The following is a 144179-nucleotide window of genomic DNA, read 5'->3' on the forward strand; positions in this document are numbered from 1 at the left end:
AATCGATTAAAACGTGTCTGTTTTGTGTTATTTTATATATTGACGCATGAATTGATTTCTGTAAGAAGAATTGATCTTAACACTTTCTTATCCTTTTAGTGAAGTCAGTGATATCTTATAGAAGAGAGAAAAGCTCCAAGAACCAAGAACGACCTTGGTGATCAAAGTCTTAAAGGTTTCTTGCGTAGCAAGGTTGATCTGTTTTAGAAACGTCTGATCCTACTGCACACAAAGGTGTTTTCTACGTGATCAGGAAATATTTGACAATAGCTTAGAGTTGCTGGAATTCCCTATGGTGTATACAGGAAGAAAACTAGGTTCTTGACTTTGAGGGTGTCTCAAAGGGGTTGACAGCAAAAGAGGACTGTTCTTGCTGCGTGTCTGTTTTGTACTGGCTATATTAGATTAGTAGGTTAGAGAAGTGTTTTACATTTTGACGTGAGGTTTCTGTAAAAACCTTGGTGTAAAAACTCATATCTTTATAGTGCATTGACTTCCAACTCAGGTTGATTAGAAGGACACTGAATGTAAGCTTGGCTGAACTAGTATAAAAAGTAGTGTTTGAATTTTCTCTTCCCTATCTCTGCATATAGTCGATTAACCTGTCATTACATTCGATTAAGCGTACTGTTTCATTGCATACAAATTTACTTGCGTTTCAAGAAAAGTCCAAAAACATCCTACTTTGCGAGAAAGATTTTGAAAGAAAACATTTTTACGCATCACCAATTCACCCCCCTCTTAGTGTGACAAACTAAGCACTTCTTTTTTAACACAATGGATGTTGTGATGCCTATTATGTGCATGTTATCTTAGATTCGTACGTTAGACCTTTATATATAGTTTTTGTTATCGGGTTTCACTATTATTTTTGCCTAATTATAGCCCAATCATACCTTAATCTTCGTTAAATGGTTGAATAGTCATGGCCATTGTTAATTTGATCAAACTATAACTGGTCGGTCATGTTGTTTTGTTAGGGTGATCAACCATTCGTCATTACCATTTTTATTGACCATCGGTCAAAAGTGGTAAGTCTAGAGGAACTTGACTATGAAGAGCTTCGTCTGGAGTGGTTGGTTTAGAGGAGCTCAACTTAGAAAGGATTAACTTGAAGTACTTAGTCTAAAAGAGCTCATTCTTAAATAATTGGTTCAAAATACTCGACTTCGAGAAAAAACTCAACTAAATGAACATATGAATAATTACTTCTGAAACCAAAACTATACCAGAAAATGTGAGTAACCTTGGATGCATATTGAGTAAACAACTGAGATTCAACATAAAACTCAAATATAAGATGGAATTTTAATTTTTTTGAAACTAAAAGTTTCTTGCAACAAAATATATAGACATAAGCGCTGAAATTGTATCATATAAAATTCTCTATTAATTTGATAAATTATAAAATTGGAAGAAAAAAAAGCAGATAAAAGAAATGGAAAATTAAAAGCCAGGATAAAGGACCTTTAAGTTTTGTTTTAAATTTTTAATTTTGTTTTATATTGTTTTTATTGTAACTCAAACACAGATGAAAAAATTGAATGTAAGTTTACATGTTCCTATGACTCAAATTATCTAGAGCTTGTAAGCAAGGTGAACCATGCACATAACTGCCGATGATTAAAAACAGTCATCATTTAGCATAAATTATTAAAATTAGTCATCTTGCAACATAGGATTAGTTAAGTGATTTTGCATCAAATTGTTAAATTGCTTTAATTTTTTTTTCTTCTAGAAAATAATATTGGATTTAACTTATAAATGGAATAACAAAATTCTGGTAGTTTTCATACTAATACTCCAATCTCCATTAAATTGCCCTCTGTCACACACACACGGATAAGAAAACACACATGTTATCTCTTGCTAATTACAAAAACCTATCATTATAATATTGAAATTTATATCAAAGTGTTATTTCTTGGATGGTTGCATTAACTCATATATTTTCTAATTATTGGAAAGTTGTCGAATATTCTTTTAATTATAAAAGATGTCAAGTTTATTATTACTGAAATATTTATGCTAATAATTAACTATTATAGTTGTACTTTATTAATAGTCTACTTAAATTACTATTTTTTTAGCAAATTAGATGATTAAATTTTAAAAGTACTCATTTTTAAAATTACGTGATTAAGTGTATAATTAAATTTTTATAAAGATTAAAGGTTGTACAATGACAGTAGAAAACGAAAGCTCATCATAATTAATAGTGATTAGAGTTAAATTCACTTTGAGTTTTTTTTGGCCTTGGCTTAATTTGTGCATTTGTTCATCAAGTGCTAACATGGGTGGTTGTGTTTTTATTAGACACTTTATATGGAATTAAGCTGAAACTAAACCTAAATTATTCATAAAATGTTTTTAATTATTGCCTATATCACATCTACACTTAATCATCACAAACTATCAACATATACTTCATTTGATTCAATTTCACCACTTTTTTTGAGATAAAAAACATTTTTCTATTAAACAGTTGTACAAATATTTTTATAAAACTTTCTAACTTTTTTTATCTCTAGTGGTGTGGATGAAAACTTGCAATATGTTTTGCAGCATTATATACAATTTCCGGTTTCCTTGAATTGAGACTATAAATACATTGCACCACTCTTCACATTCATAGAAACTTAAGCATTATATACAAAAGCTTGCCAATCATGAAGACCATTCTTTTCTTGCTCTGTGCTTCTCTTCTCTTCTTTGCTGCTTCAACTATTGCTCTTGACAATTCAAAGGTAATTTCAAATTCTTATTAGATTCATATTATTTCATCATTTCTATTTTCAATAATCCACTAATAAGAGTTATTCTTTTACCATACAGGTTACGGAAAACTTGCCACCCTCACAATTCCCAACCATAATGGAACCAAATTCATTGGACATAAAACAATCAAAAATTATATCTTTAGTAGTTTTTCTTGTGTGTTTATTAGTGTTTGTAATATGGTATCTGTGCTGCCGTGTGGGTGAAGCTGTGCATCCTGCTGGTGATATAGAAATGAATAATATCTAGAGTATGAAAAACATGGAAATAAATTTGATATTATGTGTTAATAGTTTTCAGTTTTTTGTTATAATACTTTATAGTGTTAATATAAATTTGTATTAAATATTATCAGTATTAACATGAAATTATAAAAGTGAATCGATTTTTTTATTAATTTATATTACTAAGTCATTAAATATTAAATACAAAATTAAATTATTTCAAAAAGAAAATATTAAAACCAATAAATAAGCAATTACAATAAAATTATTGAATACTAAAAAATTGTTCTTACTATTGCCAAGAATACTTGCTCACAAAAAGTATATAAATAAATAAATAACCCAATGAAAAAATATATAATTTTTAGGCAGATAATTATTTAAGTGGATTATTCTTGCTTCCTCAATAAATCACCGGTGTTCAAATTTGATAATAATAATAATAATAAAAAAACTATTGATTAACAAAGATATATAGATCCATTTCTCATTGAAACTTGTCTCACCTAAAATTACTAAAGGCACCTTCTCTAAATTTATGGGCGTGGTTTTCTTAAACAATTCTTTATTAGTAATTTACAGTTCACATCTGATATCTTCCCTAATTCTTAAATTCTCTTACCCGAGCATACTTTGCAAAGGTTGTATGCAAGTCCTTCGGGAATAGAAATTGACTATGAAAAGTAGACCTGTCAATTTGGCTCTCCTTACATGGTTTGGCCCTAACCCACGTGGGTTGGGACCAGGAAAATTCACAGGGCCAAAAAGCTCCTCGTAGAATAAGCCCACGGGGCCAAAATATCTTCAAAAGCCCTGTGGGCCAGGACTAGCCCATGGACCTTTTTTTTAGAAAAAATGTTCATTTTGAATACAAGAAAAAATATAATTAACTCCTAATTTGTTACAAAAATAGTTACTATAAAAAATAAATTAAAATTTTTATAAGAGGAGAGTTCTAAAATCAAGAAGCAAAAGCAAAATGACAATATTTATTGAGTTAGATTCTTTAAGTATATAATTAAAGGATCATTTTATAAATTTGAAATTTAAATATTTAATTTCACTTTTTTTTTGAGTTATAAGTAAGAAATTAACTTTTTATCTAAAATTATCCTAATTGAAATTTAAGAGAAGATTTTCTCTAATTGAAACTCTTAATTTAAAAAAAATGAGGCTTCTTTATTTTCTTAGAAAGTTATTGAAAAAGAAATTAAATATAAATGATTTTCTTTTTCATTTTATACTCAACAAATCATGTTCATAACAACAATAATAAATAAAAAGAAAACACTCATAAACCTTGTGCAGACTAAAGTTGTATTCGCCCATAGAATTCAATCTGGTCGTACTACTCACTCAAAATATTTACATTTTAAATGTTATAAACATAAACATAAACATACATTTATGTTATGTGTTCTAATTGAAAGTTAAAAATAAATTATTTAATGTGTTAGTTAAAGAATTGAAACACTATAACATTTGTCATTCTTTAGTACTTTAGATCTATTTAAAATTTTCATTTTTTATAAATTTTTAAGAAATTAACTTTTTTTTATAATATATCTTATGGTGATTTTGAGAAAAGATTATCAGAGAGAAAAAAACAAAATAAAACATAAGTTTAATTTACACATAAAATATTAATACTATTTTTGATCCAAAAATTTTAGATAATAAATTTTTGAATTATTTTTAATTTTAAATAATTGAAAACAGATTGAGTGATATTTTAGAAGTCGAGAAAACAAAACAGTGATTCTTTTTAAGAATTGTAAAAGCAGTGCAAATATTAAATCAAATTAATATGTTATTATCTCTCTTTGTGGCTATTTTGATATTACTAATTATATATAATTTTCTAATAATTGGTGTCTGCAATATAAGACATAATTTTATTAAAATTGACAACAAAATAAAGCATTTTTATAATATTTCAGTAAAATAAATTTGTAATACTATTTAGTTGTATAAAATTAAGTGTGTGGTTTGCAATTGTTTTTAATTATTTAAAAAAGTGGTTATTTTAAGTATTAAATATTCTATTATACTATAATTAATTAGTTTTATTTAATAATTTGAAATAAGAAATCAATTACATGAATATAAAATTTAGTACTTTTAATAGTTACTATTAAGAATGTTGAAGTTTAGTTTCCAAAAACATTTTAGTGGGCTAAACCCACCTTAACCCTGACCCTAACCCCCTTGAGAGGGGGCTTTGGGGGTTGAGGCTTTTTTTTGGCCCCCATTTGAGGGGCTTCTTAAGATGGGGCTTTTTCAAGAGTGGGTTAGGGCTAGCCCCGGAGTCATGGATCAAATTGACACCTCTAATGAAAAGGTATCGCCAGGCAGTATAGCTTGACTTTTATATTTGTTGTTCTCGTTTTCCCATTTCTGTGTTTTGGTTTCCTCTTTTTGTTTTAAATTAAATTTCTCTTCTCCCTTTTATTCCTTTTCCCTTCTTCATCTTGTGGTTTACCTTGGTAGCCTCGTACATCATGAAATGTTGCTGAACATCATGAAATGTTGCTATATCAGTCAACCAAGAAAGATACAATTAGAATCACGACAAACAAGAGAAAGACGTTGTAAGAGAAGAATAATATTATGGGAACGCTTCCTCGAAGTCATTTGCTCTGTCACATTATACAAGTTCAAATTTTTCTTAAGACTAAGAAAAAGCTCTGAACCTTGTACAGTAGACAAAATTCATACTTCACATCGAAAAGCTATCAACTCTTCAGAAGTCAACTTAGTCCAATGGTCATCTTACAAGAAAAGCTATATATAGAATAAAGCTTGAAGAGAATATGTTTTTGATGAGCAAACACATAATGAGATAAGAAGAGAAGCAATAAGAATAGAGAGAAAAGCCCAACGTGTTCTTATATCATCTAACGCTAAATATCTTTTAAGAGAGAAATCTTTGTAAAGAGAGACACATTTTCAAGTGTTATAGATTGTATTGTATTTGAACACACATCCTCTCATCGAGAGTCATTTATCAATATCTTGTAGAAAATCCATTTTTGGATTTGTTGTATGTTCTAGAGGGAACTCAAATATTTGGTTGTTCAGCTCAGGTTGAGTTGAACGTGTAGAGAGTTGTTTAGGATTAGATCTTGGAAAGGCTAAACTCAGTCTAGTTAGGTTGACAAGTGTATAAATACACAAATCTATCATACGAAAAAACACAGACACACACGTCTGTTTCCCCCACACCATCACTCTCTTATGTTATCTTACTAATTTCATTACTTTTACCATACTATCATCGTTCCCCATTTTATTTCTTCATACAAAACCATCTCCAAACACTACAACAATATTCTACACAACCACATCATCATTTTCATCTTCTAAATCTACATTTTGACTTACATCTCGGTTGGGGCTATCCTTGTTTCTTTCACCCATGTTTTTATTTCTTTAAATCCTTTATTTTAGTTTGAATTATGCTCTTAGGGTATGTTTTTATTTGACTTTTGCATTCTCATAATAGTTTTGTCATTCTTTCTACATTTTCATTTATAGACATTTTTTTAAATAGAAATTATAAAGTTTTGTAATAATACTAAAATTTTTGGTTATCATGTTAAATCTCGGATTTCATATAATTGAATTTTTCATAATAATTTAAAAATATTATTGATTGTCATGCCAAGTCTCAGATTTATTGGGTAATTAAATAAGAAAATGAAAAATAGTTTTTTTTTGTATTTTTAAACAGGTATGACTATTAGTGTGATTGTCTGTGTTGTTTAAGCATTTAATACTTTAATTTTTCTAAACCATGCCAAAGTTAAAAAAATACAAAATCTTAAAAAAAGAATAGTTTCATCTCTTACTTGTTTTTGTATTTGATTACTCGTGTTGTATGGCAACTTTTTAAAAAATATAAATAAAAATTTCAAGAGTAAGGTCAATCCTTAAGAACTACATTATCCTTGGTTTTCTAGCGTGAATAGAGTTTTCCTTCGAGTAAGGTCAATACTTAGGAGTAAGGTTAGTCCTTGTCGAGTTTACTTCACAGAAATCCAAATCATGATTGAAAATCACTTTCAAAGAAGAATTTTCTAGAAATAATTTTCAATGAAGATTTTTAAAGAACTACGTAACCTTGATTTTTCATTTTGAATCAGAATCCATAGGATAAAAAAACCAAAAAATATTTTTATTTCTTTAAATTGTTATTTTCAAGGAAAATAAAATATTTTGAAAACCACATCAACTTTGTATATTTAATTAAAGGTATTGCCTCTGGGTAGGCATAGTAGGGTGTTAATATATACCTTCCTTATATGTAACCGACTCCTAGACCCAAAATTTGATTTCCATAAACCATGCCTTATTTTATGTTTTTTCGTAGGTTTTTCCAAATAAACTATTGTTGTGACTTCAAAAACTTCTTTCTAAAAATCGTTCCTTTTCGGTTTGTTTCCAAGTCATGATTTTGGTTGCGACAATTACTGATGGAAGCTCCTTCAACCAGATTCATCAAGCCTCAAGGATCCAAATGAGAGAAACAACAGATGAAATGGAGGTGCAACAGAATGGAAATTGTTAAAGGTGTTTGATATGGTTTTCAGTTAAGGTGTGGTGATGTGAGTGAAGCCTCAAGGTCAGAAGGCCTTCCTACTAAGGAAGAAAGCTAGAGGAAAGGTAGAGAATTCAGATTCATAGAGACTAAAGAGTAAAGATTGGCTTGACATATTTCAACAACATTTTAGTAAGCTCAAAAGTGATTTTTACAATGATCCATACCCAATAACTCAACCATATGTCACAATACCTAATGTTTTTTTAGACATACAAGTCTTATAGACGATTTTGTCTTAACATGATCAATACCCAATAACTCAATCATATGTTGCAAACCCGAGTCGATGATGACAACACATTAATAGCAACAACACATGAATGTTGTAATGTCACAACATAAAAGTGTTTCTCTGTTGTGTTATATATATATATATATATATATATATATATATATATATATATATATATATATATATATATATATATATATATGTGTGTGTGTGTGTGTGTGTGTGTGTGTGAATTTGTACATGTTTAATTATGATAAATTCACATACTGTGACAAATGCATATATTGGATAAACTATGTTGGTTATGAATACTATTGTATTTATGATGTGTATTCACACTGTATGTTTCTGTGTATTGAAAACCACAAGCACAAAAGCATATCTGCATGACAAAATTGATTACAGTGTTGTAGTAATCAATTAAGTTCATCAGACATCTTGGTTTTTGAACTGTGGCAAAACAACTAGTTTGAATCGATTACATTAGTTGTTAAATCGATTAAAACTCGTGTGTGTGTATATATCTTTTTCAAATGCGTTGTGATGAGTTTTTGGGAAGAAAATGTTTTCAAAATTCTTTTAAGTGTGAAGCTTAATCGATTACATATTTTGTGTATTCAATTAAGTCTGTTATATTTTGAAAACAGATTTCGTGCTTGTCATAACTGCTTTAACGATCATATTTTTAAACATGTTTGACCAAGCATTAATTGCAAATCGATTATATTAATTGAGCATTCAATTAAGAGTTGTGTTTGTTGTAATCTAGTTACATCTGTTTAATGTAACCGATTACATAAGTATAGTAATCGATTATTTTGCGTCAGAACTGATAAAAACTATATAATGACGCATTGTTTGAATCTATGTAATTTTTGATCAATTGAACATTATAATATCTGATATTCTCTGTGAGAAAAGTGTTACAAGTTGAACAAACGCTCCAAGAATCAAGAACGCGAAGAATTTGAAGAATCTTGAGGCATTCTTGAGAGGCAAGTTGATTGGACTTTATTGGATGATCGCATTAGCACGACTGAAGGTGCATCTGTTTTGATCAGGAGAAGATTTTGCAATCTTTAATTTGCTGTTTCCCTGGATGTGAGCGTCAGGAAGAAGAGTGAGGAGCTCTTGACTTTGAGAAGGGATTCTCAAAGGGTTTCTACAACAGGGACAAGTGGTTTTGTGTTTGAGGTGTATTCTGTTATATATATGATTGAGAGTTTGTGAGGTGTTTACATTTGAGTATGCTTTGTAAAGCCTTCACTGTAATACTATGATCATTATAGTGAAATACTCTCAAACTAAGGTTGATTAGGAGGGAGACTAGATGTAGGCATTGAGGCCGAACCAGGATAAAAACTGTGTTTGTTTTTCTCTCCTTATCTCTTTACATTTTCAGTTTCATTGCACACATATTTGCTTACTGCACAAGAAAGATTTCAAGATTTCATTGCAAACTTTTCCTTCCAAAAACATGCAAAACTTTTCTTTCCAAAAACTCATCACAACACATTTCAAAATGATGTATGCAAACACACGACTTTTAATCGATTCAAACTAGTTATTTTGCCACAGTTTGAAACACAAGTTGTCTGATGACCTTAATTGATTAACAATGTAATCGATTATGTCATGCAGATATGCTTTTGTGCATGTGGTTTTCATAACATAGAACCATACAATGAGCATACACAGATATATTCACATCATAAACACAATAATATGCAGAATTACGAATATGTTCAACATATGTATTTATCACACAATATATGCAATTCCAAATCAACATATGTAAAAACACAACATGCAGAAACTCTTTTCTGTTGTTACTTGACAACATTCATTTGTTGTTACTTATCAATGTGTTGTCATCATCAAAAACTAACATAACAGGGATTGGGTTTAGCTAATACATGTGCTCCCCTATCAACAATCTCCCCATTTATCAACATTTCTAATTTGCGATAAAGATTTATAAAGTGCACGTTTCTATAAAACACCAATTCACCCCCTCTTGGTGTTGAGAAACAAGGTTCATTAATTCTGACATATAGTACCAGAGCTGGTTTTCAAAAGATGTTTGAAAACCAGTATTAATATAAATTTGTATTAAATATTATCAGTATTAACATGAAATTATAAAAGTGAATCGATTTTTTTATTAATTTATATTACTAAGTCATTAAATATTAAATACAAAATTAAATTATTTCAAAAAGAAAATATTAAAACCAATAAATAAGCAATTACAATAAAATTATTGAATACTAAAAAATTGTTCTTACTATTGCCAAGAATACTTGCTCACAAAAAGTATATAAATAAATAAATAACCCAATGAAAAAATATATAATTTTTAGGCAGATAATTATTTAAGTGGATTATTCTTGCTTCCTCAATAAATCACCGGTGTTCAAATTTGATAATAATAATAATAATAAAAAAACTATTGATTAACAAAGATATATAGATCCATTTCTCATTGAAACTTGTCTCACCTAAAATTACTAAAGGCACCTTCTCTAAATTTATGGGCGTGGTTTTCTTAAACAATTCCTTATTAGTAATTTACAGTTCACATCTGATATCTTCCCTAATTCTTAAATTCTCTTACCCGAGCATACTTTGCAAAGGTTGTATGCAAGTCCTTCGGGAATAGAAATTGACTATGAAAAGTAGACCTGTCAATTTGGCTCTCCTTACATGGTTTGGCCCTAACCCACGTGGGTTGGGACCAGGAAAATTCACAGGGCCAAAAAGCTCCTCGTAGAATAAGCCCACGGGGCCAAAATATCTTCAAAAGCCCTGTGGGCCAGGACTAGCCCATGGACCTTTTTTTTAGAAAAAATGTTCATTTTGAATACAAGAAAAAATATAATTAACTCCTAATTTGTTACAAAAATAGTTACTATAAAAAATAAATTAAAATTTTTATAAGAGGAGAGTTCTAAAATCAAAATGACAATATTTATTGAGTTAGATTCTTTAAGTATATAATTAAAGGATCATTTTATAAATTTGAAATTTAAATATTTAATTTCACTTTTTTTTTGAGTTATAAGTAAGAAATTAACTTTTTATCTAAAATTATCCTAATTGAAATTTAAGAGAAGATTTTCTCTAATTGAAACTCTTAATTTAAAAAAAATGAGGCTTCTTTATTTTCTTAGAAAGTTATTGAAAAAGAAATTAAATATAAATGATTTTCTTTTTCATTTTATACTCAACAAATCATGTTCATAACAACAATAATAAATAAAAAGAAAACACTCATAAACCTTGTGCAGACTAAAGTTGTATTCGCCCATAGAATTCAATCTGGTCGTACTACTCACTCAAAATATTTACATTTTAAATGTTATAAACATAAACATAAACATACATTTATGTTATGTGTTCTAATTGAAAGTTAAAAATAAATTATTTAATGTGTTAGTTAAAGAATTGAAACACTATAACATTTGTCATTCTTTAGTACTTTAGATCTATTTAAAATTTTCATTTTTTATAAATTTTTAAGAAATTAACTTTTTTTTTATAATATATCTTATGGTGATTTTGAGAAAAGATTATCAGAGAGAAAAAAACAAAATAAAACATAAGTTTAATTTACACATAAAATATTAATACTATTTTTGATCCAAAAATTTTAGATAATAAATTTTTGAATTATTTTTAATTTTAAATAATTGAAAACAGATTGAGTGATATTTTAGAAGTCGAGAAAACAAAACAGTGATTCTTTTTAAGAATTGTAAAAGCAGTGCAAATATTAAATCAAATTAATATGTTATTATCTCTCTTTGTGGCTATTTTGATATTACTAATTATATATAATTTTCTAATAATTGGTGTCTGCAATATAAGACATAATTTTATTAAAATTGACAACAAAATAAAGCATTTTTATAATATTTCAGTAAAATAAATTTGTAATACTATTTAGTTGTATAAAATTAAGTGTGTGGTTTGCAATTGTTTTTAATTATTTAAAAAAGTGGTTATTTTGAGTATTAAATATTCTATTATACTATAATTAATTAGTTTTATTTAATAATTTGAAATAAGAAATCAATTACATGAATATAAAATTTAGTACTTTTAATAGTTACTATTAAGAATGTTGAAGTTTAGTTTCCAAAAACATTTTAGTGGGCTAAACCCACCTTAACCCTGACCCTAACCCCCTTGAGAGGGGGCTTTGGGGGTTGAGGCTTTTTTTTGGCCCCCATTTGAGGGGCTTCTTAAGATGGGGCTTTTTCAAGAGTGGGTTAGGGCTAGCCCCGGAGTCATGGATCAAATTGACACCTCTAATGAAAAGGTATCGCCAGGCAGTATAGCTTGACTTTTATATTTGTTGTTCTCGTTTTCCCATTTCTGTGTTTTGGTTTCCTCTTTTTGTTTTAAATTAAATTTCTCTTCTCCCTTTTATTCCTTTTCCCTTCTTCATCTTGTGGTTTACCTTGGTAGCCTCGTACATCATGAAATGTTGCTGAACATCATGAAATGTTGCTATATCAGTCAACCAAGAAAGATACAATTAGAATCACGACAAACAAGAGAAAGACGTTGTAAGAGAAGAATAATATTATGGGAACGCTTCCTCGAAGTCATTTGCTCTGTCACATTATACAAGTTCAAATTTTTCTTAAGACTAAGAAAAAGCTCTGAACCTTGTACAGTAGACAAAATTCATACTTCACATCGAAAAGCTATCAACTCTTCAGAAGTCAACTTAGTCCAATGGTCATCTTACAAGAAAAGCTATATATAGAATAAAGCTTGAAGAGAATATGTTTTTGATGAGCAAACACATAATGAGATAAGAAGAGAAGCAATAAGAATAGAGAGAAAAGCCCAACGTGTTCTTATATCATCTAACGCTAAATATCTTTTAAGAGAGAAATCTTTGTAAAGAGAGACACATTTTCAAGTGTTATAGATTGTATTGTATTTGAACACACATCCTCTCATCGAGAGTCATTTATCAATATCTTGTAGAAAATCCATTTTTGGATTTGTTGTATGTTCTAGAGGGAACTCAAATATTTGGTTGTTCAGCTCAGGTTGAGTTGAACGTGTAGAGAGTTGTTTAGGATTAGATCTTGGAAAGGCTAAACTCAGTCTAGTTAGGTTGACAAGTGTATAAATACACAAATCTATCATACGAAAAAACACAGACACACACGTCTGTTTCCCCCACACCATCACTCTCTTATGTTATCTTACTAATTTCATTACTTTTACCATACTATCATCGTTCCCCATTTTATTTCTTCATACAAAACCATCTCCAAACACTACAACAATATTCTACACAACCACATCATCATTTTCATCTTCTAAATCTACATTTTGACTTACATCTCGGTTGGGGCTATCCTTGTTTCTTTCACCCATGTTTTTATTTCTTTAAATCCTTTATTTTAGTTTGAATTATGCTCTTAGGGTATGTTTTTATTTGACTTTTGCATTCTCATAATAGTTTTGTCATTCTTTCTACATTTTCATTTATAGACATTTTTTTAAATAGAAATTATAAAGTTTTGTAATAATACTAAAATTTTTGGTTATCATGTTAAATCTCGGATTTCATATAATTGAATTTTTCATAATAATTTAAAAATATTATTGATTGTCATGCCAAGTCTCAGATTTATTGGGTAATTAAATAAGAAAATGAAAAATAGTTTTTTTTTGTATTTTTAAACAGGTATGACTATTAGTGTGATTGTCTGTGTTGTTTAAGCATTTAATACTTTAATTTTTCTAAACCATGCCAAAGTTAAAAAAATACAAAATCTTAAAAAAAGAATAGTTTCATCTCTTACTTGTTTTTGTATTTGATTACTCGTGTTGTATGACAACTTTTTAAAAAATATAAATAAAAATTTCAAGAGTAAGGTCAATCCTTAAGAACTACATTATCCTTGGTTTTCTAGCGTGAATAGAGTTTTCCTTCGAGTAAGGTCAATACTTAGGAGTAAGGTTAGTCCTTGTCGAGTTTACTTCACAGAAATCCAAATCATGATTGAAAATCACTTTCAAAGAAGAATTTTCTAGAAATAATTTTCAATGAAGATTTTTAAAGAACTACGTAACCTTGATTTTTCATTTTGAATCAGAATCCATAGGATAAAAAAACCAAAAAATATTTTTATTTCTTTAAATTGTTATTTTCAAGGAAAATAAAATATTTTGAAAACCACATCAACTTTGTATATTTAATTAAAGGTACTGCCTCTGGGTAGGCATAGTAGGGTGTTAATATATACCTTCCTTATATGTAACCGACTCCTAGACCCAAAATTTGATTTCCATAAACCATGCCTTATTTTATGTTTTTTCGTAGGTTTTTCCAAATAAACTATTGTTGTGACTTCAAAAACTTCTTTCTAAAAATCGTTCCTTTTCGGTTTGTTTCCAAGTCATGATTTTGGTTGCGACAATTACTGATGGAAGCTCCTTCAACCAGATTCATCAAGCCTCAAGGATCCAAATGAGAGAAACAACAGATGAAATGGAGGTGCAACAGAATGGAAATTGTTAAAGGTGTTTGATATGGTTTTCAGTTAAGGTGTGGTGATGTGAGTGAAGCCTCAAGGTCAGAAGGCCTTCCTACTAAGGAAGAAAGCTAGAGGAAAGGTAGAGAATTCAGATTCATAGAGACTAAAGAGTAAAGATTGGCTTGACATATTTCAACAACATTTTAGTAAGCTCAAAAGTGATTTTTACAATGATCCATACCCAATAACTCAACCATATGTCACAATACCTAATGTTTTTTTAGACATACAAGTCTTATAGACGATTTTGTCTTAACATGATCAATACCTAATAACTCAATCATATGTTGCAAACCCGAGTCGATGATGACAACACATTAATAGCAACAACACATGAATGTTGTAATGTCACAACATAAAAGTGTTTCTCTGTTGTGTTATATATATATATATATATATATATATATATATATATATATATATATATATATATATATATATATATATGTGTGTGTGTGTGTGTGTGTGTGAATTTGTACATGTTTAATTATGATAAATTCACATACTGTGACAAATGCATATATTGGATAAACTATGTTGGTTATGAATACTATTGTATTTATGATGTGTATTCACACTGTATGTTTCTGTGTATTGAAAACCACAAGCACAAAAGCATATCTGCATGACAAAATTGATTACAGTGTTGTAGTAATCAATTAAGTTCATCAGACATCTTGGTTTTTGAACTGTGGCAAAACAACTAGTTTGAATCGATTACATTAGTTGTTAAATCGATTAAAACTCGTGTGTGTGTATATATCTTTTTCAAATGCGTTGTGATGAGTTTTTGGGAAGAAAATGTTTTCAAAATTCTTTTAAGTGTGAAGCTTAATCGATTACATATTATGTGTATTCAATTAAGTCTGTTATATTTTGAAAACAGATTTCGTGCTTGTCATAACTGCTTTAACGATCATATTTTTAAACATGTTTGACCAAGCATTAATTGCAAATCGATTATATTAATTGAGCATTCAATTAAGAGTTGTGTTTGTTGTAATCTAGTTACATCTGTTTAATGTAACCGATTACATAAGTATAGTAATCGATTATTTTGCGTCAGAACTGATAAAAACTATATAATGACGCATTGTTTGAATCTATGTAATTTTTGATCAATTGAACATTATAATATCTGATATTCTCTGTGAGAAAAGTGTTACAAGTTGAACAAACGCTCCAAGAATCAAGAACGCGAAGAATTTGAAGAATCTTGAGGCATTCTTGAGAGGCAAGTTGATTGGACTTTATTGGATGATCGCATTAGCACGACTGAAGGTGCATCTGTTTTGATCAGGAGAAGATTTTGCAATCTTTAATTTGCTGTTTCCCTGGATGTGAGCGTCAGGAAGAAGAGTGAGGAGCTCTTGACTTTGAGAAGGGATTCTCAAAGGGTTTCTACAACAGGGACAAGTGGTTTTGTGTTTGAGGTGTATTCTGTTATATATATGATTGAGAGTTTGTGAGGTGTTTACATTTGAGTATGCTTTGTAAAGCCTTCACTGTAATACTATGATCATTATAGTGAAATACTCTCAAACTAAGGTTGATTAGGAGGGAGACTAGATGTAGGCATTGAGGCCGAACCAGGATAAAAACTGTGTTTGTTTTTCTCTCCTTATCTCTTTACATTTTCAGTTTCATTGCACACATATTTGCTTACTGCACAAGAAAGATTTCAAGATTTCATTGCAAACTTTTCCTTCCAAAAACATGCAAAACTTTTCTTTCCAAAAACTCATCACAACACATTTCAAAATGATGTATGCAAACACACGACTTTTAATCGATTCAAACTAGTTATTTTGCCACAGTTTGAAACACAAGTTGTCTGATGACCTTAATTGATTAACAATGTAATCGATTATGTCATGCAGATATGCTTTTGTGCATGTGGTTTTCATAACATAGAACCATACAATGAGCATACACAGATATATTCACATCATAAACACAATAATATGCAGAATTACGAATATGTTCAACATATGTATTTATCACACAATATATGCAATTCCAAATCAACATATGTAAAAACACAACATGCAGAAACTCTTTTCTGTTGTTACTTGACAACATTCATTTGTTGTTACTTATCAATGTGTTGTCATCATCAAAAACTAACATAACAGGGATTGGGTTTAGCTAATACATGTGCTCCCCTATCAACAATCTCCCCATTTATCAACATTTCTAATTTGCGATAAAGATTTATAAAGTGCACGTTTCTATAAAACACCAATTCACCCCCTCTTGGTGTTGAGAAACAAGGTTCATTAATTCTGACATATAGTACCAGAGCTGGTTTTCAAAAGATGTTTGAAAAACAAATCGATTATGCTTTTTGTATAATCGATTATTTGATCCTTGAATGACTTTTATTTCTCAAACCTTCGATGAAGGTGCATCCACAAACATACCACTTCTCTTTGTTGGAGAAAATTATGCTTTTTGGAAAATCAAAATGCAAATCTTTCTTGAGTCAATAGACAAAGGTGTATGGGATGCTGTTCTGAATGGTCCCTTTGAACCACTAAGTTAATTAATGGAAAACTTGTTTTGAAAAACTTTTCCGAGTGGAGTCAAGAGGAAAACAAAAGAGCATAGTAAGATGTTAAAGCTAGAAATGTTATATCTTCTCCTCTTGCTATGGATGAGTTTTTCAGGGTATCACAATGCAAGAGTTCCAAAGAGATGTGGGAAGTACTTGAAGTAACTCATAAAGGCACAAATGAAGTGAAGAGAACAAGAAAGAACTCCTTGGTGCAAGAGTACGAGATGTTTAGGATGAAGATTGGAGAGACCATCTATGATGTGCAGAAAATATTTACTCACATTATTAATCACTTAATGGCTCTCGACAAAGCTTTTGAGAAGGAGGAAATCAACATCTAGATTTTAAAGAGTCTAAACAAGAGTTGGTAGCCAAAGGTAACAACCATATCTGAATCCAAAGATTTAACTACTATGAATATGACTACATTGTTTGGTAAGCTTAGGGAACACGAGCTGGAGCTAGGAAGGTTGAAGGAAGAAGAAGAGATTGAGCAGAAACAATCTATTTCCCTCAAAGCTACCGCAAAAAGACCTTGAAGAAAATTGAATCAAATACAGACTCGAATGCAGACATTTTAGAAAAGGAAGTCATGGATATGATGGTAAATAAGTTTACCAAGTTTATGAAAAATAGAAATGTTGTAACTAACTTTGTAGGAAACTCTAAAGGAGGAAAAAGGAATGCAAATATCACCACTATCACTTGCTATGAGTGTGGGAAGGAAGGACACATCAAGCCAGATTGTCCAGACTTGAAGAACAAGCAAAAGGCTGATGTAAAATACACTCAAGACATGAGGAGAAGCCAGCAGAGAAAAGCTTATATTGCTTGGGGGAATAGTGATGGAGACTCATCGAGTGATGATGATCAAAGCATAGAAGAAGAGTCAAATTTGTGCATCATGGATGGTTTTGTATATTCTGAAAGCAGCAACAATAACTTCATGAATGAGCCTATTGAGGTCAAATATGATCTGTTACTGGATGCATTTCAGGAGATACATGGAGAGGCAATGAGACTCCAGTAAAAGGTTAATCGATTAAACTCTAAAAGAAAGGACTTTGAATATAAAATCAATAACCTTATTCTTAAAATAGAATGACTCATTTTCTCACACCAAGAAGGGGTGGGGGGGGGGGGGGGGTTGAATTGGTGAAACTTAAAAACAAAGTCTTTTAAAAACTTTTTCGCAAAAGGTGATGCCTTTAAAGCTTTCTTGAAACGCAAGGTAAAAGACTTTCTAATGCAGCGGAAACTTAATCGAATAAGTATAGAGTAAATTTGACTAAAAGTAAAAGAGTAGGGATCTGAAAATTCAAACATTACTTTTTATAGTGGTTCGGCCAACCTGCCTACTTCTAGTATCCTTCCAACCACGGGAAGCAAATGCACTATAATGATCAAGATTTTTACAACAAGGCTTTTATAGAGACCTCACGTCAAAAATATAAAACACCTCTCTAACCTTCTAATCAAATATAGGCAGTACAATAACTAGACCAACAATAAGAATGATGGAGGACTATCTAGGCTACAAATAGGACCTCTAACTAGAGCCATGGCTAGAAGAATCCAAGAAGAAGAAGGAGCACTCACTACTTTACTCTTATGGCGTATTACTTATTAAAACCTTCTTCTCTTTAACTAAACCCATTTACTTTGTTTTGTAGGACAATAAAGGTTGGAAGGATCCTAGGAAGATTGTCAAGCAAGAGGGAATAAAGGAGGCAAAGAAGAGTAGCTTTAAAGTGCTTAACGGATTAGAGCTACTACCTTTCGGTTTGAAAAAGCAAGGAAAGTTGCCATTATGAACCAACTTCTTCATTTCACACGTGCTTGATTAGCTGGCCTCTGAACCTTGTGTTCCATGCCTTGTAGTTTATCCAGCTCACTTCTCTTAGCTTGCTAGGCACGTTGAAGAGTCTTCTCTTCTTCTATAAAAGGGAGACCCATTCCTTTGTAAATGCAACTTGAATTGAAAGAGTGTTATGCTGCTGAAATCCAGCCACTACTTCTTCGAGTTCCTTGCTTGAGCTTCTTTAGCTTATCTTCCTCTAGCTCCCTTCCCTGCTGGAAGGCCATCTGAGCTTGAACCTCTTCACCACACACTTCCAAACACTGCCAAACATTCCATCAGACACCTTATATGCACTGTTATCTTCATCCTTCGCTTCAATCCGCTGCCATCTCCAGATCTGAGGAGTTGTTTCTTCTTGAAGATAGAAGCTGCTTCTATCATTTGGCATCCAGAGCCAGTCGATCCGCACCATGCTTCAAGAGCTAAGTGCTTTTCCTTCATTTTTTTTCATTAGTCCGTGTTGTCTTGTTCATTGATGTCATTGTTTCATTGTTTTTCTGATTTGATTTTGTGTTTGAGTAGATAATAGCTTTCGTTCATTATTCCTTAGTGTTTCTTTATCATTTTAATCAGTGCATTTCATTTGTTTTTGGTTTATTCCAGCTCCAATTTCAAAATCCAATTATGTCACAGTCTTGTGCATTGTGCAATTTTCGTTTTACTATTGCATTGGTTTAATCCTGTTCAGCTTTGTTTCTTTGCTTTTTCATTGAATCCAGTGCACTTGCAAGCTATATGTTGAGACATAAAGCAATGACAGTGAGTCAGCTTTGATCATTTGAGCTCACAAGCATTGTACACTGTTTTTCAGTCCAAATTCTGCAAGAAAACTCATTTTCTGGTTTGATTTACTATAATATGTTTTTGTCCAGATTTCTGGATTCTAAAGCTTGAAACAAGTTTGTTTGCTGATTTCATATATGTTTCAAGTGTTAACAATCAGTAATACATACTACATTCCAAAATGAGTGGTTGAGTTCTTCATAATCTGTTTTTCCAAATTCTGCACAGTATTTCCAAATCTGGTGCATTAGCTATAAGCTGTTTCAGACCAGATTTATTGGTTCTTACGCTTTGTACAAGTTTCTTTGGTGTTGTTAAGCAATGTTGGAAGTCTAACAACTCATTTGAATAACAGAATTGCAAAATGAATGGTTGAGTTGATTAAATTCTGGATTTCAAAATTGTCACAGTTTTAAATCAAGTGTTTGCACCGTGCTTGCTGTTCTTGTTTGAGTTTAGGTGCTTTAAATTCTACTACCTCATACTCTATAGCTAGATATAGTCATTTTGGACTTTCTTATACATTTGATTGAACCATCCAGCTTTGCTTCCACTAATTTTTTTAATTCTGGTCCAGTTTTGCTTCAAATTTCTACATAATTAGTAACTCAACCTGTGATTTGAAGCATCTGGTTGTTTCTATGCATTGTGAATGTTTGTGCAAGTATATTTGGTGATTTAAAACCTGTTTTTACTATTCCTTTGGTCAGTTTTTCACATTTAGGCCAAATCACCATCCAAACCGTAAAAGTTGCCAAAATTAGGAAGTGGACCAATGCTATTCTGTTATGGTTACTTTCTTTACTGTCTAAATGTTTGCACACATGACATATATTTATATAAAACTGTTTTAAGTGTCAATTCCACATTTGAATCACTGCCATTGATTTTCACCAGTACAGTTTCCATTTCCAGCCACAATTTCGGGTGCAGATAGCGTTTTGCTTGCTGTTTTCATAATTTCAAACTTAGATTTCCAATTTGGATTGGCAAAAGCTAGGGGATTCTGGTTCCAAACACTTTTGAATGATTATACAAGTATAAATCAAACATAAAAAAAAGCAAATACACCCCCTGCAATCCAGTTTTGGAAGTCAAAATTCAGAAAACATTAAATCTGCAGCTCTTTGTTGCATTTCATCAAACACTTTTGCATTTTCATCAAGCAGTTTCGGAACACTCAATTCAATCACTGTTTTTGAGTTTTTATTGCTTTTATAATCTATTCTAGACCCTTTATTAGGTTCCTTTTGCGTACCACCTCTTTTTGTAGCCCCAAATTGATTAGTATTCAACTTTATTTGGCTTTCCATTGTGCTGTCAAGTGGTTCGCAATCCAAAATCTGGTGCAAAGCAAGTTTTGTGCTAATTGTGTGTTTGTTGATTTGTTTGGCTTGGTGTGCTGCTGTGGTGAAATTTCAAACTTCAAGATTGCTTCTCCAAAGGGGTAGCATCTCAGGGAGGGAAAGACTTGTTAAAGTGGCCACAAGCTTGGACTCCAAGAGCACTTTATCCTTGCTGTTCCAGCACCCTTTTTCAGCACACTTCATCCAATGTTGGCCAGCAACGTTGCAGCATTTTACAACAGCATCCTTTGTCCAATTTTAAGCATTGTTTCAAGAAATTTACCATTTTGTATCACGGAACCTTTGAGGTCTAATTGTTTTCCATTTGCAACATAAAGTGACTTGGAAAAATGCTTTTCAAGCAATTCCAAGAGCACCATTGAACATTGTAATAGTCTAGTCTACGCATCTTAGTGTGGAAGTGTGTCAAGGGGCTCCAAGTGTCACTTGCACTTTCACTTAGGGCCGTGTCTCATCATTCCTTCCCATTTCCATTCTTTCTTTAATATTTTTGCTTGTTGTTATTTCTGTTTTACGTCTTCGTGATATCTAGGTCTGCGCTCATATAGATAAACCTTCGTTTGGTTTCTAGGTGCATAACATTCTTACATTACAAAAGTTTTTGAAAGATTTCTACCTAGAAACTAGGGTAAGAAACGACTAGAGAACCTCTGGCTAAGGAAGGACAATGTTCTTAAGCCTGTCCATTGTGACTCACCTCTCCTTCCTAGGACCTATTCGGTTTCTTTTACCTCTAGAATCTTTCTAGAAATCTTTTCCTCAAAAATCCAAACATAGTTTTTTAAAAGTTTTTGACTCCAGACTTGTGCAAGCCTTTCAAAACTCTTGTGAAACCTTTTTCTCTACTTCACAAGTATGAGTCACTCTAGTGTACAAGGTTCCATTCACAATGATTAGGAGAACATACAATTGAGAGAGGAACTTAGTTGAACTCATACTCAACTTAACCGGACTGAAGCTGAGCTTAATAGAACTCGAGCTGAGTTCCAAGAGCTTAGACAGATGGTTACTACCTTCACTCTCAATCAGCGAGGTCAAAACCATGACGAGCACTCCCAAAGGCAACACCCCCAAAGGCAACACCATGATCATGGTGAACCTTCCCACCATAGTGATCAACATAACATTCATCCTTATGATCACTATCAGCGTCCACCTCGAAGACACCACAATCATAAAGAGCATGATGTGGAACCAAAGCTTGACCTTCCTCCCTTCTATGGAAGAGACAATGTAGAGAAATATTTTGAGTGAGAAATGAAGGTTGAACAAATTTTTGAGTGTTACCACATAGATGATAGAAGGAGAGTGACCCTTGCCACCTTAACCTTTCAAGGTGCAACTCTCTATTGGTGGACATCTATCATTAAAGATCAAAGAATGCATGGCGACTACACCATCCAATACTGGAATGAATTAAAGGTAGCCTTGCATCGTAGACATGTTCCAACATACTATGCTAGGGAGGTCATGGACAAGCTCCATAGACTTCAACAAAGAAACATGAGTGTCGAGGAATATAGACAAAAGTTGGAGCTACTCATGTTAAGAGTTGGAATAAAAGAAGAAAAGAGATTCACCATAGCTAGGTTCTAGAGCGACCTTAACTATGAGATCAGAGATAAGGTAGAGCTTTTACCTTATTTAGATCTCAATGACTTTGTGCAACTATGTGTGAGAGTGGAAGAGAAAAATTGGCGAAAAGCTTCCACCAAGAAGACCTACCCTACTGCCTCCACATATAGGAAAGATCCTAAGAGGGAGGGTGGTTATTTTAAGTATGAAGACACTAGAGAACGAGACAAAGACAAAGTTCAGGGCAAAGACAAAGAGATAAGAAAGGAAAAGGACAAAGAAAAGGGCAGAGAAAAGGGCAGAGCGCAACATAAGACTCACAAAGAGCTCACCCGTGATTCCAAGGGTAGGGAGATGATGACAAATTTATGAACACCGAAAAATGACGCCAAAAACTTGTTTAACCCTCGACAAGTGTGACCGAATCGTATCAAGTAATAAACTCGGTAAGAACAAGTATCGTTCTCCCAAAGGACTCACGGCCTAGTTAGTTATATGATTTCTTGATTATTTAAGACTTGTGAACAAATTGTTATAAGTTTCAAATGCAAAAGACAAAAAGTAAACATGTATGCATGTGATGATCAATGGGAAAGAAGAACACAAACACTAAACAAATTATATGGATGAGTATGTTGTTGGGGAAATCAATTTCATCTTATCCACTCTCATATATTTTAAGAATTCATCATTCTTTTCACCAATGTTAATGCCACTCTCTAAATTACCTTAAACCTGATGTCTCGGCGAAGAAAGCCTATCCTTAATTACGAGTTCATACAATTCCTAACATCCCTAATAATTAATTCTGAAGCACAGAAGCTTAAAGGCAACCGACCCTCATATCCCTATGTCTAGGCGATAATGCTTTTGGGAGAATTTCCCCGGATCTAGATTTTACCGTATGTGTCCATATCCCTAAAATCAATAATCATGACATCGAATGAGTTAAACAATGCATGCTTTGAGCAAAGAGGAAAAACCCTAACTAATGATGAAAGAAAGCATGTATCAAAGATATGATGTTTAAACACAAAATTCCATATATGAGAGTTTCACAAGATTATATTGATTCCCCAACAACAAGAAGAGTTTAGTTCACCAAATTCATGGTGAAACTAGATGAAATACAATGAATTAGTGAAAGATAGAACCCTAGAAAGATGAGTAGGTAGCCTTAGCATCCAAGATCTTCCTCCAAGGGGTGGAAAGGTGTGTGTTTGCTTCGTACTCTGCCAAAGATACAAATCCTAGGAAGTCCTAAAGCTTATATACCATTCAAAATATTACAGAAAAGTGGGCCTAAGCCCAAAATACCATCGCTCAGCGGTAAACTGCCGCTCAGCGGTAAACTGCCGCTCAGCGGTACCAGTGCGTAGTCAATTCTCCCTTCAGCTGCACTTTCACCCCTCAGCGGAGCTAACGGTTGTTCATTAGTGCCGCTCAGCGGTAAAATGGCGCTAAGCGGTACTTGCGACTTCTCTTCTTTTGCACTTTTTGAGTTCTTTTTTGACTCCATCTCTATCCTTCTTCACTTCTTTCATCAAATTCACCTTAAAACTTGCATAAAACACTGAAATCAAGCATAAACCTGTCCAATTCTCTTATTTCTTAAAATGTAAGCAAAAACATGATTTCAAGCTAGTTTCTAAGTGTTAAAGGTTGCTTTTGGTATCAATTTTAAGCATGAAAATAACAGATTTTCAACTGTTATCACAACCCCAAACTTAGAACTTTGCTTGTCCTCAAGCAAACAAGATGTAACTCAATCTTCTACCAATCAATATAATGGTTCACTTCATTCAGAAAAATTCTCTTTTCAAGATAAGTAAGTACTCAATTAAGCTCATGACAAAAACTTCAATCAAGACATGCACATGCTTTAGTGTTCACACAATCACTTAATATCCAACAAATACTACTTTTCATGAATGATCGATCAACTAAACATGGATGTTCATGTGCTCATGGAATCTTTCCTCACTAGATAAAGTGTTTCACTCAAACACACAAGGGTATAAGAGGTAATCACTCATTCACTGTACTACCACAATGTCACATGAATTGACTTTGCCTTTCATTTAACCATAATCAAATACATTCACAAGCATGCATCATCACAAGGACTTTTCAATGGCTTATAATGTGGCTGGGCTAACAAGAAAATTGATTTTTCTAGATCACAAAACCCTTGAGTTAAGAGAATCATATAAACACAATCATTCTTACTTATTTCCAACTTTCCTTTGCATTGAGCTTTGCTTTTTATTCTCTTTTCTTTCCTTTTTCTTTTTCTTTTCACATACTTAGTTTTTAGCTCTTAGCTCAATGCTTTTCAATTTCCCTTTCATACTTTCCAACAACCCCAAACTTGAACATTTATCAATACCACCAGATATTTTCTACTTAACTCAAGGTAAAGCTTTTCACAAGGGGTTTTCAATTTATGTTCAAGGCTAAGGGTTCAAATGATAGAACACATAGTGCTCTCTTTTGTGGGCTAAAATCATGAATTTGGCTAATAAAAGGGTTACCAACAAATGACCTTGATCATATGATGCAAACAAGCAATTGATTCAATCATAGAAAACTTGGGCAAAGTCATTCATGCTTTCAAAGTAATAGCATTCAATCACAACAACTCTGGAGCTCAAGACCTCACATATAAGCTCATTCACATTCCACATACACATCCTGCTTAGCATCATAATCACAATCACAACATCATGCATTTGTTCACAAAACTTGTGAATCACCTGTATAAGCATATAATGTGCACATCTCAACATTAATCATCATCAAAGCATTATCAAGCATTACTTATCAAACAACAATCATATGCAAACCATCATAGCAAACAAAGTTTCCAATTGAGTACATCAAACTCTATTCTAAAAACAAAAGCAAATAGGTCCAGAAATATAAAACGAAACAAAAGCATAAATCCTGCTCTAGTGCTGATAGCATTCATCAGTAAATGCTATCTCAGCTCCTCATCAGTCTGAGTTGTCATCTGTATCCTCCTCTTCTTCCTCATCTTCAGCATCCTCAAATGCGTCATCCTCATCATCATCAACATCATCTTCATCCATCTCCATAGCTGAAGCTTCAGCTGCTTCAGCTTTACCGCCTTAGGCCTGCTCCTATGGCCAAGCTACTACATTATGGAACTCCTCCATAGTCCACCTGTGTGCTGGAGGTGTATCATACATTCCAACAATCATCTCAACAGTGGCCACCTGCCCTCTGTGGATAGACTGCAACTGTGCACCTATAAGAGACATATACATGTCCCTCATTTGGAAAGGCTCTGCTTCATGTGTATCTGCAGATGCCTGACTCTGTGCTTGTCCTCTTTCTTTGTGAGTACGGCATGATGGAACTGGCTGAGCTGCCTCTTCACCTTCATAGTATTGTCTGTAATAGGCCTCATCAATTGCTTTCCTTGGCCTCTCAAATGGTGGAGCAGAAGTATCCACCCCAGCTATTTTGCATAAGTGTGTGATCAAAGAAGGATGTCCTAAGGGTGCTTTGTTGTTTGTTGTGTTAGCACACACCCTTATCTCATTAGCTATTACCTGTCCAATATTGACATTCAAATTCTTGATCGCACAGTAAAGGAGGAGTGTCCTGCTAAGAGTGATGTCTGAAACATGGGAACATGGCTGAATGTTGGCATGAGAAAATGCCATCCAATACTTTGCAAGAAGATTCAAGCCAGTCCTCCTAATGTTTACCACATAACCAGTTATGTTTCTCTGAAAATGTCCTCCAGGTATGCATAGAACACTCTCCACATCATCAAAATCACTGCCCTCTTCCATACATAGAGCAAACCGGCACAGCTCATTGGCCCATACTGTACCCAAGAAGATGTTGATAGAGTCAGGAGCATACCTAATAACGTGGCATCTGACATAGCCTAGGTAATCCTCAACCGGATAATCACCAATCTTCCTTGCATTGGTGTAAAATTCTTTCACCACAGCTATATTGGCTGGTGCTGGGTATGTGGCTAGCTTCCCCCAATTCCTCCCCAACAGTTGCTCTCCAAACTGAGGAGCAAAGTTAGGTATCATTCCAACTTTCCTCTCCATAAGACGCTTCCTATCTTGGACCACCTTAAAATGCTTCTCATGTTTGTGAGATAGGAACCTACTAGAGTGGGGTTGTTCTGGTTCCTTTTCTTTCCTTTTGGATGCCATGGTCTTCATTCTTTTACCTAAAGAGGATGTCATTCCTACATCAAATAGAGATTACAAAACCATAAGACATGTTGTTAATCATTAGTAAACCACAAACAACACCCTATTTCCAAGCTAAACCACCGCTGAGGGTCAAAATCACCCCTCAGCGCTACCAGTGCGTCAATCCAGTACACAATTCAGCAAAAATTTCAAGTCTGTCAGAGTGCCGCTCAGCGACAATTTACCCCTGAGTGGTGATTCTACAGATTTTTGAAAAATCTCTTTTAACCTTTCCTAACTCCACCCATATACAATTTTCATGCTTCCAGATCAAAATTAATCAGTTCAATCGGTTCAAACATCAATTAATTCATCAAATCATGTATAGAAATCAAAACCCCTAAAAATTTCATGCTTCAACAATCAAATTCATGCTCAAGAACCCTAGAATGAAAAATGCTTGACTTACTTGGGTAGAGATGCTAAATGAGTAGATAATGCTTTCAACTTGTGAAGAATAATGATGCTCTCTCCCAACCCCAAACTTAGATGGAAAACTAGTGAGAAAGTGAGTGGAAAGGAGATTTTCTCAAGAGGAATGAAGGGAACATTGTAGAGAACCTTTGGAAAAGTTGCAGGAGTGCGTGTGCAGAGAAGAATATAAAAATAGAGGCCAAGGCGCGACTTAGGGTATAAAAATACCCTAATGGGCTCGGGTTCCGCTAAGGGGCAACCTAAGCCCATCTACGATACTACCGCTCAGCGATAGTTTGCCGCTCAGCGACGCTTTCGTGAAGTGCTCTTCTTCTTCCTAGCTTAACCTAGGTGCCTCCTACTCATGCTCCTCACTTGCTCCCTGCAATTAAACTCTCAAATCACTCATGCATCCAAATCCCTATCATGCAACTAAAGTAGAACAAACAAAAATATAATCAATCAACTGGGTTGCCTCCCCGGTAGCTCTTGTTTAACGTCACGAGCCTGACCCAGACATCCACCAACACCCATCAGTAGGTGTCAAACCTAGTATATTTCAGTAGATACTTCCACCTAGCATCCTTCAGTAGATGCTATACCCAAAAATTTATAGAAGTAATGTCCAAATTTATAAAAATTTACAAAACCAAAATAAAAACAAAAGAAAAATTGTCCTCAAATCACTGGAATGCCTTCCAGCAAACGCTCTTTTAATGTCACTAGCTTGACCTAATAAAGCTCATGTTCCATCTTCATGGTTGATGTTCATATCACACCAACTCATCAACTGCTTTCGGTCCACTTTTCTGACTCTTCTGGAATGTGGAGACTCTATCTCTATCATTTCATTTTCTTTGTAGTCTTTCACAACCCACAACTTGTTTTTGAATTTCACAGGTTTACCAAGGTGGAGTCGTTCTTGCATCAAGTCAGTATGGACCTTTCTTCCTTTCCCAATCATTTCTTCTTCCTGTACCTGAAACAAAAAACAATGTTTACCTTTGACCTTTGACTTTTCATCTTGATGGCTAGTCATGAGTACATCTTGATATGTAGCTTTACGACTAGCTTCTTCCTCCTGCATCTGCTCCTCTTATTTGAAGACATCTACAACAACTTTTTCTTCTCGGTCTTTGAATACCACTATGCCTTCATCCACATCAATGATGACTTTGGCCATTTTCATAAACGGTCTTCCTAGAATAATGGGTATCCTCTCATCCTCCATTTCCATCACCACAAAGTCCACCAAGAACTGTAGTTTGCCTACACAAACTATAACATCCTCTACTATACCATAGGGATTCTTTGAGGATCCATCTGCCATCAATAAATTCATCTTTATAGGCTTCACATCAAGATCACCAATCTGCTCAAGTAAGGAATAAGGCATCAAGTTAACACTTGATCCTAAATCAAGTAAAGCCTTCTTTATCATTTTCTTCCCTATAGCGCATGGAATGGAGAAACCTCCTGGATCTTTTGCTTTTGGAGGGAATGACTTCTTTTTAACAGCTTTATACTTCTTTGTCTCATCATCTCTACGTCTTTTCTTTGTAGAGACTTCTTCCTCAAGTTTTGTATAAACTTCAATGTACTGTAATATCTCCTTAAAAGGTACATCATCATCCAAGATCTTAAATATTTTTGTAAAATCAAATTGTTTTTCATGATCTGTTGGAAAAGGAAGAATATGTTCACTCTTTATCTCTCTTATCTCTTCTTTTTTCTTTTTCTCTCTTTTCTCCCTCTTCTTTTTCTTTCTCTCTTTCTAACTCAATTGTCTCAACATTTGCACTCACTAATACCTTACATTCTTCCCTCGGGTTAACTTCAGTATTAGCCCCAAAATTTTTGTCAGACCTTTCCTCCAATTGCTTAGTAATTTGGCCCATCTGCATCTCCGAATTCTTAATAGCAGCTTCAGTGCTCTTTTGAGTGGATGTAGTTGCCTGTATGAATTACTGAAGAGTTTCTTCCATCCTTATTGATTTTTCATTAAGTGTAGCCATTTGTTGTCATAAGGTTGGTTGTTGCTGTTGCTTATTAAATTGCCCTGATTGTCTAGCTTTCCCACTTTGTCCTTGACCAATACTTGGGTGTGGTTTCCACCCTTGATTGAAATTCCCCTGAGGGTATGGAAATTGATTGGCCATGAAGTTAACATCCTCTAAAGCTTCCACTGGAAAGGCGCATTGACCATTGATATGGTCACCACCACATAATTCACACATTTGTGGTTGAACCTGTGCAACAATCTTTAACTCTTTTGGCAATTGTGCAAGTGCCTTTGTGAGACTCTCTAATTTTTGAGTTATTATCTTGTTCTGAGCTAGCAAGACGTCATTGGATTACAACTGTAGAACTCCTTTTTGTTGAATAGGAGCTCCTCTTTCACTGTTCAGCTTATTATCATTAGTAGCCATGTTTTCAATTATTTCCGTGGCTTCCTCTGAAGTCTTCCATTTGATATTGCCTCCAGCTGAGGCGTCTAGCATCAACTTGGTTTGTGAACCAAGACCTCCAAGGAAGAATAGGACTACTTCTACTTCGTCAAATCCATGCGTGGGAGTCTTTCTTAGTTAAGCTTTTGTATCTATCCCATGCATGACCTAGTAATTCCTCCATGCCTTGCTTGAAAGATGATATATCTTGCTTTCCTTTATTTACCTTGGACTGTGGGAAGTATTTGTTCAAGAACTTTGTCACTACATCTTCCCACTTTGTAAAGCTCCCTTCTGGAAAAGAGATCAACCAAAGCTTAGCGTTGCCTCCCAATGAGAATGGAAACAGGCTAAGTTTGATTGCTTCGTCAGGCACCCCATTTATCTTCACTGTATTGCAAATTTCATTAAAAGTTGTGAGGTGCTCATATGGGCTTTCATGAGACAACCCATTAAATTGGTTACTCTTAACTAGTTGGATTAATGCTGGTTTCACCTCCATATTAGCTGCATTGACCCTCAGTCTTGCTATGCTATTGAAATGCTGAGGTCCAACCACATTAGTGTAATCTGCAAGAGTCCGTCTGACATTATTATTCTCCATCTCCTCAATGCTATGGTGAGAACCTTGTAGTGACGGTTGTAAAAGAGTTTTCGGAGGAGGGAAAAGTTCTCTAGATGTACGGATTCTTCTCCTGTGTCTACTCTCGTCTAAGCCTTCAAGAAGAGGTTCCGAGATTTTCTTGCTTCTAGTTCAAATTGCCTCCTACATACACAAGAAAACAAGTCCCTAGAAAAATTTGTTAGCACAAAAAGATATAGAAGAAATAATATACGAGATAAGAAGATAGAATAAAAACAGAAAAATAAAAACAGAAAACAGAAAAATAAAAACAAAAAACAGAAAAATAAAAACAGAAAATAAAATAAAATAAAATAAAAACCGAAAAATAGAAAATAAAATAAAATAATAACTGAAAAATAAAATAAAATAATAACCGAAAAATAAAAACAGAAATAAAAATAGAAATTCAAATTTCAAAATTCAAAATTCAAGTCAAAGATAATCAATAATCACACAAATGAACTAGTTAAACCACGAGTCCCCGGCAACGACGTCAAAAACTTGATGACAAATTTATGAACACCGAAAAACGGCGTCAAAAACTTGTTTAACCCTCGGCAAGTGTGACCGAATCGTATCAAGTAATAAACTCGGTAAGACCAAGTATCGTTCTTCCAAAGGACTCAGGGCCTAGTTAGTTATATGATTTCTTGATTATTTAAGACTTGTGAACAAATTGTTATAAGTTTCAAATGCAAAAGACAAAAAGTAAACATGTATGCATGTGATGATCAATGGGAAAGAAGAACACAAACACTGAACGAATTATATGGATGAGTATGTTGTTGGGGAAATCAATTTCATCTTATCCACTCTCATATATTTTAAGAATTCATCATTCTTTTCACCAATGTTAATGCCACTCTCTAAATTACCTTAAACCTGATGTCTCGACGAAGAAAGCCTATCCTTAATTATGAGATCATACAATTCCTAGCATCCCTAATAATTAATTCTTAAGCATAGAAGCTTAAAGGCAACCGACCCTCATATCCCTATGTCTAGGCGATAATGCTTTTGGGAGAATTTCCCCGGATCTAGATTTTACCGTATGTGTCCATATCACAAAAATCAATAATCATGACATCGAATGAGTTAAACAATGCATGCTTTGAGCAAAGAGGAAAAACCCTAACTAATGATGAAAGAAAGCATGTATCAAAGATATGATGTTTAAACAAAAAATTCCATATATGAGAGTTTCACAAGATTACATTGATTCCCCAACAACAAGAAGAGTTTAGTTCACCATATTCATGGTGAAACTAGATGAAATACAATGAATTAGTGAAAGATAGAACCCTAGAAAGATGAGTAGGTAGCCTTAACATCCAAGATCTTCTTTCAAGGGGTGGAAAGGTGTGTGTTTGCTTCGTACTCTACCAAAGATACAAACCCTAGAAAGTCCTAAAGCTTATATACCATTCGAAATATTACAGGAAAGTGAGCCTAAGCCCAAAATATCACCGCTCAACGGTAAACTGCCGCTCAGCGGTACCAGTGCGTAGTCTCCCCTCAGCTGCACTTTCACCCCTCAACGGAGCTAACGGTTGTTCATTAGTGCCGGTCAACGGTAAACTGGCGCTGAACGGTACTTGCGGCTTCTCTTCTATTGCACTTTTTGAGTTATTTTCTGACTCCATCTCTATCCTTCTTCACTTCTTTCATCAAATTCACCTTGAAACCTGCATAAAACACTGAAATCAAGCATAAACCTGTCCAACTCTCTTATTTATGAAAATGTAAGCAAAAACATGATTTCAAGCTAGTTTCTAAGTGTTAAAGGTTGCTTTTGGTATCAATTTTAAGCATGAAAATAACAGTTTTTCAATTGTTATCAGGAGACTAGGTGTTTCAAATATGGGGAAAGAGGACATTACTCTACTGAGTGTCCAATTAGGAGGTCCACATATCTCCTTGAGCATGAGAGTAATAGTGAGGAATCTTCCTCCAGTGAGTCTGAGCTCTCTATATCTAATGAAGCACATGAGGCTCCACCTTGTGATAGAGATTTACTTATGGTCAGACGACTCTCAGAAGCAAAGCCTGTTGAGCTAGAACAATCTCAGCGAGAAAATCTATTCCACACACGTTGTAAAGTTTTTGATAAAACTTGTTCTGTGATTGTGGATAGCAATTCTTGTTGCAATTGTTGTAGCTTTAGAATGGTGGAAAAGCTAGGCTTAATAGTGAAGGAACAAGTAAGTGTACCTATCTCTATTGGCAAATATGAAGATCAAATCATTTGTGATATTGTTCCAATGGAAGCTGGGCACATCTTACTTGGGCGACCCTAGCAATTTGACTAACAAGCTTTGTATGATGGAGTCACTAATAAAATTACCATCCAACATAAGGGTAAAAAGATTATTTTGAGTCCTCTTATACCTTCGCAAGTAAGAGAGGATCAAATAATACTTAAGAAAAAGTTGGATGAGGAAAAAACAAGCCAAAATAAAAAAGAGTCAAAGGAGAAGAATTTGAGTTTGGTAGGTCGTGCCTCGACCAAAGATGTTGTTCATTCAAAACACTCTAATAATCTTTTCCTTGGACAACCTCACTTTCTTCTCTACTGCAAAGAGGTACTTGTTTCAGTAAATTATCAACTTGATTCTCTACCTAAAGGGTTACAAAAACTTTTAAAAGAATTTGATGATTTATTTCCCACATAGGTTCCAAGTAGTTTGCCACCTCTCCGAGGAATGGAACATCAAATTGACTTAATTCCTAGAGCTAGCCTTCCCAATAGGTCAGCTTATAGGACTAACCCTATAGAAACAAAATAAATAGAGAAGCAAGTCAATGATTTATTGAACAAGGGGTGGATCTAGAAAAGTGTTCCCCAAGAAAGATGGGTCATGGTGAATGTGTACTGATTGTCGGGCTATCAACAACATTACTGTTAAGTATAGGCACCTTATTCCTTGATTGGATGACATGTTAGATGAGGTACATGGAGCAAACCTATTTACTAAAATTGATCTTAAAAGCGGATATCACCAAATCCGTATTAAAGAAGGCGATGAATGGAAAACCACTTTTAAGACCAAGTTTGGTTTATATGAGTGGTTAGTCATGCCTTTTGGCTTAACCAATGCTCCTAGTACATTCATGCGCCTAATGAATCATGTCCTTCAGGAATACATAGGAAGCTTTGTTGTGGTCTACTTCGATGACATTTTAATCTATAGAAAAGGTCTTAAAGAACATATTCTCCATGTGAAGAAAGTTTTGATTTTGCTTAGACAACATCACTTATTTGCCAACTTTGACAAATGTACTTTTTGTTAAGAAAGTGTAATATTTCTGGGATTCAAAGTTGGAAAAGATGGTGTTCATGTTGATCCAGACAAAATCAAAGCTATCCAAGAATGACCTGTCTTGAAAACATTGGGAGATGTGCGAAGTTTTCTAGGTCTAGCAGGTTTCTATAGACGCTTTGTAGAAAACTTCTCTACCATTTCCGCTCCCCTGAATGAGCTTGTAAAGATGGATGTGCCATTTAAATGGGGTGATAAACAAAGTTTAGCTTTTGAGACCTTAAAGCATAAGTTAACACATGCACCCATTCTACATTTACCTGATTTTTCCAAAGCCTTTCAAGTAGAATGTGATGCTTCAGGGGTAGGAATAGGAGATGTTCTCATACATTAAGGTCATCCCATCGCTTACTTTAGTGAAAAACTTAGGGGACCAACATTAAACTATCGTACCTATGATAAGGAGTTATATGCCCTTATTCGTGCATTAAAAACTTGGGAACATTACTTGGTATCCAGAGAATTTATTATTAACACTGACCATGAATCTCTCAAGTATCTTAAAGGGTAGGGAAAATTGAACAAGAGACATACAAAGTGGATTGAATTCCTTGAGCAGTTTCCATATGTCATCAAACATAAGAAGGGAAGTACTAATGTTGTTGCAGATGCTTTATCTAGGCGCCAGGCATTATTAGTCACTCTAGGATCACAAATCTTAGGCTCTGATGACATTAGACAACTTTATGAAACTGATAATACATTTGCATCTACTTATGCATCTTGTCTTAAGAAGCCATTTGATGGATTCTATTTGTCTGAGGGGTATCTTTATAACAAAGGAAAAATTTGCATACCCCAAGGATCCTTTAGAAAGCTTCTTATAAAAGAGAGTCACGGTGGAGGACTCATGGGCCATCATGGAGTTGATAAAACTCTACACATTTTAAAAAGCAAATTTTATTGGCTGCACATGAGAGTAGATGTCCAAAAGCATTGCTCTAGTTGTATAGTTTGTTTACAAGCTAAATCAAAAGTTATGCCCCATGGACTCTATCTTCCTCTTCCTATAGCTAGTACTCCTTTGGAGGATATTAGTATGGACTTTGTCCTAGGTTTACCAAGAACTCAAAAGGGGTTTGATTCTATCTTTGTGGTGGTTGATCGTTTTAGTAAAATGGCTCACTTGCCACAAAGTAGATGATGCTAGCTGTCGCAACCGGAATCGTGACGGGACGACGATCCAAAAAAAGACGGGTTTAGAAAAAGAGATTTGGAGTCGCCACCATAGTTTATTCTGGAAAACTACGAAAAAACCATAAAAGGATAAGGCATGGTCTAGGAAAAACCAGATTCTGGGTTCGAGAGTCGGTTACGTGTAGGGAAGGTATTAGCACCCTACAACGTCTGCCCTAAGATAGTACCTTTAACTAAATACGCGAATGTGATGTGGTTTTCAAAATGTTTAACTATCCCTAAAAATAAAACTCTAAAGAAACAAACTATATTTTTTAGTTTTTTGGGTTCGACAAGGATTGACCTTACTCCTATGTATTCTCATTCAGAATGAGAAATCAAGGTTACGTAGTTCTTTCGAAATTGTTTGAGAAGTTTGTTTGGAAATTGTTTGAAAATTTGTTTTGAAATGATTTTGGATTTTTTTTGGATTTTTGGGAAGTGAAAGAGAAAAGGTTTTAGCACAAGGACGATGCGAGCGACCACACATGTGCTTAACCTTTAAAATATATATTTTGGTATTTTTTATAAAAGAAAGAGAAAAGGTTTTTACCACAAGGACGATGCGAGCGATCACACATGTGCTTAACCTTTAAAATATATTTTTTGGTATTTTTTATAAAAGAAAGAGAAAAGGTTTTTAGCACAAGGATGATGCGAGTGATCACACACGTGCTTAACCTTTAAATATATTTTTTTGGTATTTTTTATAAAAGAAAGATAAAAGACTTTTAGCACAAGGACGATGCGAGCGATAACCTTTAAAATATATTTTTTTTGTTATTATTATTTTTTATAAAAGAAAGAGAAAATGTTTTTAGCATAAGGACGATGCGAGCGATCACACACGTGCTTAACCTTTAAAATATATATTTTTGGTATTTTTTATGAAATAAAAAGAAAAGGTTTTTAGCACAAGGACTATGCAAGCGATTACACATGTGCTTAACCTTTAAAATATATTTTTTTGGTATTTTTTATAAAAGAAAGAGAAAAAGTTTTTAACACAAGGACGATGCGAGCAATCACACATGTGCTTAACCTTTAAAATATATTTTTTTGTTATTATTATTTTTTTTCTAATATTTATATATTTAAAATGTAGGTACGAAAAAGAGAAAAAAGAAAAACAAATAAATAAAACAAAATAAAATAAGAATAAAATAAAATAAAAAAATAAGATAAAAATAGAATAAAATAAAATAATAATAATAATAATAATAATAATAATAATAATAATAAAATAAGATAAGAAACAAAATGGCAAATGAAAAACATAAAAGAAATTGACAATTAAAAAGGAAAAAGGGCCAAACTGTTAATAGGGAGATAAAAACCTAAAAAAGGGTAGGTGCAAAGAGGAAACATACCCATAATTGCCTATGGGCTCGAGGCCCAACTAAGAAAAGGAAAAAGAAAAAGGGAAGGGGGGTGCCAGGATGAGAAGCGGAGGTGCGTTGGGAAAGAAGGATGCCATTTGGCCCAACGTTGGCCTAGGAAATCCAACTCTGAATCTGCTATATTTTTTTAACAGAAAAATAAAAATTGAGTCTGGCCCAATGACTCAAGCCCACGAATTCTATCAGCAGAAACAATAGGGGGGTCTCACACTTTCACCCCATTCTACCATTCCTTTACTTCATGTGAAACCCAGGGTTAACCCTAAGCATCCTTCTCGCTGTCTGCGCATCCTCCCAAACAGCCACCGCGAAGAGGCCCTCCGCCTGGTCCTTGATGTCGCCGGCGACCCCAAGCGCTACCAGGTCCGCCGCTGGCCGCGGCGTTAGATCTTCTCACTTGCCCCCTTTTCGTGTGATAGAGGAGAAACCCCCTCGGTTCGAGAACGACACCGGCCGCCGCTTGGGCAAGCCCAACCACCGTGAGGCACGAGCTAGGACACCACCGGTTGCAGCGTCAAAGCCCTCCTCACACTCCGATTCGGCGCGAGCTCTCTCCCTCCTCTGTCGAACACTGCCTGAGCGAGCCCAGACGTCTCGAACCAGGACACCACCGGCGCCACAAATCACGACCAAGGTTGTCGCCGGTCGCCGCACCCCAAACACTGCCTTTCGGGCCACGAGCGAAACCAGCCACCGTCGACGAAGCTGGCCCCGTTGTCCTCGCCAAACTTCGTTTCCTCATCGGTGCCGCCAGCACCACTCTCCTCCTTCCCCATTCGAGAGTCTTTTTTTCAAATGCCAAACATCTTCAACAACACCACCGCCGATGTCGAGGACGAAAGCATTTTTCCTTCTCTTCTTCTCATCTTTTTTTTATCATTTATTGATTAGTTTAGTATTGATTGATTCGTTCGATGTTTTGTCTACTGGGATTGGAAACGATGAGTGTGTGTTGTGTGCATATGAGTGTGAGGGGTGAATGATGGATCTGTTCTGCTCTGTGTGTTGATTGGATTATGAGAAAATGATGAGTAAAGTTGAGAAATGGATTCGTTGGGAAGGCGAAGTAACCCCTGGGATGTGAGAATTGGGAGTGGAAGGAAAAGGTGGTTGGAAGGGTGTTGGTAGTAGCCGTGAGTGTCAAGATATGGCCATGGGTGAATCTGGATGGTGAAGGGGGTATCTGATGAGTGAATGGAGGAGTTGAGAGTAAGAATAGTGTCCCCGTTGAGTGAGTATATGGCTATTTCCTCAAACTTCCAGTTTACGTTCATGTGTCCATTATTGTTAGTTATGCTTGGTGAATCTTGTGGGCATTTAAAGCACATTTTGAATTAAGTTTTGATTAAAAGATGATGGCACAAAGAAAACAACCACAACTATAAATATCCATCAAACATCATTTATTCACATCCAAACAGGTATAAGGGAAGCATGCATTCATACATATGAGTAAGACCAAAGAGCTTAGATATGAAGACTTACCTCTGCAACTTCAAGAAGAAAAAAAAACTTCTCCTTTCGTTCTAGTCTCTTTTTCTCTCTTGGAATGAATTTCCTTTTGGTTACAAATGTTTTTGTAGGTGCAAGAAAAGTTATGGTGAACGGGCACTATGGTTCGCGGATGGCAACGAAGGTGAAGGTGAAAGAACAAAAAGGTTTTTTTTAGCTCCTCTCTCCAGGCTGTGTGGTCCCCCCTTGACTGTGATGAAACAATTTTTAAAACCACCAAGCTTGCTGCACTGCTTCCTTGGAGCTCTGGCATATCCTCTGACCTGGGATCTTCCTTTGTCTTTTTTCTTCTTTATGTTTAAATTGGATCAGTTGGGAAAAGCCATTCAGAGATCCTTTCCCTCTTTGATGTATGATTGCAACTCCGCATAGGGAATTTTGGCAATAGGAACCAAAACTTTCTCTTACTGCTGGAGTATTTTAAGCATTACTGTGTAATGTTGCAGGCTGGCAAGCACGGTTGCTTTGTGTTGCAGGCTGGTAAACACGGTTGTTTTTTGTTGCAGGAAAGAAAGCTTAGTTGACTATTGTGATTTTGTTTTGTTTTGTTTTCCTTTTTCTGTAAAACTTTAGCAATGCATCATATATATTATTTAAGAAAATATTCCTTTCTTGAATCTAAAAAACAAATGAAAAGGAAAATAAAAAGGGAAAACTTTGATAAAAATAAAATAAATATATACATAAATAAAAAAAATGATAAAAATATCAAACAAAAGAGAAAACAACTAAAAATAAACACGATAAAATAAAACAAAAAGTAAAAACAAAGGATAAAAAAATAAAACATAATAATAAATAAAGGAGAAGAAAATAAAAACACAAAAAGTAGAAAAATAAAAGAAAAATAATAATAATAATAATAAATAAATAATAATAATAAAAGTAACAAATAAAAATAATCAAAAAAGGAAAAGAAAATAAAAACAAAAGCCCCTTTTTTACTTCTTCCTAAAAGACAATAAATTTATATGAAATTTCTCTTTGCCTTTTAATATTTTATTTTATTATTTCTTCTTAATTCTAGATGTTTTTATCTATCTAGATGAAATTGAGTATTGACACTAGCTATACAACTAAACTCCTTTTCAAAGAAGTAGTTAAATTACATGGCTTACCCAAGACTATAGTTTCTGATAGAGATGTTAAGTTCCTTAGCTTTTTTTGGAAATCATTATGGACCAAGCTAGGAACTAAACTCCTAATCTCTACTACGTGTCACCCACAAACTGATGGACAAACCGAACTAGTCAATAAATCTCTATCCACTCTATTACGGGTAATGTTAAGAGGTAATCGTAAGAATTGGGTTGATCATCTACCTCATATAGAATTTGCTTATAATAGAGTAGTCCACAAAACTACTAATCTTTCTCCTTTTGAGGTTGTCTATGGTTTTAACCCTCTCACACCTCTTGATCTACTACCTCTTCCAGAATCATCTTCTTTTCTTCATAAAGAAGGTATTTCTAAAGCAGAGTTTATCAAGAAGTTACATGAAAAGGTTAAAATAAATATTGAAAAACAAACTAAAAAATATACTGAATACAACAACAAAGGGAGAAGACAAGTAATTCTTAAAGAGGGTGACCTAGTTTGGCTTCATTTGAGAAAGTACAAATTTCCCTCTCAACGCAAGTCCAAACTTAGTCCAAGAGGTGATGGTCCTTTCAAGGTGGTCAAGAAAATAATGATAATGCATACATGTTAGACCTACCTGAAAGTTATGGTGTCAGTCCTACTTTTAACATTTGCGACTTAATTCCTTTCACAGGAGATGACCAACAGGTACAAGCAAATCTGAGGACAGATCCTTTTGAAGAGGGAGGGATTGATGGAGGACCATCTAAGCAACAAATAACACCTCTAACTAGAGCCATGGCTAGAAGAATCCAAGAAGAAGAAGGAGCACTCACTACTTTACTCTTATGGAGTATTACTTATTAAAACCTTCTTCTCTTTAACTAAACCCATTTACTTTGTTTTGTAGGACAATAAAGGTTGGAAGGATCCTAGGAAGATTGTCAAGCAAGAGGGAATAAAGGAGGCAAAGAAGAGTAGCTTTAAAGTGCTTAACAGATTAGAGCTAGTACCTTTCGGTTTGAAAAAGCAAGGAAGATTACCATTATGAACCAACTTCATTTCACACGTGCTTGATTAGCTGGCCTTCGAACCTTGTGTTCCATGCCTTGTAGTTTATCCAGCTCACTTCTCTTAGCTTGCTAGGCACGCTGAAGAGTCTTCTCTTCTTCTATAAAAGGGAGACTCATTCCTTTGTAAATGCAACTTGAATTGAAAGAGTGTTATGCTGCAGAAATCCAGCCACTACTTCTTCGAGTTCCTTGCTTGAGCTTTTTTAGCTTATCTTCCTCTAGCTCCTTTCCCCACTGGAAGGCCATATGAGTTTGAACCCCTTTACCACACACTTCCAAACATTGCAAAACATTCCATCAGACACCTTATATGCACTGTCATCTTCATCCTTCACTTCAATCCGCTACCATATCCAGATCTGAGGAGTTTTTTCTTCTTGAAGATAGAAGCTGCTTCTATCAAAGAATCCCCTCTCCTGCTATTTAAACCCTTTAAGAGACCTCTCAAAGTTAAGATCACCACACGTTCTTCTTCTTGTAGTCACAATAGGGAACCTCAATCAATTCTTCATAAGATTGTAGACTCTAATATGTCAGTTACACCCAAATGTGCAAAATTGATCAGCCCTTTGAATACACATCAAACTTGCTCTTCAAGAAATCACAAGGAGATGATCACCACGGTCACTTCTGGATTCTTGGAGCTCTTTTCCTCTTTCTGTAAGATAACACTTTTTGAAAAATATCACAAAAACTATTAGATTCACAAAAGTTCTTACAGAAATCAAATTCGCATCAATTTATAGTATAACACATCTCTGACACATTTTAATCAACTAAGCTACTCGCAGTCGAATATAACAATTTTGTTATAGCAGTTAGTAGCATTTAAAGCAATTAATTGAATTCGCAATTAATGTAGTCGAATGACATTTAATGCTTGGTCAACATATTTAAAAATATGACCGTTAGACAGTTATATAAAGGATTAACAAAATTTCAAAACAGTAACAAACTTAGTTGAATGCAACACACATATAATCGACTGTGTAACAGTGTAACTCATAGTTTTGGAAAACTTTCTCTTTGAAAAATGTCACAGCACACTTTGAAAAAGGTTTGTGTAAAGACACGATTTTAATCGACTCAACCCATAATGAAATCGACTTACAACTATTGTTTTGCCACACAATTAAAATTCAACAATAGTGCTTGTGGTTTTTCTCATCCAGAAACATGTGTCATGCATTCATGTATAAAATCACATATATAACACAGTGAAATCCAGTGAAATGTAATGAACAACACAACAACAACACAATCATGTTCTCATATACGCATATAACATGTAAGCATAGAACATGTAACACATAATACACATGTGTTATTAATTATGCATTGTCATCATGAAAAACTCAAATATTACAAAGATTGTGAGTTCAGCTAAACCAGTGCTCCCCTATCAACAATCTCGTGGATGATAATGATAAGCTTAAAAATGAACTGAATCTTACTTTACAATCGGCTAAAATTGTTAAAACTGAAATTAAGATTGTAGAAAAAGATTGTGATCTATGTCATGCTCATAGTGAGAAAATAGAATATTTGACCATACACTAGTGCAGAAAAGACTTTTAATGTATAGATTAGCCAAAAAGGTAAACACAATGGTATTGATATACAAATAATCAAGCATGCAGAGATGCATCAGATAATCATCAAAAAACAAATAATGATGCTCCCCCTGTCAAAGATGAATTGTTTTCCCTTTGTTGTTGAGCATCGTCAAATTTTCTTTCAAGCTGATTAACTTTTTCATTCAGAATTCTAAACTGATCAGTTGCAAATCTCTCAAAATTAGTTTCAGGGAAGAATTTTGTGTGTTCTTCATTTACAGCTGGTGTACTTCCTGAACTATTGACCGAGTCTTCTTCACCTTTGAAGCACCGACCTTTTATTGTCTTTACCAATCCAAGAGATGCAATAGTATTTCTGTTTATAATGTTTGTGCAATTGCAAGAACACTTTTGCTCGCCACTAATATCCACTCCTTGAAGCACAAGTATTTGGCTAACAAAAACAACATAGGGCAGACAATGAGATTGCCTGAGTGCAACATTTGTCATATGATCATTTAATACCTCCACCCAGTTGGTGGGAACATCATTTTTGATTGCATATAACAAATAAACATCTTGTGAAACCCCAGAAAATGGTATTTTAGAAGCGATGGTAGTCTAAAAATAATGAGACTCGATTATTTTAGTATTAAACGGTTTTATTATAAATAATTTTTTTATAAACGAGTTTCATTATTTTAAAACGTATCATCTCTCTAGAAACTAATTTTCTAGAGTTCTCTACCATTTATCCAACCTTTCTCACTCTTGGATAATCTGTTCGACGATCATGAAGTGCTTAGACGATCCTTGCATCAAGGGAAACAATCTCTACCGATCAACTCTTGTTTTGAGCCAGTAAGTTGTTTCCCTTTTTTCCTCCGTACATTCTTGGACTGTGATCATGCAATGATTTATGTTGCATGTATCTAGTTATTCTCCTCTTCAATTTCTAGCTCAATTAGGTACTAAGATGGATTTTCTATCACCAATTGGTGATTTGTAGGGTTTCCTAGAGTTACCTTACGGTGCAAGCATCGATTGGAGTTTTCTAGAGCTGGATTGTATATCTTTGAGGTAAGGGAAGGTAGATCTATTTTAAATTAGAAATTGATAGTATATGCATGATGAAATTTTAAATATTGAGTTGGTTGAACTGAAAGTGATTTTAAAATATATGTGAAGTGTAACTTGAATGTGATAATGTGCAAATTTATGATCTGTGTAATTAAGCATGTTTGGATGTTGTATCATTTGTAATTGGGGGTATGAAAGGTTTAAAATCTGTTAGGAAGGTGTTTAATTGAAATTGAAGTGATATATAATTGTTGTAGGTCATTGGTGAGTAAGTGGGCTAGTGAAAATAAGAATTAGAGGTTGGATGCTTAATTGGTCTGTTGGGACAGTTTGGGTACGTCAGATGTGACTTGTTTGAGTCATCAAAATGGTCAAAAACATGTTCAAAGTGGTAGATTGTGATTTGGGTCCCTAAGTTGATAAATTTGATGTTCTAGAGTAGGAATTGATCCATAAACACTTTAGATTGATGTTAGGAAGGTTTAAAATCACTTAGTCAAGTCTAATTAGGTATATAACACAATCTAGGAGTGTTAGAAGTTGGGAAAAATAGATATAATTTGTAATTGGGGTCTGAGTTGCATAATTCTATAGATTTTTGTTCTGCAGATTATGCAGACTCGCTGAGCGAATAGATTCACACAATGAGTCGCCCCTTGCGAGATGCTCTCTGCCAGGGTATTCGCACAACGAACTAGTGCACTGTGCGAATGGTTTGAGAGATTTGCTCTCTGTCTGATGATCCGCATGGCGAATCTGGGAGCTATGTGACTGGTTGGGGTCTGGGACTACTGCTATTTTTATTCGAATAGCGAAGGGGTGTGCTCAGCGAGTGTTTAAGAGGTATGGACCACTGTCTAGACTTTCGCATAGCAAGTTGAAGGCGCTATGCGAGTGGGTGAAGTCGGGTATCACTAGAAGTTTATTTGCACAACGAGATGGATCGTTGTGCGAGTAGTCTCTGGATTCATTATGCGAGAGTTGAGTGAATGGTCTAAGTTTAGTTCACTCTTTTCATCCTTGCTTTAATTTGATTTAAATGAAGTTCTAGCCTAAGTATGAAGAATGTATGATCATGTATTATAGTAATTAGTTGTTCATGTCTTGAGTTAAGTTTTAAAGTGAAAGTATGGTTGATGGACGTAATTCCATGATCCTCACGGAGAGGTTACATGGTGGTGCCCTATGTAAGTTTAGAATGATTGTAGGAAGCTCAGTCTTGGGGGTTATCCCGAAACTCCAATAGTCTTTCACTCTCACTTAGAGAAGATTGATCCATGTCATGAGGAGTAGCAGGAGGTCCTAGTCTTGGGTACTTCCAATATGATCCATGGTGAGTGATAACGGACTAACCTCATGAGTGCGGTAGGGTGAAACCCATTGGCAATGGCTTTGCAAAGCAATAGAGGCCATCATGAGTGCATAATCCGCCATAGCTCAACAATCATTCTAAGTTCGGACGATCAAGTCTAGGTTATAACATGTTAGGATGTTTGATCTGGTTTGTCTTGCTTGTTAAATCTTGAGTATGTTATATGCTGTGTAATTATATAAATTCTTTTATATCTAGCTTACCGTTGCTTTTTTGTGTCTGTCTTTATATGTTGTTTCTCTTTTGCGATGATCACCTAATGGTGTGAGCTTAGGGATTCACCTTTTTAGTTGTTTTAGCTAGAGGTAGAGGAAGAAACAAATGAGTTGTTAGATAGATCTACAAAAGTAGATATCTTCTTTGAGCAAGGTTTGGTTTATCTAGTTATTCTTTTAGCATATATGTAACGTTTCATTTTTGGTAGTTTTATACTATTAAAATGGGATGTTACACATCTTCGGTAGTCATTCTATCTTGTAGCAATCTTTCAGGTAGAGTTACCCATGCAAGAAGGTAAACTGTAATCCTTTCTTCCATGTTCATAGAGTCTTTCAATAGTATATCTTCCCAGAAATCTCATCCAATTTCTATAGATATCTTGCTTTTTCAGCCACCAGTTTGTCTCAGAATTTGGTAGATGAGAGAAGATGCCTTGTGCTTTTAGTCCCACAATTTGTTGCCATACAACATTGTGTGATCGTCTGCATCAGCCTAACACTCAATACTCTCAAGTCTTCTTAAATAATTAAATAATGATATGAGTACTCGTGAGATTGTCTGCATCAACCTAGTACTCGATACTTTTAAGTCTTCCTAAATAAGTAAATAAGGATATGAGCACTCGTGTGATCGTTCGCATAGTCCTAGTGCTTAATACCATTCTTTCTTCTTTTAAAAAATAATCAAAAAATATTAAAATATCGTTTTAAATGTTGAGCACTCGTGTGATCGTTTGCATCGTCCTAGTGCTTAACACCTTTCCTTTCTTCTTTTAAAAGTAATCAAAAAGTATTTAAATATTGTTTTAAAGGTATGAGCACTTGTGTGATCGTTCAAATCGTCCTAGTGCTTAACACCTTTACTTTCTTCTTTTAAAAATAATCAAAAAGTATTTAAATATTGTTTTAAAGGTATGAGCACTCGTGTGATCATTTGAATCGTTCTAGTGCTTAACACCTTTACTTTCTTCTTTTAAAAATAATCAAAAAGTATTTAAATATTGTTTTAACGGTATGAGCACTCGTGTGATCGTCTGCATCGTTCTAGTGCTTAATACCTTCCTTTCTCTTATAAAAATAATTTTAAAGGTATGAGTACTCGTGTGACCGTCCGCGTCGGCCTAGTATTCATTACCTTCTTTTTCTCAATCATGCCAAAAATACCAAAAAATGAAAAAATCTTCAAAAACTAAAAACATCCATTTTTGAACAAATAATATTTCGGCTAGAACTACATGATCCTTGATTCTCCATCAAGAGTGGAGATACGTAGGAGCAAGGTTAGTCCTTGTCAGGTTCACTTCCCAAAAACCCGAATTTATTCATAATCATTTTCCAAACAAATTTTTCAAATAATTTCCCAAACAAACATTCTCAAACAGATTTTCAAAAGAACTACGTAACCCTGATTTCTCATTGTGAATGAGAATACGTAGGAGCAAGGTCGATCCTTGTCGGGCCCAAAAAACTAAAAAATATATTTTGTTTATTTGGATTGTTGTTTTTCGGGGATAGTTAAACATTTTGAAAACCACATCACATTCGTGTATTCAATTAAGGGTACTGTCTTTAGGCAGGCGTTGAAGGGTGTTAATACCTTCCCTACACGTAACTGACTCCCGAACCCAGAATCTGATTTTCGTGGACCATGTCTTTCTTTATGGTTTTTCCGTAGTTTTCCAGAATAAACTATGGTGGCGACTCCAATGTCTTTTTCAAAGTCGTTCCTTTTTGGATCGTCGTCCCATCGTGATTCCGGTTGCGACATATCTGATGCATCTCTATGTGACTGATTATTTGTGTATCAATTACTGTGTGCTTACCTTGTTTGCTAATGGCCATAGGGGGAGAATTATGATGATTGGTAATTGATTGATAATCTGTATTAATTCGTGCAATATGGTTGATTATGAATCATGGTTCCACATCATAAAAAAAGGGGGAGATTGTTGAGATTGTTGATAGGGGAGCACAGGTTCAGCTTAACCCACAATCTCAATGATATCTGTGTTTTTTATTATGACATCACATAATTAATAACACATGTGTATTCTGTGTTACATATTTTAAGTTTAGATGATATACGTTTTTCATTATTGTGTTAAATCTATATGTGAGAACATGTTTGTGTTGTTTATTGCATATCATTGTGTTACATATGTGATTTTATATGTGAATGCATGACATATGCTGTTGGAAAAGGAAAACCACAAGCACTAATGTTTAACTTTAAATGTGTGGCAAAACAACAGTTTTAAGTCGATTTCATTATGGGGTGAATTGATTAAAACTCGCGTCTTTGCATAAACTATTTTCAAGTGTGCTGTGAGATTATTTCAAAGAGAAAGTTTTTCAAAACTATGCTTAACATTGTTACATAGTCGATTGCATGTGTGTTGTATTCGATTAAGTCTCTTATTGTTTTGAAATTCTGTTAATGCTTGACATAATTGTCTAACGGTCATATTTTTAATTGTGTTGACCAAGCATTAAATGATAGTCGACTGCATTAATTGCGCATTCAATTAATTGTTGTGTTTGCTGCTAACTATTATAACAAAATTGTTATATTTGATTACTTTAGTAGCTTAGTCGATTAAATTGAGTCAGAGATGTGTTATGCTATAAATTAACGCGAATTTTATTTATGTAAGAACTTTTTGGTGAATCTAACATTGTGATATCTTTTACAGAAAGCTATGATCATACAAAAAGAGAGAAAAAGCTCCACGAAACAAGAGTGATCGTGGTGATCAACTACTTGTGATTTCTTGAAGAGCAAGACTATTGTGTTTTTCAAAGGTTGAATTTGTGCAATTTTGGAAAGTCAGAATATCTAAAAGATAAAATTTAGTTGTTGAATTTAATTTGGGAATATCAACAGAAAATATCTTCCAAATAATTTTATCATTATCTAAATCTTTTAGTTATTTGGAAGATATAGGATATAAGATAATTGAGTTAATATCTATCAAATATTCTTTAAAACTGATTTAATCTAATGAATATTTGAAAGATAAAATATATCAACAGAAAATATCTTATCAACAAACTATTCAGAGTCCAAGCCCAATGAAGCCTATATAAAGAGACCTAAGGGAGGCAGAAAAAGGGACTTCATTCATTCATTCTCTCATACTCCTCTCACTTTTCTTTCATCTTGTATTCAACTCCATTCATGGAGAGCTAAGCATCTAGGGCTATTCTACTGTAATTCCATTATGGATTCTGAGGTTAGATTGAGTTAATGCAATTGTTTACTTTGGTTATTGATTTAAGTTGTTCTCTCTATTTCTTTCATCTCTCTATCTTGTTAAAAGCAAAGATTTTTGCATCATAATGTGTTTGAATCTACATGCATATTGATTATATGAGTTTTAGGGTTTCTAGGTTTAAATTGAGAATCTACTTTGATTTAATTTAGGAACTTTCATATGATTAAATAGTTTTTACTATCAATTGAGAATGTACTTTGATTGATTAGTAATAATTTCAACTATAATCAATTGAGAATTTACTTTGATTGATTAGCTTTTAATTTGGTTAGGAGATTTAAGAATAGACATGATTAGACACAATAGAATTTGATTGAGAATGTACTTTGGTTGAATTTATTGTGAATAATCTAGAAAGGTTTTGCATTTAATTGAGAATTTACTTTGGTTAAATGCATGATCACCCTCAAATTAATTAAGAATGTACTTTAATTAATTTGAAACTTAAATAATAATCAATTGAACAATTATCTGTGAATAACCGATCATGAATCTATCTTGGAAAAGCAGTGGAATTAGCCTATTTCATCATAATTGTTTTAAGTTTCTTATTTATTCTTTAAACACTCTTCAACCATTACTTTTATTCATAAGCATTGCATAACATTCATAAGAGTCAGATATTCGAAAGCAATTTCGTGTTCGTTGGGAGACGACTCAGGGTTACGTTAACCCTATCTACTTTCTTAAATACTACTTGGCAATACTGAAGTTGCCTTGAAAAGTATTATTAATTTGATAGCTTCAACGACAGCCTATCACCAAACCTGACTAGACCTAATCGATTAACTATCTTGTTTAAACGATTAACCCATTATAGTTCACAAATTTAGCAAACACAGAGAATAATGGAAAAATTTAATTGATTATATTAGTTTCTTAACCGATTAAGAATCAAGACAGAACTTAGATCATGAAAACATAGAAAGTAATGAGAAAATTCTAATCAATTATATTATGTATATATTTGGTTAAAATGCGCAAACACGGTTTTTCACACAATGTTTTCACTCTAATCAAGCAAAGTTCATCACACACATGAAGATGAATGTACAATATATCAATGATGGATGTTTTACCAGAATTTGAACATGTTACCACACTTAAAGAACTCAAGGAGCAGATAATTGACATTTGAGGTTTCCTAAAGCCGTTGTCCCTTCAGCCCATCTCAGTTTCCTATAAAACAGTCATAAGGTTTTGTTGTAGGTACCCAAATGAATTTGGGGCCTTTACTGCTAGTGGCATGAGTTGGTTCCTTAGGTATCCACTTGAATTTTCCTTTTGGAACACCAACTTTTTTATAATAGCATGACTTGGATAAGTGAGCAACTATATTGCAGTAAAAACAAGATATAGAAGTAGGTTTACTCAAATAAGAAAACTCTTTAGCATTAATCTTATTGCTTTTAGTAGTTTAACCTATCCCTTCTTTGGTTATTACTCTTCTTTGTGATCCTAGCACAACCTCAAGATTAGATCTTCCTAGAGGAAATTTAGATAGAGTTTTCATCAAGGATTCTATTTTCTCTAGGTGGGCAACACAATTTGTACAATCTCGAACCATTGTTTAACCTTGATTTCAGCCTTCTTCGAAGATTGTAAAACAATTTCAAGTTTAGTTTTAAGGCTCTCATTATCATCAACAAAATTATCAATTCTATGCTCAAGATCTTTTTTTCACTTTTTAATCTATTCATTTGATATGGCATTTTCATGGCCTCACCATGAAGTTCTTTAAAAGTATCACAAAGTTGATAATACCTACCTTAGTTGAAGGAAACCGCTATAATGATAGAGTTTACAAGCAAGAATATAGAGATATCCTCTCTTAATGCACTCTCCTTACCCACTCAATATCACTTACAATACAAGATGTGAACACCTCACAATCTCACAAACCCAGAAAGCAATCCCAACTTTCTGTACACCTTGGGAGCAATCCCATCTCCTAATGCAAAATACTACGGTTATCCTCCTGGCTAATAGCAACAAGAACACAATCCTCTTGATTGAAATATAAACACTGATATTCAAAGAATACACTAGAAGTGCAGATATGATCAGCAATGTTTCAGCACAACTTTCTTGCAAGAATTTTTATCAATAACCCAAATGAAATCTTTTATTCTTCAAGACTTGTTCTAAGACGCTCCTACAATCAATACTCAACAAACAAGTTAGTTATGAAAGTGAATGTTCATGTAATTGTATTGAAACAATGTGCAAGACGTCTATTTATAGGATTTTCAAATCGTGAGGCAATGATTATGCAATTAATATAATCTTTAGCTTTTCCTTCTGCTTTAAATATTTTACATGTGCTTCAGATTTAAGAGATTAAACAGTGCATGCAATCAATTCAATAAATCATACAAGCCAACAACAAACAGATGACAGTTATAGACAGTTATGGCTTTAAATCAAAATGATTTTCACAAGATAATCATTTTAATTGATTACGAAACTTATGTAATCAGTTAAGTTCCATACTTAAGCAAATTTCAAAACAATTTTTCATTCCAAACATATCAATGCACTCAACAAACACATGTTGGCATAACAACGTGTTTTAATCGATTATTCAACTAATGTAATCAATTATTACACAACTATTTTGCCCATGTTAAGCATGTACTGAAATCTGAAGAAATTTAATAGATTATATACATTGGTTAATCGATTATTTCTTCCAAATATACAATTGTAATGTGTTTGAACTTATGATTCATTTACAATCAATGAATACATATACCAAGCATTTCAAGCACGAACATAGTAATGCTCAAGCAATTGTTATGCCATTTGTTGTGCAAGAAACCACAAAACATTTCTTTTGTTCATCATAAAAAAGAAATGTGTCAGATAGGTTTTCCTAAATGTAGCTCCCCCTATCAACAAAATCTTTCTTGATAATATACTTCAGGATTTATATTCATAGAGAGACAAAAAGAAAAATATGTCATGAAGGAATAATTTTAGGAATGTCTGCAAAATAGTAGGATATGCTATCAAGCTCTCAAATTGAAATATCTTTTCTTGAGAATTCTAGTAACACTGAAGCTTGAACGTATTACATAAAAAAAAATAGTGTTGTAAGCAAAAGTATTTCATACACAATATTGTCTAATGAAAAGCACGCTAAAATATACATCTAAAACAACTTTTCATAAGAGTCTAATGGCTTATTTCGTCTACTGTAAAAATTGTTATACATCGTCCAACCCTCCTTGAATGATATACTTGAACGATGCATGAATTACTGACAAAATGTATGACAAGATGTTTTAAACAAGCAGTACAAATTAACTTCTATAAATGCTCAAAACATTTAATGTATGTACTGTAAAATGTTATTTTGCTTGTATACATTTTCCTCGTTATTTGTGTAGAACAGAAGTACACAATAGATTAATCAGAACATCTGCACACGTTGGATAAAGACGTTGAGAGAAGCAAAGAGCATTCTGGAATAAATTTCTTGAAGAAGATAAACTGAAGAGAAGAAAGTTTCTAATTTAGAGAAAAATGAAGAGGGATGATAAAAGTGGGTAAACTCGGTCTAGACAGTTGTTTAAGGATAGATCCTAGAGTGGCTAAACTCGGACTAGACGTGTTATCTAAGGGTGATAAAAGTGGCATATAATACTCAACTAGGAGTGGGTTATACTCACAACCAAGAGTTGTGTAAGAATACTCGGACTAGACGAGTTGTCAATGGATGTTAGGAGTGGCATAGGATACTCAACTAAGAGTGGGTTATATTGGATCCAAGAGTAGTGTAAGAATACTCAACCATGAGTGAGTTATACTCGTTCTAATCTTTGATAAGATTAATGGAACCTCTTAAGAATTCTTAAGGGAGAACTATATTTTTCTTATTGTTTTCTTCCTTTAAATACTACTGTTAAGTTTTCTATGTCATTATATGAAAGAATATTTAGATACCCATCTTACATACCCAACATCTATGTCATTGTATGAAAGATTAATAACACATACTCATCTTACTTAATCGGTTCGATCATACAAACACTAATGCATCGGATCCCATCAGAACTCTGCAGTTAAGCGTGCTTGGGCAAGAGTAGTACTAGGATAGGTGACCTCTTGAGAATTCCTCGTGTTGCACTTCTTTTTTCACATTCTTCTCTTTTTTATGTTTTTTTCGTCCTTGTTAGTTGCAACCAAATCCCAAAGTACCGCCTACACCCAACTAATTCTTACTACGACTTTTTCGGATCCAAATCATCCACCTTAGGTCCCTCGCCCTCGCACGCATCTCCCCAAGTGTTGAAACTTATACACACTATCGAAGCCATAAATACATTGATCGTGCAATTCTTGACAGGTGTGATCATACCACCACTAATGCATCGGATCCCATCAGAACTTGGCAGTTATGCGTGCTTGGGCGAGAGTAGTACTAGGATGGGTGACCTCCTTGGAAGTCCTCGTGTTGCACCTCTTTTTTCACATTCTTTTCTTTTTTACGTTTTTTTTCATCCTTGTTAGTTACAACCAAGTCCCAAAGTACCGCCTACACAACTCTAACTAACTCTTACTACGACTTTTGATGGGTATGTATTATTTAGATACCCATCTTTCATACCCATCAGACGATGCTTTGCGAAGTATGCCTTGTTAATCTTTTATGTGTGAAGTATGCGTCATTAATCTTCAAGAAAAACATTTCAAAAATGCAAGAAGGGTTTCTTTTTTTATTATTTTTTTCACACGTGGCACAAAAACTTATTCAAATTTTGTTTCATGATTATTATAGATTGATCTTTAATACAAGAAGAGATAAAAACATAAAGTTGTGGTTCCTTAGATATCTTTTCGATTTTAGGCCATATCGTCTTTAAGAGGGGGGGTATCATGGAAACTCATCCAATGAGCTATAACATAAGTTAGGAGCAATGCCCAATCCTTTTTCCTTGTTTGTAAATGTGAGTCAAAGTTGTATATTTTTGTATATGATTAGACCTTTCTGTGTAGATAAGTCTTTCCATTAGGTCTTGTATTTTGGCCAAGCTCATATTTCTTTTAGGCCTTGTATTTTGGTCATTTTAGTGAGATAGCCTTAATTTAATTAATTAAAATAGTGACAATCAATTAAATCATGGAACATCCCATAATTGTACAATTTTAGGTTTACAAGTTGATTCTTGAGTAATGACACGAACTGAGTTGCTCTTTGGGCTTGCTTAGTCTTCGAGTAACCCTTAGAACATTTCTGGGAGGTCAAGGAACCTTGAGAGATGCATGCATCCTTATTATTGAAGAAAGTTCTTAAATCTTTTTCAGATTGTTTGTACTTTGTTTTTACCTGGGTTAACTTCTCATTTCTATGTATATGAATGATTTAAGCTTTTGAAACCAACTTAGAAATAGTAAAGAGAAATTGTGTCATTTTTGTAACTCTCCAATGTTCCGAATTCATTAGGATTATTTGTCTCTTTGACTACTTCTCATTGTTTCTTTGAGATTTGACCCAGTTCCTTTCAAGAAACTCTCCTAAACCAATCTCCAAACTCAAGTTCATTCATCATTTCATGTTTTTACATCCAACTACATCATCTTCATGGAGTCTTACGTTTTCAAATGGGTTTTCATCGTTTGGAACAAGCTATGAGCCTCCAATCACTCTTCATACATTGTATTAAAAATATAAGACACATTTAAGACTATATCCAGGGTTAACTTTATAATTTATCTACAAACATTATTAACTTGACTTTAGGTATGTTAATCAATTTATTATAAATAAATAAATATATATATTTATATATTTAATCATGATATATAATAAACACTAGTAAATGCCATATAATAAAAAATAAATTTTAAACATTAAATGGTATGTATTACTTATTATATAATAAATAACGTACAATAGTTGACTGTATATAGTAGAGGTTTTACTTTAATATTCTTCTAAAACAAATTTTGATTTGAGTTTGAATATTTTAATCAATTTAATATATATATATATATATATATATATATATATATATATATATATGTGTGTGTGTGTGTGTGTTTGACTTTATTATTCATCTAAAACTGTGTTTAAGTTGACATTAAATATTTTAATCAATTCATTATATATAATCATAAATTATATATGCGTATTAAAAGTTAACAAAAACGTATAATAATTGCTAATAAATTCCAAATAAATAATAAATGTTAAATATAAAGTGTATATTAATTACTATACAATAAGTAACGTACAATAGTTATTACTTTAGATATATTTTTACAAATTTTATAGAAAAGACTTAAAATCATAAATGTGAAGAAGTCAAATAAGCATTGTACATTATTTTTATGAAATTCATTATTATATACAGAAAATATTTTACTTTATTATTCACATAAAAATGTTTATAGCTTCACTTTGAATATTTTAATCAATATATATATATATATATATATATATATATATATATATATATATATATATATATATATATATATATATATAAATTACATATATTTCTTATAATAAATAATGAATACCAAATATTAAATGTTATATTAATTGCTATATAATAAGTAACAATAGTTTTATATATATATATATATATATATATATATATATATATATATATATATATATATATATTTTACATAAGTAGTTCAAATTTTATAGGAAAAAACTTAAAATCATGATTAGAAACCAAATGAGTATTATACATTGCTTTTTATGACATTCGTGACTATACATCATGTTTGACTCTATTATTCATCTAAACATCTTATTAATTTCACCTTGGATATTTCAATCAATTGATTATATATATATATATATATATATATATATATATATATATATATATATATATATATATATATATATATATATATATATATATATATATATATATATATATATATATATATATATATATGTGGATTAAACTATTTCGGTTGTAAAAAAAAAGATGATTCTTACCGTGTTGTTTGTCCTGTATTTGTTGAGTAGTCATGTTAGCTATAAAGTTGACGGAAATCCATCTATACAAAAAGATGACTGGGAGATAGAGAGACAACTTGAGATTATTGCTAAGCCTGCCATTAAGAGTATTCATGTATGTCTCAACTTTTTGATATTTCATGATATGACATGCTTCTTTTAGTTGAATCACACTGTATGGTTTAATAATTTTATTTGTATGTGTTTTATTTTGGATTTGATAGATGAAGAATGGACAAATCGTGGATTGCATCGACATTTATAAACAACCATCATTTGATCATCCTTTATTAAAGGGGCATAAATTGCAGGCATATAATTAAAATCTCTAATTACAAAGAAATTTCACTTTCATTTTCTTTTCAATATTTTGGGTTAATTTCCAACCCTTCTTCTACCATGTTTTTCATGCTCTAAAAATTGTTTCTTTATTTTTTTATTTTTAGAAAAAACCTAACTTTCAAAATGTGACTGGAGAGATAAGTCAAAAAACTTCAGGAATTCGACCCATGTTTGGATTGGGTAAGCATGAATGTCCGACGGGGACTGTTCCTATATTGAGAACAACAAAAGATGATCTTATTAGAGAAAAATCATTACTCAATGATCATATATTGCTTCAAGATCTTCCTGGTGTTCATGTAAGATCTTTTTATAAAAGTAGTTTAAAATGCTGGTACTTAATTTTTTTTTAAAATTGTATTCAATCTAATTTTTTTCAATTTGGCTATTTATTTGTATATATTGAATTTTTCAGGTCGCAGAAGTGTCTGTTAAACCAAATTATGGTCCTTATTATGGAGTTGGAGGTTTAAATAGTATTTTTAATCCACGAGTTGATACCAATCTTCAAATCTCTATGTCTCATTTATGGGTTCAAAATGGTCCCATAGAATCCACTAACAAAATCTCATTAGGATGGCATGTGAGTTGAAATTTTCACAATTAGCATTTTTTATGTATGTATGTGTATGCATGTGTTTGTGGGTGTGGGATGTGGGTGGGTGTGGGATGTGGGTGTGGGTGTGAGTGTGGGTGTGTGTGCGCATATGCATGTTTGTGTGCTTGTGTGGATAGGGGTGTGTGTACGTGTGTGTTGGTGCATACTTTGTGCATGTGTAATGCATGTGTGCTTGTGAGTATGTGTGCATGTATAAGTGTGACTTAATTGCCATTATTTTGAGAAAAGGTAATAATATTATAATTAATCCAATACATTCTTATCAGGTGAGTCCACAACTATACAATGATCATGCAACCCATTTTTATATCTCATGGACGGTAAGAACATATCATTACATTTTGTTTATACTTAATTTATATAAATGAAACATAGATATACTCCCTTAATAAGTCTTTCTTATTCATTGAAGGATATTTTTTTTTCTCTTTATATATAAGATATAATTATGTCCTTATTATAGATCCTTAATAAATTTGAATTAATTACTGTATCATATTAATATTATTATTCAAAATTTGATATGGTATAAAAAATTTACAGTCAGACAACTACAAAAAGACAGGATGCTACAATATTCGATGTGCAGGTTTTGTTCAAACTAGCAAAGAAATATTCATCGGTCGAGCCATAGGTACTATCTCTCAATATGGAGGACGGCTTTGTGTGCTTGCCTTTTCCATTACTCAGGTGATAATAATTGTGTATATATTTCACTATGATAAAAAGATAAAACTTGATTTAACTCACATGGGATTAATATATTTTTATTTCTAGAATATACTTTTTTAACTAAATTCATATAGTGAAAAAAAAAACGTAATATTGGGCGATAGGCACAAATAACACTAGGCATGATACATAAATGTTTGTATGTTTTCAGGATCCTGTAACCAAAAATTGGTGGATAAGTATAGACAATAAGCCCATTGGATATTTTCCAGCAAAATTGTTCTCAAACATGAGCTCAGCTAATGAAGTAGGTTGGGGTGGAAGAACAAGAACTCATCCTGGTACTCAAAGTCCTCAAATGGGGTCTGGCCATTTTCCTCATGATGATAATCCTACGCACGCTTGTTACTATAAACAAATTTCGATTCAAGATAATGAAAGAAAAACTCATGGAGTTAAAGTATATGAAGCTAATTCCTTCACCGACAAACCCAATTGTTATGATGTTAGATATTATGGATATAAAGGACCTCACTTTGGTGACATTCTCATGTTTGGAGGGCCAGGTGGTAATTGTGGAAATTAATTTGCTTTCCAATTAAACTTTAAATAAAGTTAAGAAAAACTGTCATGATTTCGAATAAACTACTTTTATAATATTCTTTTTGTAGTGGAAGATTAATATTATTGTTACTTTTTGTGACATCCCAAAAATACAGTCATAACTATAAATTTAGAAAATCACATATAATAATAATTCAAACAGTTTTCCACTAGGAAATTGAAAATTTTAAAACTTTCAAACGAACGAACGCGCAAGGACGAACGTCCTTGAGTACAAAACCAACATAACGGACGAATGTGCAAAAGCCGCACGTCACACATAAGAATTACAATAAGAAGTCGAGCGTACAAGAAACCTGGCCGAACGGTTTACAGAAACAATTACCGAACGGCCGAAATCAATTTAAATGAAAACTAGAGATGGTCGAACGACCACTCATTTCAACAACTAACTAGCCGAGTGTCTCACTGCTCGGTCTTCACTTCAACATCAACCAGGTTCTCTTCATTCAGCGCCTCTTCCAAACGCTCGTCTCCCTCTGCTCACATCCACACGGATGATCATCGCAATGACAAGACGGACGTACAAGGACAAAGGACAACACAAGGAAAACGAAAGGGTAAGCTTACGTAATTTAACTCATGCATTAACATATAAGTTCCAGTCAACAGTTTATTCCACACATACATAGCAACATACGCATTCATCATACATCACATAATTTAACGCACGTACAAAATAAAACTCAACACGACTGACTGTCCGGACTGTATGAAATCTGCGTAGTTACAGGCGTTCGCGCACCCGGGTGGTGTGGTAACTGGCATCCTCATCAGCTGCCACCCGAGGTTAGTACGCTCGTCCAAAGTACCTCTAAGGACGACGACCTCCTGCCGTTCCCACACATGACGTGCGTTCTCTACTTGAGAACGAGCACTCACGGAACATCAGGATTGAACAGCCAACATTAACTTCCCACAGTCATACTTAACAATTTCCAATAATTTTCCAAGAGTCGTTCCTACCGGGAACGCTCATTCAATATCCATAACTTTCATTTCATCTCAAATATTATTCACCATTCACTATTCACCAATCCATAATCATTTTCATCTTGATAGGGAAATCATCAAAACCGAACGTTCTGTTCTCAATAAGACCGAGGACGAACGCTGTCAGTGAGACCAAAAGACGCTCGTTCAAATCAAAGTACGAACGGCAGAATTTCAATAACGTACGGGAATACATAATCTACTGTTCATTGGACGAACGCTATTCAGTGGGGAAAAGAACGAGCGCTCAAAATGATACCGAGCACTATTAGGACGAATGCTCGAGGCCGAGCACTATTTGGACGAACGCTCAGTTGGAGACCGAGCACTATTAGGACGAACGCTCGAGGCCGAGCACTATTTAGACGAACGCTCAGTTGAAGACCGAGCACTATTAGGACGAACGCTCGGTATGAGACCGAACGCCACTTTGAGCGTACGTTCAGTGTAAGACCGAACGCCTTCCAGTACGATCGTCCGGTGTAAGACCGAACGCTATTCTGAGCGAACGTCTGGTGTAAGACCGAACGTTCAATAACTCAGATTGAAAATCTTGAAAAATAAACTAAAGTAAGTTTGGAGCAGTAATACGAACGGGGAAAAGTTCACTGTTACATATTCATACAAGTACACAGAAAGAAAGAAGTTCATCAAACGTACAGGATTCAACAGTGAAAAACCGAACGCTCAAACAGTGAGGACGTTCGTTCTCGACCAGGATTCTACCCAGATGACAGTATCCCATTTCAATGATTTTTGCCAACAGAACCGAACGGTCAATGACCGTTCAGAACGAACGCACAACATCTCATGGAAGGTTCATTTCTCATAAAATCAAATCATCTCATTCGTTCATATAAACCCAAACTCTCAATTTCATATATTTCATTTTATCCAACATCTCATGCATAATATGTAACTCAGTCATATATCATTCTCATTCCATAAAAACGAACGTTCAACATAAATCAAGCATAACAGCTTCATATAATCAAAATAACGAACGTTCATGCAAGTCACCCTAGAAACATCATACAGTAAAATAACGAACGTTCATACCATCATTTCATACATCATGCATTTCTTTCATACAGCCAAATAACGAACGTTCAACATAGCATACATCAAACCAGTTAAATTAAATAAGCTTCCCTTACCCGGAAATGGACGAACGTTCACTGACGCACACACAGACGCTTCTCCACTCAAGTTCCACTAACCAGCGCTCGTTAATCCACTGTACGAGCGAACGAACCCCAACACCAAACTCAGAATCACGCTACTGAGATTCACTAACCGAACGTTCTCCTCTGGAAGCTCTTGTCGCCGAGCGTCCTTCCACGTTGCCGGAACCAGAATTGGAGGAGGTGCAGTGGTGGTTCCTTAGAGAGATAAGGGTGCAGAGAGTGTAGAGAGAAGGAGGAGAGAACTTAGGTTTCTCAGAAATGCAGAAGAGAGGTGCGTGCAGGGCAAGTGGGGAATAAGTTCAGAATTTCCACTTGCCAGCGCACGTTCGCACACCACCAGCGCACCCCATTCCGCCAACGCACGTCTGCACTCTGCCTGAGCACTCTACTACGCCTCTGACAACCCACGCCGGACGGTCGACCACTGCACTGTTGCCACGCGTCTTCCACCATCGCGGACGCACGTTCTCTCTGACTGTAGATGCCGGACGTCAACTCTCAGGGAGACACGTGTAATCCACTACACCGGACGCACGTTCCCACTGTGCTCTGACTCAGTTGGGCGTGCGACAGCTGGCGTTCAGCAGAGGGTGTCGGGCACTGTTTGTCGGCCATGTGTACTGCTGAGGTGGCGTGCTCTCTTGCTGCCACGTGGACGCCACGTGGACGCACGTTTTTCGAGGCCTGACACTTTTCATCTTTTAATTTAGTTTTGAAATAAGTTGCAAAACTTTTGTTTATAGGTAGACAACTATATCAATATTTCTTTGTTCATAATCAACGAATTTTACTAAATATTAAATATACATGGAGTTTTATGTATGTAACATTACTTCACAATCAGATTCTAAGACAATTAATTTACTTTTAACTATAACCTTAATTTTTTTTACTGTATTTCAAAATTCTAAACAGAAAATTAATTAAGTTTCAAGAACTGAGTTGATAATTTTAGGAACTGAGTTGATAATTTTTACAATTGATGATTGGATCTTAAAGTAGATCGATGAGAGATCTATGTACAAAATATACTCACATACTCTCAAATCAATAATATTAAGTATAATAATATAGTAAATAGTACAAAACAATTAAGTGAATACTTCATAAAATATCAAACAGTATTTATATAGTCTTTGAACCTTTAATTGAAAGCTGAAAAAATAAATGGGGGTAAGGGAACGTTCGGATAGTGAAAACAGGTTGCTTATAAACTGTGTTGGAATATTTTGTTGATTCCAAAGTCTCTTGAATTAGTAGATTGAGTTATGGTATAAAAGTTCCCAAAAGTCGAAAGCCATTAAGAAGTACAGTGGGATTGAGTTATGGTGAATGCACCTAAACTTTGTCTTCATTAATGAAATATGAGATTGCATTTTGACAATTGTCATTTTGAAGATCACACTCCTGTTGGGTACAAACAAAGTCCCACATCGGATAAAATATGAAATACACATGGGTTTATATACACATAAGATACATCCCTTAGTAAGAGGCCTTTTGGACTGATACTAAAAGCGGATAATATCCTACTAATGGGGAGATCTATGGATATGTGTGTATATTGAACCTCCACAACATCTAGTATCTTACTAAGAAGTGGTTTGATATATCCAACCTAATCCTTGAAAGGGTTGGTGTAAGACCCTTGTAAACTCAAAATTTTACCAAGTTGTAAAAATCTCAAGTTGTAGTGTAAAATAGAATGCTGTCAAAATTTGACATGGTTTACTATTTTATGTATAACTTTTTATACAATTAGTATTTTGGGTTGTTTCTTTTTCCATTGAAAATTAGACTCAAAGAGCTTCGATTCGAGTACTCATACGCCTAATTCCGACTTCGGGAAGGGGTTCAACCGAACTGTCAAAGTTGTGACAGATGTGCTGTTTGAGTTTTTCTTTGCTGGAATAATCGATTAACAGCTGTAGTTAATCGATTATTACAGAGAAATTTCGTGTTTTAGCCTCTGGACTCGTGTTAATCGATTAGCACTTGAGTTAATCGATTAGCTACGTCAATTATGGAAACATAACAGCCTGGAACACGTTTTTTTTTAGCGTGCAAGGTTGGGGAATGTTCCCACAAACCATTCTTTCCGGATTTTGGGGCTGGAAAATGGATTAGGATGGCCAGATGTTGGTCTTTTATTGCTAAATTACAATATCTTGGGTCCTTGCTTGTCTTGGAGCCATTTCTTTAAATCCAAATCAGATTTGGAAATTTGGGGAGAGTGGAGAGCTTTTTGGTGTGAGGAGAACGAAACTCTAAGTGTGCAGAGGTGTTGGAGCTTGCTTGGTCTACCAAGGAAAGGAGGAGTTACTCTCTTGGAAGAAGAAGTTAAGATCTTCAAAAGGTAAGGGGAGATAACTTATCTCTTCTGTGATTATGTGTGTGCAGAATTTACTTGATGAATATGTGGTTTCTTATGGGTAAATGTTGAGTATTAAGGATTTGAGAATGAGAAATTGGGATTATCGTATACATAGGCATGCCATGATTTTAATTGGTTGATTTGAAGGGATCCTTGTGCTACAACTTTGATCTATGAATCTTGATTAAGTTATATGATGAAATATTGGTGGAAATTGATGGATCTATGTTGAATTGATGGTGGGATTTCATTCTTTTATGATGGTATATGTGGATGGAAAGTTTTGAACCAATTTGGTCATGAAATGGGGTTGTATATATAGGAGTTTATCTCACTGTATTTTGATTTGCGAAAATGGATTGAAGATTGATGAAGGTGAGAGTTATATAAGTTGTTTTCATATTTGGATGTGGCACATTTTGGGATTTTGAGTGGTGGAAGCTACTCCTTTCCTTTGTTTTCTTGAATTTAGAAAGTGGTATGTGCAAACTGTTTTGGGATAAGTTGCAGTACATTATTGATTTGTTTTGGTGTTTAAAATCTTGGAGGAAAGATCATTGTTGGGTGCTGAATGTTGGGTTGCAAGTTGTTAGAAAATTTTGAAGGGATATGTGGTTGTTGGATAGTTAAAAGAGTTGATTTTTGCATGAGAAATTGGATAGGTTGATGTTATGATGTTTCTGGTTGATTGTGGAGTGGTAATAGACTCCAAATATGTTTGAAAACATGTTAGAAGTGTTGAATATGTACTGAAAATCAAATCTGGAAAATTCTGGGTGAAAACCAGAATCTGGTTGCTGTCACGGCGCTCCAGCGCCCATTTATCGCGCTCCAGCGCGCGATGGTCAGGTTGAATCGCGCTCCAGCGCCCTCTGGTCGCGCTCCAGTGCGCCTGAACGCAGCAGCATGCTGCAGATTTTGTTTTTGGGAGTTTTGGGGGTTCTGGATGTCCGTTTTGGACGTTCTTTAGTTCGTTTTGGGGGGTTTTGACCCTTCCGAAGCTGTTGGTGATGGTTTCAAAGCTGTTTGAGTTACCTAAATATGGGTATTAAAAGGATATAAAGAAAATGTGTTATGTGTACATTGTTTTGAGTTGTTAGATATATCTATTTGATATGGAAATGTTGTGTGATCGGTTTGACATTGCAAATTGATATGAGAATGATGTTTGGATGGTTAAGTACTGTTGAAATCATGGTTGTATATGATTTGATTATGAGTTTCATGTTAAATGAAGAATTGAGGTTATTAATGATATGGTATTGTGATAATCTCACTTATGCATTTGAATATATTGAACATATGCTAAGTTCATGGTTGGCGAATATGTGATGATGATATGATATGGGCGTTATGGTATGGTTGGATTGGTATTGTAAGGATTATGGTATATGGATATTTTGGTCAGATGATGTTATTGAACGAGTGGTGGATAGTAAGCGTTGTGGTTGCTGGCCCGGGGAATCTCTTTAGGTGAGTGATGGGGGGTATACTTGCACTTGTCCGGGGAAGCTCTTGTTCAGAGTGATGGAGGGTGACATTGTGTACTTGCCCGGGGAATCTCCCTATAGAGTGATGGGAAGCAGCACTACACATTGGGGTAATGTGTAACCGCCCGGGGAATCTCTTACATTTATGTAAAAGTGATGGGGGTGACGTGGGATACTAGTCCGGTGAAGCTCGAGATAATTAAATTGACGTTGTGCGTGCTGGCCCGGGGAATCTCTTTAGGTGAGTGATGGGGGGTATACTTGCACTTGTCCGGGGAAGCTCTTGATCAGAGTGATGGAGGGTGACATTGTGTACTTGCCCAGGGAATCTCCCTATAGAGTGATGGGAAGCAGCACTACACATTGGGGTAATGTGTAACTGCCCGGGGAAGCTCTGAAAAGAGTGATGGGAGTGACGTTCGCGCATATTGGTGTATGCATTCTGATTTGGGGTGATTGCATATTGGTGTATGCAGGTATTTGTTTATGATGCATATTGATGTATGCATGCTGTTTATTTATGTGTATATTGGTGTATGCAGGTATTTGTTTATGATGCATATTGATGTATGCATGCTGTTTATTTATGTGTATATTGGTATATGCAGGTATTTGTTTATGATGCATATTGGTGTGTGCATTCTGATTTGGTGTGATACATATTGGTGTATGTAAGGTGGTTGAAGTATAATTCGTACTTGTGTGTGTAGTTTGATCTGGTTAAGATGTGAATGGTAGTGTGTTATGAAGTATGTTGGGTGTGTAGTATACTTAAGGTATAAGTATATTTGGGATGTATGTATATTGTATTTTCGTTAGCTCACCCTTGCTTGTTTGTGCATGTGAATGCGATGATCGTATAATGTGTGATGTTATACGGGAGCAGATGTTATTACAGATGTGATGGCTGATGCTTCTGAACATGCATAAAGGATGAAAGAGAGATGGGATAGATGACTTGGGAATGTATTTTAATATTTTATTCGATCCTGACTATTTGAACATTTTATTTTCGGAATAATCGGTTTGTAATAAATAACGTACTATTTTTCCGTTGAGGTTGAATATTAAAATTTGAATTTTTACTTACGTGTTTTACGGAAAAATTAGTCGACGTAACACCAAATTTCGGGGTGTTACACTTGTGGTATCAGAGCAGTGATTCTTTTTCGAAAATAAAATTTTGGGGACTAGGGAGTGAGAAATTCTATCATGCATTCTTGTGATTTTCTTGTTTCTTTATGAAATTGATTGTGTTATTATTATGCGTGTAAAGAGCATCATGTCTCAGAGAACTGAGAATTGCAACTCTCACAATGTGACTGAGAGAATCAAAGGAATTGTTGGTGTTGTTTCTTATGAGAAACTAGTGTAAACTAGTGTTTTCTACAACACATATCGGGTTAGATCTCAACCAGTTTAGTTTGTGTTGGAATCACGATCTTTTGGCTGGACACAAGTTCAAGGAGAACTTGATTTTTCTACCATCCTAAGGTTTAGATTTCATCCTAGGAATGTATTGGTTGATTGCAAATCACATTCTTCTCGACTGTGGACGACAACAGTTGGTGTTTTCGGACTTTGACGATTTTAAGTTGATCACAACTAAGGAAGCCTTGAAGGAGGTCAGTAATGGAGCCACATGTTTTGTAGTGATGGCTCAGGAGAAGAAGAAGGGTTCTGGAGAAAAATCATTGAGAATCCTAGTGGTAGAGGAGTTTACGGATGTCTTTCCGGATGAAATTCCAGGATTACCACCAAGCAGAGAAGTAGAGTTCTCCATTGATCTAGTACCAGGAGCTGGACCAGTGTTTGTGGCCCCGTACAGGATGGCTCCGGTAGAATTGGTCGAACTAAAGAGGCAGATTGAAGAGTTGTTAGAAAAGAAATTCATCAGGCCAAGTGCTTCACCTTGGGGGGGGGGGGCACCAGTACTATTAGTGAAGAAGAAGGATGGAAGTTCGAGGTTATGCATTGACTACCGGCAGTTAAACAAGCTGACGATCAAGAACAAGTATCCATTACCGAGGATTGAAGACTTGTTGGATCAATTGGGTGGAGCTGGCGTGTTTTCAAAGATCGACTTAAGGTCTGGGTACCATCAGATCCTAGTGAAGCCTGAAGACATACAGAAGACAGCCTTTCGGTCACGTTACGGTCACTACGAGTTTGTGGTGATGCCGTTCGGAGTGACCAATGCTCCTGCAATATTTATGGATTACATGAATCGAATCTTCCGGCCTTGGTTAGATAAGTTTGTTGTTGTGTTCATAGACGACATTCTCATTTATTCTAAGGATCAGGAAGAGCATGCTGAACATTTGAGGACAGTGTTAGAAACACTCAGGGAGCACCAGTTGTTCGGGAAATTATCCAAGTGCGAGTTTTGGTTGGATGAGGTACAGTTTCTAGGTCATGTGATTTCTACCCAAGGAATTTCTGTGGATCCAGCCAAAGTAGAAGCAGCGTTGAAGTGGGAACGTCCAAAAACAGTGTTTGAGGTGAGGAGTTTTGTGGGCCTAGCCGGGTACTACAGGAGATTTGTCAAAGATTTCTCAAGGATAGTAGGTCCACTAATGCAGTTGACTCGGAAGGATCAACCATTCTCTTGGACGGACAAGTGTGAAGCAAGCTTTGAAGAGATGAAGAGAATGCTGACAAGTGCTTCAGTGCTAATGATCCCAGATACTTCGAAGGTTTTTGAAGTGTTTTGCGACGCTTCACACCAAGGACTCAGATGTGTGTTAATGCAAGAGAAGAGACCAGTGGCCTACGCATCGAGGCAATTGAAGGTACATGAAAGGAATTACCCAACACACGACCTCGAGTTAGCCGCTGTTGTTTTCGCTCTGAAGGCTTGGAGACATTATCTTTATGGATCACGTTTTCAGGTCTTTAGTGATCATAAGAGCTTGAAGTATCTTTTCGATCAGAAGGAGTTAAATATGAGGCAGAGAAGATGGATGGAATACTTGAAGGACTTTGACTTTGACTTACAGTACCATCCAGGAAAGGCAAATGTTGTTGCAGATGCTTTGAGTAGGAAGCGGATACAAATGTCAGCTATGATGGTTAAGGAACTAGAGTTAATCGAAAAGTTTAGAGATATGAACTTGGGTTTACAGTTGAACCAAGATCATATTTGGTGTAGTCATTTGAAGATCACAAGTGACTTCTTGGAGAAGATTAAAGCAGAGCAAAAAGAAGACGCAAACTTACAACAGACGGTGGAGTTGTTAGGGACAGAGCAGGCTAAGGATTTTAGTCTAGGAGCTGACGGAGTTTTGCGGTTCAAAAACAGGGTGTGTGTTCTAGCAAAGTTGGAATTGATAAGAAAGATTCTGGAAGAAGGACATAAGAGTCGTCTTAGCATACATCCTGGTATGACTAAGATGTACAAGGACCTGAAGGATTCTTTTTGGTGGACTGGAATGAAAAAGGATGTGGCGGAATTTGTCTCCTCTTGTCTAACTTGTCAGAAGGCTAAAATTGAGCATCAAAGACCAGGAGGAATGCTGCAACAGTTGGAAATTCCCCAGTGGAAGTGGGATGACATATCAATGGACTTTGTGACTCATTTACCAAGGTCTCCGAGAGGTCATGATTCTATATGGGTGATTGTGGACAGGTTGACAAAGTGTGCTCATTTCTTACCCATCAACCAGAAGATGTCATTGGATAAGCTAGCAGAACTTTACATTAAGGAGATAATAAGGTTGCATGGAGTGCCCAAGAGCATTATTTCAGATCGTGATCCAAGATTTACGTCAAGATTTTGGAAGAAAATGCAAGAATCTTTGGGTACAGAGTTAAGGATGAGTTCAGCTTATCATCCCCAAACGGATGGACAGTCTGAAAGGACTATACAATCCTTGGAAGATTTGCTGAGAGCATGTGTACTGGATCACTTAGGAAGTTGGAGTGAGGTGTTACCTTTGGTGGAGTTCACGTACAACAATAGCTTTCACGCGAGCATTGGAATGGCACCGTATGAAGCTCTCTATGGGAGAAGGTGTAGGACGCCTTTGTGCTGGTTCCAAGATGGGGAAGTAATATCGGTGGGTCTAGAGTTGTTACAGAAGACAACCGAGAAGGTTAAGCTGATACAAGAAAGGATGCGTGCAACACAGAGTAGGCAGAAGTCTTATGCAGATAAACGACGGAGACCTCTTGAGTTCGAGGTGGGAGATCATGTTTTTTTGCGAGTCTCTCAGATGACAGGAGTTGGAAGAGCCATCAAGTCAAGGAAGTTATCTCCGAAGTTTCTTGGACCATTTCAGATTATCAAAAGGATAGGACCAGTAGCATATGAAATTGCACTACCTCCTCAATTGGAAAATTTACACAATGTGTCTCACGTTTCTCAGTTGAGGAAGTATGTGTCAAACCCTGATCATGTGCTCGAATTGGATGATGTTCAAATCAGAGAAGACTTGTTATTGGACACGAAACCTGTGCGAATACTGGATGTTCAGTCAAAGCAGTTGAGAGGGAAGGATATTCGTACAGTGAAAGTGTTGTGGAATGAGAAGACTGAAGAAATGACTTGGGAACTGGAAGAAGAAATGAAAAATCTTTATCCTCATCTTTTTGGTTAACAAGTACAATTTTCGAGGACGAAAATTTTTAAAGGAGGGGAGAATGTAAGACCCTTGTAAACTCAAAATTTTACCAAGTTGTAAAAATCTCAAGTTGTAGTGTAAAATAGAATGCTGTCAAAATTTGACATGGTTTACTATTTTATGTATAACTTTTTATACAATTAGTATTTTGAGTTGTTTCTTTTTCCATTGGAAAGTAGACTCAAAGAGCTTCGATTCGAGTACTCATACGCCTAATTCCGACTTCGGGAAGGGGTTCAACCGAACTGTCAAAGTTGTGACAGATGTGCTGTTTGAGTTTTAATTTGCTGGAATAATCGATTAACAGCTGTAGTTAATCGATTATTACAGAGAAATTTCGTGTTTTAGCCTCTGGACTCGTGTTAATCGATTAGCACTTGAGTTAATCGATTAACTACGTCAGTTATGGAAACATAACAGCCTGGAACACGTTTTTTTTGAGCGTGCAAGGTTGGGGAATGTTCCCACAAACCATTCTTTCCGGATTTTGGGGCTGGAAAATGGATTAGGATGGCCAGATGTTGGTCTTTTATTGCTAAATTACAATATCTTGGGTCCTTGCTTGTCTTGGAGCCATTTCTTTAAATCCAAATCAGATTTGGAAATTTGGGGAGAGTGGAGAGCTTTTTGGTGTGAGGAGAACGAAACTCTAAGTGTGCAGAGGTGTTGGAGCTTGCTTGGTCTACCAAGGAAAGGAGGAGTTACTCTCTTGGAAGAAGAAGTTAAGATCTTCAAAAGGTAAGGGGAGCTAACTTATCTCTTCTGTGATTATGTGTGTGCAGAATTTACTTGATGAATATGTGGTTTCTTATGGGTAAATGTTGAGTATTAAGGATTTGAGAATGAGAAATTGGGATTATCGTATACATAGGCATGCCATGATTTTAATTGGTTGATTTGAAGGGATCCTTGTGCTACAACTTTGATCTATGAATCTTGATTAAGTTATATGATGAAATATTGGTGGAAATTGATGGATCTATGTTGAATTGATGGTGGGATTTCATTCTTTTATGATGGTATATGTGGATGGAAAGTTTTGAACCAATTTGGTCATGAAATGGGGTTGTATATATAGGAGTTTATCTCACTGTATTTTGATTTGCGAAAATGGATTGAAGATTGATGAAGGTGAGAGTTATATAAGTTGTTTTCATATTTGGATGTGGCACATTTTGGGATTTTGAGTGGTGGAAGCTACTCCTTTCCTTTGTTTTCTTGAATTTAGAAAGTGGTATGTGCAAACTGTTTTGGGATAAGTTGCAGTACATTATTGATTTGTTTTGGTGTTTAAAATCTTGGAGGAAAGATCATTGTTGGGTGCTGAATGTTGGGTTGCAAGTTGTTAGAAAATTTTGAAGGGATATGTGGTTGTTGGATAGTTAAAAGAGTTGATTTTTGCATGAGAAATTGGATAGGTTGATGTTATGATGTTTCTGGTTGATTGTGGAGTGGTAATAGACTCCAAATATGTTTGAAAACATGTTAGAAGTGTTGAATATGTACTGAAAATCAAATCTGGAAAATTCTGGGTGAAAACCAGAATCTGGTTGCTGTCACGGCGCTCCAGCGCCCATTTATCGCGCTCCAGCGCGCGATGGTCAGGTTGAATCGCGCTCCAGCGCCCTCTGGTCGCGCTCCAGTGCGCCTGAACGCAGCAGCATGCTGCAGATTTTGTTTTTGGGAGTTTTGGGGGTTCTGGATGTCCGTTTTGGACGTTCTTTAGTTCGTTTTGGGGGGTTTTGACCCTTCCGAAGCTGTTGGTGATGGTTTCAAAGCTGTTTGAGTTACCTAAATATGGGTATTAAAAGGATATAAAGAAAATGTGTTATGTGTACATTGTTTTGAGTTGTTAGATATATCTATTTGATATGGAAATGTTGTGTGATCGGTTTGACATTGCAAATTGATATGAGAATGATGTTTGGATGGTTAAGTACTGTTGAAATCATGGTTGTATATGATTTGATTATGAGTTTCATGTTAAATGAAGAATTGAGGTTATTAATGATATGGTATTGTGATAATCTCACTTATGCATTTGAATATATTGAACATATGCTAAGTTCATGGTTGGCGAATATGTGATGATGATATGATATGGGCGTTATGGTATGGTTGGATTGGTATTGTAAGGATTATGGTATATGGATATTTTGGTCAGATGATGTTATTGAACGAGTGGTGGATAGTAAGCGTTGTGGTTGCTGGCCCGGGGAATCTCTTTAGGTGAGTGATGGGGGGTATACTTGCACTTGTCCGGGAAAGCTCTTGTTCAGAGTGATGGAGGGTGACATTGTGTACTTGCCCGGGGAATCTCCCCATAGAGTGATGGGAAGCAGCACTACACATTGGGGTAATGTGTAACCGCCCGAGGAATCTCTTACATTTATGTAAGAGTGATGGGGGTGACTGATAGGTGAAAAGTTTACTTGTTTTTGTTGCTTATATTGAGGGGCTTTTGAGTAAGTTTTAGTGTTAATTCTCATGAAAAGTGTATAATTGTTGATTTTAGTATAATTTTCATTGTTTAAATGTTTTTGATGCTTTTGTTGTTTATTTTGATGTAAAATAAGGATTGGATATCATAAAAGACTTGGACCAGGCTTAATGGATGATGTTTTGCCGAAAGTTTCGCGCCCGGGCGTGAGAAAAAGGACTCTGGGCGCAATTTTACCGAGAGGGTCGCGCCCGGGCGTGAGAAAAAGGGCGCCCGGGCGCAAATTTACAGAGAGGTTCGCGCCCGGGCGCGAGATAAAAAGGGGCGCCTGGGCGCCACATAGCATGCAGAGGACGCTCGTCCAGCGCGCAGAAGGGGACGCTCGTCCAGCAGGGGACGCTCGTCCAGCAGGGGACGCTCGTCCAGCAGGGGACGCTCGTCCAGCAGAGGATGCTCGTCCAGCAGGGGACGCTCGTCCAGCATGGGACGCTCGTCCAGCAGCGCACGCTCGTCCAGAAATGGGACGTTCGTCTGCAGGAGGACGCTCGTCCGCGCACTCGTCCAGTTGGGACGCTCGTCCAGAAGTTGGGACGCTCGTTCAGATAGTGGACGCTCGTCCAGTCGTCCAAGACGTTCGCCAAAGTGCACGCTCGCCCAATGTACACGCTCGTCCAAGTTGACGCTCGTCCAACTCGCGGCCGCTCGTCCAGAAAATTGGACGTTCGTCCAGCGCACCCAACGCTCGTCCAGGGTCGTTCGTCCTGGGCCGCTCGTCCAGAAAATGGGACGCTCGTCCAGAATTGGGCCGCTCGTCCAGAATTTGGACGCTCGTCCAGAATTGACCCGTGACTTCAATTATTGTACCCTTCTTTATATCAGACTCCAGAGGCATTTGCAGAAGGGGGGATCTGGAACGGGGAGAAGACCAGGGACGCTGCTGCAGCTGCTCCAAGGGGCTTCCATGGTGGAAATTCACCAATTTCCACCATCCAATCCATCATTTCTCTCTTCTATGTTGTATATGTGTAGCTAAAACTCCATTTCACTGGGGTTGAGAGTAAATTTCTGAACTCTTTGTAATTTCTCTATTAATGCATGATCTTGTATGAATTTTGTGTTCTATCCTTATTTTTCATGCTTTTGATGGAAATCTGAGCTATTTGAACGGTTAAATCATTGGAAAATGTATGAGACCGCGGACCTAGGATAGAACTGCTAAAGGATTTCGAGTCCTAGACATAGGAGGGAATTTTTAGTCATTTGTGACATTGTGTTTAAGGCAAATCTGATAATTGAATTAGCTAAGGAATTAGCAATTTAGTTTGAATGATTAAGAACTGTCTCTGAGGAATCAGGACTGCATGCGCCTAGGATGTCGATGCTTAATTTTGAGAAATTGTGTTAGTAGAAAATTACCGGAGTGATGAACTTGAATTTCAACCCCAGTGAACTTTTAGTAGACTGTTTTTACCACTTTACTTTCATCTGCATGCTAAAATTCATCTGTGTTACTAAATTTCGTTTATTAATCGCTAAATTGGTAAACTTTAACAATTAGTGAAACATAACAAATCTCTTGGGAAACGATATTCGGACTTACTGATTTATTACTTGTACGATTCGGTACGCTTGCCGAGGTCTCAACAAGTTTTTGGCGCCGTTGCCGGGGATTTGTTTTTGTTTTCGTTGATTGTTTGTTGTTTATCTGGTTTAGTTGATTTTAGCTATCTGTTGTTTAAGTGTGTATTGTGATTATATTTGAATTCTTGTACATATTTGTTATCATCTGTAGAGATTGTGTATTTTTGGATTGTTTTCTTTTAGTTTGTGTTTTGTATGAGAAGCAGAGAACAGGTTGAAAATCTACTTTTCGATCCGGAAATTGAAAGAACTGCTCGAAGGAACAATAGCAGAAGGAGGAGACAAAGTAGAGAATCCAGAGAATCATCTGCTATCTCTAAAGAAATTCTGGACTTTTCATCTGTTCAAGAAAAAGAAGAAATGGAAGATAATCGCACTGGAGAAGGTTCTACGCAAGGAAGACGTACTCTTGCAGATTATAATACTTTCTCAGGACCTCTGCACTTCAATAGTATTGCAAGACCAGTGGTGAATGCTGCCAACATGGAGATGAAGCCAGCTCTTATTCATCTGGTGCAGAACAATCAGTTTCATGGATTATCCCATGAGAATCCATACACTCACTTGGCTACTTTCATGGAGATCTGTAATACAGTGAGGATTCACCAGGTTCCAGATGAAGCAATCCGACTCAGCTTATTTCCATTCTCGTTGGCTGGTAATGCAAAAATGTGGCTGAATTCTTTTCCAGAGAATAGTCTGACAGTTTGGGATGATGTGGTTGCTAAATTTCTGAATAAGTTCTTCCCTCAGTCCAAAGTCAATAAGGGGAAGCAGGAGATCTCTTCTTTTCAACAAGATGCTGATGAAACTCTAGGTCAAGCATGGGATAGATTCAAAGGCCTACTGAGAAAAACCCCTACTCATGGATTTGATGAGCCTACAATGTTAAATCTGTTTCTTGGAGGGCTGAAATCCCAAACAAAGTTAATGTTAGATGCATCAGCTGGAGGTAGTATCAGATGGAAGACGCCTGAAGAAGCACATGAACTGATTGAAAACATGGCTGCAAATGATAATGAAGTTCAGAGTGAGAGAGCTCAATTTCAACAAAAAGGTGTTCTTCAACTTCAAACTCAAGATGCTTTACTAGCTCAGAACAAGATTATGACTCAGCAACTTGAGACATTAATGAAGAAGTTATCTCAGCTACCTAAAGAACTGCAGAATGTTTCTCAATTTCAACATCAGATGGTTCAGAGTTGTCAATTGTGCAAAGGAAATTATAATAATGGTCAATGTGCAGTGCAAAGCATGTCTCATGAAGAAGTGCACTATATGGGAAATCAAGGTCTTCAGCCAAACTATGATCAACGTCAAAGTTTTAATCAAGGATGGAGACCTCATCCGAGTATGGGACAAGCTGTTCCTTTCAACAGGCCACCTCCACAGAACTTTCAGCAACAACTTTCTCTGACAGAAAGAACTTCAAAACTGGAAGAAACTCTTCAGCAGTTTATGCAGGTATCAATTTCCAACCATAAAAGTACAGAAGCCTCACTTAGGAATTTGGAGATTCAGGTGGGTCAATTAGCTAAGAAGTTGGAAGAAAAACCAGAGAAAGATTTTGGGGCAAACACTGAAGTAAATCCAAAGGAAGAATGCAATCTTATTACTACAAGGTCAGGAAGAATTCTGAAAGAAAGAGAATTTGAGAAAAAAATGAGTGAAGAAAAAGATGAGATGAGTAAAGAGGGAGATGAAGAAGAAGAGAAAGAGGATAGAGAAAGTGAAAAAGCGAGAGAGGGAGAGAAAAAGAAAGAACAGATGTATGAGAAACCTCTTCCATATCCAAAGGTTCTATCTAAAAACGAGAAGGAAAAACAGTTCAGGAGTTTCATTGATATTTTCAAGAAGTTGGAAATCAAGATGCCCTTCTCAGAAGCACTGAAACAAATACCTGCTTATTCGAAATTCATGAAAGATGTGCTCACGAAGAAGAAAAAGTATATTGAGGAAGAAACTATAGAAGTACAGGGCCAGTGCAGTGCTATCATTCAGAAGTTGCTTCCACCAAAGTTTAAAGATCCAGGTAGTTTTACAATTCCATGTACCATTGGTAAACTGGCGGTTGGAAAGGCTCTAATTGATCTGGGAGCCAGCATAAATCTGATGCCCCTTTCTATGTTTGAGAAAATTGGGGATCTTGAGATGAAATCTACACGCATGACTCTACAATTGGCAGATCGATCAATCAAGTATCCTTATGGAGTGGTAGAGGATGTGCTCATAAAGGTAGACAAATTGATATTCCCTGCAGATTTTGTCATCATGGAAATGGAGGAAGACAAAGAAGTACCTCTCATTCTGGGACGACCATTCATGAAGACAGCAAAAGTCGTCATTAATATGGATGATGGAACACTGAAACTGAAAGACAAAGATGAGGAGGTAATTTTTAATGCATTTGATGATGTGCAGCAGTGTAATGAAGAAAAGGCAATTCCTGAAGCTGCAAATGAAATCATGTGTGTAAGTGATAAATCAGATGACCACCAGTTGTTGATGCAAAGCAAGGAGCCCAGATTAGGAGAGCCAATTATACTGAAAGATAAGTTGTGGGTTTTCAAAAGCAAAACCAAAGACGGAAGATTTGAAGTTGAAGCTCCTTACTCCAGGGTAACCAGAAAGATATCTAGAAAACAGTGGAAGGGTTGTTGGTGGAACAGAGGAAAGAAGCTCACCAAAATCAAAAATCCACCATGAGCTTAACAGGTGTCAAGCTAAAGACGTTAAACAAGCGCTTACTGGGAGGCAACCCAGCTTTCTAACTCTATCTATTTATGTTTTCAGTTATTTTGGTTGTGTGGATTGAATCTGAATATGTCAGGTTGTGTTGATTGATTTATGTTTCTGATTTGATTTGATTGTGAATTATGTGTTTGAAGTTTGAATTTGAATTTTGAATTCTGTCCATGATAATTGGCATGATTGTGAGATTGTTATTGCAGAATCTGAGTTTTAGAACTTGTGTTATGATTATATATGATTTATTCTTGAATCTGATTGATGGTGACCCAGAAGTTGAATATCTGAGTATACTGAGAAAGCTTTCATAGCAAGTGAGAAGTTGTTATTGCTATGAATTTGGTTTTTGCATAATTCTTATTAACACAGATACATTCTGGTTTAGAAATGAGAAAGGCAGTTTTGTTTGATGAAATTAGCTACTTGGCCAGATGACTACCCATATGTGAATATTAATCCTTTGTTATCCTGTTTGAGCCTTATATATATTTTTTGTGAACCCTCAGCATATTACAGAACAATCTACCTTATCCAACACTCTAGAAGAAGAGAACATGAAACATAATTGTCAAGAGATAGGTAGAAATTAAGTTTGGGGGAAAGCATAATCAGTTGAGTCTTAAACTGATGAAAAAAATTAAAAAAAAAAGTATCAAAGTTAGAGAAAAATTCAAAAAAAAAATGTGTTATGGATGAATGAAGAGGTAGTTGATGAATAAAGTTTCAATGTTGTTATGTTCTTGTTCTCCTCTTCATTAGTGTTGTTTTGTTTCCCTGTAAAACCATGTTTCTTCTAGCCAAGCCAAGTTATAACCTGAGAAAGTCCTTTTGATTTAAATCAGAATGTTTGAAGTGTATATGAGATGACTTGCAAAAGTTGATGAAGTAGTTGATGACAATTTGAGTATGAATTGGAGTTGTAAACACTTGCAGGTTGAGATAAACACAGATTGAGCATTGTGGTTGTATTCTTTTTCTGGTTGTCTTATCATTTTGGATTCAAGAACTTGTCAATATAGAAGTATAACATTTGATCTGAATATTTGGAGGTGTAGGTACAATCCTTACTGTTGTGTCAGATATTATGTGATGGAATATTAACTGCTTTGTTGGGTTCGATTGTGTTGTTATTGTCTATTTTCATGAGGACACGAAAATATATAAGTTTGGGGGAGTTTGATAGGTGAAAAGTTTACTTGTTTTTGTTGCTTATATTGAGGGGCTTTTGAGTAAGTTTTAGTGTTAATTCTCATGAAAAGTGTATAATTGTTGATTTTAGTATAATTTTCATTGTTTAAATGTTTTTGATGCTTTTGTTGTTTATTTTGATGTAAAATAAGGATTGGATATCATAAAAGACTTGGACCAGGCTTAATGGATGATGTTTTGCCGAAAGTTTCGCGCCCGGGCGTGAGAAAAAGGACTCTGGGCGCAATTTTACCGAAAGGGTCGCGCCCGGGCGTGAGAAAAAGGGCGCCCGGGCGCAAATTTACAGAGAGGTTCGCGCCCGGGCGCGAGATAAAAAGGGGCGCCTGGGCGCCACATAGCATGCAGAGGACGCTCGTCCAGCGCGCAGAAGGGGACGCTCGTCCAGCAGGGGACGCTCGTCCAGCAGGGGACGCTCGTCCAGCAGGGGACGCTCGTCCAGCAGAGGATGCTCGTCCAGCAGGGGACGCTCGTCCAGCAGCGCACGCTCGTCCAGAAATGGGACGTTCGTCTGCAGGAGGACGCTCGTCCGCGCACTCGTCCAGTTGGGACGCTCGTCCAGAAGTTGGGACGCTCGTTCAGATAGTGGACGCTCGTCCAGTCGTCCAAGACGTTCGCCAAAGTGCACGCTCGCCCAATGTACACGCTCGTCCAAGTTGACGCTCGTCCAACTCGCGGCCGCTCGTCCAGAAAATTGGACGTTCGTCCAGCGCACCCAACGCTCGTCCAGGGTCGTTCGTCCTGGGCCGCTCGTCCAGAAAATGGGACGCTCGTCCAGAATTGGGCCGCTCGTCCAGAATTTGGACGCTCGTCCAGAATTGACCCGTGACTTCAATTATTGTACCCTTCTTTATATCAGACTCCAGAGGCATTTGCAGAAGGGGGGATCTGGAACGGGGAGAAGACCAGGGACGCTGCTGCAGCTGCTCCAAGGGGCTTCCATGGTGGAAATTCACCAATTTCCACCATCCAATCCATCATTTCTCTCTTCTATGTTGTATATGTGTAGCTAAAACTCCATTTCACTGGGGTTGAGAGTAAATTTCTGAACTCTTTGTAATTTCTCTATTAATGCATGATCTTGTATGAATTTTGTGTTCTATCCTTATTTTTCATGCTTTTGATGGAAATCTGAGCTATTTGAACGGTTAAATCATTGGAAAATGTATGAGACCGCGGACCTAGGATAGAACTGCTAAAGGATTTCGAGTCCTAGACATAGGAGGGAATTTTTAGTCATCTGTGACATTGTGTTTAAGGCAAATCTGATAATTGAATTAGCTAAGGAATTAGCAATTTAGTTTGAATGATTAAGAACTGTCTCTGAGGAATCAGGACTGCATGCGCCTAGGATGTCGATGCTTAATTTTGAGAAATTGTGTTAGTAGAAAATTACCGGAGTGATGAACTTGAATTTCAACCCCAGTGAACTTTTAGTAGACTGTTTTTACCACTTTACTTTCATCTGCATGCTAAAATTCATCTGTGTTACTAAATTTCGTTTATTAATCGCTAAATTGGTAAACTTTAACAATTAGTGAAACATAACAAATCTCTTGGGAAACGATATTCGGACTTACTGATTTATTACTTGTACGATTCGGTACGCTTGCCGAGGTCTCAACAGTGACGTGGGATACTAGTCCGGTGAAGCTCGAGATAATTAAATTGACGTTGTGCGTGCTGGCCCGGGGAATCTCTTTAGGTGAGTGATGGGGGGTATACTTGCACTTGTCCGGGGAAGCTCTTGATCAGAGTGATGGAGGGTGACATTGTGTACTTGCCCGGGGAATCTCCCTATAGAGTGATGGGAAGCAGCACTACACATTGGGGTAATGTGTAACTGCCCGGGGAAGCTCTGAAAAGAGTGATGGGAGTGACGTTCGCGCATATTGGTGTATGCATTCTGATTTGGGGTGATTGCATATTGGTGTATGCAGGTATTTGTTTATGATGCATATTGATGTATGCATGCTGTTTATTTATGTGTATATTGGTGTATGCAGGTATTTGTTTATGATGCATATTGATGTATGCATGCTGTTTATTTATGTGTATATTGGTGTATGCAGGTATTTGTTTATGATGCATATTGGTGTGTGCATTCTGATTTGGTGTGATACATATTGGTGTATGTAAGGTGGTTGAAGTATAATTCGTACTTGTGTGTGTAGTTTGATCTGGTTAAGATGTGAATGGTAGTGTGTTATGAAGTATGTTGGGTGTGTAGTATACTTAAGGTATAAGTATATTTGGGATGTATGTATACTGTATTTTCGTTAGCTCACCCTTGCTTGTTTGTGCATGTGAATGCGATGATCGTATAATGTGTGATGTTATACGGGAGCAGATGTTATTACAGATGTGATGGTTGATGCTTCTGAACATGCATAAAGGATGAAAGAGAGATGGGATAGATGACTTGGGAATGTATTTTAATATTTTATTCGATCCTGACTATTTGAACATTTTATTTTCGGAATAATCGGTTTGTAATAAATAACGTACTATTTTTCCGTTGAGGTTGAATATTAAAATTTGAATTTTTACTTACGTGTTTTACGGAAAAATTAGTCGACGTATGATGAATCATTATTTTGTTCACTTCACTTAGTTTAATGTGCTATAATTAGTCAGGGAATTGTGTTTAAATGTCCAGTATTTTTCCATTTTTTCTAATTGTGCTTAATTTGACCAGAAATTCTTATTTTAATTAATTTGAATTATTTGAGTTAATTATTTGCATTAGTAATTGCAGGAAAATTTTGGAAATATAATTTGGGACATTTTAAAGTTAAAAGAGATGACAATTGGACCCAAAGGTGAAGGTTTATTTTTGAACTGCAAACACAAGACTTTATTTTGGAGAATGCATTTGATATTCATGGCTGGATTCATTTTCGGATTATTAAGAAAAGGCACATTCAATTGAATAAGTGGCACACATCCACGTCCTTAAGTAGCTGCCACACTAAGCCACGGACATCAAAAAGGACTTCGGCAATTAAGAAGTGAATTTTCCAAGCAGCCACCACTTTGTTCATAGTTCACGGGAGAAGCTCATGTTGAATTTTATTGATTTAATATTGAGTTATTGGAAATGGTGTCACGGCACATTTATTTTGTAAGCAATGTTTTGAGATAATGGAGTTGCCACCACTTTGAAAGGTTACGTAAAAATGGAGAATTACAAATGCAAAGTTCAAACACGTGACCACATGGACAAAGCTTTTGGCAAATACCAAAGTATATAATGTAAATGGAGGGGACCACGTTTTGAAAGCTCATGACCAAAAAGAAAACATCACTCGTCAATTTACATGAAGTAGGAATTTTCTTCCTTTAAGACACCAAGGGACCACCACAATCAAAGTGCAGCCACGGTTTTCTCAAATTGAAAGGCAACCCCTTATGTGCACAATGCAAACTTGAAGTGAAATGATGGAGGGACCATATTGCATTCCACACTTGCAACTCATTTCTTTCATCAATTAACAAGTGAAGATAGTTGGCTGCTACAAGCACTCACGGCTGGAGAGGGATTTCACGAAATCAGCAGCAAGGAGAAGTCTTCACCTTCCAACACCTTCACGCAACACTTGAAGAAGACCGTCCAGCCTTTGAGAGGAAGCAAGTCCAGCAACTTGAAGCAATTCTCATACAGCAGCAGCATCCATCCAACAAAGAGAGAAAACGGTCCAGCTGAGTGGAAGAATGGCACGGTGATTGGGAGTTTCTGCACTCACGGTCTTGGGCTGGAAGGAAGAGCACACGATGCTTGTCACAACAAGTCACCACGGGTGATGAATTCTGAATTGGAAGCTCCATCCACAAGCTTGGAGGGGTGCGGCAGTTGAAGGGCTTCATGAGCGTGTTGGATTAAGAGGAGAAAGGAGGTGCTTGGAGAAATTAAAAGGCTTTAATTGGAGGAGCACACATGGAAGCAACACTTTGATGTGGCAGCAGCCTTGGTGTGCTACGTCCAGCAGCAAGGAAAAGAAGAAGCAACAATGTTGTTTTGGAAGTGCACACGTGAAGGAAAAAAAAGCAGATTCAGTGGTGGAACAGATATGAAAGCTAAAAGTTCACGGACCCAAAATTTGCAAGGGACAACATGCTGAAAATAAGAGATGTCACGGGAGGAAGTTGAAGTTGAGATTTTGGTTATAAAAGAGCAATGGCAGAGAAGGAGAATCATTAGTTTTTAGCATCAGATTTTAGTATTAGATTTTAGGAGTAGCTTACGTTCTTGCTTGGTTTTCTCCTCCCCTTTGGGGAGGTTTTGGATTTGCTTTAATTTTCAGTTTAAATTGAATTTCAATTGTAATTTCCATTTTGCATTTCTCAATTGATGTTGTTGAATTTTATTTTCATCTACGTATTACAGTTCATTTACAATTCCGTTTTCAAATTTAGATTTTGGATGCAATTACTTTCATTTTCTATTCTGTTGTGAATTTCAGCTTTGCATTTTAATTCTGTCAAAATTTCGTTCCCAATTAATGTTTTCAAAAAGTTAAATTTCGTTTTTTACCATTCTCTAAATTTACTGCTTTCAGTATTTAATTTTCCCACATACAAACCATTCACAAAACCCCCCCCACTTCGTGTTAGATCTGAAACTGAACCCAAAAATTGGTCCTTGTGAGACGACCTAGGAGTCACTTCCTAGTTTATACTGCATTATTTTCTGTGCACATCAAATTTGTATGACCGCGACAGTCGTACCAACGTAACACCAAATTTCGGGGTGTTACAGTTGGTATCCACTTTCATTGGTTTCCTACTAAATTTCATCTAGAATGATATTCTTGAAAGGCACATGATTATAGTCATATGACAATAAGTATTATGAAACTTGTAATATTATTTTCCTTTTCCATGTTTAAAGTAATTGTTAAAGTACACAAACCTCAGTAATTAATCTACCAGATGAGAAAGTCTATGGTTAAAGGTAAAAGTGTGACTAAAAGAGAGCATCTAATTGCTTAATTGATTTATAGTTATATATTGCATGTGTAAATGAAAGCAAAGTCTAGAAAATGCAAAGGTCGAATCTAAAGCATTAGACAAGTCTAAGATTAGACGAGTTAAGTTGTTAGATGATTCTAACTATAGAAATCATTAGGTAAATACATTAGATGCCTAAATGTCTAGACATCCTAAGTCATTCTATTATACAACTATGATGTTAAATGATTAAGGTGTTATACAAGTTAAGAAAATTCATGTCATCATATGACTAATGCATTAGACGACCTAGACAGTTGAAGTTATTAAACGACTTACATGTCAGACGACTTGAGTGTCAGATCACTATGGCATTAGATGAACCAAAGCAACTTTAGTTATTAATCAACCTATGTATGAGATTACCTTTGTAACACCCCTTTTAGGATGTCACTTATATGTGTAAAACATCCATTAACTTAAAGAAAATACAACCTCCGATACCATCATTAAACATTAAACTTAGAAAAAACTTTATTTATTTAGCATAAGCAATGTTAAAATTTACTAAGAAAAACTTTACTTCAATTCAAACTTATGTTGTTCAAATTGTTTCAAATACATTTTGAAATTGTTTCAAAAAAATTTCGAAAACTCTCAAAAGATTTTCCAACACGCCTCCTCACTTTAGGAGTCTCCAACATCATCTATAATAATATTTGCTCCCATATAATGTAGGAATTGGTATCGCACACAAAATGTTTAAGACCGTGTAAACAGACCTAAAACCAAGAGAGGAGGGGTGAATTGGTTCTATTAAAATATTTGTTTTCTTTAAGAATTTCTTCGAACAGTTTAAAGTCAGGAGATGTAGAGATAAGGAAAATCACACAGAGGATTTTTGTACTCGTTCGAATCAAAAGATTCTACGTCTAGTTGTTAATCACTCTAAAATGAGTGATTAACTTTTCACTAAAAATCACTTTGAAGTTACAAGATAAAAATGAAATAATTAGTATATCTGACTTTGTGAATTGAGAGACAGGAAATTCGTTTCAAATTGATTTTTGGGCTTTTGTCTTTGTAATCTTGATTTTTTTCAGTTTGGGAGTTTCAAATTAGAATTTAGAATTGAGTTTTGTTCTCGGAATTGCTTGTGTTCTTGATCGTTTTGTTTTTTTTTTCTTTTCTATGTTTTGATTCATGATTAAGGTGTGTTACATGAGTCTTTCCCTGTTGTTTGATGGCGAGTTTTTGGGGATAGGAGGTTTGGTTGTCTTAAGCTTTTATTCGTAATGCAGAATTAATTATTAGGGATGCAAGAGATTGTGGTATAATAACTAAGGATAGACTTTCTTCGCCAAGGGATCGATTTTAAGTAATTTAGAGAGTGACATTAATAAATGAATGAAGAAGATGAATTCTTATATGCATGAGAGTAAGGAAAGTGAAATCTAAACCCGAACAATATACTCATCTCATAGTATCAATATCATCCACTCACTTTTGTGTTTTACCCCAATTGATCAAATTGCATTTATATTTACTTTTTCCGTATTATGGATTTTAAATCAACGAAATTTTTCTTAAGTCTTAATTAGTTGAGGTATTACATGAATGTTTAGTGTCGTGAGTCTTTTGGGATACAATACTTGGTCTTACCATTTTATATTACTTGATATGATTCGGTACACTTGCCAAGGTCTTAACACATTGCTATCTGAGCGTACCGAGCCAGCCATTAAGCATAGATTTGTTTCCTCTTCTAAGCTTTCATCGTCACTTGAATAGTTGTTAGAGTCGCTGTCCTCCTAAGTAATATAGGCTTTCTTTTGCCTGTTCTTTCTGTTATCTTCGCTTATCCTGTCATCAAGCTTTTACTTCATGTTTAGGACCAGACAGTCAAGCTTGATGTGGCCTACTGTTCCACACTCATAGCATGTAGGAACAACAACTTTGATTCTCTTTTTGTCTCTCTTTACCTCATTCGTCCCTTCATGTGTTACCTCAAGAACGTCCCACATGTCTTTAGCAGTTGCACATGTAGAGATTATATAGAACTCATCAATTGTGAGTGTAGAGGAGATGATATTCTTTGCTTTAACATCGTAATGAACTCTCCAGCTTTCATGTAAGGTCCACTCAGAAAAGCCACTTTCATCTTATCATTCTCCATTTTTGTTGGTTCATAGGGACCATTGATAATTGCATCCCAAACTCCCTTGTTTACAGATTGTAAGACATTTTCATTCTAATTTCCAAAAAAGGGTAGTTCTCACCCGCAAACAGTGGAGGTCTGTTTGTAGATGCCCCTTCTCCAAACGTTTGAGATATACTGGCAAACAGGAACTATCTAATTGATTATACGAAAAACCTAACTGATTAAAATTCGAGTAAATTTGGAATTCTCTGCTCTGATACAACTTGTTAGAAAAGTGATGCCAATTTCTCAACCCAAGAGGGGGTGAATTGGATTTTGCTTTCAAAAATTGTTCTTTCAAAAAGCTTTGCAAAATCTTAAAGTTTCCTTGAAATCAATAACACAAGATATACGAATCAATAATAAAAGAGAAAGGAGAGAAAGATCAACACAATGATTTATACTTGTTCGGCAAGGCCTACATCCAGTCTTCCTTCAACAACCTTAGTTGAAGGGAACTACTATAATGATAGAGTTTACAAGCAAGAATATAGAGATATCCTCTCTTAATGCACTCTCCTTTCCCACTCAATATCACTTACAATACAAGATGTGAACACCTCACAATCTCACAAACCCAGAAAGCAATCCCAACTTTCTGTACACCTTGGGAGCAATCCCATCTCCTAATGCAAAACACTACGGTTATCCTCCTGGCTAATAGCAACAAGAACACAATCCTCTTGATTGAAATATAGACATTGATATTCAAAGAATACACTAGAAGTGCATATATGATCAGCAATGTTTCAGCACAACTTTCTTGCAAGAATTTTTATCAATAACCCAAATGAAATCTTTTATTCTTCAAGACTTGTTCTAAGACGCTCCTGCAATCAATACTCAACAAACAAGTTAGTTATGAAAGTGAATGTTCATGTAATTGTATTGAAACAATGTGCAAGATGTCTATTTATAGGATTTTCAAATCCCGACGCAATCGATTATGCAATTAATATAATCTTTTAGCTTTTCCTTCTGCTTTAAATATTTTACATGTGCTTCAGATTTTAGAGATTAAACAGTGCGTGCAATCAATTCAATAAATCATACAAGCCAACAACAAACAGATGACAGTTATAGATAGCTATGGCTTTAAATCAAAATGATTTTCACAAGATAATCATTTTAATTGATTATGAAACTTATGTAATTGGTTAAGTTCCATACTTAAGCAAATTTCAAAACAATTTTTCATTCCAAACATATCAATGCACTCAACAAACACATGTTGGCATAACAACGTGTTTTAATCGATTATTCAACTAATGTAATAAATTATTACACAGCTATTTTGCCCATGTTAAGCATGTACTGAAATCTGAAGAAATTTAATAGATTATATACATTGGTTAATCGATTATTTCTTCCAAATATACAATTGTAATGTGTTTCAACTTATGATTAATTTACAATCAATGAATACATATACCAAGCATTTCAAGCACGAACATAGTAATGCTCAAGCAATTGTTATGCCATTTGTTACGCAAGAAACCACAAAACATTTCTTTTGTTCATCATAAAAAAGAAATGTGTGAGATAGGTTTTCCTAAATGTAGCTCCCCCTATCAAAAAAATCTTTATAGATAATATACTTTAGGATTTATATTCATAGAGAGACAAAAAGAAAAATATGTCATGAAGGAATAATTTTAGGAATGTCTGCAAAATAGTAGGATATGCTCTCAAGCTTTCAAATTGAAATATCTTTTCTTGAGAATTGTAGTAACACTAAAGCTTGAACGTATTACATAAAAAAAATAGTGTTGTAAGCAAAAGTATTTCATACACAATATCGTCTAATGAAAAGCACGCTAAAATATACATCTAAAACAACTTTTCATAAGAGTCTAATGGCTTATTTCGTCTACTGTAAAAATTGTTATACATCGTCCAACCCTCTTTGAATGATATACTTGAACGATGCATGAAGTACTGACAAAATGTATGACAAGATGTTTTAAACAAGCAGTACAAATTAACTTCTATAAATGCTCAAAACATTTAATGTATGTACTGTAAAATGTTATTTTGCTTGTATACATTTTACTCGTTATTTGTGTAGAACAGAAGTACACAATAGATTAATCAGAACATCTGCACACGTTGGATAAAGACGTTGAGAGAAGCAAAGAGCATTCTGGAATAAATTTCTTGAAGACTTCTACTCTGACAGTGTTGTACAAGCTACTCCTTAATGAAAATTTTGATAAATCATTGTACCTTTGAAGAAAAGACCAAAGTATGACCTCTCACCTAAAGGTTGATTGCTCACCTGAAAATCAACTCAGCATCCAATGGTCATCTTTCGAAAGGGCCTATATAAAGAAGATAAACTGAAGAGAAGAAAGTTTCTAATTTAGACAAAAATGAAGAGGGATGATAAAAGTGGGTAAACTCGGTCTAGACAGTTGTTTAAGGATAGATCCTAGAGTGGCTAAACTCGGACTAGACGTGTTATCTAAGGGTGGTAAAAGTGGCATATAATACTCAACTAGGAGTGGGTTATACTCACAACCAAGAGTTGTGTAAGAATACTCAGACTAGACGAGTTGTCAATGGATGTTAGGAGTGGCATAGGATACTCAACTAAGAGTGGGTTATATTGGACCCAAGAGTAGTGTAAGAATACTCAACCATGAGTGAGTTATACTCGTTCTAATCTTTGATAAGATTAATGGAACCTCTTAAGAATTCTTAAGGGAGAACTGGATTTTTCTTATTGTTTTCTTCCTTTAAATACTACTGTTAAGTTTTCTATGTCATTGTATGAAAGAATATTTAGATACCCATCTTACATACCCAACATCTATGTCATTGTATGAAAGATTAATAACACATACTCATCTTACTTAACCGGTTCGATCATACAAACACTAATGCATCGGATCCCATCAGAACTCTGTAGTTAAGCGTGCTTGGGCAAGAGTAGTACTAGGATAGGTGACCTCTTGAGAAGTCCTCGTGTTGCACTTCTTTTCTCACATTCTTCACTTTTTTATGTTTTTTTCGTCCTTGTTAGTTGCAACCAAATCCCAAAGTACCGCTTACACCCAACTAATTCTTACTACGACTTTTTCGGATCCAAATCATCCACCTTAGGTCCCTTGCCCTCGCACGCATCTCCCCAAGTGTTGAAACTTATACACACTATTGAAGCCATAAAGACATTGATCGTGTAAATCTTGACAAGTGTGATCATACCACCACTAATGCATCGGATCCCATCAGAACTTGGTAGTTATGCGTGCTTGGGCGAGAGTAGTACTAGGATGGGTGACCTCCTTGAAAGTCCTCGTGTTGCACCTCTTTTTTCACATTCTTTTCTTTTTTACGTTTTTTTCATCCTTGTTAGTTACAACCAAGTCCTAAAGTACCGCCTACACAACTCTAACTAACTCTTACTACGACTTTTTCGGACCCAACCCATCCACCTCAGATCCGGTCTCTAAAAGCTCCTTCTGATGGGTATGTATTATTTAGATACCCATCTTTCATACCCATCAGACGATGCTTTGCGAAGTATGCCTTGTTAATCTTTTATGTGTGAAGTATGCGTCATTAATCTTCAAGAAAAACATTTCAAAAATGCAAGAAGGGTTTCTTTTTTTATTATTTTTTTCACACGTGGCACAAAAACTTATTCAAATTTTGTTTCATGATTATTATAGATTGATCTTTAATACAAGAAGAGATAAAAATATAAAGTTGTGGTTCCTTAGATATCTTTTCGATTTTAGGCCATATCGTCTTTAAGAGGGGGTATCATGGAAACTCATCCAATGAGCTATAACATAGGTTAGGAGCAATGCCCAATCCTTTTTCCTTGTTTGTAAATGTGATTCAAAGTTGTATATTTTTGTATATGATTAGACCTTTCTGTGTAGATAAGTCTTTCCATTAGGTCTTGTATTTTGGCCAAGCTCATATTTCTTTTAGGCCTTGTATTTTGGTCATTTTAGTGAGATAGCCTCAATTTAATTGATTAAAATAGTGACAATCAATTAAATCATGGAACATCCCATAATTGTACAATTTTAGCTTTACAAGTTGATTCTTGAGTAACGACGCGAACTGAGTTGCTCTTTGGGCGTGCTTAGTCTTCGAGTAACCCTTAGAACATTTCTGGGAGGTCAAGGAACCTTGAGAGATGCATGCATCCTTATTATTGAAGAAGGTTCTTAAATCTTTTTCAGATTGTTTGTACTTTGTTTTTACTTGAGTTAACTTCTCATTTCTATGTATATGAATGATTTAAGCTTTTGAAACCAACTTAGAAATAGTAAAGAGAAATTGTGTCATTTTTGTAACTTCCATTGTTCCGAATTCATTAGGATTATTTGTCTCTTTGACTTCTCATTGTTTCTTTGAGGTTTGACCCAGTTTCTTTCAAGAAACACTCCTAAACCAATCTCCAAACTCAAGTTCATTCATCATTTCATGTTTTTACATCCAACTACATCATCTTCATGGAGTCTTACGTTTTCAAATGGGTTTTCATCGTTTGGTACAAGCTATGAGCCTCCAATCACTCTTCATACATTGTATTAAAAATATAAGACACATTTAAGACTATATCCATTAAAGGGTTAACTTTATAATTTATCTACGAACATTATTAACTTGACTTTAGGTATGTTAATCAATTTATTATAAATAAATAAATATATATATTTATATATTTAATCATGATATATAATAAACACTAGTAAATGCCATATAATAAAAAATAAATTTTAAACATTAAATGTTATGTATTAATTATTATATAATAAATAACGTACAATAGTTGACTGTATATAGTAGAGGGTTTACTTTAATATTCTTCTAAAACAAATTCTGATTTGACTTTGAATATTTTAATCAATTTATTATATATATATATATATATATATATATATATATATATATATATATATATATATATATATGTGTGTGTGTGTGTGTGTGTTTGACTTTATTATTCATCTAAAACTGTGTTTAAATTGACATTAAATATTTTAATCAATTCATTATAATAATTATAAATGATATATGCTTATTAAAAGTTAACAAAAACGTATAATAATTGCTAATAAATTCCAAATAAATAATAAATGTTAAATATAAAGTGTATATTAATTACTATATAATAAGTAACGTACAATAGTTATTACTTTAAATATATTTTTACAAATTTTATAGAAAAGACTTAAAATCATAAATGTGAAGAAGTCAAATAAGCATTGTACATTATTTTTTATGAAATTCATTATTATATACAGAAAATATTTTACTTTATTATTCACATAAAAATGTTTATAGCTTCACTTTGAATATTTTAATCAATAAATATATATATATATATATATATATATATATATATATTTCTCAAATGTTAAAAATGATATATATTAAACGCTAATAAATTCCATATAATAAATAATGAATACCAAATATTAAATGTTATATTAATTGCTATATAATAAGTAACAATATTTATATATATATTTTACATAAGTAGTTCAAATTTTATAGAAAAAAACTTAAAATCATGATTAGAAACCAAATGAGTATGATACATTGCTTTTTATGACATTCGTGACTATACATCATATGTTTGACTCTATTATTCATCTAAACATCTTATTAATTTGACCTTGGATATTTCAATCGATTGATTATATATATATATATATATATATATATATATATATATATATATATGGATTAACCTATTTCGGTTGTAAAAAAAAATGATTCTTACAGTGTTGTTTGTTCTGTATTTGTTGAGTAGTCATGTTAGCTATAAAGTTGACGGAAATCCATCTATACAAAAAGATGACTGGGAGTTAGAGAGACAACTTGAGATTATTACTAAGCCTGCTATTAAGAGTATTCATGTATGTCTCAACTTTTTGATATTTCATGATATGACATGTTTTTTTAGTTGAATCACACTATATGGTTTAATAATTTTTTTTGTATGTGTTTTATTTTGGATTTGATAGATGAAGAATGGACAAACTGTGGATTGCATCGACATTTACAAACAACCATCATTTGATCATCCTTTATTAAAGGGGCATAAATTGTAGGCATATAATTAAAATCTCTAATTACAAAGAAATTTCACTTTCATTTTCTTTTCAATATTTGGGGTTAATTTCCAACCCCTCTTCTACCATGTTTTCCATGCTCTAAAAATTGTTTCTTTATTTTTTTTATTTTTAGAAAAAACCTAACTTTCAAAATGTGACTGGAGAGATAAGTCAAAAAACTTCAAGAACTCGACCCATGTTTGGATTGGGTAAGCATGAATGTCCGACGGGGACTGTTCCTATATTGAGAACAACAAAAGATGACCTTATTAGAGAAAAATCATTACTCAATGATCATATATTGCTTCAAGATATTCCTGGTGTTCATGTAAGATCTTTTTATAAAAGTAGTTTAAAATGTTGGTACTTAATTTTTTTTTAAATTGTATTCAATCTAATTTTTTTCAATTTGGCTATTTATTTGTATATATTGAATTTTTCAGGTCGCAGAAGTTTCTGTTAAACCAAATTATGGTCCTTATTATGGAGTTGGAGGTTTAAATAGTATTTTTAATCCACGAGTTGATACCAATCTTCAAATCTCTATGTCTCATTTATGGGTTCAAAATGGTCCCATAGAATCCACTAACAAAATCTCATTAGGATGGCATGTGAGTTGAAATTTTCACAATTAGCATTTTTTATGTATGTGTATGTATGCATGTGTTTGTGGGTGTGGGTGTGAGTGTGGGTGTGTGTGTGCATATGCATGTTTGTGTGCTTGTGTGGATAGGGGTGTGTGTACGTGTGTGTGTGTGTGTTGGTGCATACTTTGTGCATGTGTAATGCATTTGTGCTTGTGAGTATGTGTGCATGTATATGTGTGACTTAATTGCCACTATTTTGAGAAAAGGTAATAATATTATAATTAATCCAATACATTCTTATCAGGTGAGTCCACAACTATACAATGATCATGCAACCCATTTTTATATCTCATGGACGGTAAGAACTTACCATATCATTACATTTTGTTTATACTTGATTTATATAAATGAAACATAGATATACTCCCTTAAGTCTTTCTTATTCATTGAAGGATATTTTTTCTCTCTTCGTATATAAGATATAATTATGTCCTTATTATAGATCCTTAATAAATTTGAATTAATTAATGTATCATATTAATATTATTATTCAAAATTTGATATGGTATAAAAAATTTACAGTCAGACAACTTCAAAAAGACAGGATGCTACAATATTCGATGTGCAGGTTTTGTTCAAACTAGTAAAGAAATTTTCATCGGTCGATCCATAGGTACTATCTCTCAATATGGAGGACGACTTTGTGTGCTTGCCTTTTCCATTACTCAGGTGATAATAATTGTGTATATATTTCACTATGATAAAAAGATAAAAATTGATTTAACTCACATGGGATTAATATATTTTTATTTCTAGAATATACTTTTTTAACTAAATTCATATAGTGAAAAAAAAAACGTAATATTGGGCGATAGGCACAAATAACAGTAGGCATGATATATTTTTTTCTCATAAATGTTTGTATGTTTTCAGGATCCTATAACCAAAAATTGGTGGATAAGTATAGACAATAAGTCCATTGGATATTTTCCAGCAAAATTGTTCTCAAACATGAGCTCAGCTAATGAAGTAGGTTGGGGTGGAAGAACAAGAACTCATCCTGGTACTCAAAGTCCTGAAATGGGGTCTGGCCATTTTCCTCATGATGATAATCCTACGCATGCTTGTTTCTATGAACAAATTTCGATTCAAGATAATGAAAGAAAAACTCATGGAGTTAAAGTATATGAAGCTAATTCCTTCACCGACAAACCCAATTGTTATGATGTTAGATATTATGGAGATAAAGGACCCCCCTTTGGTCACATTCTCATGTTTGGAGGGCCGGGTGGTAATTGTGGAAATTAATTTGCTTTCCAATTAAACTTTAAATAAAGTTAAGAAAAACTGTCATTATTTCGAATAAACTACTTTTACAATATTCTTTTTGTAGTGGAAGTTAATATTATTGTTACTTTTCATCTTTTAATTTAGTTTTGAAATAAGTTGCAAAACTTTTGTTTATAGGTAGACAACTATACCAATATTTCTTTGTTCATAATCAACGAATTTTACTAACGTCAGTTATTCACAAATATTAAATATATATGGAGTTTTATGTATGTAACATTACTTCACAATCAGATTCTAATTTATATGTTATATATTATTTGAATTTCACATTTTTGACAAATAATTTACTTTCAACTATAACCTAGACAGTTGAAGCCATTGAACGACTTACATGTCAGACGACTTGAGTGTCAGATCACTATGGCATTAGATGAACCAAAGCAACTTTAGTTATTAATCAACCTATGTATGAGATTACCTTTGTAACACCCCTTTTAGGATGTCACTTATATGTGTAAAACATCCATTAACTTAAACAAAATACAACCTCTGATACCATCATTAAACATTGAACTTAGAAAAAACTTTATTTATTTAACATAAGCAATGTTAAAATTTACTAAGAAAAACTTTACTTCAATTCAAACTTATGTTGTTCAAATTGTTTCAAATACATTTTGAAATTGTTTCAAAAAAATTTCGAAAACTCTCAAAAGATTTTCCAACACGCCTCCTCACTTTAAGAGTCTCCAACATCATCTATAATAATATTTTCTCCCATATAATATAGGAATTGGTATCGCGCACAAAATGTTTAAGACCGTGTAAACAGACCCAAAACCAAGAGAGGAGGGGTGAATTGGTTCTATTAAAAATATTTGTTTTCTTTTAGAAATTTCTTCGAACAGTTTAAAGTCAGGAGATGTAGAGATAAGGAAAATCACATAGAGGATTTTTATACTCGTTCAAATCAAAAGATTCTACGTCTAGTTGTTAATCACTCTAAAATGAGTGATTAACTTTTCACTAAAAGTCACTTTGAAGTTACAAGATAAAAATGAAATAATCAGTATATATGACTTTGTGAATTGGGAGACAGGAAATTCGTTTTAAATTAATTTTTGGGCTTTTGTCTTTGCAATATTGATTTTTGTCAGTTTGGGAGTTTCAAATTAGAATCTAGAATTGAGTTTTGTTCTCGGAATTGCTTGTGTTCTTGATCGTTTTGGTTTTTTTTATTTTCTGTGTTTTGATTCATGATTAAGGTGTGTTACATGAGTCTTTCCCTATTGTTTGATGGCGAGTTTTTGGGATCTTGGTTGGTTGGCATAAATGTTCACAATGGTGGTTATGAATTCTGTGCATTTTGGGTTGGCACAGTTTGAACTTGTAGGTCCATATTGGACTTGGGTAGACTTGGGTTGGATTGAATTAACAATGGTAAAGGCAAAAACAATAATGAGAATAAGATAGGAAAATTTAAAATAAATCTTGTCTCTAAACTTATAATAATTGGAAAGTAATAATATGTAAATGGGAAATTAATAATGGGAGAGCAACGAGACTTTAAATCAAATTAATTTATTGCGAAGAGAAATTAATTTTGTGTAAAAGGGAAAGTAATTGATTTTTAAATTAATTGGAAATCAAATTAATTAAAATTAAATATTTTGGAATTAAAAATTAATTTACTTCTAAAAAGAGAAGTAGTGAGATTTTAATAATTAATTAAAGTAATAATGATTTATTATTTTTAGATTGAGTTGTGATTCTTAAAATATTATAGAAATTTATATTGGGTTACATAAGACTTTATATTGATGTGCAAGTGGTGAAAAGGGAGGTATGGATAATATTTAGTTTGACTATGAATTATGTCTGGTTGACTTCCTAGATTGTGAGTTGTAAAACCAATAAGTGGAGATGCATAGAATGAGCTACGAATTTTAATATTTTGAGAGTTAAGTTGAGGTCTTGTTAGTGGTATACACTTAAAGAGAGGGATGTGTCTATCATGTACCTAGTAAATCCTGAGTTTTGGACTATATACCGTGTAATATGAGCCTGTATGCGGAAGCTACATGTGGTATGATTATGAGCGTGTATGGGGAAGCTACAGGTGGTATGATTATGAGCCTGTAAGGGGAAGCTATAGGTGGTATGATTATGAGTCTATATGGGGAAGCTACATGTTGTATGATTATGAACTTGTATAGGGAAGCTACAAGTGGTATGATTATGAGCATGTATGGGGAAGTTACAAGTGGTTGAGTCTGTATGGGGAAGCTACTGATTGTATGGTTGGGTATAGGAGACAACCAAGGTCCTTCATGATGATGTAGGGAATTTGTAGTGATTTTGTGTGTACAGACGATAATTGTAAGGATAACGTTGGTGGTATATTAATGATATAGTTAATGAGGATGTTGATGTTGATCATGGTGTATAAATGATTCTGTGAGTAGGATAACATTGTAGATGATTGATTTGTTATTAAGTTGTGTTTGCTTCCTATGTACAAATTTTATTGTTATTGGTTGTGTTATGGTAGCTTACCCATATTTGTTTGTGTTTGTGGTTGTGTGTGTCTTGCGATGATCATATAACTTTTGGTTATACAGGAGCAGATGTTGTAGATGTTCCAGATGCATGATAAAGACATGAGAGTGGAAAAAAGACTTATGTTATTTAAAGTTTTTGTACTATAAATGTTAGAGACAATATAATCGAGTTTATTTTATTCCGTTTTTATTTTACTAATTTCGGTATTATATAAGTGGATTTCCGCGATGGTATTATGATTTAAAAAAAATTTACTCATAATCAGGAAATCCAAAAAATTGGGAGGTTACAAGAATACCCCCTCTGAAATTTCCCATGTACAATAGGAAGATGATCCTAGAGGCTATCAACAACCACTAGGACTTTCTATGGACAACATAATTGGAGACATCTCAAAAGGGGTAACTACTAGACGTAATTTAAATAATTTTTGTATGACTGTTGCTTTTGTTTCTAAGATAGAACCCAAAAACATTGATGAGACTGTTCAAGATAACAAATGATGTGTAGCAATGCAAGAAGAATTGAATCAATTTGAAAGGAACGATATTTGGGAACTCATTCCTAGAGAAAAAAATTAGCAAGTAATTGGAACACAATGGGTTTTCAAAAACACGTTGGATAAGGATGGTCACATCACTAAGAACAAATCAAGAATTTTTGTTAAAGGATATTTCCAAGAAGTTGACTATGATGAAACTTAGGTACCGGTGGCAAGGATAGACAAAAGTGCTTTTAACAAAGATGATTTTTGATCATCATAAAAAAAGGGGAGATTGTTGCCAATGAGAAACATTGATTCCTTGAAGAAGATTTTGATGATGATGCACTTGAAGACTTGGAGGAATATCACATACATTGTTAAAGCATATTTTTTTAGAAACATTTGTACTGATTTCTCTAAAGAATAATCAATTATCACGGGGGATAATCGATTATCATAAGTAAAAATAGAAAAGGCTTTGTTTCGGCAATAATTGATTATCACTAAGGATAATCAATTATCTCCGAAAGTTATAATTGTCTAGGGTTTGACAATAATCGATTATCACTAAGGATAATCTATTATCACATTTTCAAATCCCCTAACGGCATAAAATAATCGATTATATATCACTTTTGATAATCGATTATCTCTGGAAGTTGGGAGCTCCTAACTTCATTTTTCATACAAGATGCAAATTGAGTTGCTTTCTTAAGCAAATTTTCTAAAATGTCAATATCAAACATATGAATCTTGCAAGATAAACATTCAATAGGATTATAAAAAACAATAGCTATTTCGTTTATAAATTGCAAATTTTGTTTCTCAAAATCACTTTTTCATCTCCAGTTTTTTCATATTTGATTTGCAGGTCATGAAATTCAATTTTCAATTTATCAAGTGTTGAATCTCATTTCTCAAACTCATTAAGCAATTCAAGAAAAGCTTTTTGAAAATCTAATTCTCTAGTTTCAAAGCTAGAGAACCTTACTTGGCTTGCAGTGTCATCAATATCTGCCATTAAACTTAAGTTTGCTTCTTCATCTGAGTCACTTGAACTAGATGAGTTTGAGTTATTTTCCTCCTAAGCAATGTAAGCCTTCTTTTTTGTGAAACCTCTTTTCGTCACTCTTTTCGGTTTTAGGACAATCCGCCTTTACATGTCCTCTTTCTCCACATCCATAGCATTTCTAACTTGAGGAGGATCCCTGATTTTCTTTATTTTCACTTTTGAACTTGTCATTTCCCTTAACTTTCTTGAACTTAGCAAACCTCTTGATCATGAGACTCATATGCTCATCATCATTAGAATCATCATCTACTCTTGAGCTCTTTCCTTTAGAGACTTCTGTTTTGAATGCCAAGGTCTTCTATTTTCCTTGGTCTTCTTCAGCAGTTAGTTTATTGAGCTCAAGCTCATGCTCACAGAGTTTTCCAAAAAATATCGCCATTGACATTGAGGAAAGAATTTGTGACTCAAAAATTGTTGTCACCTTAGGTTGTCAAGTCCTGTCCAGAGATTTCAAAATTTTGACATTAAGTTCATCAATATCAAAGGTTTTTTACCTAGTCTTGTGAGGTGGTTGACAATGTGACTAAAACGCTTTTGCACGTTGTTATTGTTTCTTCAGGCTGCATTATGAACATATCATACTCCTAGATTAATGTGTTCTTTCTTACCCGTTTGACATCATTTGTACCTTCGTGAGTTAATCGAAGGACTTCCCATATTTCTTGAGCTACCTTACACACAAAAATTCTAAAAAATTCATCAAGCACAATAGTAGAAGAAACAATGTTACGAACTTTAATATCAAATTGAGCTCTCCTATTTTCCTCATTAGTCCAAGATAAATATGGGTTCCTCTTGTTCAACACCATCAACAGTTCTAGTGGGGATTATAGGACCATTTTCCACAACTTCCTAAATGCCTCTATTAACAGACCCTATAAAAATTTGCATTCTAACTTTCTAGAAAGCATAGTTATCACTAATAAAAAGGAGTGGTATGTTGATGGAAGCACCTTCAACATACACATAATTGTGTCCAACCATTTTCAAAAAAATTGAAAAACTATCAAAGGCAACTATGATACCAATTGAAGGAAATGCAGCGGAATGTTTAAGAGCGTGTAAACACATACACAAAACCAATAGGGGAGGGGTGAATTGGTTCTATTAAAGATTTTCGTTTTCTTTTTGAAATTTCTTCGAATAGTCAAGAGATGCAGAGATAAGGAAAATCACACAGAGGATTTTTATACGGATTCTAATAAAAAGATTCTATGTCAAGTTGTTCATCACTTTAAAATGAGTGATTAACTTTTCACTAAAAATCATTTTGAAGTTACAAAATGAACAATGAAATAATCAGTACAGAAAACACCTTCCTTCGACACACGAGGGAATGAACACCACCTTGAACAACTTGGTAGAGAACCGCTTGCTCCTTTAGACACACTAAAACCAAGCTTCTCCTTCTTCAAGACTTGATCAAACAATCACTTAAACACGAGCTTCCTCAGAACAAATTATGTACTCTTAATAGTTTAGGTACCCTCAGAAAGGTTTAGGAGACTTCTATTTATAGGCCAAGGGTCAGAAAATGAAAAGATAACTCCCAACTGCCAGATATAATCGATTATTTTAGGTCATTATGGGTTTTGAAAAACGTGATAAACGATTATCCTTAGTGATAATCGATTATTACCGAACCTTGGACTTGCCAAGATAATTGAGTATCCTTAGTGATAATCAATTATTGCCGAGACGAACCCTTTTCTAATTTTACTTATGATAATCGATTATCCCCTGTGATAATCGATTATTGTCGAGAGAAATCAGTACAAAAGAATAAGTTACATGACTTCTAAGTGCTTACAACTAAAAGATAAAGCCTAACACAAATGCTTTAACAATGTATGTGAATGTTCCTTCAAGTTTTCAAGTGCATCATCATCAAAATCTTCTTCAAAGCATCAATGCTTTTGGTTGACAACATATAACAACATGAGTTATACTATCATTGCACAAACACAAACAAGAAAATGTGAGCTAACCATAAAAAAAAAGTTATAAGATGAATATAAAAAAAAGCTTACTCACCCACATCACTCACACGCATCATTCCAATCCATGAAAAATAATACCACATCCATGAAATTCACCAAATCGTTTTACCACTAAGTGATACCAAAACAATATGTCTTTCCCCCATAACATATTGTTACTTTACTTGTTTCCATAACTCTTACGAGTACAAACTCTGCTTAAGCCTAAAGCCTTATAGTTAGAGTCATTCTGCCTTTTTCCCCATAACATATCCCCTACTTCCTAAAAGCCATACAAGTAAAAATTCTCACGAATAGAGCATTATACTCAGGTCAGACCAAAGCCTTATGGACGAAACAAACCTTTTTTTTCCTCGGCTTTATAGTTATAGAAGACATAACAAACAAACACTTCTCTCAGCACAAACTAAACTGACGAGCCATCACAAAATCCCATCTTCCAACACTAACTAAATTGACGAGATACCAAAATACTCATCTCCCAACACCAACTGAACCCTCGAGCCATCAAACAATCTCATCTTCTAACACTAACTGAATCGACGAAACTGAACCGACGAGACTCACCACATCAAACAGCTTAACCAACAACAAATAAAGTACTATTATTTTGGAAAGACCATTCTTGATGATAGCCAAGGAAATTTTAAATGTACCAAGGGACCCTTGCTATGAAATTTGGTGATACCCAAGTTAAAGTCAATATCTCTTATGTTTTGAAGCATTTGTTAGAGAGAAATCCAAAATTACAGAGCTAATTTGCCTTCTTTTGTCACTTGGTTGATATAATGAAAGAAGAATTGAAAAATGGTAAGCTGAATTTGTTGAAAAATGAAGAGATTGTTGCATTGATGGACCTGCCACGTCATCCTTCACTTACCACATCAACATTTTAGTTTAATTAAAGTTGTAATTTCTTGTTTAGACATTTTGGGACAAATTTAAGTTTTGGGCTGTTTTTGGACTTTTTTGGAGAGACGAAAAACCTATCCAACATTATAAGATAATATTTGAAAAATCAATAACATAGTTTATTCTTTCATATATATATATATATATATATATATATATATATATATATATATATATATTTAAAATCTTCTACATTAAAAAAAAAAGTGTAAATGAAGGGAGGGAAACTATTTTAAATAACACCCGGGGCTTTTATGTACTAATATCATCACATTCAAATGTACCTACTAAAATTTGTAAGATCCAAAAGTATTGTTTCCATATTCCAAAATAAATACTACTTTTAAATTTTATAGAAAAAAGTATTTTCAAAAGTTTATAACTAAAGTTTATTAGATTTGTAAAGATTAAATAAACGAATGTAAACTTTAAAACATTGGAAGTTAATTTTGTTTTTATTTTTATAGAAATTATATTTATATCTCTCTAATTTTTATTACCACTTTATTCTCCTATTTCACAAGATAACCCTTATTTTTTATAAACACCATTATTTCGTGTGGACCCTAAAAACCTGCAGGTTCATATTCACTCACCCACTAACACTCTCACCATAAATTGTGACCCTTCTCGCACAAACTCTTTATTCTTTTTTCTCTCTCGAGTTTTTTCCGAAAAGCTGAGTCTCGAAGCTAACACCAAAGAGAGAGAACAATGGTGAAGCCATCCATGCTCAGATCTCTCCACTCCGCCGCCACCCGCGGCGTCTCTCACTTGTCCCGCCGTGGCTACGCCTCTGAGCCGGGGCCGGAACGCAAGGTCGCTGTTCTCGGTGCCGCCGGTGGGATCGGGCAGCCCCTTTCCCTTCTAATGAAGCTTAACCCCCTCGTTTCTAGCCTCTCCCTCTACGATATCGCCGGAACCCCCGGCGTTGCCGCCGATGTCAGCCACATTAACACCAGATCTAAGGTACCCCCGATCTACCCTCTTAACCGGATTATATTATTATGTGTTTTTTTTTTTCAGAATTATAGACTTTGCTGTGTTTTTACGAGGTGCCCTTTATAGGGTCGTTGTAAAGTTACGAGCTTTGTGTAGTGCGGCTTTTTGTGTACCCATTTGTGGGTTTCTTGGAAAGATTGAAGCTTTAATGAGGTTTGACCTACGGTATCGTGTCATCATTGTTGAAATTTTGTTAAGGTGCTAGATTTAGTGTTTTTTGGTGTTGTTTTTTCAGAGGGATCGGGAACTCTGGAGGGTTAATTCGCCCTCTGTTTTTATTCTGTTTTGATTATGGTTATTTCTTTATTAATTTTGCGATGAAACCTATTTTGTGTATAAGATCATCTACAGTTTTTTTCTTGAACTGTTGATCTCGAGCCCATTTCTGTGGCATAATGATCTAATGACTATACTATACTTTAATGTTGTAGTATTATTATTCGAACCGTTTCGCTGAGATGTACTAATCTACTCTTTTTTCTTCCTTGGAGGGGAGGGAACGGTTCAGAATGAAAGTTTTGCTGTAGTTTGATGTTAATGTCACGATGAATTGAGTTATTTATCTTAGGCACATGGATCTACCCTTTCAGGTTTATTTGGCAGGTGGACATTTACTATGTTTTGATATTAATAGCAGGAGTTGCACTAATACACCCGTTTTGGGCTTAATTTTTCCAAAAGTGCAAATTTAACTGTAGTTTAATGTTGAGCTATTTTAATGTTGTGCATTGATGTAGCTTTCTTGTGGGGGTTTTGCAATGATGCAGGCATTATTGTAGTTTTATGTTTTAGTACAATTGCTTGAGCTCTTTTGGAACTATGCGCAATGTTTACTATAGTGTAATGATGTTGTACTAATGATAGAAATTTTATTTATTTTGTTAATTGGGATTACAGGTTGTAGGGTACCAAGGTGAGGAAGAGCTTGGCAAAGCTTTGGAGGGTGCAGATGTTGTCATAATTCCTGCTGGTGTGCCCAGAAAGCCTGGAATGACCCGGGATGATCTTTTTAATATCAATGCTGGCATTGTCAAGGCACTTTGTACTGCTATTTCTAAATACTGCCCCCATGTGAGTGTCTTTTTCCTTGAGTTGTTTTTTCATATTTTTTTTGTTAGTTAATGTTGTTGGCACTGTTAGTATTGTTTTGCTGAATTTATCCGTGGAAAACATATATAATGGTTTAGGGAACTTTCATTATGTTTGGTTTTTGATGATTATTCATTTTCATCTATTTAACAGTGGCTATTTTTCTAACGAAAAAGTTTTGGGAATTGAATTGATACTAAAATTTATAATTCTTAAGGAAATATGTTTTAAGCCGAACACAAACTCATAAAATTGAGTTGTAAAGTAGGAATTGTATCAATTTATATACTATAATGTAGTCATATCTTTAGTCAATGTGGGATCTTCAATACATCTCCTTACACAGAAGCCTTGACAACTCGATTGTATGACGGGGAAATTCAATAGTGGGTTGTATGATTGGCCTAATAAATTTGATTAGGATAGACTCTAAATGATTATCATATCATTTTGTGCAAGTGGAATTTAAGTATAACATAATCTTGCAAAATGGACTTGTAAGGTGAGGTTTACATTTATACATCGTTAGTGGGCTGTATCTCTAATTGATGTTAAATCTTTGACATTCCAACTCTAAAATAATGGCTTGTAAGGTGAGGTTTTGTGTCAACCTATATATAATAATTGGGTCATATCTCTATTTGATATGGAATTTCTAGTACATCATTTTACGTCAAGGACAAGACATTTTGAATGTGGGAATATAGGGAGCCTGAGAGTGGGTGGAATAGTTCCTACAAATTTTCTTTGAATAGATTTTGAATGATTATGAAATCATTCTTGAAAGTGGGTTTTAAGCCTAACTCGATATCACAAAATTGGTTTGTAAGGTGAGGTTTGTGATATTTGATTTCCACTAGTTATGATGGTTGATGATATTATTAAGTGGTTGGTATGAATTCTTTCCTCACCCACTTGAAGTATAGGATTTAGTAATCAAAAGTGTAATTGTGTGCATGTCCTGTTTCATAGTATGACTTTTTATTTGATACTGAATATTTTTATCTTTGGAATCAGGCCCTTGTTAACATGATAAGCAATCCTGTGAACTCCACTGTTCCTATTGCGGCTGAAGTTTTCAAGAAAGCTGGAACATATGATGAGAAGAGACTATTTGGTGTAACCACCCTTGATGTCGTCAGGGCAAAAACTTTCTATGCTGGGAAAGCCAATGTTCCAGTTGATGGTAAGTCTACTGTGACAAACATAATTGCTTTAATGTCTTGCTTTGGTGGTGATTTATTTAGCAACCTACAGTTGGAACAACTGAGGCAGACTGTTTGGTGTCAGATTTCATTTTCATGGTTGTGTGAAGAAAATTCCAACTAATTTCAAGAAAAAAAAAACTGTTGTGTTTTTTGCAAGTGGGTAGGGGTTGTAATAATGTATTTCTTCTTTTGAAGAATAATTTGTATTTAGTTGTATATAACATTTGGTTTGATTTGGGTTTGTTTTATGTATCTGCAGGTGTCAATGTGCCTGTTGTGGGTGGCCATGCAGGCATTACTATTCTACCCCTATTTTCTCAAGTACCTTTCTGCTCTATGAATCTAATTTTCCTCCCTGATATCTAATCTGTTTGCCTAGCTTGGTATATATGTACTGAATCCTTCTAACTGTTTTTCAATTGTATAGGCTACACCAAAAGCCAATCTTGATGATGATGTCATCAAGGCTCTTACAAAGAGGACTCAAGATGGAGGAACAGAAGTTGTGGAAGCTAAGGCTGGAAAGGGTTCTGCAACTCTGTCCATGGCGTAAGTGTGGCATTAACTGATTATTTATCTTTAAAGTTAGTTAGTTAGTCAGTGAAGATCATTGATACTAATGCAAGACTGATATAAAATCTAATCTTGTATTTTATTTTATTTTATTATGTTTCTTGCAGCTATGCTGGTGCCCTTTTCGCTGATGCTTGTCTCAAGGGCCTTAACGGGGTTCCAGATGTTGTTGAGTGCTCATTTGTGCAATCCACTGTCACTGAACTTCCTTTCTTTGCTTCAAAGGTCACTGAACTGCACCATTTTATTGTGTTTCAAATTTTACTGCTTCCCGTGCTTAAAGGGGGCTCCTCGATTTGTGAAAAATACATATCTTTTTTATAAAATTAGTGAAAACAAAACATATAAGAAACGCAAAATTAAGGTTCCATTTTATAAATATTAGTGTGAACAGACAGACTGTTTCCTCAAACCAAACTGTACCTAAGATTCGTATATTTTCACCATGTTGTTAGACTGGTTAGTTTGTGTCCAGTCCTAGAATGACAAAACTGGTCTCCAATTTGAACTGGTCAAGAACTGAAAAATCTAGTTCAATATTGGTCAACAAATTAAAACAAGCTGAAGGTTTTAAAGTGAAGATTTACTTTTTTCCTTAAAAGTAAAGATTGTCGAGATTTTGTTATTTTCTTTGTGAAAATGTTGAACATTATACCTAAACATTATGATTTATTTGATGTGTAAAATTTGAATGTGAAAAAGTTAAATGAAGTTATTATAAGTTTCTAGTATTGTTAACATGTTTCACCATTTCAACCATTGTCCAATCACCAGTTTAACCTGTGATTGACTTTGAACTGGTGTCTGCGGTATAGTGACCGGTTCTGTTCCTTGACCAACCGCTTCAATGGTCATCCATGTTAGTTTACTGCCTATTGCTATTGACACCATGATGAAAATGTGTTGCAGGTGAGGCTTGGGAAGAATGGTGTGGAGGAAGTTCTGGGATTGGGACCTCTCTCTGATTTTGAGAAACAAGGCCTAGAGAGCCTTAAGGGTGAACTCAAATCATCAATTGAGAAGGGAATCAAATTTGCAAACCAGTAATTGAACATCTCAAAGACATGTCTGGTAGGTAACTGGATATTCCTAAGAACCAAATCAAAATTTTGCAATCTCAGAACCATTGTTGTATTGTTGCCCGCAGTGGTGGCGGCCTTGTTGTTTTGTTTAGAGTAGGTATACGCCATGGTTTAATAATTTAAGTCTGAGAGCATTTTGCCAAGGGATTCATCAATCTTAAAACCAGTTTTAGGTGTTGACCATTCAATTAATAATTGTCCCTTTTAATGTGGTTTCACATTATGTAATTGCAGGGTGTTACACCTCTTTTCTTGTTGATTGTTTTAGCAGTCTTGTGAAAACGTTTTCAACCCTTTTGTGAGTGAGTTCAGTAAGATAAAACTTGGACTTTGTTGAAGTTTGATTACTTTTTGGACATGTTTTTATTTATTTCTTCTAATATGGTTAAATTTTTGTAAAAGCTATAAAATTATATAGGTGGTTTTTAAATGACAAGTGAGATTCTTATAATGTTGTATTTTTCAGAAGTTTTAGTTAAGATAGAGTTCATATACATTCATCTCACTGACCAAGTTAAAAAAGCGATGTTGGTCAACAACATTATTCAAATTGTTAAAAAATTATAACAATCAATCATATTATACTATAAAAAACTTTATTTTTTTAAAAACCACATGAAAAATGTGTTTTTGTTTTTGAAAAATATTGAGAGGGAAAATACATGAATTTGAGTAAACTTGGTGAAAACATCAAATCAGTTCAATGTTGAAAGAAATAATGAAAATTTTTGAAACAAAAGAAGAGTTATTCAAATAAAATAAAATTAAAAACCAAAGAGAAAAAAAATATTTTAGATTACCCAATAAATTAATGATTTTAAACACTTGAAATTGATAATCAAAATATTTTGGCTGGCAACAAAAAAATAAAAAGTTAAAAATATTGAAAAGAAGTAAAATTGATTAAATATATATATATCTTAAAGATGATTTAATTTGATAAAATTAAGGTTTATATATCTCTTTAACTATACGACATTTATAGAAAAATACACAAGGAAATAAATGTGTAAATGAGGTTGTGATGAGAAAGAAAATAGCTTAAGGATATGAGTAAATTTGATGGATATGGAATGAGTATAACAATTGAGAGAGAAAATTAATAATTTGTGTAGCAAAATAAAATTTCTTCAAACAAAATGAAATAAATGACTAAAGAGAAAAGTAAATGTAAGTCAAAAGTTACTTAATATATAATACTAAAATGTATTGATAATTTAACATAAATACGAGAATAGGGATGAAACGAGTATGCATACATCTATTTTTTTTTATTTTATATATCAAATTTACAAAATAGAATATTGTTTATATTTAGGGTTAAATATGTTTTTAGTCCCTAAACTATCAAGCGATTTTGGGTTTCGTCCCTCTTTAAAAGATTTGTTTATTTTAGTCCTCTTAGTTTTGAAACTCTTATGTTTAATTCTTAAAATTGAACTACGTTTAGTTTTTGTATGAGGTGGCTAACGGTGAGCTAGGTGTATGTCACGTTTTTTCTTTTTTTCTAAAATATTTGCCACGTTTTTTTTCAAACTCTTCCTTCTTCTCCCTCAAATCACTCAAAACGTCCGTTCATGTCTTTCACACCCACCACTATTACTGAGATATGGATCTTCTACCAGTTTTAATACAGGTTGACATTTTTTGTATTGATCAATTGCTTATATTTTAGTTGGGTTTCCTGGTTTTAATTTACAAGTGGCTTTTCACAGCGGCACTGCAAAGCTGAGGTGCACGAGAAGAATGGCAATCTCACACTCGCGATTTCTGGTTGGTAGAGGCGCGGAGAGTTTGTGATTGTTTTTTATTTTTGGTTTTTGTGCATGTTGGTGACGCAGATGAATGCAGTGGATGATGATGGTTGTTAGGCGTGAGGGTTGATGGAGTAGAAAGTCGCGATGTGTTAAGGGTTTCGAACTGGTTCTGGTTTTGGGATGACCATGGAGTGCGAGTTAAGGTTCACAAATTGGTCTCGTGGTAGAGGATGAGAATCATGATTGGGTTTTTTTTTGGGTTTCTTTCAGATTTGCGATGAAGGTGATTAGGATTTCTAGGTTTCTGCAGGTTTCTGATTAGGACGAAGGAAGATAGCGATCGCGATTTGGGTTCATGGAGGTCTTGCGATGTGGTTTTCTGGTTTGTTGGTTCATTAGGTACGGTGGTAGGTTTGCTCACAGTTTGCAGATTTTATAATTCTCAGACTTGGGTTTCTGCTTCGCAGGTTCCATGGTGGTTTGCGGTGAAGGTGGCTTCACTATGGTTCGAAGGAGAGGAACAGTGGTGGGTGTGAAAGAGATGACATAACATTTTGAGTGATCAGGGGAGAAGAAGGAAGGATTTGGAAAAAATGTGGAAAATATTTTAGAAAAAAAAAACGTGGCCTACACCTGGCTCACCGTTAGCCACCCCATACAAAAACTTAACGCCGTTCAATTTTAAGTACTAAACATAAGAGTTTCAAAACTAAGAAGACTAAAATGAACAAATCTTTCAAAGAGGGACGAAACTCAAAATCGCTTGATAGTTTAGGGACTAAAAACATATTTAACCCTTATATTTGGATAGTATAGAATTCCTAATAAAATTAAAATGAGGTTGAAGAATACCCATGAAAATGAATTTATTTACTATATCTAATTTTATATAAACTAATTACATATTTAACTCTTCGAAATAAAGTATTGCCACCAGTGAGAGAGAAAACAGAATGCGCCTAAGAAGGACAAGAACACGAAAATTATCGGTCAAAACAAACGAAAATCATACCTAAAGTAGTTAATTAACATGCATTTGTAACAAATGAAAGAAAGATTACATGTGATGGTCGTCAAACTTTGTTCTAAAAAAGTTTGAGCAGTGAAGAGGGTATCGCACACTAAGATAAAGTGAATGAATTTTCAATCTCCCTCTCAAATTTTTATTGAATTCACTAACCTTTTAACGTCTAGCGTTGGGGCATTCGACATTTTATATCCTTTTTGTTACCAATGAGGAGCATTGGTAAATTTAAAGATAAATGATTTTGATGATGTTGCAAGAAAATAGACTTGAAGAAGCTGTTAAATTTGTTTTAAAAGCACTTTGTAGAATATAAATGTATTAGGAAAGTCTTTGAATATGTAATACTTAAAAAATCTCGTATCTTTAGTTAAGTTACGCATTTAATCAATTATGTGAAGCTATAATCGATTATCATGAGCACTCTTGAAAAAAAGCATTTCGCTCTGGAATAATCGATTGTTCCTCAGGATAATTAGATATCACTTCCTGAAAACCCTGTAACGGACTTAAATAATCGATTATCACTAACAATAATTGATTATCAGTGACAATTGTAATCTGTCTTTTCTAACTCAGACCAGTTGCTTATATATAGTTGTTCCAAAACCCTTAGTGGGTTAACTCTGAGCTTTTTGAGAATACAGTTTGTTTGAGGAAGTTCCAAAAAGCTAGTTCAAGTGCTTTGCCTGGTCTCGTGAATAGGAGAAGCTCGCGCTTTGTGGGTCAAAGGTCGGAGCGGTTCTCTTCGAGTTGGTAAGGCTGTCATCTTTCGGTTTGTGTGTCGAAGGAAGATTTTATTTGCACTGTTCCAGTTCGTTGGTCGAAGGAAAGTGCAGATTCCTGCTTCCGGTTCGTTGGTCGAAGGAAGCTTTCTTCCGATTCGTTCGTCGAATGAAGGTTTTTACTATTCTATTTTATTCATTCCATTTTAAATCTGTGAAACTGATTTTTAGTGAAAACGTTAATCACTTTTTATAGTGATTAACAACTGGACGTAGATTCTTTTGAATCGAACCAGGATAAAAATTCTGTGTTGAATTTTTCTTACTCTCTACACTCTTTACATTTTGCGCATATCAACTGTTTGATAAATTTTCTCTAAGAAAATTGATTTTCTAAAATTGACCATCTTAAAATTTTGAAAGAAAAATTAAATATGGATAATGATACTTTGACAACATTTTAACATCATCTACGTGTCATTCTATGATTGGTCCATGTTGGTGTTTATGATTATTATTATTGATATTGGAATAATTTTGGACCAATCACAGAATGACACGTAAATGAGGTTAAAATGTTGTCAAAAATATATTGTCAAAGTATCATTATCCATTAAATATATAGATATTTGTAGAGTCTGCATACGATTTCATTATGCAAGATCATTCTTTGCTTTAATAAACTGAAGATTAATTATTGTGTATTATTCCTGCAAAAAAGTTTAATTAATTGTTTTTATATTTTAGTTGGTTTAAAATGTCTCTGCACAATTACAATGCATGAAATTCGTGTGGTCATCACATAGGTTTTAAAAAAGCTTTTGTTAAGAATTTTTTGAAGAGACAACAATTTGATAAGACCAATTCAAACCCCCTACCCTTCTTGGCCTTGATTGATTTAAGTTAACACAACAAACTAGACTGTCTTATTAGACTTGTCTGTCCAGAAGTTTAATGAGGGTTGTCTATCTAAAGTATAGCGTATACCAAGGCTTTAAAAGTTAATTTACTAAATAATTTTAGTAAAAGCTTAATCTCAATTGAAAATTTTCTAATTAAAATAGTGAATTTAAATTCACTTATAATTCAATAAAACTAAGATTAAGTGTTCTAAATATGATTTGATAATGTATTCATCTGTCTAGTATGTTGAGTTATAATAGACAGTCTAGTGAACCTCTAAACTTGCCAATTCGATATGCTAATTTAAATTGAAAAGTTTTATTTAAGTGCGAACAATCCAAACACAATTGTCATCTTAACTATAATAATAATAATTATGATAATAACAAAAATAATAATATAGTGTTATTGGCTTTGGTGATGATAAAGGTAATCACTATCAACACCTTCATGTTGTCTAACTCAAGGTGGCAACCATAGCAAACATGATACTATTATCATACTAGTAATTTTATAGATATTAATTATGGTGGTAAATATGAAAGCAATAAATAAAGATATTCACAAGTTAATAAACTTTTTAGAAAATTAGAATGATGTTTGAGATTTGGTCGTCTATTTGAAAGTTTAATAACATGTTATATATATTATTTTAGTTTAAATAATGGATTCTGATTCCATAGAAATTATTTATTGCTCTTATCTATCACTAAATTTTTCCTTTGGTTATAAAGAGAGAGATATAACTGTACACATGCACAGATAAAGCACTCAGACTAATTCATTCACAGTTCAAATATTTTTCTCTGTAATTGAAAGTCGAATACACGTCAAGGTAAAGAAATTTTCAAAATTTAAAAGCATAAAAATATATATAAAAGTATTTTAGAGCCGTAGTACTACATATTAAAATATATACAAAGGAATAATACCTTTGTTCACAATTCTATATTATTTAAGAAATTATCAGTTCTGTTGAATCGATTTTCAATACATCTAATCAAAATATTAAAAAACTTAATTTAATTTCCAAGTTCTTCCCAGATTAACATGTGTTTCCACCAGTTTAATGGAAAACCTCATATTCACAGGTCTAAATCATCACCTAGAAGTGCATTTGAAGATAATCTACCACATTTTTTATTTAGGCAAAAGAAATGAAAATACATTAAGAGCCAATAATTGGCTCATTCTTTTTATTGATAGTAATATTGTTAAACCTTGCAACATTTCATTGACTCATGGTTTTTTAATGACATTAATTAGGATACATCGAGAAGTTAAGCACTGGTCCATTGGGTACATTTTTTTTTCAATATATATTTTTTTTTTCTAAATGATGCATTGAAACACATAATTTTATATTAATTCATAAAAATACTAGTGAAAATTTGAACCAAACATGCATTCATTAATTTGACGAATTTAGATTCTCTTGTTGAAATTTTGATATCATATTTCTGCCATAGTTTTAAAATAACATTGATAATATTAATTTTTTTAATATATCAATGTATTTTGAAATCTGAACAGAACGACAACATCAAAAACACTAACAGAGAACCTGAACTCGAATTTGACATGTCTAGTGATGATCAGGATCTGGCCCAGCAGGTGAAACTCTCTCCAACCTTCCACCAAGCATTGACCTCTTTCCATGCCACTTTCCATTTCTCACATTGTTGATTACTTCACGTAATCCAAACTTACTATGAATCTTCTTCTCCATTGTTGGAACATTTCGAGCTTCTGAACTCACTACAAACAATGTCAGAACAATTACGATGATAACAAGTAACTGTCTTGGCTTAACTGAAGTAGCCATTGTCTCACAAAAACACAACAATGAGAAGAAAAAAGTAGCTATTTTAGCAAACCCTAATGTTCTTTTCTAGTGAAATCAGTGAGAGAAGTAGCTTGGTGGTTAAGAAGACCAACATATACCTATATATATATACACACATCAAAGGCTTTAAGTGATTTATGGGGCAAGATTCTAAAGACTAGCATATCAAGATTCATATTGGAAGGTCGTGTAAGCAGATAAGTACCACCCAAATATTCCTTGTCTTATCTATTTTTTTGTGTTATCTTTCTTATGTCCTATGCATCAAGGTCAACATGTATATATTTGGACAATTTTTAATACATAAAAATAATAAATTTGTTTATAAGTTCAAATTAACTATTTTTTTAATATATATAAATTTTTCAATTTTTTTATCTTTTAAAGCTAGCTAATTTTAGGATTACATGTTTTTCATCCACAAACTATTATAAAAAATTATATTTTATCCCTAAATTAAATCATAAAATATTCAATTTCCTCCACTTCATAAAAGTCATAGTTTACAAATGACATGTGAAATGTTTCTCATATGGACTATAATATAATCTTTGTAATATAAAATATTTTATATTACTTTTGTAAAAATGGAGGAACAAAATATTTTATAGTTTAGTTTTGGAATAGGAATAATTTTTTATAATAATTTAAAGAGGAATCCTTAATTTTAACTCGTGTAAAGATTTATTTTATTTTTGTTTTATCATTTTTTTCTTTAAATAAATTTGTGAAGGAAATTATCCAAATACTACCATCGGATTTTGATTTATTTTTCCATCTTATATATGCCAAGTGATCCTATTCATCTCAGGTTGTCCTATTTGTGGATTAAGAAAAGCATAACCGACTCACACCCTTTAGACTTTAAATAATCCTTTTTAAAGCCATTTTTTGTCATATGAATGTAGTGTGCCATGAAAAGCTTTTATGGTTTCTCCACAATCATTTCTTGGCTTAAATGCCGTCTTTGTCGTACTAATACCTTTCATTTGCTCCGTAAATGAATTTTGGTTTAATAGGTTCGGAGGTCCTTATATTTGTGGGTTCGTTTCAATTGGGTCCTCCAATTTTGAAAGTGATCAATTTGGTCCCTAATTTAACAAAATTGAGTCAATAATACCCTTTCCGTTAAATATAATGGACGGCGTTAACTTTTTAAACATGTGGCATGTTGAGGCATCCTTTTATTTGCAGGTGGCACAGTTTTATTTGAAGGATGCTTCAACATACCACATGTTTAAAAAGTTAATGACGTCCATTGCATTTAACGGAAAGGGTATTATTGACTCAATTTTGTTAAATTAGGGACCAAATTGATCACTTTCAAAATTGGAGGACCCAATTGAAACGAACCCACAAATATAGGGACCTCCGAACCTATTAAACCATGAATTTTTTAAGCATTTACGTTGTCTTTCATGTTGTTATTGTTTTGTCTATTTTAGAGGAAAATTAGAATAACATAAGCATACTGTATTGGCATGATCTAAATCTATTTGTTTATGTACAAAAGTTGAGGGCCAAGATTTAGTCAAGTTGCTAGCTTTATCTCTCCTCTTCTCTTCTTATAAAAATTCAATATTACTACTAAAAATAACTAAATTATAGTCAAAGTAAATACATATATACCTCATCTCCCAACCTAGTTTTGTAGATTACTACTGCAAATGGGAGTTTCAACACAAGGTTAAGAAATATTTGAGGACTATTCTTTGTCTATTATGTTTTTACATACAATTGTTGTTAAACAAGAAGAAGGATTTTGTCACAATTATAAATCGTCATCTATCTTCATGTATTAAAAGAATATTTGTATTAACTATCATGTTTTGTGGGAGATATGATCGTTCTTGTAACATGTGCTTGAAATTGGAAGATGAATAAAAAAAATACTATATAATCCTGAATGTAAGTCGAGGAAGAATTTCTACCTTAAATTCTTAAATTGACAATTCAACAATGAAAATAAAAATTTCTACAAACTTTCTCCCGACCCAAAAATTTCTATTCGAAGTATGGACTTAAACATGGGTTTAAAATTTTTAACTTTTACTCCTTCGATTTTTCAAAATGTTAATTTTAGTTCCAAGGGTATAATTTGTGACTTTGATGCTGTGACAAGTAATGAACAGTATAATAAACAGTTCAAGTAACAAAGGTTTCTTCTCTTAAAAAATAAATAGTTGTTGAAATTCCTTCCTTTGTATATAAGTTGGGATATGAAGAGATCTAGAAGGTCATATACATTAAAGAGATAAATGTTTCATTGTATCTTATATATGTCCCATATACAATAAAGAGTAGGTATATCGACAACGTGATGTATGACATTTCTATCATATATATTTACATGTCCTTCCTAACAACAAGCAATTTTATCATGATATAAAACTTTGTCATAAAATTTACTGAAAGAAAATGATACAAGCACTTGTTAGTTCATATCAATCTCACCTTTTCATTTAACCATAGTAAATTACAAGATTTAACATGATAAATGGTGGTAAGTTGAAGTTTTTTCACCATCTTTTGACTTGCTATATAACTTCCTCCGTCAAGAATAAGTATGTGCAAGTTTTACTCATGACAGTGACCTTGAGTGTTAAATACTTCTATGTGTTTATCAAAACTTAATAAACCTTTCTTGTTTTTTTTTTTTTATTTTTATGCTTAAAGTATTAAAACATATTTACAAATCAAATGCAAAAGGTTCTTAGCTTAAAAATAAAAAGAAATGATTTGTTTATGATCTTCATTTATAAGCTTTAACTTGTACATACAATAAACATATTCGTCTTTTGAGCTTTCTAATACATATTGAAAACTTATAAATACTCATTCCGTTAGAAATACGCGCAGAAAAATGTTTAAATGTGTAAACAAAACCAAAAGAAGTGAATTGGTTTACTGATTAAAAATTGTGCTTTTTAAAAAAAATTCTTTTCTTTAAAAACTGATTTTACAATAAAAATGATTCCTTTAAATATTAATAGTAAATAAAAGTAGAGGAAAAGAGAAAGCTTGCATAAAGAACTTTATATTGGCTCGGATCAAAAGACCCTACATCTAGTTGTTAGTCTCTCTTAAAAAGAGATTAACCAACCACTAAAATTAATCAAGAACTTACAATCACAGAGAATGATATTAAGGATAGAAAACACCTTCTTCAACACACAAAGGATGAACAACACTTCCTTTAACACACAAAGGATAAAAAACTTTCCTAACAACAACAACAACATTCAATCATAAAACATATTTAGTGAAAGTTCTCACTTTACTTACAATAGGTTTTTCAAAGCTTCCTTTTCACAAACAAAGAGAGTTTTCTTTAGGCACACAACTCTAATACTTTTAGTGAAAAGTCCTTTTAATTTAGGTCTAAGTTATGTATTTATAGACTTTACATTTGAAACTTTGTTCAGAAAACTAACAGTCAAGTTTACAATTGCCATTGATAATCGATTATCATAAGTGATAATCGATTATTTCATAGATGTTTTCAAATAATAATTTTTTACTATGATAATCGATTATCCTTAATGATAATCGATTATCATAAGGGCATTTCTATTCTTGATTTTAATTGGATAATCGATTATCATTAATGATAAACGATTATCGCAAAAACTTTTATGAAAAATAAAACTTTTGCTAAGAGTTCTACTGCTTGAGTTCTACCTATAGACTCTTGAACTACTAAATTAAATACAATATACAAATTAGGAGACTTTAACAACTAAATTCTTAAGAGTTTAATCTTCAACACTTCTCCAAGGAAACATCATCATCAAAATCCTTTAGTAAAGCAATATGTCTATCTTCTTTTTGCCAAATCTCCACGTTTTTAATGATGATAAAAAATTTGTTGAACACTTATGATATATCATGTTTTTGAAGGTCATATTCTTAATTAACAACTAAGGGGAAAAGAATAATTAAGCCAAAGTAGAGATAAATGACAACATATCAACATAATCATATATCTTTCTCTCAAATAGGTACAAGTTATCACAAGATGTCAATCAAAATATTTCCCTCTCTTTTTTATCATAATCAAAAAATTATTTAATCTTTATGTTTCCCCTAAATTAGTTAATTCAAAAAGCATTTCGCTTCCTTCCAATCATTACAATTTTACCCCTCTTAAATATAATATTCTCCTTAAAATCTAAAATAGATTCTTAAGATTTAAAAAAAGTGTTTTTATGTTATAACTTAAGATAATCGATTATTATACTTGATAATCATTTAGAGCCAAATTTGTACTTTGGAGCTAAAATGAACATTTTAAGACCTTGGTAATCGATTATTGATAATTGTTAATTTTTCATTCTTTTTCTATGTTTAAAAGTATTTGTTAGTTCATTTTATTTTTGGTTTTTCCTTTAATTCTTTAGTTTTGTAGGAATATAGTTAAAAAGGTGTTTTTAGGTGTACTTTTAGTGTTATAAAATAAATAGTCATTTACTCTTTTTTGAAAATTCTTAAATAAAAAAAAATTCTTTAGTTTTTGCTTAAATATGTTTTATTTTTTAATAATTGTTGATTTACACTTTTCATTTTCTTCTAATTGCAGATATGCCTTGGTCAAAGGGTCAGTTGGTCAACTAAAGAGGGTTTATTGTCATAGTCTGAGATGTAGTGTTTTGGTGCATCAGAGTTTAGTGGAACATTGTGTTTTGGCATAATAATGTCGCGAAAGGGGGTGAATACTCGAGCAAAGCAAAAAGAATTGGTTCCAAACGCAAAACCCCTCTAAAGGGTTCATGTGAGAGTTTGAGAGAGGAGCTCCTTGGTTCGTGATCCTGGATCCGAGGCTACACACGTGACCGGAGGTTTCTTGCATAAAGATGAAGATGATTGGAGGGAGTAAGAAAAGCGAAGTGGTTAGCAAGGATCTGAACGTTGGATAAAAAAGGATAGCATGAAGCGTCAAAGGTTTTTTTTAGGCCTTTTCCCTTTTGTAGTAATTGGTATCACGCAGCGAAATGTTTTAAGAGCGTGATAACGAAAAATAACCAAGAGAGGAAGGATTAATTGGTTCTTTTAAAAAAAAATTCCTTATTTAAAACTTTCTTTGAGCAGAATAAAGTAAAGAAATGAAAGGATGGGGAAAATTACACAAATGATTTTATCCTGTTCGAATCAAAAGATTTTGTGTCCAATCATTAATCACTATAAAAGAGTGATTATCTTTTCACTAAAAATCAGTTTAAGATTACAATAAGAATGATGAAACAATAAGAACAGAAAACACATTCTTTCGACAAACGATGTAATGAACACCAACTCAATCAACTTGAAGAGCTTGAAGAGTATCGCTTACACCTTTAGACACACTAAACACAAGCTTCTGCTTTCTCAAGACTTGATTAAGCTAAGACTTAAATTTAAGAACTTCCTCAGAACCAATTTTGTGCTCTCAAAAGTTTAGGTCTATTGTAAAAAGTTTAGGAGGGTTATATTTATAAGCAAGGAGTTAGAAAATGAAAAGACAACTTCCAACTGCTAGAGATAATCGATTATCAAAAGGGATAATCGATTCTTTTAGGCCGTTATGAGATTTCGAAAACGTGATAATCGATTATCCTTAGTGATAATCGATTACTGTTGAACCTTGGACAATATCAAAACTTGCGGTGATAATCGATTATCTCCTATGATAATCGATTATTGTTGAGACAAACCTTTTTTTACTTTTGCTTGTGATAATCGATTATCCCCTATGATAATCGATTATTGCCGCAAGAAGTCAATAAGTTATAAAACTTCTAAGTGCTTACAATTTAAAATTAATTCCTATACAAAGAATGCTTTTAAAAATTAATGTATTTGTTTCTTCAAGTCTTCAAGTACATCATCATCAAAATTATCTTCAAAGCATCAATGTTTCTCATTAGTAACACCTTTTTCCTAGCTTTCCCTTATAAAAGGGGTTTGTAAATAGTTTGATGTGTGTTAGGACGTCGACAATGCCGGGTTAGAGAGTAGTTATCGTAGTTAGGTTTTTTCTGATTCAGTTTTCTCAGTTCTTGGTAGTTATAGCTTGCGATGGTGACAGACTGTGAGAGTCCTTAGGGATTTGGGTTATCGTGCAATTTTATTCAATTTAATGTTCTTGTCCAATTTACATTTCTACTTGTTAATTGTTTCTTGCACATGAATTTTAATTTCCAGCACTTGCATTTCTTTGATTCTACTCTTTGATATTGGATTTTGATTCCAATTTTGGATTTTGTGTACCTCTCTTTTATGGTTCTTGCATTTATTCTTTCCAATTTCATGTGCTTTTTTTATTTTTGCTTTGTGTTTTGATCTACAAATTTAGTTTTACTTATTTCTGTTGATTTGGTTGAAATAAGTTTAGGTATATGATGTTTCACTTTGGTTACACATTGTAGATAATAGGTTCTGATTCTGTCCATTTTGGTTACTTTTTGAGGGTTTTTTATATCTAATAGATTAGGGTTAGTTCTTAGGTTTTATTCTCCATTGGTTCTGATTTCATATGGTGAGAATAATGAATATAACATAAGTATTTGTTTTATTTGTTTTTATCATCTGAAAGGTACATTTTTGAGTTAGGTTTGCATTGGTTTGGGAAATTCAGTGAGAATTACAATTTTTTAAGTTCTGAAATATGAACCAAAAGACCACAAAGTGAGCTTTACCTTTGATATAACGTACTTCTAAAGAGTACCAGAGACTCTTTCACCAATCATTTATACATTTAATTTTGAACTTTTGTTTTACCCAATGTTCTTCGCTTGTTCATTCACTTTTGATATTTTCGTTGAATTGATTATAGGTTTGTTATAGTTTAGATTGTGATTTCCTATTACCTTTTTATTTGGTTCTATTAAGTGAATATTTAATTCTTGCATGACATTTAAATTTCCAGAACATGTATAGAAATATAATTCTTTGGTTCATCATTGGTTTCATGCGTTTAATATCTAGATTCTTTTGCATTCATATCCAAATTCAGCTTTTGTTTCTTTGTACCATTACAACATTAGTAGGTTCAGATTATAATTTTCTAATTGATTACAATAGATTACTCATCCATTCTTACAATTACATTGCATTACATTTTATTTATGTTTTGGTTGAATTTCTCTAAGGGTCAGTCGTCCTTCCTTACTCTACCTATAAATAATCATTAACACATTATATTTTTAGGCAATCAAACCCAATAATACTTGTTAACTGCCCATAAATGACCATTAACTCTTATCGGTATATTTTATATAATACACTTTCATTTAGCTTCTAAATTGATATAGATAAATACATGTCATTCAATCATTCATTTCTGAATTTTCATGCATTTAGTTTACAACCTTTTCATACATTCATTTCATGCATCAATCTAAAATAGAAATTCTGAATTACTAATTTTTGCAATTTTTCTTTCTTTATCATAAAACAGATTCACACTTCTACATTCTTTGCACCATTTTTCTTTATTTCATTCTTGATGTTTTGCCATTACAATTTTAATTTAAAAAAAAATTACTCTTGAGGCTACATAATAAGATTATTGTCCCTTATCATGTTTGTGTTAATGAGTTGGATGAAATGCACAGATTTATATTCTTCTTTAATTTTACATTCTGCTCATAATTAAATGAAAGTCACGATTGTGTGCTGACGTCCCTTTTAATTATAACCTAGACACAAGAGCATAATATGATTTTTTATCACACACACACACACACACACATATATATATATATATATATATATATATATATATATATATATATATATATATATATATATATATATATATATATATATATATTGTATATTTTGAATCAACAAATGTAGTGGTATGAGATTCCTAACTTTATAGGATATGATTTCTTTGAAACGAGAGTGAATCTTTCATTTCACCCAAAGTTTCTTTTCTCTTTTGTATCACGGGTTCTATATAATATGTTTTATTATATTTTATAAATATTCATGTTCTTTTTCCAATCATCACCACTATATATAAAAATAACATTATTGGGACAGTCTATGAATAAGAAAATACAAATGAACAGTATATTTTAAAAGAAACACGAAATGATTTAATCATTACATAAGCAAAAGTTACATCACAACATTGACTCTTCTTATTCTTTCATAATTATATCTGAGACCACATGGGAAAACAGTACATAATACAATTTCAACTTATTTTATTAACGTTAAAACCAGTAACACACGTTGTTGTATTGGTTTCACTGCAACTGATATATGCCACCAAAAAAAATGTGAAGTGGACATGGCTAGTGATGTTGAGGATCTGGTCCTGCTGGTGAAACTCTTTCCAACCTTCCACCAAGCATTGACCTCTTTTGGTGCCACTCACCATTTCTTATATTGTTGATCAATTCACGTACCCCAACTTTCCCATTAATCTTTGTGCTCACTGTTGAGTACTCATCAATCATTCTTGCTTTTGCACTCACAGCAAACAATGCAAGAACAATCATCAAGAGAACACAACTTAGCTTCGTTGAACTAGCCATCGCAGGCAATAAGAACAAGAACAATAAGCTAAGAATGAAGTTGTAGATTTGTAATTGAGTGAAATATGTGTCATGACAATGCATCCTATATATATACACACTCACACCAAGGTTGTAAGCCATATATATCCAAAAGGTTAGAAAATATTGTATAACTTTACTATTGGAAGGCTTTGTAAGCACATAACTATAATCCAATTTAGTAAACTTGTCTTATTTCTCTTTTTGGTTCATTATATTATATCCATCTTATCGTGTTTTTCAACTTGTTACTCAAAAATGTGAAAGGTTACTTATTGGATGGAGTGGTCATAAACATACACTTCAATTTGTAGTATACATCGGTACAACACTAATGATATAATAATTTTATTTTAAAAATATAAAATAGTCTAGGAAAAAATAGCTATAAAAATAAAAATATTAACTTTTAATTGGTGTTTTTATCGGTGTAGAAAAATTGAGTGTCATCTAACATTTTCCCATTGGATATTAGAGTTTAAATTTAACCCATCTCTAGATATGATTTGTAAGGTAAATATTGCCTCCACTTTTATTTTGTAAATTGATCTTAGTGTGTGATTTTCAACGTATTATTTTATGTCGAGATATATACATTTTGTATATGAAACTAAATATTTACGAGTGATTGGATAAAATTAATAGAACTAACTAAGATGGATTTTTATGTTATTAAGAAGTGTGTTTAAATAAATTTTATTTTTTCAAAATCAATAAACATTGACTTTACTTATTTATCACTACTTCATTTTAAAAAAGAATTTAAACTTTGTGAATGTCACGATAAATAAACAATAAATTTCATTGAAATAAATTTTATATAATTATGATACTATTTTAAAAAACATATTTTAAATCTAATTTAATTTTAGAAAACCAATTTATAAAATGATATCTCTAATCAATCCAATGTATGAATATGTGAGGAGACCAAACCAATTCATCATACATTGTCTTGTTCACATTATTGGAAAGATCGACGGGAGAAAAGGTGTAACGACAAAAGAACCTTTAAGAAAACCTTTATATCATATCAAGACAGATATGGCTTATGGTAGAAAAAAAAATTGCAAGATATGCATGCCGTGTAAACTTTTATGCTTTGTCCACTGAAAGGTAAGTGTTTTCATTTTGTCGTAAATGCCGTCTTTGCATTTACCGGAAAATGTAGCCGTTATTTGACTCATTTCGCATGATTTATTGACAAAGTTTTTGGTTTATTTGTAAAATGCTCACACCATAAAGATTTTCTATTATTCTTGTCCACACTTTCAAGTGGACAATGGGACGCGACTAATGTTAGAGCTACGTGTTGTCGACTTTTCATTAAACTCGTCGCTTTTTATTTTCAAAAACATTATTTACTTATCAAGTTATTTTATTATGATATCAAGTTAACATTTAATATTTATATTACTTTTTAAATTTAATAAATATAATATTTATATTATCAGTTTTATATTTCATAATTCGTAATCTATATTTTTTAATGAAATGAGTATTGGAATAAAATATAAATTTAAAGGAAATAATAAAAAAAAATCCAATTGTGTTGGTAGAGTATTTGAAGTTTCTTTAACTATTTTTAATATATCGATAGTTTTATATTTCTTTGTTTTTGTGATTTCAAAATATAAAAAAAATTAAAATTTTATATGTAAACAAAATGGAGAAATGTCTTGCTATGTTTTCATTATTTGTTTTCAATATTAAAATACTCAGTTATTTTTTTCAGGAAATAAGTTACTTATAATAATTCAAATTATTGTCACATACGTTTCGAATAAGTACTGTATTTTTAGGGAAAAAAATCAATTTCATGCCACAAATATTCAAGAAAAAACAAAGTTATTGTCTTCTGCATCAACATTTTAGTAGTAACGTATCAACTTTATTTCTAGCAGGTATTTGATAAATTGATTACTGAATAATTTCTGAACTCTTGTTTTGATCTATAGACTCCATTCCAATGGTTGTGGAGTGCTACAATAATATATAGCTACGCCTACGGGGGCCCTAGCTACGGGGCATGCATAAAAATTTAAATATATAATCAAATTAAATAAGAACGAAGAAATTAAAGTCAAATAAACTAAAAAGTAAAAAAGAAAAATTGATCTAGTTTTTATTCTAAATTGGAAACTAACAAAAATGCTAATTGACGGAGTTATTTTGTTGATTAAACTTACTTAGTGACTATCGTAGTAGTACATAAACCAAATTAATATTAATTTATAATTTCTTAGTGTGTGTACTACATTTATTTTGTTTTTATTTAGCATAATTGAGGTGGGGAAGCCCAAGGGTTTGATGAAACGGGTATTTAAATGAGTAATGGACGTGTGGTATTCATTGTATTTTTTTACGAGTTAACTTTTTATGATAACTATTTTATATTTAAATACTTAAAATATTATAAAAATATTACCAAGTGAAGTATTGATTGAATTAATTCAATAGTCTTACACTTTTGAAGCAAATGGATTAGATCAATGTGTAAGTAGTTGCTGTTACTGTGATTTTCTACCATAAGATTTTTTATTTGATATGTTACGAGTCAAAATAGTAAATTTAATTTAATAGGTAGAATCAAACACAAAAAACAACTATAAATTATTTTAGCAGCACTTACACTTGCTGTAACTACATATGCATTCCTTCCTTTTAGTTTTGCTACAAAAATCTATTAAATTTTTTGATCTTGTTACTATTCTCAGTCTTATTATAAAATTGAATATGTTTTTAGTTGTTTAACGTTTCACGTGAAATTGAAGTTTTTTTTTAAAATATTGATATATTTTAGTTTTTAAACTTTTAAAAAGAATATTTGCAGTCTTTTTAATCCAATTATGTTAAAAAAATTTAACATGTCAAACGCGTTTCATGTTAGCATTTGAGTTCGGTTTATCACATTTTCACTTCAATTTCAATTGTGAAATACGTTTGTCACGTCAAAACAATTTAATATCATTAGATTAAAAAGATTATATTCACCATCTTGGGTTGGTGAGATGTCCCCTAAATGGTGTGTCATCCTATTGAATTCTTTTCCCTTATTCTATCTTTAATCTTTTACCATCTTCCTCTTTGATACTTTTATGTCCATTTATATTTGGCATTTTATCTTGTCTTTGTGTTTTTGTTTTATTTCTTGAATTAACTGAATTTCTCTTCTTCCCTTGAGTTTCTTGAAGTGCACATTCACATTGAGATAACCTTAGTTATCTTAATGTCTAATGAGAATTTTTATGGATCCTTCTTAATCACTAAACACTGTAATATATAAAATGAAAATTGGGTCTTTATCATTTTCTTATCAAGGCATAGATTATTGTGTTTTCTGTTTTCCTAACCTTGTCTTGTTGTAGCTAAATTGGAATGGTACAAATCAACCTCCCTTACACACAAAAGTGTGTTGTCAATAAATGACTGATTTTCAAATTTAAAACTCATCTAGTTAGAGGTCCAAAAAATTTGTGTCTATAGTCGAGTGAAAAACTTTTAAGTCTAGTTTCCAAAAAAAAAAAAGAATAAACACATTTGGAGTTTTGTGGATAAGTTTAAGTTAAAAATATAGTTAACAAAGGTCATAGTTGCCCTAATATTGTCATCAACGTTTTCCAAGCTTTGTTTTCACAATTTTGACAATATTTTGGATAACATGTTTGCATGTGCTTAGCTTAAATTTGAGTCTTATGTTATATGCTAAATTGAAGTTTTACATTTCTTATTTCCTAATTGTTTGAAAATTGCATGATCAAAATGACTAGTTTTATGTTTATGTACCTTTGAATTGATTGGTTGACCTAAACACTAGGGGCTAAGTGTTCAAATACATCTAGACATATTTATTCAACTTGTGCTAAGCTAGAATTGAAAAAAAAAAACTAATTTTCCACCAAATCCAAAAAACTATGAACATTTTTACATCCTAGAAAATTTAAAATTGCAAAATTAAAGGTGATATGATTCTAGCTCGCATGAATTTGTCTGCAGATATGTGTATGGAAAATTAGTCCTATATTTGTATGACATAGTGATACGATCCTGTCGAGGAAAGAGTATGATCGCTTCTGAATTTGAATCCTCAAGAGATACAACAAAAATAAATCAGAGAAGAATGTGAAATAAGATAGAGATGAGGACGCCACAATCTAGCAAATTGATAAGTAAAGTGAAGATTTGTCTCAAAGATGTTAGTCTTTAAGAATCAAAGTTTTAATCTAAGAACCAAGAGAATCCTCTCTAAGAATTCATATGCATATAATATGACTCAAAAGTGTCTACATCAGCTTTTTGTACCTCTATATTTAGGCACATAGTTTAAGAAAATCTAGAAACCCTAAAATAAACCTCGAAGCCCAAAACACATAAAAATAATGGAAAACAAAAATTACAGACATAGAGTTTTGCATAGCGAGACCTGCTCGCCTAATGAACACAAACTTGCTCGCTTAGCGAATTTAAAATTTTGTAAAATTAAAATAAAATTACAATTTATTTAATTTTCTAAATTATTCTTCAATTGTGCTCATGATCTTCATGTTCTTTAAGTTCCCTCGTTCATGGAATATTATAAGATTCAAAGAGACATGTTTTGATCTTTGATCTTGTCATAGATTCTTTGAATTGAAAATGTTCTTCCTCAAGTTCTTCTCATATATTTTTGAGAGATAGTCCTCTATCATACATTTCTTCTTGAAGAGGATTTGTCGCCAAATTTGTACCACTTGAAGATTTCTTATCATTCTCCTCTATTTAGAGAGAATTCGACTCGAATTCTAGAAGATCCTACGCATAAACACAAACATAAATCAAAGACTCAAATTTAAAACATTCAAAACTAGAAATTCTACTAAAGTGATATTTGGATTCTAAAAGAGGTCAATCTCTTATTATCAAAGGTTTGGATGTATACCTCTAAGGTCAAATACCCACCTGCAAAAACCATCAAACAATTTTAATTTAAAGATGCAATGCTTAAACAAAATCAAAAGAATATTTCCTATGCAAACAATCAAACTATAAGTATGATTTTGATTATCCCTAAGTTTCTTATACATGGTCAAATATGCTAACTCATGTACATATATATTAAAAGAATGAGTTTGATTATCCAAACAAATTGACAAACAAGCTAACAAATTATCAAACATAGGTTCTTTGAGTTCTAAGCTTGTGTCTTTCTTTTCTGTCATTTTGTCTTCCTTCCATTATTGATGTCATGGTTCCTTGATAAACAATTTTTTCTTAGGCAACATAAGAAAAAAGAGACTAGTTAATATTTTCTTTTTCTTTTAATGACAAATCAAGATGCTTTTTTTCTTTTTCTCTCTTTTTCTTCTTTCTCTTCTCTCTCTTTCTTTTCTTTCTCCTATCTTTCTATATTTTCTTTCTTCTCTCTCGCTCTCTTTTCTTTCTCTTCTTTTTCTCTATTTTGTTTCTCCTTTCTCGCTCTCTTTTCTTTCTCCTCTTTTTCTCTTTTTTTTTTCTTTCTCCTCTCTCACTTTCTTTTCTTTCTTTTCTTTTTCTCCTTTTTCTCTTTCTTCTCCCTTTATCTTTTCTTTCTCTTCTTTTCTTCTATTTTTCTCTTTATTCAATTTATATAAGTGCTTCTTTTTCTTACGTTATTTTAATCTTTCGCTCTTATCTTCTTTTAAGCGCATTTAATTTTTGCAAATTCTTTTCTTCCTCTTCTTTCAAATATAGAATGTAGTTCTAGAAGTTTTGATCAATAGTCATGTGACTTGCATTCCAATTAGGACACTAATGAGTTTCATGCCCATAGTATTCACATTTGTAATATCTTATAGCACTTGATTTAACCCTTGGGAAAACATTTTTCTCATGCTTGTGTGTTGAAACAAAATCAGAATGTCTAGCAACCTAAGTTTTTGAAGCTTATCAAATAACTTTCAACGAAATATTACATAGAGAGAAGTGCTTCTAAGGAAAGAACACGTTACAAAAAATTGAACACGTCTAAAAGTTTTAACAATGTTTTCAAATAAATCTTATGATTGACTATACATGCAGCAAACAATGTCTTAACAAACAACGTCTAAACGTCTAAAAGTTGAACACGTTACAAAAAGCGTCTTACAAAGTGAAGTGTTTCTATAAGGCAAAAATTGTGTTTTACTCAAACAATGATTAAACGAGCAAACGTCTTACAATTGTATCATTTAATCAAAGCTTATAAACACTACCAAAAGTATATAAATGTCTGATGAACAAAATGTCTAAGAAGAAAGCAAGGATAAAAGATAAATATCTTACCAAGAGAAATATTACTTAGACTAGCATTAAACGATAGATAAACCCTAACAAGAGTATCCAAACATTCTTCCGTCTAAACTAAAACGACATATGAATGATCAAGAGATAAAGTGTTTTAAAGAATACATCACCTAATGAATGACCACTAAACCCTATAACCTTTGAAGAAACATCTAATATTTTATATCATCTAATGATTATACATGCTGCATGTTTTACTATCAAACGATGCATTAATTAAATGTCATTAACATATGCAAGAATACTCTGAAAACATAATGTACTTTACAGTCATCAATGGATAAAATATTCAATACTATATGAAAAAGTGATTTTGTGCTTCCATAATTTGTTCTCTTTATCTATATAGTACATGACAACACCAATCTTTATCCTAGAGCTCTAAATTAAGAGATGTTAAGAAACAAGATACCTACTGAAGGCCATTAGTCCAGAAGGATCGTACAAAAGCTACCTTTGAGAAAACATTGTTGCCCTACAAAGTAGACATGGGTCTGATCAAGATATAAAGAAAATGCTATGAAGCCTATTTTAAAATCAACTCAATGTCCAACAACCATCTATTAAGAAAGCCTATATTGCAGAAAAAGATAGGCCAATACTCCCAACCAAGAGGGGGGATGAATTAGCTTGACTTTAAAAATTATGTTCTTTCAAAATCTTTTTGAAATCATTGATATTTCTTGGAATGCAATATGACAAATATAGTGAATCAACAAATAAAAGAGATAAGGAAGAGAAAGATTAACATCAAGATTTATACTAGTTCGACCAAGCCTACATCTAATCTTCTTCAACAACCTTAGTTGAAGGAGACCACTATAATGATTTATTTTACAAGAAAGAATACAATGAATACCTTACAATGCACTCTCCTTCCCCACTCAAAATCACTTATAGCAAACAAATGGTGAACAATCCTCACACTATCACAACCAAGAAAGTAATCCCAACTTTCTAACACCTTAGAGAAATACCCACTCTAAGAAAACCCGAGAGCAATCCCAACTCTCAATGAGAACAAAAGAGTTCTCTCCCTCTGGCACAAATGCATAGAAACTCAATCTACAGATTGGAAAAGATAAACCTGATCTTCACAGCAAGCACTCCAATAATGCAGATATGATTAGCAACCTTTAAGCACACTACTTGATAGAATCTTGATGTATAAACCCAAAGTTGATCCTTGATTCTTCAAGATGGTTCTTGGACGCTCCTGTAATCAAAACTCAACCAAAAAGTTAGTTATGAAATTGAATGTTCAAAGATTAGTTTGAAACAACACGCTAGACAATTATTTATAGGATTTTGAAATCCTGACGCATTTTAATCGATTACGCTATTAATGTAATCGACTACGTTTTTCCTGCTAGTTTTGACAACATTTCGAAATTCAACTTTTGACCGATTTTATGGCGCATGCAATCGATTAAATAATTCTTAACAACCAAATATAAATTCAATATGACTGTTATAATTGTATCGACTTGAAAGAAATTGAATTCATCATATGAAAATGACTTAACCGATTATACAACTTATGTAATCAGTTATGTCCAACACTTAAGCAAAATTTCAATTTCAACCTTCTTTTAAATCAATTTTTCATTCTTTTGAAAACATGTAATCAAATTTTCACTCTTTTGAAAACATGTAATGGCTAACTTTCTTACTTAATCAGTTATACATATTGTATACCAGAGGATGTTAAAATAGTTTGTCTCCAATAAAGCATACAAGAAATCTGAAACAATTTAATAGATTACATGGATTGCTTAACAGATATATTATACCAGAAATACATTTTCAATCTATTTAAACATGTAAACCTTTTTCCAATCATTAATACATGTATCGTTTGATTATCAACTCTACTTTATCTCAATGCTGATATCGTTTGATTCTCTTCAACCCCAGAAAAATTATGAAAGCAGACTCAAGCAAGAGAAAATGTGAAGAAAAATCTATCATCACATTTTATCTCCATGCCTACAATGTTTGATGCTTTCCGAATGAAAGGAATAGTAGAAGAAAAAAATAGAAGCAGGAGAAGAAAAGAGAAGAAGAAAATAAAAGAAGAAAAGAGAAGAAGAAAAAAGAAGAACAAAGAGCTATTATAGAATAAGTACTATAAAGTTCATCATCGAGCTTACAATACACCATGCTCATTCGAAAGATGAGAAGAGAAGAAAAAAGAGAAAAGACTTCATGAGCTTATATCGTCTAATGTTATTCAACTTAAGAGAATGAACCATATGAGTTCACAAATATTTTCAAATCATATTAATCCTCTTCATGAAAGTTTATTCAATCTTTATTTAAAATCAAACAGTAATAGTGTTTGTATTGAAAAACTTATATTAAATTTTGTACTAGCCAGGATAGACTAGGGAACCAGGAGTGGTCATAATACTCAAAAGTCAAGAGTGGGTAAACTCGGACTAGTTAGGGTTGATTATGGGAAGGAGAAGTGGTTAGAATACTTGAGACCAGAAGTGGTTAGAATACTTGAGACCAGAAGTGGTTAGAATACTTGTAAACTATGAGTGGTTAAACTCAGACTAGTCGTGTTGACTAGGTGAACCATGAGTGGAGCTAATACTCGTTGTTAACTTGAAGAGGTAAAACTCGTGTAATCTTTGATAAGATTATTGGAACCCCTTGGGAGTTTCTATGGGAAAACTCGATGTAGCTTAGATTGAGTGAACCAATATAAGATATGTGGTTTATTACCTTGTTTTTCAAAACATTTATCATTTACTCATCTCATACAAACTAGTGTCTAAATATCTGATTATTTATATCTTTTACAAATCATTAAACGTTGTCATGCAAAAATATTTCGAAAATACTATTCACCCCCTTTATTGTTTTCCTGTGTGTTTTCATTTTGCTTCCTTTTTATACTAAAATATTTAGTATTCAACTTTACAATTCTAGACTCTAAGGCATTGACATTCTCCACCAAGGCCTCATGAACACACAACTTGCAGAAGGATGCCTTTGTTGGAATATGTTACATTGTTCAATATTGATAAATCCTGAAAAAGGTTATGAAAACAAAATAACAAAATATATTTAGATCCTCACCACTTGTCTAAGTGTTTCACTCAAATTCCATTCGTATATCACACTTATAAGCTCTTTTTTTTAATTAGTCTCTTATATTTTCCACTCAAATTCCCTTTAGTGCTTGGTAGAGAACTCTAATATTTTAAGCAAAAAGTGAACAAACAATATGAAAAATGTTATGAGATCTAAATCTTGACTCAAAATTCAACCGTAAAAAAACCTATTAATCAGGCTGATTAATTTCTGTTGTGAATTTTTTTCCTAGGTAGATATTGTTGAGATTGTTGATAGGGGAACACTAGTTTAGCTGAACCTACAATCTCAGAGCTTCTGGTTTTTTATGATGACAACATAATTAATAACACATGTACTGTTAATGTGTTACATGTTCTATTGTTTACATGCTATATGTTTTAATCAATGTGTAAATTTGTTTAAAGCATTGAGAACATGATTGTGTTGATACATTGCATTTCACTGTGCTATATAACTGATTTTATTTGTGAATGCATGTCTGATGTTTTATAGAAGGAAAACTACAAGCACTTATGTTGAACTTTTAATTGTGTGGCAAAACAACAATTTTAAGTCGACTTCATTATGAAGTGAGCCGATTAATACTCGTGGCTTTGCATAGACCATTTTCAAAGTGTGCTGTGAGATTTTCAAAGCGAGAGTGTTTCAAAACATTGTTTAATTGTGTTACATAGTCGATTACATGCAACCTGCATTCAACTAAGTCTGTTACAATTTTGAAATTTTGTTAATGCTTGAATTAAATGTTACAACGACTATATTTTTAAATATGTTGACCAAGCATTAAATGTGATTCGACTGCATTAATTGTACATTCAATTAACTGCATTGATTGCTGCTAACTGATTTAACTGAATTGTTATATTCGACTGCATTAGTAGCTAAGTCAATTAAAATGCGTCTGAATTGTGAAAATCTATAAATTGGCGCAAACTTGATTTCTGTAAGAACTTTTGTGAATCTAACAGTTTGTGATATCTTTTGTAGAAAGTGTATTCTTATAGGAAGAGAGAAAGAGCTCCAAGAAACAAGAAGTGACTGTGGTGGTGATCATCTACTTGTGGATTCTTGAAGAGCAAGTTAACTGTACTTACAAAGGCTGATCAAATCTGCACGTTGGGTGTAATTGAGAGATCAGAGGCTATAATCTTGTAAAGATTGGATTGAGGTTCCCTGTTGTGATTACAGGAAGAAGAACGTGTTGCGTTCTTGACTTTGAGGGTGGCTCAAAGGGTTTAGACTGCAGGAGAGGGGATTCTTGCTGCTAGTTTGTTTGTATATGCCTATATTTTGATTAGAGGGTTGGAGAGGTGTTTTATATTTTTGACGTGAGGTCGCTATAAAATCCTTGTTGTAAAAACCTTGATTAGTCGACTTCTTACTGTACTTAATCGATTATATTTCCGCTGCATAAATAAATCTTTTTCCTTGCGTTTCAAGAAAGTTTTTAAAGGCATCTGCTTTGCGAAAAAGATTTAAAGAAAACATTGTTTTTACATTTCATGAATTCACCCCCCCTCTTGGTGTGAGAAATTAAGCCATTCTATTTTCAATAATTGGCACCAGAGCTGGTTTTCATAAGATATTTGAAAAACAAGTCGATTATCTTTTTCTTGAAATTGACTGATCCTGAAAAATGGATTTAAATTTTCAAACCTTTGGTGAAGGTGCATCCACAAATAGACCACCACTATTTGCTGGAGAAAACTATGCTTTCTGGAAAATTAGGATGCAGATCTTTCTTGAATCCGTGGATAAAGGAGTTTGGGATGCAACTCTAAACGGTCCATTTGAGCCAACTCATGTTGTTAATGGAAAACTATTTTGAAAAACTTTTCTGAGTGGACTCAAGATGAGAATCGAAGAGTTCAATATGATGTTAAGGCTAGAAATGTTATTGCTTATGCACTAACCATGGATGAATTTTTCAGGATATCACAATGCAAGACTGCCAAGGAAATGTGGGAGGTTCTTGAGGTGACACACGAATGAATGGATGAAGTAAAAAGGGCCAGAAAAATTCTCTTGTACAAGAATATGAGTTATTCAGAATGAAGGTTGGTGAGACGATCTATGAGGTACAGAAAAGATTCACGCATATTGTCAATCACCTCATGGCTCTCGGGAAAGTGTTTGATAACGAAGAGATCAACATAAATATCTTGAAAAGCCTCAATAGAAGCTGGCAACCGAAAGTCACTGCTATATCTGAATCAAGAGATCTTACAATGATGAATATGACAACCTTGTTCGGCAAGTTGAGAGAACATGAATTGGAGCTTGGAAGGCTAAAGGAGGAAGAAGAAATTGAAGAGAAGAAATCAATTGCTCTAAAAGCCACAAGCAAAAAAGCTACAAAGATTCATGAACCTGAAACTGATTTAGATGCACATATACCAGAAAAAGAAATGATGAATATGATGGTAAGAAAATTTGGCAGATTCATGAAAAATAAAAATTCTGCAACTAACAATGCAGGTTTCTCAAGAGGAGGAAAAAATAATTCAAGAAGCAACGCTGTTCAATGTTATGAATGTGGAAAGGATGGTCATATCAAGCCTGGCTGTCCAAACTTGACGAACAAGGAGAAAGAATTCTCCAAGTATCTTCAAGACAAGAACAGGAAGCAGAGGAAAGCTTATATTGCTTGGGAAAACAGTGATGAAGATTGTGATCGTGAAGAAGAATCAAATATATGCTTCATGGAAGGCTCTCCACAATCACACTATGATAGTGATGAAGAATTTGAAAATGAACAAATAGAAGTCAAGTACCACATGCTATTGGATGCATTTCAAGAGGTTCATGCAGAGGCCATGCGACTTCAATACAAGGTCAATCGATTATCATCTGAGAGGAGAGATTATGAATACATAATTGTAATCTTGTGCAGGACAATGAAAAGCTTGAAAAAGATCTTGAAGAAGCTCTCAAATCTACAAAGACAGTAGAGACTGAAGTACAAACTATTGAGAAAGAGTGTGAGAATTGTCCTCTACATGTTGAGAAAATTGAGTACTTAACCAGCACATTGGAAAAATTCACTCAAGGCAAAGAAAATCTTGATGTTGTGTTGAGATCATCTGGAAGAGCTATCTGCAGACAAGGTATTGGTTACAAGGTTAAAAGTAATAGGATAAACTCAAAGAAATTTATTGATCTGAGTAAACCTACTAATGCATGCTTTTACTGCAATACACTTGGTCACAAAGTAAGAAACTGCTATTTTAGAAATGTTGGTGTTCCAAAGGGAAGATAAAAATGGGTTTCCAAGGAACAACTTCCTGCTACTAACAAGACAGGACCCAAATTCAAATGGGTACCAATGTCAAAACCTTTTAATTGTTGTAAAGGAAAAGAGAAGTACTTGTTGTAGCAGTGCAAAACTCAAGGATAAGCTAACTTGATGATATCAAATTTCTTGAGTATCTACAAGCGGTAACAATCATTTTCACATTGCATCATGAATGATATGTATCTGAATTATTGTTTGATGATTGATTGTTTGTTGATTGATTGAGATTCCCTTCTGTAAAAATCATTTTTACGAATTTTAATCGATTGGATTAAGTACTTAATCGATTACATGTTGTTGTATGAATGTTTCTATTTTGTGAAAACCTTTTGTCATATAGTAGTCAACTTTGCAAATAATGAAATCGATTAGATATTTCTATTAATGAGCTTCCTGTATTAAAAAATTTAAATGTGAGCGTATTTTGGTGATTATGGTTCACGCCCTTATATTATGTCATATTTGAGGAACTGTGATAGCATTAAGTGAGGTTGGTAAGGATATTTTCAGTAACCCTAGACTGAAGAAGTGGTTCCAAGCACTCTGCATCAGATGGCATCTTCTTCTCAACGCTCCAGAGGTAGTAAAGGAAAAGAAATGGCGGTCACAAGAGGTGTTGATCCTGAAGGGTCGATTAGTGATGATGCTACAAGAGAAAGATTTCTTCGTGGACAAGTCAAGATTGTGGTTACTCCCAAGCATCTTGACTTAAAGTTATTTGAAAGAGAAGGATTTCAATTCCCAAGATGGCTGAAAACTCAAGAACTCTGCACACTAGTTCAAATGAAAGGTGATTGGTTTCCAAATCTGGTGAAAGTGTTCTACCATAACTTGAAAATAGTGAATGGTGACATCTGGTCAAGGGTAAAAGGTGTAAATATCCATATTGACAATGATGTGTGGTTTCAAGTTGTTGGATTAAAGGCTGAAGGTCAATTCTCTCATCTACCAAACTCTGAAACAAATTGTTGGCTAAAGAAAAAGGATGTCTACAAAAATTGGCTTAGATCTCCAAGAAGATACACAAGAGAAAGACTTTACATGTATGAGGGACTTAAAATGGAAGAAAGGAAAACTGCTCATCTTCTTGCTTGGGTGATTCTGCCTCGAAGAATGATGCAAGATGTAATGACCACAGAAGATATTTGCCTCTTGCATGCTATCAAAAATGACATTCCCACCAACTGGGTGGAGGTTCTCAAAGATCATATGGCTGATGCTGCTCTCAGTAACTCTCATTATTTGTCATATGTTGTACTGATCAGCAAATTACTAATTCTACAAGGTGTGGACATTAGTGGAGAACAAAAGTGCTCCTGTAATTGCACAAATGTAATAAACAAAAACATTATTGCAAGTTTTGGTCTGGTCAAAACAGTGAGAGGCTGGTGCCTTAAAGAAGAAGAAGAGTTATTGTATAGTATCTGGAAGCACCTATGCCATGAATGATGACAGGAGGAGTTTTGTTCCTGAAACTAACTTTGAAAGATATGTGGTTGATCAATTTAGATGTCTAAATGAAAAGGTTGATCAATGGGAAAGGAAATATGATGAGGCTCAACAACGAAGAGAAGACAACACTTCTGATGAGGACACTATGAAAACATCTAACTCAGAATAGGGTTACAAGGAATGTTTGTATTAGTTGTTTGGTTGTTTTAGTTGTTTGCTTCAGTATGTTTGCTTAGATGTTTTGAATGTGTCTTTTGCAGTAGGCTTTATAAGCCATTATCTTTGCTGTGTTCATCTGATTGTAATCATATTTCATATTAATGAAATCAGAGTTTGCTTTCATCAATCTACAATTAAATGATTTGATCTGGGATTGATTAAAACTGAAGTAATGTAATTGAAATCGATTACACTGTGTTTGTATGCGAATGGATTATTGTTTACTGTTACATTCATACATTTACACACCCAGATTATACCTATAATAATTCCTGTATTACAATGATTCTAAAATGCTTGATCTGGAAAGATCTTGAAAGGTTTTGCAGGAACATTGCTTCTGGATTAACTACTGGAGATACAATTCAAATGGAAAGCAATGAAGTCGATTACAACAATGGATCAATCGATTACTAATTAACAAGGGTTATAAATTCCATGATTTGGAATTTGGTTATTCTACTTATTGATCATATATTGTTGATTGTTTCATTTTTCAATATATCTTTGTTCTATAATTGATTGAAATTACTTGAGATAATATTGAGATTGTTGATTGAAATTGTATCTATGCTACATTGATGTGTTTGCACAATTTCTGTCTTGATACAATTCTGTCACATGCTTATACATGCTCTGACATTACTTTCTATGAAAACTACATTGTGCATTTGGGTTTTGATTATAAAACATGCATAATGGCAGGGGGAATCATTGCATAAGATTTTAGATAATTTCACATGCCTACACTTTATGGGGAGATTATATCTTTATCATGTGATTATCTATGACAGGGGGAGCATCATTGTTTGATTAATATGATTTACTGATGCATCTCTAACTAACTGTTTATGAGCATATCAGTATCATAAAACATACCTTTTTTGTTAATGCACAAAGGGGGAGAATGATAGAGTATTGCTATGATATTTTGCTCTGATATGAACTGATGTTTTTTGCTCTAAATCAAAATGATAAATTTCAATGTTTGCTCTGATACATTTTGATCATTTGATCTGATACATTTTGATTTGATATGATTTGATTTGTACAACATGGTTGTTTATTAATCATGGTTGTGCATCATCAAAAAAGGGGGAGATTGTTGATATTGTTGATAGGGGAGCACTGGTTTAGCTGAACCTACAATCTCAGAGCTTCTGGTTTTTATGATGACAACATAATTAATAACACATGTATTGTTTATGTGTTACATGTTCTATTGCTTACATGCTATATGTTTTAATCAATGTGTAAATCTGTTTAAAGCATTGAGAACATGATTGTGTTGATATATTGCATTTCACTGTGATATATAATTGATTTTATTTGTGGATGCATGTCTGATGTTTTATAGAAGGAAAACCACAAGCACTTATGTTGAACATTTAATTGTGTGGAAAAACAGCAGTTTTAAGTCGACTTCATTATGAAGTGAGTCGATTAAAAGTCGTGGCTTTGCACAAACCATTTTCTAAGTGTGCTGTGAGATTTTCAAAGTGAGATTTTTTCAAAACTTTGTTTAACTGTGTTACATTGTCGATTACATGCAACCTGCATTCGACTAAGTCTGTTATAGTTTTGAAATTCATTTAATGCTTGAATTAAATGTTACAACGACTATATTTTTAAATATGTTGACCAAGCATTAAATGTGATTCGACTGCATTAATTGTACATTCAATTAACTGCATTGATTGCTGCTAACTGATTTAACTGAATTGTTATATTCGACTGCATTAGTAGTTAACTCGATTAAAATGCGTCTGAATTGTGAAAATCTATAAATTGACGCAAACTTGATTTCTATAAGAACTTTTGTGAATCTAACAGTTTGTGATATCTTTTGCAGAAAGTGTATTCTTACAGGAAGAGAGAAAGAGCTCCAAGAAACAAGAAGTGACTGTGGTGATCATCTACTTGGGGATTATTGAAGAGCAAGTTAACTGTACTTACAAAGGCTGATCAAATCTGCACATTGGGTGTAACTGAGAGATCAGAGGCTACAATCTTGTAAAGGTTGGATTGAGGTTCCCTGTTGTGATTACAGGAAGAAGAGCGTGTTGCGTTCTTGACTTTGAGGGTGGCTCAAAGGGTTTAGACTGCAGGAGAGGGGATTCTTGTTGCTAGTCTGTTTGTATATGCCTATATTTTGATTCGAGGGTTAGAGAGGTGTTTTATATTTTTGACGCGAGGTCGCTATAAAAACCTTGTTGTAAAAACCTTGATCATTATAGTGCATTGGCTTCTTGTGGTTGGAAGGACACTGGATGTAGGCTTGGCCGAACTAGTATAAAAACTTAGCGTTTGATCTTTCTATCCCTGCACTCTTTTATTCAGTCAACTTCTTACTGTACTTAATCGATTATATTTCCGCTGCATAAACAAATCTTTTTTCTTGCGTTTCAAGAAAATTTTTAAAGACATCTACTTTGCGAAAAAGATTTAAAGAAAACATTGTTTTTACTTTTCCCCAATTCACCCCTCTTAGTGTGAGAAATTAAGCCATTCTATTTTCAACAGATATGTTTAAGTACGAAAATTCTTAAATAATGATATTAAAAATAATTAGCCATTATAGTAACTAGTTTAAATATCAATTTATAAATTAAAAATAATTAGTAATTAAAATAGTTTTTTATGAAGATTAAAATTGGTTTATAAATTGATAACAAAAATAGTTTTTATTTTAGATTGTTATTTAAATTGGTCAGTAACATTAACTACCAAAGTTTTGGTTATTAAAGAATAATTAATTATCAAAATTTTGGTTATTAAAGAAATTGGTTTCTGATTAGAAAATTAGTTTCTGAATTCATCTCTAAACATATTTTTGATTATTAAAATTGATCATTAATTAAGAAGAATGTTGTTGTACTGATTTGGATAGTTTATGACATGTAAAATGGTGATTTGCATTTCTATTGACAATTTATAGTGGTTTTGAGCTTTTGAAAATTGTGTAGATATATTTGGAACAATAAGAAGCTCAATTATTTAATTGATAATCATAACCAACATATATCTTTTTTTAATAAGTGACTAATTGTTTTTTATTATATTAATTTAGTCTTTATATGAGTTGAAATAATTTAGTTGATAAAGAATGTCTACTTGTTTTAGGTGGTGAGATCAAACTTTAAAATAAATTCAATCAAACCTTACAAAAATATTATAATATATAAATAGGTTAAATTGAGACTAAGAAATCATGATGTGCAACCCATTTATGTGAAAACTTGATAACTCATCCATGTACTTGAATCTTTGTTATTGCATTTGTTATTGCATTTGTTATTCTCAATTTCTTTGAAATCTTGAGTCCATAAAAGTAGTATATCTATTGATTGATGAAAGTTCGAAAAGAGAAAAGTATACTGTTTTCATGCATTGTTGCTTCATGCTTTTTCCAAAAGTGCTTTATCTAAAACGTTATTAGATGACTAATTAAAGCATAAAGAAAGTAAGACAGGGTGTTATGGATTAAAAAAATATATTAAACATTATTATAAACATTGATATATCATTTAGACAGAGATTTTATAATTCAATTATTGTCTGTTATTACATGAAAAATCCATCAAAAAGTAAAACCAGAAGAAAACATGCAAAAAAAACCAAACTAAATTCATATTTAAAAACATGCCAAATAAACTCTTTTTAGAAGGAAATACACAATCCAGAATAATAAGAGTTGAAACTTATCACGAAAAAACACTAAAATAATAATATAAGGGAACATAGTAAGAAAACAAAGTAAGAGTTTATGATAAGACTCTCCTGTAGCAAGTTTGAGCTTTATTATTATTATTATTTTTGGCTGCAAGGACTTCAAATGTGCATGTCACTAGTGCACAAAGAGGATATAAACCGGTTACTTTTGCTTATAGGCACCGGTTCTACAACCGAAGTATATACCGGCGAGGTAAAAAGGGGTAGGTTTATGCCTCGGTTGTGAACTGAGTTAAAAAGGATAGGATTTATGCCTCGGTTATTAGGTAACCGAGGCAGTATCGTGTTTGTTTTTTTAATTTTTTCAACCTTTAGGATGTTCTTGATGTATGTTCTTATGCATAAGCAGACACCCATCTTCCACTGCCACCATCATCCTTTCACCTTCCCACTTTCAGAGCTACCAACACAACAACTCAATTCCGCATTTTCAGTGAAACAAGAAGGATTTTCCACCAGCCTCTGTTCCTGGAGCTCTCAAGCATAAACCCAAAAATTGAACAGTGAACAAGCAGATTCAGAAACCCAAAAATTGAAATAAAAATTGAATCAGGGAATAGGGAATAAGCAGATTGATTGTTCTTGTCATCTTCATCTGTGATGAATGTTTTTGAATCAACAATAGATGAACCCCGTTCAAATCCCTAACCCCTAATCCAGTCAAAACCCCGTTCAAATCCCTAACCCCCAAATCCAGTCAAAACCCCATTCAAATCCCTAACCCCCAAATCGGATGACCAACAACCCCAAACCTCCGCCAACAGTCGCGAAGTCCCCAAACCTGCACCAACAGTGGCGAAGTCACTGAAGAGTGGAACTGCCTTGCGTCGTAGAGACGCTTTGCCGTGACCACCACTGGCACCAGAAGGGGGCTGGACCGGGTGCTAGGCCAGCGGCTCCACTACTGGCACGGGCCGCACTAGGCGGTGGAGTGAGATCTGAGATCGCGTCCGGTGGTGGACTGAGATCTGAGATCGCGTCACGGGTTGGGGTTGCGGGGTGGGATGCAGCCATGGCTTTGGGTAGCGAAAACGGAGCGACGGCGTTGAAGGAGAGGTGTCGACGGCGGAGCAACGGAGTGGTGGCGACGAAGAGGCGAAGCGGCGGAGTGGTGGCTTGGAGATTTGAGCGAGAGAGAAGAGAGAAGAAGAGGAACTGTGAGAAGGAGATTTGAGCGTTTGAGAAAAAGAGGAAGAGTGAGAAGGGTACCGTGAAAGCAAAGCAACGAAGTGGCGACGACGAAGCAACGAAGCAACGGAGTAGCGGAGTAGCGGAGTGGTGGCTTTGAGATTTGAGCGAGAGAGAAGAGAGAAGAAGAGGAACTGAGAAGGAGATCTGAGTGAGAGAGAAGAAGAGGAACTGAAAACCATTCTATTTTACGATGCAGTAGTAGCGTGTTTAGGCATCGGTTCTGCGTCGAGCCGAGGCGGTATCCCCTTCATGAAACGCTAGCCAGTCTACAAGACAGTTTTATGCCTCGGGTAGCTTAGACAACCAAGGTAGTAGCACTTTCAGGCACCAATTCCCCATTAACCGAAACATATAAGTTTCCATTAATTACAAAAACGCCACCACGTTTGAATATGCTTCGGTTTTTCTAAAACCGAAGCGTATTGGACGCCTTTAAAAGTTATTTTTTTACTAGTGTGTTGATCAGTACGTCTTTTCATGTCTAAGAATAAAGCAATAAAAACAACTAATAATTGATGCGAAATTTTGAATATTGGAAATTAGCCATGCTTGTGAATCATGCTAATGCACAAGAGTGTGATTAGGACTGTTTTAGTTAGTTAATTCGTGTATTGTTCCAATATTAAGATAATATTTTTAGAACCAATTATTATATGGAATAATATTTTTAGAATCAATTATTATATGGAATAATATTGTTAGAATCAATTGTTACATTTAAGGTATGACATTGACTATTAAATAATATAAGATTATTAGTTGTAGGAGAATAAACTACCTAATCACGAACTAATGAAAAAAGGTTTCAATATTATGGCAAAAACGAGGGTTTGTTTTTCAAATCTTATTTTTGTCTTCATACACAACACTAATGTTCCAACCTAAAAAATGTTAAAAGTGCACTATAAGTTTTGTTACAAAGTCATGTTTCGATCTCAAAATTATTATAGTGCCAAATACCAACATTTTTTGGATAGTGTTTCTAATGAATCTATTGACAATACCATGGAGGTTTATGTCACTAACATGGTTGTAAAGTCGACCAAGACAAAGGATCATCCTGACTATTTGTAATGGAATGATAAGTGTGAGAAAATGTTTCAAAGCATCAAGCAATATATTTCTTCCTTGCTGATACTCGTAAGTCCACAATTTCACTCAACACTCATTATAATTAGTAATATCCCACTTAACATGATACTCATTTATGAAAGGGTGAAGAAACAACACCATATTTATTTCACTAATTGGACTCTACAACCAGTTGAAGAGTCATAAGAAGTCATCGAGAAACTGACGTTAGCACTTATCTTCAAAACATGGACGCTTTGACATTATTTCAACGCCATTATGCACACCAATTACATTATTAAACAAATGTTATTAGAACTAGAGTTCGCTGGCTGATTGACATCTTGGTAAATGGAGTTATCTCAATTCATCATATTGAAATTTCAAAGCAAAGGTCTGATGAAAGCTCAATTCTCAACATATTTTCTTATTGAGCTTCCTTAGTTCGGAGAAAGGCATTAATGGTAGTCATTTTGTTGCCAATGAGGAGCATTCAAAAAATTTTGATGATGACTGAAGCCTTCAAGGAACTTTGACATAAAGTGTTAAAGCATCTTTTGTAGAAACAATTGTATTAGGTTTATCTTTCAATTATAAGCACTCTGAAGTCATGTAACTTAATTTTTTTTTATTGATTTCTCGCAGCAATAATCGATTGTCATAGGGGATAATCGATTATCATAAGTAAAAGCAGAAAAGGCTTCGTCTCGACAATAATCAATTATCACTAACGATGATCAATTATCTCCACAAAGTTAGAATTGTCCAGATTTCGGCTATAATCGATTATCACTAAGGATAATCGATTTTTCTGACCCCTGGCCTATAAATAGAAGTGTCCTAAACCTTTCTAAGGTTACCTAAACTATTGAGAACACATAATTGGTTCTAAGGAAGTTCTTGAGTTTAGATATAAGCTTGATCAAGTCTTAAGAAAGGAGAAGCTTGGTTTTAGTGTGTCTAAAGGTGCAAGCGGTTCTCTGCAAGTTGTTCAAGTTGGTGATTATTCCCTCGTGTCTCGAAGGAAGGTGTATTCTTTTCTATGTAGTTCTTTATTCATCTTGTAAACATTAGACTAGTTTTTAGTCAAAATTTAATCACTCATTCTAAAGTGATTAATAACTGGACGTAGAATCTTTTGATTCGAACCAATATAAAATTCCACTGTGATTTTCTTTATCTCTGCATTTCCTTATTCTAAACTATTCGAAGAAATTTTTGAAAGAAACCAAAAAATTCTAATAGAACCAATTCACCCCTCTTCTTGCTTTTTGGTCCGTTTACACGCTCTAAAACATTTTGTTGCGTGATACCAATTTCTACAATTAATATCAGATCTTGCTTTGATAGTTTTTCAAATTTTACGAAAATGGTCGGACACAATCAAGTTTATGCTGAAGGTGCTTCCATCACCAGACCACCACTTTTTACTAGTGATAACTGATGAGTCAATATTTTCTTGACTTCACTTAGCTTATTGTAATATATTTAATTAGGGAATTGTGCTTGAATGTCCATTATTTCCTCAATTTTGCTAATTGTGCTTAATTTGACCAGTAATTCTTATTTTAATTAATTTAAATTATCTGAGGCTAATTATTGTCATTATTAATTGCAGGAGAATTTTTGGAAGTATATTTTGGGACATTAAAGAGCTTCCACGTCATTCTTCACTTGCCACATCAACATTTTAGCTTAGAATTAAATTGTAATTTTGTTTTGGTGGATTTTTGGAATGAATTAATGTTTGGGTCGTTTTTGGTCATTTTTTAGAGAGGCCAAATTGTAATTTCTGACCTAGGTTTTAGTGCCTAAAGGGGGGCAGACCTCACTACTCTCCCACACACTCTCATTTACGTTTTTGGCTTGTTCTTGGACAAAGCAGACCTCTCCAAGTTTGCGTTCATCTTCTATTTTTGTTTCCTATTTCTTCTTCATTGTACTGAACTCGAATTCTGTTTTAATTGTATTCTCCATTTTCGTTTATGTCTCTGCACTTTCATTATTCATTTTAAAGTTTGTTTTCCATTTTGTTCCAACACTCATTTTCGTTTCTCCACTTGGGTTTGTCTTCCAATTTGTTTTCCGAGTTTGATTGTTGTATTTAATTTCGTGTTGTGTTGCATTCCAGCATTGGGGTTTCATTTTTGTTTTAGATTAGGGGTTTTCGTTTCTAGGTTTTTATTTTTGTAATGGGTTCGTTTTGCAATGTTCCAATTCTGTTTTGAATCTGTTTGGAATATGTTTCAATTGCGTTTTTATTGTTCCAGTTTCGTTTGTGCATTTGAAGTTCGTGTTTCAGGTTGTTGTTCGTTTTCCCTTGTTGTTCCAGTTTTGTGTTTGTGTTTTAATGCTTGGTTCTATTTTGAATTTGTGTTAATGGAAGTTTAATCGATTTGGCTTGGTCATTAGCAATGTTGCGACGTTTTCCTTGAGATTTCTGGGAATTAAATGTAAATATGTTGCACTTTACCTTGCATTTCATTGAATCTGTTGTGCATTGGAGATTAAAACACGCTTAGTAGTCTAATTTGGGTTAATTATCGCTTAGTTAATTAATTTGTTCAGTGCAGGATTGATTAAATGTGTGCAATTCGTTTGCTTAATTCGATTTTAGGAAAACCCAATTAATCTTCTCTTAGTTGATTGATTATTGTTGAAATAGCTTGAGAGCAGTGATTAATTGATTGTTAATCGAGGATTGGAAGTGTTGTAATTGAGCTAATGACCAAACTATCCTTAATCAATGTTTAATTTGTGTGTTAATCAGTGCATTTCTTTTAACAAAACCACCTTGAAAACTCCCCCCCCCCCCCCCACCAAGTGTTTGATCTAATGACTGAACCAATATTTGGTCCTTGAGAGACGACCTAGGAGTCACTTCCTAGTATACTACACTTTATTTGCACATTAATTTGACTCGGGTACGACCTCGATCAATAATTATGCTTTCTAGAAAGTCAAAATGCAAATTTTTATGCGATCTGTTAATAAAGGCATCTGGGAAGCTATGGAAAATGGTCCTTTTATTCCAACCCGAACTGTTGATGGTATTGAAAAAGAAAAACCATATTTAAATTCGACTACTGAGGAAAATAGAATAACACAATTTGATATTAAAGCTCAAAATATTATTTCATCTGTTGTTGTTTTAGATGAATTTTATAGAATCTATGTGTGTAAGACAACTCAGGAAATGTGGAAGGTCCTTCGAGTAACTCATGAAGGTATCGATGATGTGAAAAGTGTTAGGAAGAACACCTTGATACAAGAATATGAAATGTTCATAATGCAGCTTGGAGAAACCATAGCGGATGTGAAAAATGTTTCACTCACATTGTCAACCATCTTACTAAATTGGGTAAGACTTTTGATACTGATGAGCTTAATGTAAAAATTTTGAAATCTTTTGACAAGACTTGGCAGCCCAAGGTGATAGCCATCTCAGGATCTCAAAATTTGACCTCAATGTCTATGGCTATCTTATTTAGAAAGCTAAGAGAGCATGAACTTGAGCTAAATAGATTAACTGTTGAAGAAGACCAAGGAAAGAAGAAGACCTTGGCTTTCAAAACTGAAGTCTCTAAAGGAAAGAGCTCAAGAATAGAAGATGACTCTGATGATGATGAGCATATGAGCCTCATGATCAAAAGGTTTGCTAAGTTCATAAAAGTTAAGGGAAATGACAAGTTCGAAAGTGAAAAGAAAGAAAATCAAGGATTTTCTTCAAGTTACAAATGCTTTGAATGTGGTGAAAGAGGACATGTCAAAGCGGATTGTCCGAACAACAAAGAAAGTGAAGAAAAGAAAGAAAAGAAATTTCACAAAAAGAAGAAGGCTTATATAGCTTGGGATGATAATGGCTCAAGCTCAACTAGTTCAAGTGCTTCTGATGAAGAAGCCAACTTGTGCTTGATGACTAATACTGATGACACTACAAGCCAAGTAAGTTGCTCTATTTTTGAAACTTGTGAAATGGGTTTGCAAAAAGTTTTTCTTGAAATGCTTAATGAGTATGAGAAATTAGATGTTGTACATAAAAATTTGAAAAATGAGTTTAAGGATTTGCAAATTAAATATGAGAAGGCATTAGATGAAGAAGTTATTTTAAGAAATTAAACCTGCAATTTAGAAATGAAAGAAACTACAATTGTTGAACCTCCTGTTGAATGTCTTTCATGCAAGAGTCACATGTTTGATATTGATATTCTTGAGAATTTGCTTAAAGAGGCATCTAAAAATAAAATTCTTGAAAAACCAAATTTCGATAAAAAGGAATATTATAAAAATAACCAAGCTCTAAAGATTAAGAATAAGAGAACTCGTAAGGTATGGGTTGAAAAATGAATTGTTTTTTTTATAGAAATTCAAATATTGTCACATGATTTTATTGTATGAAAAAGGGACACACTTCAAACAAATGTAGAATAAAACATTATGGTGTTCCAAATGGAAGATATGCTTGGATTCCTATTATAAAGTAATCTACCTCTAATCAAAGGACCCAAATAAGTTTTTGGGGACCAAAATACTATTATTTTGTTTTGTAGGTTACATTTTCAAAAGCAAAATAAGGCTTTATGGTATCTTGGTAAATTTTAAGAGCTTTGAAATAATTTATGAATGTTATATATGCCTTAGCATAGAAATTTGACTTAAAATTGCATTTTTCGTAAATTAACACTCCATAACGGATTATCTAAAGGTTATAATCAATTATGTATGGACTGAGAAACATTTTTGATTCGGTAATAATCGATTATCTCATGTCATAATCAATTATCTCGAGATTTTTTAGCAACAAGGGGGTTTTTTAATACGGTAATAATCGATTATTTGAAGCAATAATCAATTATCTGCAATTTCTGGAAAATAAATTTTGAAACGATAATCGATTATCATTAGTGATAATCGATTATCACACATTGTTAGTTCAAAAACTAGCTTTTACAATGGTCCAAAATGGCTAGAAACGGCCAAAAACGGATAATTTCTTCTTTTTCTCTATAAATAAAACCTTATAATCGATTAAGAACCACTCTTGCACTAAAACTCTGCCCAAATTAAGCCCTCACAAGCTCGTTCTCTCATTCTCTTGCATAAACCTTGCACCCTCTTCTTTGTACTCCTATATCCTTGCAAAATCTATGGCGGACTCTCGCAGAAAAAATGCCAACAAGAAGAAGAATTGGAGCTTCTTCCTCTGCTCATCCTCATGCACCTCGACTCGCCAACATTGATGGGTGGCTCTCAAACACTAAAAAGCATGGAGAGTTTACTCATTTCTGGAAAGAAAAGAAAATCATTTACTCCAAATATGTTACTTTAGGTTGGTACAAATTCTATGGATTTCAATTTCCTAATCTTATGGAAGATCAAGGTTTACAACATCTTGTGGAGCAAAAAGGTTGCATTTATCCCGATCTTGTCCGTGTCTTCTATTTCAACCTTTGAGTTTGTGATGACATGGCAACAACGAAGGTCAAAGGCATTAATATCATCCTTCATGATGATATATGAGCAAATGTGGCCATGTTCCCCATCTGTGACGATGCTGTTAAAGTTCACCTCAGATTCGATGGCTTCAATTGTCTACTTGCCTACCAATCCTTCTTAAGAAATCTGTAACTCCAAACTATCCGCAAACAACTCCTTGTGGGTGGCTTCAAGGTAGAGGAAAGGCTTATCCACTATTTAATTATTTGGGTCCTATGCCCGCACACCACCAATGATGTCCAGTGTTCTGAACAAGATCTTCTTATAATCTATGGGCTTTCTAAATCACATTCATACTAATTGGCCCTCTCTCATTATTGACACCATGATGAAGGCACAAAGATATACAATCTATCATCTATCATATGTCCTTCTTGTGTCAAGAATCCTTGAATACAAAAGACTGAATGTCGTGTGCAAAAACACACTTGTCATTCAAGTAGTTGGTTGTGAAATTGGAGAAACCACCTTGCGTCAAATGGGTTTTGTTGCTCGGGGAAACATCCTTTTTCGTAAAGATGAAGCACACAATGAAGATGTTGATGATGAATATGCTCATATGGCTGAACCGGTTAATGTAGTTGATCCATCTGAAGTTGGTCCCTCAGATGTTCTTTAATCCTCCTCTCTCAATTGAAGAATAGATTTCCAATTGTATTAGGTTTATCTTTCAATTATAAGCACTTTGAAGTAATGTAACTTATTCCCCTTTATTGATTTCTCGCGGCAATAATCGATTATCATAGGGGTAATCGATTATCATTAGTAAAAGTAGAAAAGGCTTCGAGCAAAACCACCATACACATATATTTCTTATGATATTTAAAAGTTCAACTAGGAGGTAAAGATATCAAAATGACTACACACGACTCTAGACAACATGGATGGATTTGAAATCAAAATGACCAAGCCAAAAGATGAACAAAGACTTAATAAGAACTAGGAACATGATATCCAACACATTTATGAACATTTAGAAGGCACAAAATAGCAGCTAAAACTATCAAAACAAAACCTGAAAAATGTTGATGACAACATTCTGGAAATTCTGACCTTTGTTGAGTGTTTTACTCATAATTTCTTCCTAGAACTCCAAATGAAATGCTTTTTTTGCTGGAAACTAGACTCAA

The 144179-nt window shown here is 33.6% G+C and overlaps 4 protein-coding genes, 2 non-coding genes and 3 pseudogenes across 6 annotated transcripts; 7 read left to right on the forward strand and 2 right to left on the reverse strand.

Moving 5' to 3' along the window:
* Nucleotides 1-51360: 51360 nt before the first annotated feature.
* On the forward strand, nt 51361-51479 carry LOC128197286 (5S ribosomal RNA; annotated as a pseudogene).
* Nucleotides 51480-51693: 214 nt separating this feature from the next.
* LOC128197269 (5S ribosomal RNA) lies at nt 51694-51812 on the forward strand. The gene has a single exon (XR_008249674.1). It is a non-coding gene; the product is annotated as a 5S ribosomal RNA (ribosomal RNA).
* A 2974-nt stretch (nt 51813-54786) lies between these two features.
* Nucleotides 54787-56548, forward strand: LOC128196614 (uncharacterized). The gene is made up of 5 exons (XM_052878098.1): nt 54787-54970; nt 55087-55254; nt 55557-55610; nt 55834-55980; nt 56174-56548. Exons 1-5 carry the CDS (start codon nt 54839-54841, stop codon nt 56546-56548), a joined length of 876 nt encoding a protein of 291 aa, XP_052734058.1. The 5' UTR covers nt 54787-54838.
* A 15554-nt stretch (nt 56549-72102) lies between these two features.
* Nucleotides 72103-72205, reverse strand: LOC128196839 (small nucleolar RNA R71). Its single transcript, XR_008249245.1, has one exon. It is a non-coding gene; the product is annotated as a small nucleolar RNA R71 (small nucleolar RNA).
* A 13092-nt stretch (nt 72206-85297) lies between these two features.
* On the forward strand, nt 85298-85416 carry LOC128197285 (5S ribosomal RNA; annotated as a pseudogene).
* Nucleotides 85417-85630: 214 nt separating this feature from the next.
* LOC128197283 (5S ribosomal RNA) lies at nt 85631-85749 on the forward strand (annotated as a pseudogene).
* A 2426-nt stretch (nt 85750-88175) lies between these two features.
* LOC108339164 (uncharacterized) lies at nt 88176-90415 on the forward strand. Its single transcript, XM_017576307.1, has 5 exons — nt 88176-88322; nt 88654-88848; nt 88964-89131; nt 89690-89836; nt 90041-90415. The coding sequence occupies exons 1-5, from the start codon at nt 88176-88178 to the stop codon at nt 90413-90415; spliced, it is 1032 nt and encodes a 343-aa protein (XP_017431796.1).
* A 7617-nt stretch (nt 90416-98032) lies between these two features.
* Nucleotides 98033-102641, forward strand: LOC108340493 (malate dehydrogenase, mitochondrial). Its single transcript, XM_017577918.2, has 7 exons — nt 98033-98399; nt 99330-99503; nt 100539-100707; nt 100989-101050; nt 101157-101278; nt 101410-101527; nt 102212-102641. Exons 1-7 carry the CDS (start codon nt 98145-98147, stop codon nt 102347-102349), a joined length of 1038 nt encoding a protein of 345 aa, XP_017433407.1. The 5' UTR covers nt 98033-98144; the 3' UTR covers nt 102350-102641.
* A 5370-nt stretch (nt 102642-108011) lies between these two features.
* On the reverse strand, nt 108012-108693 carry LOC108340494 (CLAVATA3/ESR (CLE)-related protein 53-like). Its single transcript, XM_017577919.2, has one exon. The coding sequence runs from the start codon at nt 108616-108618 to the stop codon at nt 108379-108381; it is 240 nt and encodes a 79-aa protein (XP_017433408.1). The 5' UTR covers nt 108619-108693; the 3' UTR covers nt 108012-108378.
* Nucleotides 108694-144179: the final 35486 nt, after the last annotated feature.

This window comes from Vigna angularis, chromosome 5 (assembly GCF_016808095.1).
Source record: "Vigna angularis cultivar LongXiaoDou No.4 chromosome 5, ASM1680809v1, whole genome shotgun sequence".
Taxonomy (NCBI): Eukaryota; Viridiplantae; Streptophyta; class Magnoliopsida; order Fabales; family Fabaceae; genus Vigna; species Vigna angularis.

Excerpts from the sequence above, each read along its gene's own strand:
- LOC128196614 (XM_052878098.1), top strand. The coding sequence starts at position 54,839 with ATGTTTGGATTGGGTAAGCATGAATGTCCGACGGGGACTGTTCCTATA. Across the intron at positions 55,255-55,556 it reads AAATCTCATTAGGATGGCAT|GTGAGTCCACAACTATACAA; the intron begins GTGAGTTGAAAT and ends CATTCTTATCAG. Across the intron at positions 55,981-56,173 it reads TTGCCTTTTCCATTACTCAG|GATCCTGTAACCAAAAATTG; the intron begins GTGATAATAATT and ends GTATGTTTTCAG.
- LOC108340493 (XM_017577918.2), top strand. The coding sequence starts at position 98,145 with ATGGTGAAGCCATCCATGCTCAGATCTCTCCACTCCGCCGCCACCCGC. Across the intron at positions 100,708-100,988 it reads AGCCAATGTTCCAGTTGATG|GTGTCAATGTGCCTGTTGTG; the intron begins GTAAGTCTACTG and ends ATGTATCTGCAG. Across the intron at positions 101,279-101,409 it reads TCTGCAACTCTGTCCATGGC|CTATGCTGGTGCCCTTTTCG; the intron begins GTAAGTGTGGCA and ends TGTTTCTTGCAG.
- LOC108339164 (XM_017576307.1), top strand. The coding sequence starts at position 88,176 with ATGATTCTTACAGTGTTGTTTGTTCTGTATTTGTTGAGTAGTCATGTT. Across the intron at positions 88,849-88,963 it reads AAGATATTCCTGGTGTTCAT|GTCGCAGAAGTTTCTGTTAA; the intron begins GTAAGATCTTTT and ends TGAATTTTTCAG. Across the intron at positions 89,132-89,689 it reads AAATCTCATTAGGATGGCAT|TCAGACAACTTCAAAAAGAC; the intron begins GTGAGTTGAAAT and ends AAAAATTTACAG.
- LOC108340494 (XM_017577919.2), bottom strand. The coding sequence starts at position 108,618 with ATGGCTACTTCAGTTAAGCCAAGACAGTTACTTGTTATCATCGTAATT.